At 39.0% G+C, this 144,179-nt stretch overlaps 4 protein-coding genes across 7 annotated transcripts; 2 read left to right on the top strand and 2 right to left on the bottom strand.

The window, feature by feature from the left end:
* Window positions 1-2,492: 2,492 nt before the first annotated feature.
* Window positions 2,493-15,786, top strand: OSGIN2 (oxidative stress induced growth inhibitor family member 2). 3 transcript variants are annotated; one of them, XM_035546453.2, is made up of 8 exons: window positions 2,523-2,676; window positions 3,205-3,629; window positions 4,589-4,809; window positions 5,486-5,640; window positions 9,313-9,449; window positions 11,419-11,610; window positions 12,025-12,116; window positions 13,973-15,786. In XM_035546453.2, the coding sequence occupies exons 4-8, from the start codon at window positions 5,574-5,576 to the stop codon at window positions 15,018-15,020; spliced, it is 1,536 nt and encodes a 511-aa protein (XP_035402346.1). In that variant the 5' UTR covers window positions 2,523-2,676; window positions 3,205-3,629; window positions 4,589-4,809; window positions 5,486-5,573; the 3' UTR covers window positions 15,021-15,786. The 3 variants fall into 3 exon arrangements, with proteins under 3 accessions (XP_035402345.1, XP_035402346.1, XP_035402348.1); XM_035546455.1 differs by having other exon boundaries at window positions 2,600-2,676; window positions 3,202-3,629; XM_035546452.2 differs by lacking the exons at window positions 3,205-3,629; window positions 4,589-4,809 and having other exon boundaries at window positions 2,493-2,676.
* An 8,701-nt stretch (window positions 15,787-24,487) lies between these two features.
* On the bottom strand, window positions 24,488-50,580 carry NBN (nibrin). Of its 2 annotated transcripts, none has more exons than XM_035546241.1 (16): window positions 50,384-50,580; window positions 48,926-49,059; window positions 48,206-48,351; window positions 46,608-46,767; window positions 44,906-45,009; window positions 39,766-39,883; window positions 39,285-39,475; window positions 38,216-38,316; window positions 36,211-36,349; window positions 35,499-35,762; window positions 34,779-35,211; window positions 32,649-32,723; window positions 31,021-31,179; window positions 29,891-30,004; window positions 28,574-28,623; window positions 24,488-25,600 (listed from the first exon to the last, which is right to left on the bottom strand). In XM_035546241.1, the coding sequence occupies exons 1-16, from the start codon at window positions 50,412-50,414 to the stop codon at window positions 25,570-25,572; spliced, it is 2,250 nt and encodes a 749-aa protein (XP_035402134.1). In that variant the 5' UTR covers window positions 50,415-50,580; the 3' UTR covers window positions 24,488-25,569. The 2 variants fall into 2 exon arrangements, with proteins under 2 accessions (XP_035402134.1, XP_035402135.1); XM_035546242.2 differs by having other exon boundaries at window positions 31,021-31,176; window positions 50,384-50,566.
* A 3,606-nt stretch (window positions 50,581-54,186) lies between these two features.
* On the top strand, window positions 54,187-66,218 carry DECR1 (2,4-dienoyl-CoA reductase 1). Its single transcript, XM_035546243.2, has 10 exons — window positions 54,187-54,510; window positions 57,182-57,384; window positions 58,317-58,374; window positions 58,464-58,550; window positions 60,085-60,232; window positions 61,091-61,190; window positions 63,167-63,239; window positions 65,401-65,547; window positions 65,872-65,934; window positions 66,027-66,218. Exons 1-10 carry the CDS (start codon window positions 54,202-54,204, stop codon window positions 66,084-66,086), a joined length of 1,248 nt encoding a protein of 415 aa, XP_035402136.2. The 5' UTR covers window positions 54,187-54,201; the 3' UTR covers window positions 66,087-66,218.
* A 6,800-nt stretch (window positions 66,219-73,018) lies between these two features.
* CALB1 (calbindin 1) lies at window positions 73,019-89,503 on the bottom strand. The gene is made up of 11 exons (XM_035546244.1): window positions 89,422-89,503; window positions 89,064-89,140; window positions 84,402-84,476; window positions 79,538-79,621; window positions 79,393-79,449; window positions 76,551-76,628; window positions 74,038-74,093; window positions 73,896-73,935; window positions 73,752-73,805; window positions 73,548-73,619; window positions 73,019-73,132 (listed from the first exon to the last, which is right to left on the bottom strand). The coding sequence occupies exons 1-11, from the start codon at window positions 89,501-89,503 to the stop codon at window positions 73,019-73,021; spliced, it is 789 nt and encodes a 262-aa protein (XP_035402137.1).
* Window positions 89,504-144,179: the final 54,676 nt, after the last annotated feature.

Here is a 144,179-nt window from a genome sequence, read left to right on the forward strand (position 1 = left end):
ACTGTTTGTTGGATTCTTAAAATACGATTTTTCCAATCTACCTCATTTGTATTAAAAACTGAAGTTCCAGCATAATATTTTCAATTTTAAATGTAAAAGGATGCTGGGGAAAGACCTCTCCTGTGCGTAGGTGTGGACACAGGTGTGGTTGTTCTTCTCTTTTGCTCAAGGTTATGTCCACAAAGAGAAAAGCACAAACTAGTAATAGTACTAATACTACCAATAGCACTAATAATGGGTGAGGTTCTGTGTTATATTCTAGGGGACCAGATCTGCTGATGGGCAGAAATCAAAGAGACTGTAACCAAAGGCTGTGCGGTACCTAAAGCTGAACACGTCCTTAATGTGGTGATTTTGAAGTCAATGTTATCTGACTCTGCTAGCAACACCTGAAAAACTTTCTCTTGGCCATAGCTAGTTTCCTGGATGCATGAGGTTTCTTTTCCATATTTTCTGTAACTTGTTGCAAAAGAGGACACAATTTTCATAAAACCTTATGAATATTCAAGTGGAGAGAGTTATCTAGTTAAAACACACACACACACACGTAATTTCCTGAACTGAAGGCAATATTTTTTATGGAAGTCCCGATTTAAAATCTTTTGAGACAAAAAGAAAAAAAAAAGGAAGAAGAAAAAAAAAAGAGAAGTTAAGAGCAGCTTGCAGCTTCAGGTTCATATTTCTGGTCTAAAGATGCATGACAGCCACCCTTGGGTAAACGTGAAGAACAATGTGTTTAACTGGATGTGTTTCGTGCTTTGTAAATAGAGATTTTATGTCAAGATTCTCTATTTCCTCAGTAGGACAACCCAGATACTGTGTTCTTTTGCCTCAGGTTTTTATAGTGCATATATCTACCAAATCTAAAGCCATCCTTTCTAGTGGAAACTGGACTGATGCCATTAAACAGTAATTATTTGCTCACTACAGGTATGGCACTCTGTTGAACAAACAATCTAGAGATGAACTGGCCTGTCAGCTACCAACAGCCACTTCAGGCATGCTAACTCTACAGCCTTTTAAGGTCTTGATATTATGGATTTATGAGACAGATTCACATAAAATAACATTTCAAATTGTCAAGTTTAACCCTGCAAAAGGTTGTGATTGTTCTGTAAATAAACAGAGATGTTATGAGCATTCTTTCTCACTGCTTCTTAATATTTTAAGAAAAACAATGGAAGGCACGGGAGTCTCAAACAGCAGGCTGACTGCAATGAGCAGAGGCTGAGAGACCTGGGCCTGCGTAAGATACCGTTCAGGAGATCTTACCAACCTGTATAAATACTAGATGGGAGGAAATGAAGACAGAGCCAGGCCCTTCTCAAGTGGTGCGCAAGGATGGAACAAGTGGCAATGGGCTCAAATCAAAACACAGGAAATTCAACTTGCACGTAAGGAAGCACTTTCTCACGGTGACAGTGCTCAACACCCCAGCAGGTTGCCCAGAAAGGCTGTGGAGCCTCTGTCCTTGGAGATATACTCAAAACCCACCTGGACGTGGTGCAGGGGTTTGAGCAGGGCTTGGACTGGGTGACCTCCAGAGGTCCCACCGACCGCAGCAACTCTGTGACTAGGCAAAGACTACGCAAGCGTACCCAGCTGCAAAATATTTATAATGATAAAATAAATTTTGAAGTAGATAATATAAAGTGTATGAATACTTGTACATAGGTGGGTATTAGTCAATTGGTGGCTGGAAAAGTTTGTAATCTGGTTGGCTTTCTGCTGTTAATTCCCCCATGTGCATTTTACACGTGAAACCCGATTGTGCCACAAAAAGAAAGGCAAGACAGGATGAGAGGCTGGGTGACCACTGTTGGCATTGCAGCGTTGGGTAACGCACTAACAGCACAGCCCTTCCTCACTACTTGCTCCACCTGCCACCGATTCAAAATCTGTGCGAAGAGCACAATTTATTTTTTTTTTCAAGTTTCCGAGCAGAACCACGGCAGCAGCTCCCCCTACACACTTGGCTGCCAGCAGGCACAGGCCCGCGGGCCCAACCGCCGGGACACCGGGCGCTCCTTTCCACCCCTCACGCGTCTCTCAGCCCGGAGCCCCGCGGCCGCCATTTCACAGCACGGCCCGCGGGCGGGCGCCCGGGGCGCCCCGGGCCGAGGCCGCCCGCAGGTATGCCCCTGCCGCCGGGCCGTGCCCGAGCCACCCGCGGCGGCCTGCGGGGAGGGCGGGCAAGGCGTCGGTGTAGGAGGGGCGTCGGGCGGCGATATGGGCTGGGGCAGGCAGCGGCCCTCGTCTTGCTCTGGTACCGAGGGAACCGCTACGGGCTCGGGCGGCCCTCCCTGCGCTCTCTGCCCGCCGCTGAGGCGCTGAGCGCCGCCTCCTCCTCCTCCGGGGAGGCGCGGCGGGGCTGGCAGGAGGAAGCTGCGCCCTCCCTCGCTCCATCCCTTTCCCTTCGTCCCTCCCGGTGCTGGCGGCGGCTCCTCCCTCGGCGTGCGAGCCGCAGCCGCCTGCGAGTGGGGCGGAGGGGCGGCGCGGCGCCGAGCGGGGCCCGCTGCGGTGGTGGAGGTGGTGGCGGCAGGAGGAGGAGGAGGAGGAAGAGGAGGAGGAGCGGGAGCCGCGGACCGGCGCCTCCCCGCAGCCCCGCCGCTGGGCCCCACCGGCGCCCCCCATGCCCGTGTGGTGCTGCCGCTGCTCCTTGGCCGGTCCCGTCAGGTGAGGGGCACCGGGGGGCGGGCGGCGGCCTCCGAGGGGGGTTCGTGGGGCGAGGGGCTGGGGGCTGCCCGCTCCCCGGGCGGCTTCTGGGGCTCGGCGGGGGCCGGGGCTCGGCTCCTGCATGGCTCCGGTGCTGCCGCCTCGGGGCTCCTGCTGCCGGTGGGCAGCGCTCTCTTCAGTCGTTTGATTAAAAAACTAAAATAATAGCCCCGGCGGTGTTAAATTCGCCCCGCGGAGCGTGAGCTTGGGACCGAACGGTGGTTAATTTTTTTTTTTTTTCGTAACGGGTGTTCTGTGAGCAGCCCGCCGCAGGATGCTCGGTTTGTGCGTTTATTGCTGCAAGTACGCAGGGGGCTGGGGTCCGGCACGAGTGCCCCCTGAAAAGGGCTCCTCTGGCGCTGTACCTTGCAGTAAAGTGTGGCAGCTGAAAGGCTTATTCGTTTTTCTTTCAAAGGAAGAAGAGTGTTTACATGTATACTATGTATTTTCTCCTGATGTGTTTTTTTTCCCCTTATCAATTAAAAGTAGTTAACCGAAAAGCACTAAAGAGCAGAAATGACGACGAGGTGCAGAATCCCAGTAACGCAGTTATGCAGTTACGTGGTGAGGCTACCAGAAGGTGAAGCGAGCTCCGGCGTTGGCACTGACTCACCCCCGTGCCCTCTTGCATCTCTGCAGGACCAGAGGCAGTGATATCTTCACCAAATCCCCGCCACTGCAAAGCTGTCTACCAGGAATTTTTATAAATACGAAAACTTCTGGTACTTGCTGGCTTGCACTGTTCAAGGCTTAGGGACCACTAACTCGCATCTTCCTAACTCAGGATCTGACCGGGTTTGGGTATGATGACCTTACAAAGGAAGGACATGCGCCTGACAGCGGTGCTTCATCTGCTGCTTCATAGGCACAATAGCTGAGGAACTGCGTGTTGTATGCAGGCATTTCTGAGCAAGGTTAGCCCCACTAAACCTGTCGGGTAGTTTGCGGCCAGCTTTCAAAGCTGCAGTGTTTTTATTGTTAAAGGTTCTTTGGTAGCCTATAAAGCTGCACATGCATCCTGTAAGAGGGGTTTTGAAGTGTTTGTGTTTCTAGCTTCCATCTAGTAGGGAAGGTATATTAAAATGGCACTAAAACATGCCTACTCTCTGTAAGCCTCTCTTTTGCAAAGCACAGAATACTGTTACCTCAGATAACTTTGAGCAAAGGCTGAAAGATAATACAGTCTGCCTGTACCTATGTGTAAAAAAAGATGAAAAAAAGCAGTATGATAATTAAATGTCTTCTCTTTGCTTTCTTCTCACTTTAATCTAACTTGGAGTTTGTGTTTTATGCATTTCTATTTTCGTGACAAGCTAATGCGTGATGGTAATTCAGTCAAATTACTAATTTGCAAACTTTTTTTCCTGTAGTGCAGGAAATACAGATATAGAGTACTTGCCTTCAGAAATAAATACAACTTCAGAATAGCTTCCCCACTTTATAACAAATGTAACCATCACAGAGCTGTATTAACAGTGTGCCAGTGCTGCTATTGCTGTACAGGTCTCTGTAGCTTTAGTTCCATTTTCCACTGAGGAAGGTCTTTTTGAAATACAGAAGAGAACTTTCAGTGCTGCGGGAGTTGGGGCAGTACGTCATTTATGTGGCTGTGGGAGTTGGATTGATGTCTTCTGCTTTTTGGTCCCATGTAGAAAATAATTCCTGAAATCCTAGAATGGCTTTAATATATGTAGATTCTTAGGAAATAAGTAAGAGTACTCTTACTCAAGTTAATTTCTTTACATTTGTTATTAAAACTGTTTAGGCTGGTAGATTGCAGTATTTTTAATCAAGGAGTTAAGTCTGTGTTTTGAAGATTTAATAAAATAACTGCCAATAACAGATTATTTTTAATTTGTCGTTGCTTTTATAGTTTAGCAGATGAAGTGTGTGCTTCTTCAGTGACCTGGAAAGAATTGAGAAAGAGCTACTAAATAAGCAGCAGATGATCTAAAACAAGTCTTCATAGTATAGAAGCATGTTTAGAGTGAAGAACTATGAGAGGAACCCAAGTCCATGTTGCATAGAGCTGACAAATCTTAAGGAAATGACGAGTGGTGAAAACAGTCTCTCCTACAATAGCTGACCTGAATGGTGCATAGTAATTCCTTTTGTTAACTTCATGGTTAGATAATTCCTTTTGTTAAAGGATTTTCTTAGAGTGCTTAAAACACCATAGGCTGCATCTAGGGTTCGTAGGAATTTCAATTCTCTCCATTTTTGAATCACTACTGACTCTAAGTAGCTTCACTTCTACCTTTCCACAGATTTGTTGATGTGAAGTCTTCTATGTTGCTCAGCAGGTAGGAAGGTGTGTGAATGGCTGCTGTTGTATCTCAGCTGCTCCTTCAGTCTTTGGCTGGCCTTACTGTTGTTAATTGGCTAGGCAGCGTATGCCTCCCCTTTTGGTAAGGATAATGAGAAATGAGGTTTTCTGCGTGGTGGATCAAAATAATGCTTGTTGGTTATACTTTGGCTTTGTGTAAACCGAATTGGAAATCTGTGTCTCAGTGGAGCCATCTGTCCCTTTTGTTATCCTGCCGTAGACTTTCTGGGAGAAAGTAAGCTTTTATTTTAAATCTGCTGTTAGAAAAGCTGTGCTGAAGAGTAAAATTTTTTAGATTGGATGAAACATATCTGTTTTAGTCTTGTTTTCATTAATTCTATAGCTCTTCAAATAAAGTGTCAAAAGCAACTTTATTTTTGTAGAAATTGTTCTGAGTACAACTGTTTCATTTTTAGTTTTCTTCCATCTGTCCTTGTTAATTAGAAATTACAGTGGCCCTGAAACTGAAGGACAGCTTTTGAATTCCTTCGTCCAGTATTTTGGTGACAGCCTTGGGAGGAAGATTAAAAGAATGCCTTTAATAGAAGAAACTGTTCTGCCTGGGGACTCTCTCCTTACTCTGCCTGTAGTAATAATAGGTGAGTTTTTTTTTTTTTAACTCCTGAAATTGTGTCGCTGCCATTGCCTTTATAAACCTGCTGCACGAAGTCATTTATCATTAAATAAATAATGCTTAACGTACTTACAGTGAAGAAGTTCATTAGAGAAATAAAGTTGTTATGATTAATGGTGACATCAAATTATATTAAAAGTCTTGCTACCAGAGTGTATTTTAATTCAGATGGTGACTTGGCAAAATGAGCTGCGTTATTTGGCAGCGGATACATGAGTCTTAACAGAAGAACTGTTTTGATTCTAGCATTGATAATGTAGGGCTTGATTAACATGATACCATGTCTTCTACATCGGGTTGCATGGAGACTGTCGATGTTGCGATGATAGAAACTTGTGGAGTCACACAAACAGTCAAAAGCATGATGTGAAATGTGTGCTGTGTATTGGTTAAATGCTAACCTAGCTCGTTAGTTGCATTTTGCTGTTGCAGCCATCACTAACATCTGAATATTGTCCCATCTTTTCCAAATGGAATCTGTGTCAATTCAACCAGCGGAGAGCAATGCACATTGTCTAGATTAAATAGCTAAAGGCTTGTACTTGTAAAATCTTGCTGAATGACAGCAGAGCAGAGCGGAGCAGGCTCCCTAGGTACGCAGCATAATTGAGACTGCCAGGGTGACTTGTATTGGGCCAAGGTTTTTCAGCAACAGCTGTTCACCAGCTCCTTACTGCCATGACTCAATGAAAGGATAAAGAAAAGATCTGAAGTAAAAGAGGTTTTCAATGATCTAGTTCAAAGCTGTTGGGACTGAAGCAAACCAACAGCTTGAATTGTACCTGCAAACAAGCAGAGATTCCAGAGAATAATGTTTCGACATAATGTGTTCCCAGTAAATCTCTTCAACTTCGAAAGGCTGGTGTTTGTACAGTGCCTGTTCTCAAAGCTCTCTATGACAGCTTAAAATAGTGCTCATGTAACGCATTTACGTGGATGTGACAGACGTGAATCGCTTGCTGAGTTCTGCATCATAGTTGAAGAGCAACAGTTTCCTGGCATTTCATCAACCTTAGTATAGGTTTGCCATATGGCTAATGACTCAGTTTTCACTGTTTAGTTTTGCAACTACGCGTTATGCAAATACCTGTGCTCAATACTTATTTTGTCTAGAACGCTTTCCTATGTGCTGGTACCAAACACAGCTGCCTTGACTATTTCTACTTGGGGTGTGAGTGCGTGTGTGTAAAAAAACACAAATACATTACCCAAATGCTTTTTCACAGATGCATTTGAGAAATTTCTCAGGTTGATCTTCTCCATGGCAGCCTACTATCTCAAGTTAGCTGGCTGTCTGAAGAAGCCTTAGAAGGGATCTAAATGGGTTTTAATATTGTAGTAGAACAACAGAGTTGTGTATGTGTCCCCCATACACACAAACACAGTCTCTACTGGTTTAATCTTCTCTGTGCTATTCCTGTGGAGCTGGAGTTAAATGGTCCTTATTTGAGCTTCTTAGTGCTATCTCCGTGTTGTGCTATTTCAGTCATTAGAAGGAAAAAAGATGGCATGTGTAATAAATTAACCTCATCGTGGAACAAGACTTCTATTGCCCTCTTTAACTTTATCATCCCATTTCTCCCCTGTGTGATGACCAGTTTAAGATACGATTCTTAAACTTGTGCTGTGTAGTGTATTGTAGTACTGTAAAGAGTACTAAGCTACTCTGATAATTTTAAATAGCTTCTGGCTTGTACCTCTTTTGCTCTAGAAATTGGGAAGAAACTGGTAAATTGTATATGAATGATTGAAATTCTAGAATTTGATGCTAGAGCGCTAAATCTAGAGGATATTCTGTGCTAAACTTTGCCATCTTCTGCACTGGTTTTGATCATTGTTGTGTAAACATGATATAGTCTTAATTTTTCATCTGAATAGCAATTAGTCTGGCTGTGCAATTAGTTTGAAGTTGATTGTTTGCTTTTAATTTAAGTGTATAACAATAAACTGCAGCTTGAAGATCCCTGTGATGGAAAACCACAGCTTTCCTTCTTTGCCTTATGGCTCTTACAGTGCACAGGCATTTTTGCATCCATATACTGGTGCATAAAATAGATTGGTGTAAGAGCCTTTAAGGCACCCTGCAGCCTCCCATAGTTGTGCAGGTTCTAGGCCCATGGAAAAAACGTCTTCACTGAAGGCTGATTACAAGAATCAGCCTTTGACTTCACCTGTTAGTAAGCCTTCTTCTCATGGACGATAGCTGTGACAGTACTTACACAGCGTTGCAATCAAGTATGGGATGTCATGCTACTTGGGACCAGGGTGATGAGTGTAGCTTGGTGAAGAAGGGAAAAAGATCTGATGTACGAGGACTGGGAATGAACAGGTAAAAAAACATGGTCTGTGCAAACCGTTGGGGAATTTGAGGTCTGAAAAATCAGAAAAGTGAGGAGACAGGCATTGGAGAAGTGGGACTGGGAACAGAAGATGGAAACAACGTGCCCAGAGATGATGGGGAACAGGAGGCAAAGGGTGAACGCTAGAGATCAAGAGTTGGAATGACAGGAAATAAAAACTAGCATCCTAACAATGAGTGCTATATAAAAGCACGAATAAATTACTAACTTTAGCCTAGAATTTGAATAGTGTGTAGTAAATACCATGCATGCCACTCTAGATGGAAAACAAATGCAAAATACTGAATAGCGCCTCATTAGGAGAACACTGTGCTTTTCATTCAGTTAATGAGGAAGAGGAGCGATAGAAATAGCAGTACAGAGTCACTTGTGCTATTCTGCAGAACTTAAACATCCTTTTCTGATGTTAGCTTTCCCTGGATTTGGATGTTTGACCTTGCAACATGAACATTACTTCTCTATTTGCACGTTAAAATATGATCCCCTGCTTTGTCTAATACTAGTCAAACAAATAGAAATACTTACCTTATGGTAACATTTTGGCTCCATGCATTTCACATCTTTAATAACCATTTGAAAGTATGTTAGTCTATTAAAATTACAATAATTCACATAAATGAATTGTAAAAAGCTATAAAACAAAGTGGATGTAGAAAGTTTGAATTTATATTGTTGCTGTTAAACATATGGCTGAATGTGGTTTTAAACATTTCTTGTACTTTACCACATCTACTATGTTTTTACCTTATTATGTTGTGTATATATAGTTTCTCATGCTGACTTGAACTATTTTCAGCTTTCTGTTTTTTTTCTTCCTTTTATTTTATGGGTAGACCTAAAGAGCACATACTCCAGGTTGTCTTTGTTTTGTGTCTTACAGTATGTAGTGTAAGTGGGAACACAAAGTTGTAAGGTGGTAGCAATACTCGGATATTACTGTGATTGACATGTAGAGCAGATCTCTTCCATCTTCCAGATCATTTTCACACAGGAACAGCGAATCTGACATACTGAATTATTAAATCACTTTATGTGCATTTTTTTCATAGTGTAAAACAGTCATACATACATTTCTTACCTGAAAAAGATTGTGCTTGGCTTATTTGGAGGAAATTCCTGTGGCAGGCTTTATTTTCCTGTGAAGATTGTAAGCTGCTTTCAATCAAATCGTATTGCATTATACTACTTCACTGAAATGTTGTTGCTGCTTATTGGATGACTTAGTAAAACTGTCAGTAACCTAAAGTTTCTAAAACAGTTACTTCTTTCTTTAATAGGAAATGGACCTTCAGGAATTTGTCTTTCGTACCTGCTGTCTGGATACAGGCCATATTTGTCTCCTGAAGCTGTACATCCAAACCCCATTCTACATACAAAACTAGAAGAAGCTCGACATCTTTCCATTGTTGATCAGGTAAGCTTTTGTTGCCATCTCGTCCAGATCTTTTCTTTCTACAAGCTAGATTATGAATCAGTAGTCTTTCTTTAATGATCCTATTTAAAATGCTTTTGCAGCTTACACAAGTAGTGCTGTGGATGAAAAAGACCTAAACACTCGCACCCCACAAAGAATTAGACAACAATAAAGCTCAGTAACTGTGTGGCCTCAAAAAACTAGCTTCACTCCTTAGCCTCTGCTTTTCTTACCTGTAAAATAAAGAGCAGTATATACCTTCTTCAGTGGCTCATAACAAATTATGTGTAGGACACTTTAGATGAAAAACAGTACATTTTAAGAAGTGGGTATCCCCCCCAGAAAAATGCAGATTGCAGAAAAAAATATGCATAACCAGCCCAGTTAGCTTATCATGTTTCTAATGCGTTAATGAGTTACTTTGTTCTTCTGTTGATTTAAATGAAATCAATTCGTAATCACTTTATCCAAGGCTGGTGTGTGTTTGTGGTGTTTTTGTGATTCTTTAGAGACTTTTCCTTGTTTGTGGTGGTTTTTGGTTTTACAGTGTGCCCTTTGTTGTGTTTTTATTAGTTGCCAGAAGTGTCTAAAGCATCGCTTGGTCAGTGAATAGCTGACTCAGGAATTCTAGCTTTCATGTCCTAGAACATTTGGGCACTATTGTTAAAGATTGAAGAATACATGCTGCTAACATACTTCAATTTAAAATATTCCCAAATAATACAGTTCTCATTAAGACTTCTTTTTTTTGTAGCATTAGGGACATGTAGACCAAACCCATTTTTCTTTTCTGAACAGTATGCATCCTTAAGTGTTTGTGTTCACAACTTCACAACTGCTGCTGTTTGGTATCTGTTATACTTGTATACTTCTGGTTTTCCTATTCCATTTGAACAGTTAAATCTTCTCCTTTATTTTTCTCCCCATTTGTCCGTTTGTTTGCTGTATTATCATTTTCTACTCATCTCACTGTACTGCTGATTGATTACTCCCTATGCAATCAGTGAGTGTATTGCCCATTTGACTATAATTTTTTTGAAATACAACCATGCACGTCTGTCGCGGAGAAGTAGGTATTGTTTAACTTTGGTTTGGAGCTTTTTGGTTGTAGTACTCTGCCATTTGCGTGTAATGTTGACCTTAAGTTTCAAGGTTTGTTTTTTGGCTGGAAAGTAGGTTGACTTAGCTTTTGGCTATAGGTGTTTCATATACTTCATCCTCCCTCTCTCCCCTGCATTTTCTCCCAGTTTAGGCAGCTAAACTTGTCTTTGTCAGCAAAAAGTTGGCTTTATGGCCATTTTTCTCTCCAGATTTTTATTCTCTTTTTCAAACATTTGCCCTTGCATTGCAGTGTTTCTAGATAGGAGAATGTTGCTGGCTAATAGATGCTGAAATATGAAAACATTTTTAGAATGTTCTAGAAATAGTTCTCAAGATGAACTGCTTTGTAAAGTGTAATTCTAATTAATTTTTAAAATCAGTGCTTCCAATACTGCGATTATTTCAAAATGAAATAAACTTGCTGGTAGAACTACACACGAGCAGTCAGACGACCCTTTTCTGCTTGATCTTTAAAATGATGTCTTTAGGTTTCCATTTTGCTTTATCAAAATGAGACTCCTAGAAATACTAGCAATTCTCTGTTAAAAGCAGTCTGTTATCTATAAATATAAACACTATTAAGTTACTCTGTTCTCTAAATGTGTGTCCCAATCTTTCGAATAATGCCCTGCCTTGGTATTACTGCACTAGCACATAATTCTCAAATGGCAAAAATCTATTATATAAAAAGTTAGAGAAGAACTGAATCGTGGCAGTTATTTCTAAAAACTATCTTGATTTAATTTCTACGCTCCGTATGTCTACTTAAATGCAACTTGAACTAATTGTGTTTTCTGTATATCAAATTCAATTTCTGTACGTCAGAAGAGCATGATAAACAGTGAAAATTGTAACTCTCGTACTTCAGGATCTAGAGTACCTGTCTGAAGGCCTCGAAGGACGCTCTTCAAACCCAGTTGCTGTGCTTTTTGATACACTGCTTCATCCTGATGCTGACTTTGGGTATGACTACCCACCAGTTTTGCACTGGAAGCTAGAGCAACATAATTATATTCCCCATATAGTGCTTGGTAAAGGACCACCTGGTGGCGCTTGGCATGTGAGTAAATATTTTATATTACCGTATGGTAACTTGATAATTTTGTGGTCTAGGAATTTTCTTGCTAAGGTGGTTTTAGATGGTAATGGCAATTTCATTTACCAAAGGTCAAGTATGTTAGAGATGAAACATTACCCTTAATTTTGGGAATCGTCACCATGACTGCTGTCTTATGTTTTTTATCAGTTTAATTATACTAAAGAGTATTCTCTGACTTTTTTCATACTGTTTCCAGCTGCTGTTATACAAAATCTTAAATCTTAATGCGTTCATATCCTGTTGCTTTTATGCTTTTCTCTTGTTTTGTGTTTTTATAAATAACTTGCTTTTATTTTCCCTTTCACTTGTTCTACTTTTACATAAAAGTATCCATTTGAAATTTATCTGGTCATGTCTCTTGTTTTTCTTTCATAGTCCATGGAAGGCTCTATGCTAACAATCAGTTTTGGAGACTGGATGGAACTACCCGGACTCACCTTTAAGGAGTGGGCAGCTAGCAAGCGCAGGTAGAAATGCTGCATAATGTATTTGGGAGACATACAGTTGCTGTAAGATAGATAACACTATTTTAAGAACTGGAAAACATTCAAGCTTCATTGTTTACAGGAATGCTTCTTTTTTAGTTTATTAAATTGCCTGATGGCACTAGAAACAATACTGCTGTGCGTACTCTGAAAGAAAATTGACAGTGGTTGGACAGAATAATGGCTTTGAGTGCATGAGAAGCATACATACTAGCAGTAGTGTGTTTTAACAACATTTCTCAAATAAGTGCTGTTACTGTAAGTAGTTTTAGTCATTTAAAATCTACGGAAGTATCACAAGTTCCTCTTTCACTGTGGATGTCCCTTAAGTTGCTGTGCACGGTAGCTTTCTTGTAATTCAGGAAGTCACTATTTTTCAGCTTTCGCTTTACAGACAAAGCTGCAGCATCTAAAATGTTGCAGTCTATCACTTGTACTGTTGAGAATAATTCATTACTTCCCAATGTTATTTTCTTGTACATTTCTTGGAAAACATTTTAAACAAAAACTGTCTCCTACGATTTCATGGCCTTTGCTTCAAGGATACAACTAGTTCACAAATGCCTGTGTCAACAGATGAACTTTACATAGGCTTTTTCTAAAATTTCAATTTTCCTGACTTTATTCTAATTAAAGGAAGCTGTTGTTTTGAATTGGGCATGTGTCTTTGAGCAGCCTGTTACTCATTTCAGGACAGCATAGTGGAGAAACCGTACCTTTGTTCGTTAGTCGCTTTTTTAGCGAGATAGTCTTGCCTCCATATGAACTGAAATCCCATAAACTGCTTATTATCTGAAGCTAATTTGTTGATATTATAATTTTCAACAATACTAAAAAAAAGAAATGCTGACCAGTTTTACTACAATTAAACAAGCATATTAAAAAATACTGATAATTAAAACTTGTAGTCATGTGAAATGGTTTCCTTAAAACAGGTGTCATACTTGCATCCAACCTCTCTAATAAATATCAAGTTTTCAGAGCAGCGTATGTACTTTTAAATGTTCAGGTTACTGTTTTGTTAATCTGTTAGGGTAAGTAACCCAATCTCTTGTAAACATGCTTCAAAGTGTAATTCTGTGGCTATCCAATATTCACTACTGTTTCTTTTGGCTTCGTAGAGCTTACTTCTAAAGAAGCAGCAAAATTCATGCAACTGTTCAAAACAATTATACTTTCAGCTTAAATTCTTTGTAAATACAGCAATAAACATGAAAAGCATAGATGTAATACCAGGATTCCAGTGCAAGAATGTTTTTATTGGGCACTTGACTATTGTAATCCTATTCACGTGTATTAACGTTCTGTGTGATGCTTGCTTTTTTCATTCCTGTGGGACTTAACTCTGTGATATGGAACTACTTATTTTGATCCTTAACTGAACTTGCCTGTACTAAAAGGAGAGGTCTTTCGAGTCGAGTATTCTTCAATATACTTCAAAGCTGGCACTTACTTCAAGTAACTAAATAGTTTGTATGTTGGCATTGAGTACTGTTTAGCCAGTATTATATTGTTGGTGGTCATGATGTTAAACTGGCTTTGTAAAACGCTTCCACATAGACCTACTGTGATACTGCAGGGTATTTATGCTTAATTTGCTCATCACCTTAGCATTTTACAATGTAAAGAGTTGATTATTTAAAAAAAAAAAAAAAGCTTGTCTTGTGTATCAAGAATCAAGACAGCAAATAAAACTAAGTTCAAATATATTGAACTCTGTAGTTAAACTGAACAGATTCAATCCTCTTACATCTGAGTGTCATGGGGTATATCATATATGATGTTGAAACTACTGTTAAGATGTTAATATTAACCGGAGCCATTCAATTCTGTTTCAGAAATATAAAGAATGACCGAGTAATACCAGAAGAAATTGCTTGCTATTATAAACACTATGTTAAAGTCATGGGCCTCCAGAAGAATTTCAGAGACAATGTTTATATAACATCAGTATCCAGACTTTATCGAGGAGAGGATGATGAAGATAGAAGTCAACTAAGTGAAGATATTTCAACGCAGCATTTGGAAATGGAAGATGGACAGAAATCACTGATCAAGCGAAACTGGGAAGTCAGAGGTTATCAGCGAGCGACGGATGGTTCTCATGTGCCCTTCTGCCTCTTTGCTGAGAATGTGGCTCTTGCCACTGGAAGCTTTGATTCTCCTGGCCGACTACAAGTTGAAGGAGAAGACTTTCCTTTTGTGCTTCATTCCATGTCTGACTTCGGGGCTGCTATCAGCAAAGGAAAGCTACGTGGGAAAGCAGACCCTGTATTAATTGTGGGTGCCGGACTTACAGCGGCTGATGCAGTACTGTGTGCCTACAACAACAACATCCCAGTAATTCACGTGTTTCGTAGAAGAGTTACTGATACAAGCCTGATTTTCAAACAGTTACCTAAAAAGCTTTACCCTGAGTACCATAAGGTCTATCATATGATGTGTACTCAGTCACACACTGTGGACTCTAATCTGCATTCTGCTTACACTAGTTTCCCTGAACACAATGTACTTTCCTTCAAGCCTGAAATGAAGTGTGTTCTTCAGAGTGCCTCTGGACTGAAGAAAATTCTGAAGTTCTCTGTAGCCTTAGTTCTGATAGGTTCTCACCCAAACCTTTTCTTTCTAAAGGACCAAGGACATAGCATAGGTCACCACTCAAATCAGCCCATCACATGCAAGGGGAATCCTATAGAGATCGATCCATATACTTATGAATGCACTAAAGAAGCAAACCTCTTTGCTTTAGGTCCTCTGGTTGGAGACAACTTTGTACGGTTTTTAAAAGGAGGTGCATTGGGCATTGCACGATGCTTGGCGATAAGACAAAAGAAGAAACATGAATTGATTGAAAGTGGGGATGGAGGAGGTGATGGGGTACCTTAAATAAGGCATTAGAAACTTTCACATACGAAATTAGACGTAGTCTAACAAAATACTGACAGCAAAAGTTGTTAGCAGTCATATTTCTGTATACAAGTAACCTGTACTTGTATTGTTCAGTAAAGGATGCTAATACCACTATACTTCCTTTTCAAAATACAAAAATTTGATCTGCTGTTACAACTGATCTCTACTCCACTGGAATTACTTCCAGAGAAACAGAAAATGAGACTAACTGCTATTGACCTGCCTGTCATCTCTTGCTCAGCTTGAAAGAGCAGACTTCCTCTGGGAAAAGCAATGCATGCCAGAGGGGGTTTATCTTGTAGTGTCAAACCTGACAAAATATTCTTATCCTGAAATTAAGATCATTTTTAAAAGCAGAAGACTCCTAGTACAAAGTGATTCTTGGTCCCAAAGCAAATTTGGAGCCTTCTGCTTGAAGTGAGGATTTTATTTATTTGCCATAGTAACACAGGAAGAATGAGCACTTAATAAAATGGTCTTTACTATGCGAAGGATTTCTGTAAGCTGAGAAGTATTGGTCAACAGTTCCAAATTATTCAACTTGGAAATTGGAATAAAAGAACAGGCATTCCCGTTTAATCTTCAGTGCATGATTTGACAATTCATTCATATTTTTTCACACTATGCCTAGATTTTGGTGAGTGCAGAAAGACTATGACATGAAATGTTCCCCTTCAGTGATGTGTATGTTCTGAGAATACTCATCAACATAAACAATAAAGTACTGATGTAAGTGCTCTTATTACAGTGTCAATATAATGAATAGTGTACTACTGAAAAAGAAATCTAAGTACATGAGAAAGCTTTTCAGTTTTTTGCCTTTTAGCTCAGGAAGGTTGAATGGGATCACTTGAGTGATGAAGGTGGGTGGTAGTTATTAGTGTCTCCCATTTGCCCAAGTACTGGTTGTTTTTTCCTCCTAGATCAGCACGTAACGCAAACTATTTTGGTCTGCATTTATTTTGAAATGTCATGGAAAAGGATTATACTCACAGCCAGCTTAAAGAAAACAAACATAGTTCATATAAAATATTAGTTTGCTATAAAATACAAAGATTTAACAGGTACCTACCTCTGAAGTTTTGCGTTTCTGCTCCATAATGTAAGGCCTGGATTTTTGTTTATCTAAACACGCTCTAGGGTTATCGGCTGTAGCAAGGTAAGCAACAGCCAGTTAGAAAATTATCATCCAGAACTCTCAGTAGATTAAGTGCTTGGTTTTGATTCATTACCACACACTTTAATTCAGGTCCAATGTGATAGAATAGATGGTACTACATTTAGTTTTTCATTTGGTTTTCATTTTCATTCTGTGTTGAAGAATATCACGTTAGTTTAAGATACTGTATTTGCATGATTAAAATCTCCATGTTAGAACTTGAGCAGATTTTAAAAGGAAATAAGTCTTAGGCTTAGACTTTGTGAAACTACTAGTGCTTGCTGGTATCCCAGCTTATTTTCCCAAGTTGTAGATATCTATATGCAACAAATGCCTGCGTTCTGTGCCAACCGAGTTATTGGGTTCTGTGACTACTGCTGGCTTTTGTGTGTCTGAGTAAGGTAATCAGACTTGCACAGACTTTAGTTGACAAGGCTAAGTACACAAAGATTAAAATGACTTTTTTTTTTAATGGAAGGCAAAAGTCATTTATGAAATGATGCTGCTACTGATAAATTTTAGTTTAGAGCCAACTGAATAGCATAAATGCAAACTAAGGAAGGCAGACTTTATTTTCTGCATTGCTTACAAGGTTGAATTTAACCATACATTTTCAGTAGTTAAGATTTTTTTATACTGATTTGAGCTGGCTTTAATTATGCTAAATCCTAGGCTTATTTATAAATGAACTGAAATTCTATAATTAGCCTTCTTTAGCAGAAACTGTATGTATATATCAATCTATCCTAAACCTGTGATACCTAATCATTTTAACTGAGAATTGGTGTTTCAAGTGATAAATACTTGATTATAGAACTTTATTGCAGTTAATATATTGGGAATACATCTGCACTGTGATGAAATTCCTTCAGTTTTTGTATAAATATACATTTCTAAATACGGCATATTGCAGCATGTTAGAGCGTGTCCCTTTGTCACCTGAATCAAAATGCCAACAAAACAAGGGAAGCAAGGAAGGAAGAGGTCCAAACAGCCAAATCTCTAGCCTCAGCTGCTACAGCTGTTCATGGGCTGTGCTCATGGCAGAGACAAACATGGTGAGCGATTTTTGTCCTGCCCATTGTACAGGTAACTTTCACAGCAGCATTACAACCCCTTGAGCTTTAACTGCTTTCCTCTTGTCAGTCTTCTCAGTATCTCTGAGATAAGACATGTTAGCTGGGCAGAGCAGTCTTCTCAGTGGTCGTGTTTATTAGACTGCCAGTATAAAAACATTTTTGACTGTAGCCGTACTAAAAAGTCATCCTGTTTCTTCTAAGAATTGCTAGTTTTAAAGTTGCGGCTGGGCTTTCTGACATCTGGGTTTCTGACTATCTGGGAGATGTTTCCATTTCTCTCCACTTAGGTATGGCTGTAAGAATAAGACATGTAAAAAATAACTTGGTTAGGATAGCTTTACCTTAAGATAGTTTTACCGAAAGCATTATGATAATTACTGTATTTATTATGGATTAGGTGTTGGCACGGGATAGCTCTTTTGGGGAAACATGTTGTTCCTCAGATTTCAAAAAATATATATATTTGAATTTCCTTTATGCTATAATAGTTCTCAAAAGGGAAACTGTGTGCTTCCTTCAGCTCTTCTTTCAGTGAGAAAGATAAGCTTTCAAATACTGTGCAAATAGGAAGGATGCTTATTACTTCAGCTTTATTACTGATACACAGGAAGAATATAACTTAACTAAAAGAATTTTATTTGGATTTACAGTATTTGTAAAGGTACGTTAACCATACTGTGTATTTTGTAATAGGCTAGTGGGAAAATATCTTTTGTAGTTGATTTTGGTCCTTAATGCTGAATGCATCTCCTAACTAAATTATTAAGATTACTTTAATTAGTATCCAGCTGTGTTGGACTGGGGCTAAGGCCAGTCACAGTCGATTTCCCTAACAATCCATCTAGGATATAATAGCTTAAAAATAGGCAGCTCCTAATGGAGGCACCTAACTGTGGTAAGAAATGGCACAGCTTTTGGCTTCTGGTAGCTGATTGACTTGGGCTTAAAGCGTTTTCCACAAAAGCGTGGCTTCATTTTGCCCTGCTGAATTAGTGCAGGAGTCCTTTCTGCAAGCAGTCCGCGGAGTGGTGACAGTAACGTCAGCCTGTTCTGGCTCTGAAGTAAATGCATTGCCTGGAGCTCGCAACCTTGGCTTGCCAAGAGAAAACGTAGGACCCAGGTGTATAGGCTCCAGGAATGGGGGCCGATACATTGAGTAAGGGACACCAAAGAGCATCCCACAGCCATGGGTCCCCAACCCTGCAGGAGCTGTCAGGGTGCACCATGCTTTCCTTCTGGCCTGTTGTGTAGGCACCTCTTCAATGATTAATCTCTGTGTGATGGCTGCCTAAGGAAAAACATTAATTCCATAGAAGGAGGTGGCTGTAGGTTTTCTTGCAGCTTAAGAATGGGGAAAAAAGGGTAAGAGCCAGGAAACTGGAGTCTTTCATTTCTTCCAGCTTTGGATAAAGCCCAGACTTTGAGGCAGGCCTGGCTTGCACAGCCAGTGGAAGGGCAGGAAAGGAATTTACCTCATGAAAACCTCTTTTAGGCATGGTGCTCTTGGGAGAGGAAAAAAAAGGTGTAAAATCTGCGAACTTCTGATGAGTCCTCACTAATAACAAGTAATGACCAGTGAGGAACGATGGCAGGAAAGCAGTACAGAACCCGATCAATATTAACTGAAAAACTATAGGTGCCAAAGCAAGCCCCTGTAGTACTCATAGGCTCTTGGTCTCCTCCCATCCTCTTCTGTCAAGATACGCAAGCTGTGACATTAAGCTGGAGTTGTGCTGGACTTAGTCTAACCTGTTGCCGTATGTTTTTAATGGGCTGTTAAGGGAGGTTGTGGTGAAGTGCAACGTGTGAAGCCCTAAGCCTTGATCAGTAAGGTGATGTGCGAAGAGATGAGTCTTGGTTGCTCTGATACAATGCCATATTTTCCACTTGTGAGAAACAAAGCTGGTATTTTTATGCAATAGTGGAATCTTTGCTGTAAAGCTGCTAGATCACAGCTACTTCTAAACTGCATGAGGTAGCACATGCGTACCTTAAAGGCAGCTGATTATATATGGATAATAAAACCCAACAATGATTTCATTTTGAAAAAGTTATGGAACAAAAAATGCTGAAAGGTTTATACTGTTAGGTTTTATTTTAGGTCATATTATAGAACATTCTGGCTATGATGTTTTTATCAGTTTTTTTTTTTTTTTTTTTGGGTGAGAGCAAGATGGGAGCACAGTAGCTCAACTGATAAAGAGCCTTTTGGATATCCACTTCTCCCTTTTCTCCTTTAAGAAAATACATGCTTTGTTTGAAGTGACCATAATACATGTTCTGTTTAGCAGAAACAATGAAATTGTTGTTTTATTTTTTTGGACAGAAGGAAAGGCTTTCGTGACAATTGGGGTGACGAATTTGAAGTTATATGCTGCGTTATGAATTCCTGTTTTTCTGAAAGACAATACTGTCTTTTGGGGAATATGGTGCACTTCTGGGCTGGTTGCGTTCAGCTAATCCTCAAAGCTTGAATTGCACTAGGAAGTGTGGGACCACAGATTTGGTGTAAGGAACAAGGATTGGGAGGGGCTACAGTGTAATTTAGTAATTATAGTGAGTCTAAGCACTCTTCTGAAGATGGCTTTGTCTTTGCAGACACTATGGAATGTTTTAGCTCAAGCAGGCTTATTACCCTGAACTTGACTTCACGTTACACCCGTCTACATGTTGAGTGGCTTTCTAACAAAGATTTTGTGCTCATAGGGCATACTAAGCCCAACTTTTACAACCTGGTGACCACAGTAGTCATCAATACCAGGAGAGAAGAAGAAGAAAAAAACAACTTCATATTCTTAGCTGACCTATCCTTTTGAAACAACTTGTTCTGGAGATTAATTTCATCAAATTTGCATTTTCTTCATTGTGAGATCACTAGCAATGTGCCTGTGTTGTCTACAGTGGATGCTCCAAACTGAAATTCAGCTTTGTTCCTGGACACCCTCTGCAGACCTCTACGCCAGCATAAAGACATAACACATAACAAACCTAGTTGTTCACGAAATATTATAGAATCCCAGCACTGTGGGTTCTTTTTTAACCAGATACATAAAGTTGCCCACAATCTAAAGCAGGAGGCAAGGAGATGATAGATTTGGTAGACTTCTGAGGGTTGCTCTGAGCAGAAGGAAGTGATTCACTTTTAACTTTTAATTCTAGGACCAGCTTCTATGTGAACGCTGGGACGCTCTTTTTCAAGAACTGATCCTGTTACCTTATATCTGCTTGGCAAAATTTGGAAAGTCAATACTCCAGCCTTGCCCATTGCTGTTGGTTCTGGTATTCTGGTTGTCGAATTCCAGTTCTAAATGAGCTAACCTTTTATGCTCACCCACCCCCTATTTTTTGCTCACACATGGTGCATCTGGAACTTGAGGTACTGAGTAAACGTTTCCATGTGTCGTGCCTCACTATTTCTGCTTTTGCTGAAGTATGTTTGGGTCATCCCCTTTTTCAGATGTTCAGTGTAAACAACGTGTAGAGAATATCTGCTGTCAGCTTAAATATATTCTCCTTTTGAACTGTGAGCAAAACCTCAGCCTTGATTAGATGATAAAACCTACCTGAGGCATGCATGTAAAGCTTGTTTTATATTCATATGTGAAAACTGATGACAGATGAAAGGCTCAAGGAATAATACGGGAAGAGTTTCAGCTGAAAGAAGTCAATTACTGGTCTAGAGAAGTGGGGAACTCTTAACTTGGAGGAGAGGGGGAGAAAAACTATGGGGAGGCAAAGGTCTTCAGAGTGCTGTAGTGTTCAGAAAGGGGGAAGAGAAGTTTTTGTATGGATCTGGTGCTGTAGCTGATGCTTGAGAGAGATTTCAATGGTCAAAGCTGGGGCAGAAGGATGCGAGCAGAGTGCTAAAGCAAGTGGCATGGCAAGTGGCTGCTTGGGGAGATAGGAAAATGGTTGGCAAAAATCAGATTTACCTCACTAGAATATGGTGGTCATCAAAAACTTGTAAGAAGAAGAGTGAGGAATACAGTGGTAGGGCAGCTGATGCAGGTTTTGCCACGTTTGGATTAGGTTTGAAGATACCAGCACAACCAGGGTGCAGTCAGAAGTAGCCAAACACTGGATTGGGCAAATGTGGTTGTGGGTAGATTCAGGAACTTGAATGGAGCAAGAGAAGGGCAAGTTGTATGGGAGGGAAAGTGATGGGGAAAAGACAGCATAAGAATCAAGGACAAAGAACTTTCTGTACAAAATGGACTGATGTTAGGAGATCTGGGTGGGGGTGGAGGCAGGTCTTATAACTGATGTACCAGGTGAAGTCGGTGTAGAGGCTTGATGTGTAATGTGGCAAAGGACTGGCGGTCAGCAGACAGGACACTGAAGCTGATGACAAACACATTTCTAGGTTATAGGAATTAGTGTAATGACACAGGAGAGGCCAGCCCTGCCACCCACTGTGCTGCACCAGCCCTGAGAGAAGACTAGTAGTAAGTGGAAGAGATTGGTAGTAAGTGTATGATGAAAGGGGGGTGGATTCTCACAGGTGTGAGAGGTCAAAAATAGAGCATAATCTTCAACAGTGAGAAGGAAAACACGTTGGTAGTCCTGTCAAAAAGAAAAAAAAAAAGGCTGTAGCTTCCCCAGCTGATGGGGGAAAGACAGGCAGTCAGCTGAAACTGATGAAAGCTAAAGCTGAGGATGGTGTTTCTGCATGGAAACAGTATCTGTCCTCTCTTCCAGTGGTGCATGAAATAATTCAACCTGCTTGAAACTGTGTTCAGCTAAGATGATGGATGCAAGACTGTACCTTAAAAGCCTTGCTAATAAAAAGTATATTAATTTGTATATTGTGTGCATCTCCTTCCTGTGAGCAGCATGAACAAAAATAATACGTGGTACTGAAAAAAAATAAAAGCACTCCCCACACAGCCTCAATGTTTGTTACACAGAAATATAAGAAACAAGATCTGCAGATAAAGCTTCTGCTTAGATTTATTTTTGGATAAAGAGCAGCCTTTTGTCAAAAAAAATGTGGGTGTGCTTGTACACTGTGGTTTGAAGTAGATGAGAGAAACAGATGTCTGAGTTACTGAACTTTTTTTTTTTTTAAATCTTCTAAAGAAAGTCAACACCGTACAACTTCCTTAAGCAACCCGGTGAGGTGAATGTTGAAACCACAGGGCACACAAATACAAAGCAGGCAGCAGCAATTCTGAACTGCAGACTACTCAGTAAATGTGTAGTGTTCAGGAAAAGTCACTCTGTATATAGATGTCATGGAGGGAAAAAAAGGAAATGGAATGTGCGCAAGTGAAGGACCTCTCCAAGGAGAGACCAGCAGCTATAAGGGAGCAGTAGCTTCTAATATAAGGGAAGAAATGAGGAAAGGAATAGTCCCATAACTGCCTTCCCTGTAAAAAAGCAGTCTCACAGCTGCCTGTGAAAGACTGCAAAGAAACTGGATGTTAGAAATGTTGGCACAAAGGAGACATCTCAAGATTTATGAAGACCCTCTAAGTGCTGACGAAGTCACAGAATGGCTGGGGTCGGACGGGAGCTTAAAGACCATCTAGTTCCTCCCTCCCTGCCATGGGCAGGGCTGCCACCCACTAGATCACCAGATGATGGCTGGGTCCAGCAGTCTTATGTCACTAAATAATGGAAAATGAATATCAAAACTGCTGAGTCACCCCTCCGGGGAATTGGATTTGAAGAGTCCTAAGTGGTATAATGTGAATATAAGAGCGGTCACAGGTGTGCCCCCGGGGTGGCTTGAACTCTAGCAGAATACAGTGTGAGTAGCAAAGGATTTACCTTTTACTTTCTTTTACAGGGTCATGTACATCATGGTTTGAGAATTTCTCAGATGATTTTTTTTTTAAATAGTAAATAACCATTCTGAAGGATCTTCTCCATTGATATTCTGCTGAGCTCTTTGCTTGAGTTGCGTAACAACTATCAAAAACATTACCCTCAACAGTCTGCAATAGCTGTCTGTCAGAGCAGTGGGTTTTCACAGGAAAACACAGAGGTTCTGACGGTACAAAAACTCACCCTGACGGTGCAGCAAACAGCAGTAAGTACATCTCCTCCAGCAAATACCTCAACAGCTGAAGAACAGTCTTTATAACGGTGGCAGGTGGACAGGAGTTGACCCTGTGGTGATGCATGTCACAATACCAAAACACCTTCATTGCTGACTTCCAAATGACTTGTGTACCTTTGTGATTTGTGTACCACTTTGGACATCCCTGACTAAGCAATTAAGACTCTGTCAAGAAAATCCTGATGAAAGACTTTCCTGAGGACAAAGTATTTCCTGTCTGAGACCATGTAAGCGGGTTGACTTCACGATAACTGCTGTTGACATGGAGAGATTTCAAGATTCTGTTCCTCAAATCTGAAACATGACATAGTGGTTTCAAACAGCCCAGCTTACCTTGCTTGCACATTCTGAGCTCTGGCCAAAGAAAGTAGCTTTGTTAATGAGTACTCATATTTAATTACATCAACCAGCTTTCTCCCCCCTGTAAAAAAGGGATCATACCTTTCTGCCTCTTGAAGCAGGATGTGATGGAGCTACTGTCCATCTTCCTCTGTATGTGGTAGTTTTACACAACTGAGCGAGAAGTCTTGAAGGCTTTTCTCACTGCACTTAAGCATGAGGGAAAAAAGCTGGTTTACTTCCAGCTCCAACATCTACAACAGAATCAATAATAATCGCTCTATTTAGTGAACCAAAGAGAAGGCGAACATTAGTTACCAGCTGCATTTAAGTCTTTCTCAATGGACTCCTAACTCTTAAGACAATGCCCCTGAAACCGTGATGAAGAAACTCCCTTAACTTCCTCAGTTCTCCTTCTACGAGACAGGATCCTTTGGTTTGTCTTGGCCTGAATCTTCAAGACTGAATCATTAACATCATTTCCAATAGCAACACTATTCAATTAGCTTCTCTGCCACTCCTTGATCTGGATTTTCCAAGTTTTTATTCTTTTATTTTCAGAGTAAACTTCTCCCCCTCCCAGAGAGCCAGTATAAAGAGGGGGAGAAGAGCTCATCCAATCCTAAAGATCAGGGACAAGTCTCTACAAATGGTAGAGTCTTGAAAAAAAAAGGTCTTGATTAGTTAAGAAAGTAAAACAATTGAGGAGTTATAACCAAGTTCATGGCAACGATGGCCATGGCCATTGGATGTAAACGAACAGCACCTTGCATTTATCAGTTAGCACTGGACAGACAACCGATTGGCTGAACTAAAAAGTTTTATTCTGTTTTTCTCTTTGGACTCCTGGAATCCACCAAATCCAGTCTTCAACCCCTCTGACTTGAGTCTCATTGCAAATGAAAACAAGTTATACTATGAGATGACTATGTCCAAATTTACACTCTTCAGGAGCACAGAAGGCTGTTTTTCAAGTAATACTAAAGGAAAAGTACACAAAATATTCATAAGCTGATAACTGTCATCATGTAGCTTTTAGACTTTCTTTACACAAATTGTTCTTAAACAGCCATTTTCAAACACAGCTCTGTCCTTATTTGCAAAGGAAAGGAAATAAGCAGAAACTATACTTGCCTCTCTCCTTTATCTAAAGGAAATAAACTGCTTGTTGCTATTGCAAAATCTTTCTGTGTTTATAAGACCATTTCTAGTCTAGCTGTAGGCTGTTCAAACAAACAAATATTGACGATTGATAACAGGGCAAAACCCACTGAATTTTAAAAACAAATATTTGTTCCAATATCTGCCATCACATAGAATTGGTGGTTAGCTAGAAATAAATTTATGTTACCAACTTCAAAAACAGGAAGAAGTTGGAGCTTATTAACATTAAATATTTAGTGTCTATTCAGGCACAAATTCAAAGCTCAGTGTAATTTATTAATGTCTTGTTTATGAAGTCTTCAAAAACTTCACAAAGTCCTCAAGAAAGCAGTCACTACATACAAAAATCTATTTATCAATGCCTTTCTAAAAAGAAAAAAGCCTGGTGCTGACTTCCTTTTTCTTCTCTCCGTAAGTACTGCCAAGCAAACATTAGAAAGAAACAGCCTGAAATGAAATCCTAAATACATATGATATTTTACTGAGCATTGCTCTAAGGCAAGAATTTTCAAGACCTTAACATGTGCTATCCATAAGCACCAAGCAATGAAAGAATCTTCTCTTTTTCTTTAATAAAAGCAAGATATACAAACAAGTCTTATAGTAACAGGTAACTCAAATCGTCGTACACAACTATATATTACATGCTGTAATCAGCAAACATTTATAGAATAGGACAGCAAATTTTGCTAGAGAATCCCTGTAACTTCAAGTGACAATTTATCTTCTCCTTTTCACATTAGGATCGTATCTGCAACAGAAAAGAAAATTTGTCACAAATTACTATGGCTCCATGATATTCAAACTTAATCATGCTATGCAAATGATTTTATTATACATTTTTAACAAGGGACTGGACAGTGTTCATCAGTCCTTTCCCAGACTGCACTTCTGACAACTACAACTGATAAAATTTGGCTGAATGATGCAGAAGTCAGTACCTGTGCATGAACTAAAGATAACACCTTTACCAAAATAAGCTTTCACCGCCTTCCTAGCTACTTTAAACCTACTTCATGCATAAGAAAGCTTCTCCAAGCCTGTAACGTCTCAATAGAAGTTCCACTCCTCCCCCTGCCTCCTCCACCCCCCCAAAAAAAACCATGGGGGGGCACAGGGGTACTGTATGTTTACAGCAATGTACAACATTTGGCCACAACTCATTCACAGAAAACCTTTCTGTTGCCTTCTACTCCCACAAAGCAATTCCTTGTTTTATCTTCCCTTTCATACAGATTTGGATTGGTTTTTAGTTATTAATAACTATTTTTAATCCAGAAAGTAGATATGTAAATTACAGCAATATGCTTACAGTTTGCCTCCGCTTCATACTCTCATCCTTCGGCTTTCTCTCTCTCCATGTGTGCTTCACCTTCCCTAAATCCTATGTCACTTCTTTGAAATTCTGATGTGCTTTGTATTCATGCATGAATAACTTATGGACACAACTGAATGATCAGGCAGTTTTATTTCCACTAATTCTGATCTCATTCATCACTTTTTTTTTTTTTTTTGCTTAGACAGGAAAAATGTCCCAACTTGTGAGCCAAGTTACATCACCACATAACTACAAAGGTATTAGAAGTTGCTGCCATGCAGCTCAGACTTCTGGCAAAAACGAAGAGTGTGATTTTTGAAAGCAATGCTTTATTATTTATTAACTGTTTGTTAACAGCACAAGCTGTTAAAGCAGTAAGGTTCTCTGAGTGGTTTGCACACGCTGATATGCAATATGATGTCTCTTTGATTTGGACAAATACATGCTTCTTTACCATCCATATAACATTTTTTTACTTAATACACAATTTTTAGTGTTTGTCAAATTGATGGCAGGTCAGAAGTCACATAGTAGTTGCTAGTTTCTTTACATAAAAACAAAGAAAATAATGAAACCTTTGCTAACCAAAATGCAGTCCTTATGCTCAGTCTCAAAGCATTTCTTTGATTTTATTGCTATAGCATTGTTACAAATCAATTCTAACATTTACAGATGTCCTGGACACCAAACACTATTGGAGGGGGGAGGGCAGCGAGGGGGTAGAACACACAAGCTGAGCAGAGATGGGGGATGATGCATGGAACTCTACCATCGGGACACCACCAACAGCTTCAACCCTGTCTGACTGTCTACAGAGAAGCTGACACCGACAGTCATTAACATCTTTCTATTTAATCCCCCAGCTCACCTCCAGCCATTTCTCATGTTAAAATGAAACCTGGATGATGTTTTACAGACAGAAAGAAATCAACCAGTATTATCTGAGAAAGTAAAAAAAAACATAGAGTGCCTGTGGCCTGAAACGTAAAGAGAGCTACAAGGAGTCCACTACTGTAAGTGAATGTACAAAGAAACAAAATAACTTGCTGGGAATAGGGAATGAAGGGCTGTTAGCAAGCATTATCCATTTATTTCCAGTCTTAATAGAGAGTGTGGTAGTTCCTTCCCTTCCTCCTCTATCTCTGAATGTACTGAATTAGCAGTACTTGAAGGTACAGCTTTTCTTTCCAACACATCTTTACCTTGGAGCATGACTGCTAATTTCATCTTCAAATGCAATTTTCATGGGAAATTGCAGCTGCTAACATTAGCATCACATCAAGTAGTTTTAGTCAGGATTAAGGACAAAATTAGAAGTAGGTTATGATCTGCTGAACGTTAAACTATGTGTTTTAATATTTTTGACTATGGAAACTTCTGTACGTACAAATACCCTAAATAAATCGGAGCTGAGGTCAAAATTTTTCTACGCATAAATGCATGTGAATTATTTAAGTTTCCGCTGCTGTGTTTTGAAAGGCTGGAATTAATCAAGATATTTTGGACCACTTAATCTTCTAGCAGAGCAATCAAGCTGCACCGTAACTTTTTATAAATATCTTCATAATCGTTATGCATTTAAAAGCTGCATTGCAGACATAAATCCGGATAAAGCAGCAAACTTGGCCTAGAATTTCTTTTTTTTTTTATTGGAAAGTAGTTAAAAATCATTGAAACAGGATTATGGTTGGAAGTAACTGGACAAAAAAATCAACTGAGTAAGATGATTTTCCCTGCTCTTTCAAAAGAGAGATGAGAGGAAGTGGTAAGACAACTGAAATGAGGCTTAATAAAGCTACACTTTGGAGGTAAATGTAATGAAATATGACAAAAATCATAGAAAACATAACCTTTTTGTTTTAATTTTTAAATTGCATGAGTCATAACCTCAAAGATCAAAAAAGAAAGTCCTGCCAATCCCTTTTTTTCACAGAACTAGCATTCTGTTGCTTTAGCTCCCTCAACACAAGGACATGCAAGGAACATGGCCAGTATGAAAGAAGTTACAAACTCCAGAGCTTTTTCTTAGGAATTCAGATGACTGACTTAAGTGTAACATCAAACCACTCCCTCGTGCTAGCAAACCCTAATGGCACAGAGCCTGACCCTGGAAATCTCTTCCAGCCTTTGTGAACGAACAGGCTTACGCGTGAGACAGGAAAGAGCAACATTTCTGTTTGAGAATGTTCTTATTAAAAAAACTTATAGCAGGTCTGAATGAAATTGGAAGCTTAAGGCATAAAAAAAATCCTTATGAAAGTCACGTTGGGTACATTCCAGACATGGGAATACATGAAATCTTAATAATAATAGTCTAAGAAGTAGTCTTTTGCAAAATTGGCATTTGTGCAAAAAAGATGTGATGCAAAATAAACACCTTTGTAAATATGAACATAAAACTCTTACCTAAAGAGATCATCAGCAAGTGATTCTTCTCTTGCACGTCGATTCTGTTCCTGACAAAATAAGATTTTTTCAAAATTTGATGTTAGGGATGAAAGTAATGAACAATATGGAAGAACAACATATTCCTTCACTAATAAAATTTTTCCCTGAAAACATAAATTTTCTCCAAGTACTCGGAATCAATGTACATTCCTAATGGATAATGTATTTCATTAGTCAAACCTGGCTACTGCTACTAACGGATTAGTATTCTCCTGTATTATTATTCTCCTATGAAGAAAGGCTGAAAGAGCTGGGGCTGCTCAGCCTAAAGAAGAGAAGACTCTAGGATGACCTTATTGCAGCATTTCAGTAATTAAAGGGGGCTTATTAAAAAGATGGAGAGCAACTTTTTGCACAGTCTGATAATGACAGGACAAGGGGGGATGGTTTTAAACTAAAAGAGGGGGGATATAGATTAGAGGTTACGAGGACATTCTTCACTCAGAGGGCGGTGAGCCATTCTATGATTAGTTTGTGCAAGTTTTAAATTTTTGTCAGAAGTTTTGTTTGTGTGTAAGTATTATAGAAATAGTGAAAATTTTGTATGATTATTGGTGTATAAAAGAGATTTTAAGTGGCATTCTCCACACTCAGGGACGAAAAAGGAGATAATTAAAAAGTGTTGAGGGCATTAGGCTGTGGAAACAAAATACAGCTCATCAGCAAATATTTTTAATGAAAATATTGGAAGATCAAAGTGCAACAGAACTGCTACAATAAAACATAAAACTTTTACATAAGAAGGGAAAGATTTTCATAATAGAAAAAGGCATAAAACTTCTCAGTATCTCTCCCAGTATACCACAAGAGAATTTTACTCAAGTATTTTCTGTTCTTACCAAGAGAACAGAATATCAATTGCACTGTGTAACAGTTTGAAAATGGGTTATATAAAAGTTCTTCCTACGTGTGTCACATTTGTAAAAGTCACAAGTTTCCATAATGCTTATTTTGCTTATTAAAAACAAAAGAAGATCACTCTCTTTAAGGTTACTGATTTTGCTTTAAATCATTATTACTGATTATTTGAATTTTGAAATGTAAACTGAATTCAAATAATCAGGAAAAAAAATAAAAAAGAGCCTTACCACCGACCTCTGGCTTTCAGTAACTTTTCTAATGCATATGTTCCTATAAGCACGTTTAATAGCTAATCGGAAGAGGTTTTATTTCAAAACTAAAATTCTGAATTATTTCAGAAATGACCACAGGTTATCATGACCACTTAAAGAAATCAACTTTTGGTATTGTTCTTCTTTGAAAAAAATTCCTTACCTCCAATTCTTCTCTTAACCAGTCTTCTAGCTCTGAACTCTTTCTAGCATGGTGAGCAACCAAATCTGATCCTCCAATAATGTACGGAAGTTGTCCTGCCCCTGGATAACTGACCTATTAGACAATACATTCTTACAGTTAAGATACAAGGCAAGCACAATACAAGAAAAAGGTCTGTTTTAAAAATTCATATATCAGCAGTGAAAGTCAGTCTTTCTTTGAATAACAATTATCAGATGACATTTAAATGAGACTGAAGTGAAAAAAGTATTTATAAAAAGCTATTAAGTCCCTCCTTTTACCAAAGAAACAAAAAAAGATGATGAGTTTTATATGCTAAATAAATGCGACAGTATTAAATGAAGTTTGAAAACATTACAAACTGATCTTTACTGATAGATTCTATTTTACATCAAAATGCATAAACATCTATTACAAAAAGTTGAAAAAAACATTTTAAATTTGGGATAGTATTCTATCTAAAATGACTGCACACTCCCAGAAAGCTGGAAGTTGCATTATCTGACTAATGTTCTCTATATTATAGTGAAATGCACTTCTAGTAATCTTATACCACATATATGTTTTTTTGTTTGGTTGGTTGTTTTTTTTAATATGAGCTGAAGTGGTACTTTTACACTGAACACTACGGATTTTCTTAAGTTATCCTCAGGACCCAAGCAAGCAATAATCTCAATTTTTTAAGATATTAATTTTAGTTTAATTTTGAAATCCAATTTTTATTACATAAAATTCAAGATCCAGAATCAGCATATGCTCTTTATAGATCTTTGGAGACGTTGAAATGCAAGTTTTTGGAAGCATGAAGTGAAGTCACACTTTTAATGAGATTATGATAGGCATCACTTAATGACATATTCCAATTAGCAGCTTGGAATAGGAGACTACAGGTATCTAAAGAATCTGGTATGAGGTAAGCCTTTGTCAGCCTGGTACTCTTTGGTCAGTTAGAAAAATATTTGTAAACGAAATAATAAAATATTGGAATCGTTTCTTTCTCTGGCTACTATTAATGTAGAAATATATTATGAAATATATTAAAAAAGTACTAAGGAAATACTTTGAAATATTTTAAACAGTGCCATCTTGTGACCATTTGAAATACATACCTTTTTGAACTTTTTGAAATTTTTCTGTCCCCTGCAGCTGGTATTGCCAATAAGCTGACTGTTCTGTCTTGGATGGCTGACAACCAAGGATCTAAACTCAGTCAACAGAAGTCTGCTAGGAAGACTGCTGGAGTCATCTTCAATTTTGTTGTGGTCCTTCTGAGGGAAGAAAAAGGATGGAGCACTTCAAGTACATAAACAGACATAGACTACACCTAGTAGTGTAAACTTCAGAGAAGGAAATAGTAGTGAGTGCAGCTGAGGGCCAGGAGAAGCAGCAGCAGTGCTACAAGCCAAGATGGATGTACTTCTCAGCCTCCTTATACATTACCATTACAGCTGGGTGCTCGCTATTTTTTTTTCTTTCATATTTATATCCATTGAAAGCACAGGATTATTAAAAACTGCAGTAATAATCATGAGGACAGTGTACCTCATTACACTAGAATTTTACTTCGTGATAAAGCTCCATGTAAAAAAAAAACATATACATATATCCTTTTTTGCAATGAAGCTATTATCTAAGAATTACTTCTCACCTCCCCTTCACTCTGCCTCTTATCTGGATTAATTTAACCAGCATTGCTTATTCTAATAGAAACTCAAAGACTAAGCTGAACATCTTCAGCTCCATTCTAGCCTACAGATTCATTGTTTAGATCAACTTTGTAGATATAAACTAGATCTGAGAAATGAAGCAGCTTTAACTTGTGCACGGGAACACTGTACACGTCAGCAAATTTGCATGCATACTTTGCAGCTTGGGGGTTATATCTATGTGAATTAAAATGTGAATTAAAAAGGAAAATATGGAGGACAAGCACACAGATTTAAACTATCTTCAAGGACAGCTCCAGCCCTGACAAAGTCCCAGTATTTTATATTAAAGTGCAAACTAGAAGTCCCTTAATCTGAGCTGACGCTGCACTCTGGTACACCTGCACAGCATTCCCTCTTCTTGGTTTGTATTGTTTACACAATGTTTGTTCATGCAAAAAACATTTATCCTGTTCCTTGTGAACTGGCTACACTCTCCTTCCTCTATTCAGAAGCATTCCATTTCAGTTTCATTTAGCCTTGTCTCCTTCTCTCTGCCTCACTGCCATTCCCAGCTATTCTCTCCTCCTTCCTTAATTCATCATCCCTTAGTCATCTCACCTGTAACAAGAAGTTAGTATGCTATTTACTATTGATCAGTGTATGTTACATCTATTTTCCCCATAGTCCATCTCTTCTGCTCTAGGTGTAATCTCCTTAGAGCAGCCAAAGAGATCGCATTCTTATCCGGTCTTTAAGTACTTACCTAACAAAAACATCAGCACCGGTATTAGCCACATTGCAGAGTTAATACAATTGCATTAGGTTTCTGCAGTCTCAGTCATCTTAAGTGTCCATAAAAAATAGCTTTACACTAACACGTAGATAAACTCCAGTTCTGTCTTTATACAATCAAGAAGCTAGACTGCACTATTCAAACTTACACATGATTATTTTAAGGGGATCTATTTTTACACCTTCTTTACCCCAAAATATGATTTGCAAATATTATGTCCTTAAAAGCAAAATTTTGATGCACTTTCTTAATGATTCTCAACGTTTGCTGTTCAAACTTAGAATTGGTTTCTTACCAAGACTGGAGGAGATTCTTGCTTGATCTCACTTTTCTTTTCTAGAGTTAGAACTGATCCAACTTCACCTTCTCTCTGTTGATTAAAGATTGAGATTAAATGCAAATTATGATGGCAATTACCTAAAATCACTTTTTGCTCTTTCCTGTGGAACAAGCATTTTCAGATCAATACAAATACAGAGACAGAAAATTAACTGACTACACTATATATAAAAATTAAAAATACTGTCTTGCAAACTCCAGTTACTCAATTATGCATTTTACTCTTACAGCATTTAAACACTGCCTATGCTGTATATGAGTTGGCTGGACAGTAAGCTTTAATAGAAGTATTTTTAAATAGAAGAAAAATGAGTCTCTTCTCTCTTATTCCCTTTTGTGTTGTTGATTTTTTTTTACTTGTTACTTTGCTAGGGTGCTCAACATTGTTGTCCTCTACAAATCTGTATGTTGGGTTTTTGTTGTTGTTGTTGTTTTTTGTTGTTGTTCTTTTTGTTTTTCCAATAAAGTGGCTAGTGTTAACTCAAAATCCATTGTTTTCTTCATTTCTCTTAAAAATTGCCTTAGTCTCAAACAGAGAAATAATCAAGAAAACTAATTACAAGCTACTCTATGACTAAAGTATGCATCTGCTCCTTTCCTCTTTAGTCTCTGACTAGTCTAACTGGTTTCTGCTCTTTACAGTGGAATAAGCGTTTTTCAAAATCAATATAAATATTTAGACAAAAGAAAATGATCTGCAACATACTTTTAAAATTAACATTTTTTTTAGATTAAAGTTACAGTTTGCAGGGTACATCAATTTACAAACTGGTGAATGAATATGAAATCAGAATATTTAAGCTATGATAAAGCTGTATAAATCTGAAGCCAAAAACTTTGGAGCTTCAGGAATTTAAGTTTGGCATCTGGTTACAGCATACAAGCCAAATTTTGCTTCCTGGCTCTTCGCTTTTTTTCAAGTGGTATGTTTTCAAGAGTTCTGAATAACTCTAAAGTGAATGCTTCATTAGATAGCAATGTTAGCTAATAAAATCACAGTGTCTGCCCAACAAAGTCAAACTGATAGAGATGGCATATAAAAGAATATATTCAAAAAAAATCCTCTCTAAAATAGTATTTTACTAAGAAAGAATTCCTTCATCAACAAGACCTATTTGCAAAGAGGAAAATGAAAACAAAACTTTTAATATCAAAGAATCATTAAGGTTGGAAAAGACCTCCAAGATCATCTGGTCCAGCCGTCCCCCTACCACTATACGCATGTATGTTTGAGCAAGAACTATCAATTTAACCCTGTGTTAGCTCTATTCAAATAAACCAATGCACTGAAATAAAGGCTATGATTGCTCAAAAATAAAAGTTCTTTACTGATTTTGTAGGTTTCTAAAAACTAAACTAAAATAGAAACCATTAAAGAAAAAAAAAGCCCTCTTCTTCCACAATAGGTACAACTGTGTTTTACATCCTGATGATTTTCATCCATGTTGACCTGACAAGAAATATTTTGTTTTAGTTTAATATTAGGAATTTAATTTTTCACCTAAGTTCCGTCCTTTTCAAACACCAAGTGAAATTCAGCCTATACATACCTAACCAGACATTCTGTCTATGCAGTTTAGTGGTACTATTTATTTATTTTTAAATGGACATTAGTGATTTGAATTGCCTCATACACGAATTTTGAAGATCTTCCATATGACACATCTAGAGATTCTAACTTGAAAGATGTTGGAAACTACTCTGGGTATTCAACGGAAGAGGTCACCTTAAGGTTTCTTCAGGAAATTCATTACATAAATGTAACTGAGTATTATTTTAGCATATATATTAGCATTATAATGACACAACAATGTACAATATTAGAAGTTATTCTTGGACCATGGAGAAATTCTGCTGTCCTACTTGCACTATTTCAAAGAAAAAGAGAGGAAAAATGTCAGAATAGAGGCAATTTTCAATTCACAAAGAAACAATGCTGTGAAAGAAAACAAACAAACAAAAAACATTTAAACGGGTGTAACACTGCAATGTATGAGGAACTTTCTTCATCCTTAAAAAAGCTATTGCATCCCTCTAATACATTTGTAAACTTCGAGACCAGACACATGAGAAGAACATAACTTACCAACGTTTCATTCTCCTCTTTTTGCTTTGCATTTACTTCTTGAATTCTGCTTCCTTTGGCTTCCAGACATCTTTTTTTTCGTATATTGCCTTGAGATTCCTGGTCTTGATTTGCCGTTTGCTTTTTCCAGTCTAGGTCTCTGCTTTCAAATACGATTTCTAGTGTCTCTGTATTTTCAGACAAATCATCTAACTCCTTTCTTTTCTTTGGTGCAGGATTTTCACTAGAAGTAATTTTAGTGTCAGTTTTATCACTTGCTAGATCGTTACTTTCCCTTGTAAGCTGGATGTTATTTTCCTTTTGATGCTGTTCTTCTTCATTGTTCCACACTGACGAAGCTATGGATTCAACGCGCTTGGAAACAGACGATGACCTTTCCTCCAGTTTTGCTAGTTTGGGGACAGTTGTTTCTCCTCCTTCTTCATCTCTTTCTCTTAACCATAAAGTAATTACGAAATGAAGAAATTACAAAAACGTCTTTGAATATGATTAGCTGCATCAGCAATACAACAGCTTCCTGGGGTTTCAATGACGGCATTGTGAAATTTGTACGTAAATACCCTTGAAAAACGGCTTTCCCTTTTCAGAAGCTGATCTAAAAATTGCCTTTTTATTAGCTTCCTTTTGAATAACACGTACATCGAAGGAGCTAAAATAATTTTCCAGAAACAGCATTATCTTAAAAATAAGGGACATAATGTCAAGAACATTTCAACTTACCTTTTCCTAGCTACTTGGAAGTAATTTGTAATCGAGTTAGACTGCTGACGTGGAGTGGACTCTCTAGGTTTACTGACTTCTGAAATTTTAGATGGAGAGGAAGGATGACTTTTCTGACTAAGTGTAGATGTTCTATTCACTCTAGATATCAGTGTTCCTGCATTCACATTGCCACTTGTGCTAGGATTCTCCTTCACAGGGGGTACATCCTGGAAAGCTACTTTTTCTCTTCTGTTCGTCTTGGAAGTCTTCTCTATCTCCATACTATAGCAGAGAGAAAAAAATAGTAGGTGAACACACAAGAAGTTACTAAGGAGATACACTGTTGTAGAATATCACTTTTAAAAAGCTGGCCTGTACTCGAATGTATTTACAAGCAATGTACGTGTGCTAACAACAGAAATTGTAAAATCTGCCACAATAAATACATTTTCATAACCATGAAATGGCTTAAAAATTTGAATACAGTCAAGATAGTCAAGTCAGATATGTAGTAACTACATTTGTATCTAAAAAGAGTCAGAGGTCCTGTGACATATTACTATCTACCACTAAGCAGAAATTAGGTTACTGCAGACAACGCGACAGCAATTTGTTAAGTGCAGTTTCAAATGCTGTATTTCTTTGTCCACTGCAATGATGCAGTTCCTCTGCCACAAGAGTACTTTATTTGTAACTAGTAGCTTAGAAACTATTTCCATGCATACTTTACCGTGTCTGCTCTTCTATTTCTGTATCAGCTACATATAGTGTACTGGTATCTGCAGCAGTTGGCATTATGGTTTCATCCACAGCCAAACTCTGAGAAATGGCTGGCCCTATTCCTGATGCAGAAGTACTTCTAGTTACAGCTGCAAGATCAACACAAGAGAAGAATTAATAACCAGAAGAGAAGAGAAAGAAGAGAAGGTTAATAACTAGTCTGCTTTCCTATGCATGTATTATCACACTACCACCACTGGTAACTGATCGGGTGAGATTTTTTGTAAAATTGTATTAAAGAAATTTTCATCAAAAAATTATATGGATTTAGTAATTTAAAAACAAAACAAAACACAACCACCAAACAAAAAACAACCTGAAGGAACCAGGTTCTAAATGACCAAATTCTGGGGTTGTTTTAGTTAAACATCCTGCTGAATTAAGTTATGGAATTTTGCTTAAATAAAAATGAAGCACCATGGGAAGTTACTTATTAATATGGTCATAATGTAATTTATAGATCATGTAATACATATGCAAAACTGTCAGAGCACAAATCCACCATCTGTTTTACATTTAGTGTTTTATCATCATCTGTTAACCTGGGGTCATTATACTACAGATTACCCCTAATAGCACAAAACCACCATTATAAAAAAAATCTTAGAATAAATGCCTTCAACGGCCAAATTCTCATAGTCCTCATAGTGAGGGGTCTGCCTTAAACACTGTTTGCTGCTCAGTCTAGTCACTTGCATTAATGCTCTACAGAATAGAAAGAACATATACAGTTCTATATTGTTTGCCTTTTCACTTCTCTTTGTCTTACAGATCATCTTCTCTAAGTCAAAGGATACTAAGGCTATTTTAACATGTAAGTCTCATAAAATCTATGACAGCATATCCTTTCAGATAACCCATTCTTTATACATTCGTTTATTCTTTTTTTTTTTTTTTTTCATACCACTGTAACCTATAGAGGAATAACCAACCTACAGAGACACCCAGGTCTCCTTGAGCTACCACATCTGACATGATCTTACATGATTACTACAACTTCTATGTGCAAGGTAACAGTATCTCGCTATTTATTGTTGAGACAAGATTGGAGGAAGAAGTCTTGCTTACAATCCCTTTGATTTGCAACACATACATGGAAGTTTTTGATAATCTCCAAACACCAGAACTGATTCCCTCTTGACAAATAAACTGCAAGCATAGCTATCTTAAAAGACTGATGTTCTATCTTTCAATGTAAATTAATCAGGCAATTTAATTTTTATCTCATTGAATTACTGAGACAGGAAAACAAGAGTCAGCATTCCTAATTTATTCAGCTGTCTACAGGGTTAATATCTTTAAATTTAACCTGAGAATCTATTTTTACTGCTGTTGTATTAGCAAATACAAGTTATGTTTCAAGACAAAACATGGTATGTCCAACCCCAAACTATTACTTTAGCAAATGTGGCAATGCTGTCTCATTGGTTACTTTATGATTAGGTTTGATTTTGAAGTGGAAGTGTGTGGGGAGAGTTTCCCCAAGGCAAATTCTTTTGTGTGCAATGAAAGCAAGTCTTTACAAATCAAGTTGGTTCTTATTCTCTCCGATTTTTCATGTCCATCTATTATCTCGTTACCCCAGTCTTTTCATACAAGATAGAATAGGTTGGAATTCACAACTACTATATACATATCGATTTAGCAGCCACTAAAACCACAAACTTCAAGACCGTTTATAAACACGTTTCCTTTAAACTGAGTCTGGTTTTTACACTAATTTTAGATCTGTTATTTTTTTATTTACATTTATATGTCAGTTTTCAATGTAGTTTACTGGAAACTATTTAAAAAAATACCTTTTCAAACCTGCATATAATTTTCAGTGTCATTCTATTTTAGTGGTCTTACGAAACAGAAGAACCTTAGCATTATTAGTTCATGCCGTGTACAAAAAAAAAAAAAAAACAGCCTCTTTATTGCTGTTAAATTATTACTACTCTTCTTCCAATTACCTTTGTTACCAGGCTGCTTTTTAGGGTTGCAGTATGTTTCTGTAGACCTGAAGATTACCGCCAATCCGATTTCTGCTTCGGGAATAGCCCTGAGATCATTACTGTTAACACAAAAATAAAACCAACACAAATAGTTTAAAAAAAAACTGTCTTTCAGTACAGTTTCAAAGATGAAGAGTCAAATGAGCACAGATATGCCAAGGTACAAAAAATTTCAGTCCACGTTACTATTTTCCACAACGTGGCAAGTCAGCATAACTATCCATTATCATATCCATGTCCAGTACATACACACCTCCACGTTTCCTGCTGCCGTGGCCCCGGTCTAGTTCCAGTAACATGGCTAAGGCATCTCCCCACCCTATCTCTGGGAATTTAACTGACTGTGGTGTACCTCTAATGTATGTGAATGGAAAAGTGACTTCAAAGACTTGAGTCACTCCTTTTACAGGAGTTACCAGCACACGCACACACATGCAGTACATGGCTGTACTGCAGCCATGAAAAGAACGGGAATACAATTGTTTTCTCTGTTTAGCAACGAAATTCATGGGGACTAGGCTTAACTACCATGTTAAGGGTTGGGATTGTGGTTTTTTACGATGTTATAATGACCGGTGTTATACGGAGCATAAACTGCTTTTCACAAACTTTATATTCAAGTAGTTAGACAGCAATGAGCTGTATGTCCTCAAAGTGCTATTTCATGTTTTCCATGAAATAAATATGATTTTAAAAAAATCAATGATTATCTATCCCCCATTTTTAGAATATTTTTAACTCATTTTAATAGAAGAAAGAGCTCTTGCTTTCTGTAATTTCAAATCAATTCAGTAACAGTGAGTTAAAGAAAGAACCCCTCCAAAAATCTCAAATCCTCAAAGAACCGCCAAGTCCTTTCTTTCCTATTTCAAGAAATTTTACTTACTGTGCTATGTACTTAAAACAATTAAGAAAATGTCCTCCTTCTAAACATCCTACTGCTTCAATATGTATGCAAATATCATGACTAAATCAGTGCAGAAATTCTGCAATTACCCTACCACTGTACAAGAGAACAATGATTCACCTTTGCAAGACATTCAGAACGGAATCAGTCCAGTTTCTCATGGACTCGGATCCTAGGATCTGGGAGTTTGTCAACCCAACATCAACAACACAAACTTCAGGAGAAACCAGTGAAGAAGTTTCTTTTCTTCCCTCCGTCATCAATTTTGCTTCGCCTCCTCCAAGAACAACAGCCGGACCCAGTTTCTTGTACTAAGAAAAAAAGGCAAATAAAAATATCTTAAAATATTTATTTAGAAATATGCTAACCTACTAGCACAATACTTATCATTCATAGATTAATGCAGAATTGATGGGTTCTGTTTCTACCCCTGTATTTCATCTTGCTTAGGCCACTGTCTTGTAAAAAGATAAATATAATGAAATCTTTCTCTCCTGATGAGCCGAGAATGAGTCTGAATTCAGAGAGGACACAATATGTGTCCTCTGCAACACCTGCAACAAAAAATCTGCAACACCTTTGCAATGTAAAGCTCAATTACCTGCTTGGCAGTTAGAAATACAAAAGTTTTTCCAAAGAATATTCTTTTCCTTTCTTGATGCTCTGATAAATCCAGGTTTTCGGTACCAATGGAAGGCTCATCAACTGGAGGATAAAAGCTGCAAGAACAGAAGATTAAAGTTACAAAATTGAAAGTTACGTATCAGTACTGATTGATAGTCCTTTCTACTGTAGGGAAAAGCTCTGAGTTAAAACACTGCACTGCTTTGTTTCTGTTTAAACTATTTACATAAATATTTCTTCAAGAGATTAAGAGGAAACAGAACCTCTCACTTCTCAATATCTAAGCTTAGACCACGACTTTCTAACTCAGTTAACTAAAAGAACAATGCTTTTAGGAGCGTACTCAACCTTCCTACTTTAAACATCCACTCTCCAGACATCCACACTCTCCACTAACTACACTGACAAACAAGACTGCAATCTCATTACCTTAGCAGGGGACTTCACACAAAAACAGATGTCTTGCTTGCTTCATGTTGGGACAGCCACCCCAGTTCCCTTGTATTGGATCAAGAAACTGCACTCTGCCACACTAGATGACAGCCTACTAATCTGAAAGAAAGTAAGTACGCTTTTCTTGGTGGTAGCACTGAGAACTGAACTGATTCGGTCTGCAGCTTCTCAAACTTTTTGTCTGAAAATAACCAGAATTGTTGTTGGGGAACAGATTAGATAGAAGTGAAAACCCTAATCTCAAATTCTAATTTTTGTGTCCTGTGATCTCTGCTTCAGTTAACAGCAGCATACACACATCAGAAAAAGCCTCTAAGACAACCATTTTACTGATAATGTCACAACAGTATTTATCGACCCTTGGAGCCACACATTCACTCCTGCAGCAGACCTGAGAGATCAAGGTGAAGGCATGTGCTGGAAAGAAGGTGAGAAAAAAGATGCTGAAATGCCAAAAACTGGTTTAACAACCCAAGAAATTACATATGTACATGTATTCATACATACAGATATATATAGATTTTTTTTTTCTTATTAATGCAAGGATTAGCAGGTTCTAAGCAGGAAATAAACTCCACAAAATGCTGAAATACTAAAGTTCCTGAAAAAAATTATGCATTTATTATGTAAGTAATTTCACCATCTGTAAACATAAAAACACTCTCCTTGGATACTGATAATATTCACGTAGGTAAAGCTGAACACAAGAATAAGCCCATGTTCAAATATGTAATTCAATGATGATAGACTAGAGCATACTAAAATAATTACAGTCAATTCTAAATCATCTTTGTTCTTTTGCATTCTTCCTAATCAATTCTTAAAGCCTGATGGACACAACTGACTAACATGAAATTCAGGTTTCAAAAAAGTCACTGACAAATGTCAATGACTATTCAAGTTTTGTTTACAGAAATATTGTTCAATTACTTCATTTGAAGGTGAAATAGATAAATTTCACTGATTTGAAGAAATAGGGCACCTCAGATTCTAGTTACCAGGCCAGAGGGCTCCAGATACTGAGTCCCGTAATGATAGTTATTAACCTGGGAAAAGGTTATTACAGGTGAAAGGGTATTACAGGCGAAAGTCATCTTTAAAAATCAAAGAATGAGTAAAAAGGGAGAAAAAGCAGTTCCATTATTTCATATTATTTCATATAAGGCTGTACTTATGCAATCATTAGTGAACTCTTCAGGCATTTTTTTTCCTTCCACAGGTTATCAGAGATTACCAGAAGACTGGGGTAATGTAGTGTCATAATAATAAAACAATAAAAGGCCTCAAATAAGAAACCACACTGATAATGTGAACTGCAGGTTTGCAATTCTGTGAAGTCTTGATATAAACCAAAGAGCTTTAATGCTTTTGAACTTTACAATTTCCCCAACACTAGGATTTGGAGGGGGGATCAATTCTACAGTACTAATCAACGCTTAATTGTCACTCTGCATCACCACACTAACAAGCCTTTCTTATTTCAGATCCCAACTATTACTGCACCAAGTTGTTTAGTGTCATGTGGATGTACCAGCTCTTGCTATGCTGCACAATGCAGATATTCCCTATTACAGTTAAAAAGCATTTTTAAGTTAAAAGCATTTTTAGAAAACTGAATACAAACAGCTGCTACGTAAATTTTGAATATCTTCCCACAAACTACATCTTAAAAGATCACCTATTTAAAATACTGTAATTATTTTAAAGATAGATCTCACCAGCTGTCTCGTTTAGCTTGACACAGAACTCTCTCTTTGAAAGCTAAATAATGGATACATTGCCAGTGTCAATCCCCTTTAGTGAGCTCAACTCCTCTGGGGGTCTTAACAGTTAACAAAAACGTTAAAAAAAGGGAAACATATCCATTAGATTCTATTTTACAGAGCATTTAACAGCTCAATTATGCTGTCATTTCTCTATTAAAAGAATGGACAACATGCACCCTGGTGCCACGAGCCCCAACCACTATTTGTTTGTTACTCTAACAGACAGTAACAGCAGCCTTACAGCATGGTAACATTAGATCAAGCATATTTCAGATTGCACATCCAACTGCTTCCTTTCTATGGCCTGCACTACCTGTACTTTTTAGATCTGCCAGAAAATCTTGCTCAGTATTCCAGAGAGGATTCTCAACAATTTCTGTTTAGTTTTCTCACATACATGTAGAACGATGTAAAAGTATAAATAGATGGAAAAGTTATAATTCATGAAGTTTCCCCCCTTCTTTTGTAGCTGAAGACCACTTTATGCCACTCTAAGATGACCTGCTTGATCTATTCCATAAACCTCTGCAAATGTAAAACAGTATCTTGAAACTGAAGAGTATTTGTTACCCATTGCTCCAGGTCAACACCTGCATTGTTCTAACATGGCACTGCCATGATCTGTGACACATATTTACCACATAACATTCAGGTTATTGCAAATATCTGCAGCCCTGCTTCCATTACCATCTGCACACCGCTAAGGTGCTGTCTGTTTATTTAGTTTCCCTTTTCCCCCTGTCATTTAAAGTCTTCTACCAATGACTATCAGACCCACTGACGAAAATAAATGAAATCCCTATGTCATGACATAGATGTACGCATGTATATCAGTACATATGTAAAATCACAGAATGCTTTGGGATGGAAGGGACCTTAAAGATCATCTAGTTTCAACCCCTCTGCAGGGACACCTCCCACCAGACCAGGTTGCCCAAAGCCCCATCCAGCCTGGCCTTGGACACTTCCTGGGATGGGGCATCCACAGCTTCTCTGGGCAGCCTATGATGGTGCCTTACTGCCCTCTATGTAAAGAATTTCTTCCAAATATCTAATCTAAATCTTCCATTTTTTCATTTAAAGCCATTCCCCCTTGTCCTATCCCTACACTCCCTGACGAAGAGTCCCTCCCCAGCTTTCCCGTAAGCCCCTTTTAGGGGCTGGAAGGCCACTGTAAAGTCTGCCCGGGGCCTTCTCTTCTCCAGGCTGAACAACCTCAGCTCCCTCAGCCTGGCTTCACAGGAGAGGTGCTCCAGCCCTGAGCATCTTCGTGGCTTCCTCTGGACTCTCTCCAACAGGTCCATGTCCTTCTTGTGCTGGGGGCCCCGGAGCTAAACGCAGGCTCCAGGTGGGGTCTCACGAGAGCAGAGCAGAGGGGGACAATCACCTCCCTCGCCCTGCTGGCCACGCTGCTTTTAGTGCAGCCCAGGACACGGTTGGCTTTCTGGGCTGCAAGTGCACATTGCCAGCTCACGTTGAGCTTCTTGTCAACCAACACCCCAAAGCAACAACGTGACTCCTATTTTTTTTCCACCACTTATTTCCCCCAACTGCAATGTCTGGTTTCAGTATCAACACCAGATTAAAACAATACATTCAGAAAAATCATGACTTTAATGTCTTTAAAGTAACTTAACTTCACGAATTGTTCACCCTCGTAACTGACAATAAAGTTCTACAAGTTTTGTGTTGTTTTTTTTTTTTTAAATACCAAGTATTCTTACCATTTCCCTTCATTACGTATTTTATTTTGTATGCTTTGGAAGACAGTCTGAAAAGTGTAAGTGACAAAGAAACAGTACCCATGGAATCTACCTTTTGAAAATACACACAATGCAAATTGCTGTCCTGCGTAAATCATGTGTTCGTACTTTAAAAAAAACACAAAACTCTCCTTTTTCAAGGTCAAAATAATAGCAATACAGGCACAGGTGAAATTTTCCCATATAATAATGGGATTATTTTATGCTTTTCTATGTGGCGAAAATGACCAAAAGGGCTATTCTACCATAGTTATTTATTCCAAATTAAAAATACTCTTTTCCTATTACTTTAACAATATTTTCTTCTCCTATAGTGAAGACCTGTTCGTGTTAGTTTCACTTCATCTCTCAAGAGAAAACAAAAAAAAATCTGTTATTTCAGGAAATTTAACGGTCAGGCTAACTTTGTTTTAAACAAAGCTTGCAAGCACTTTTTTCCACATGACAAGTGATAGGAAGCAAGCAAATGGTCTCAGGTTGCACTGGGAAGATTTAGATTGAACATTAGGAAAAATTTCTTCATAGAGGAGGTGGTCAAGCATTCTAACGGGCTGCCCAGAGAGATAGCAGGGTCCCCATCCCTAGAGGTATTTAAGAGACAAGTGGACGTGGCACTGAGGGTCATGGTTTAGTGATAACACTTGGCAGGTCAGGCTGATGGTTGGATTTGATGATCTTCAAGGTCTTTTCCAACCTAAATGTTTCTATGATTCTATGAATAAACTCAGAAACTAACCATGTACTGGGAAAATATATTTTCGTAATGAAGTGAGGTTGATATAGTTTATACAAATCTGATTTTCTTCACTTTAATATATCAACTCCCAAAAGAGTTTTGACGTTGCATCAAACATATCATCATAAGGATTGCTATACCAACCTCTGAAAACAAGTTCCTATCCAAAGCTAGTAACATCTCTAAATGTATTATCAATTTCAAGAGCTCATTTTATAGCTCTAGGGATGAGAGCAAGAAAATTGCCTGAAGATTAAAATGTATTTCATGTTAGGCATTCTTCCACAAATAAAGTTAAAATTCACGTATTCTGTCAAGTCTGAACAGATAAATGTGCAGTTATTTGATAATCTAGCTTCCATAAATTTAATTCTGTGACATTTAAAACATGATACTTACCTTTCAGGAGTTGGCAACTGTTGCCTGGACTGAACAGCTTTGATTAATTCTTCAAAAAACTCTGGTTTTATAATTGGTCGTCCACAAATCAAGGCACATATAGTCTGAAAAAAAGGAAAATATTTATTTAACATACAGAAAAAATACAGCTAGAACATGGTCCAACTGACTTGAGCTTTGTAATATCTTAGATGTGGAAAACATCGCACAAATACAACTGTACTTGATTTTACTATGGAAAAAAATGGATAGTTTTACGTCTAACAGCACAGTTTTTAGTTGCTATCCTGACCAAAGTTATGAAAATGTGTAAGGTAGCCGATGAAAATCAATAACAGTCTTCAAAAGAAGAACTAAAGCTCCAATACACAAAGCAATGAGACTATGAGGTGTGGTTTTATTTTTTGAGTGGTTGGTTGTTTTTTTTGCCACTGAAAAGGCTTGTGCAAGCCTTGAAAAATAACATTTAAAAATCACAGAGTGGCTAAATAAGCATTCGGTTTGTACAATTATATTGAATATAGTCAAGTGGAAGTTAAAAAGGCTACAAATTCTTCCTAAATAAAGTACATTTTCACTAAACTATCTGAAAGTTAACATAAAAAATGAAAAGGAAGACACTGACAAGGACGATGAAAGCAAATAAAAATTCCGTCCTTCATTTAAAAATGGAAAACACCAGCAGAAATGAAAGAACAGCATACATCAAAACTCTACACTAGGCAAATACTTAGAATGGTAATTAAAAGAAGAGTAAAATCTAAGCAAATACTGTCTGACTAGACAGATTTATTTTACACAACTAGAACCGTGTTACCTTTAGTGCTTCTATTAACTTGGATATGAAGTTCCATAGTCGAAAAGTAAACAGTTCTGTGGGTTCTCACCAAAACAAAGTGATTTTTTTTGTTTTTTAACCATCCCAGTACTTCTCAGCAGCCTCAATTAGACTGACGCTAGTTTAGTTTAGTTCTGATCCAAATTACTGTGTGGATGCATGAAAGGTAGAACAGGAAAGCTAGAACAGGAGAGGGAGCTGGAGGATAGTGGGAGGAGACTCAACACTAACATTTTACTCAGGGATTGTGGAACTGAAGGATAGAGAAACTTAACAGAGTAGCACAAGAGAGAACTAACAAAAACAACAACAACAAAACAAAACCACAAAACAAGCAACCATGCATACAAAAGAAACGACCTACCAAACAAAAAAGCCATCTTTTTTAACAATGGATTGACTTTTCCACAAACATTATGGCAACACTAAGAGGGAAAAAACAAACAAGCAAACAAAAAAAAACATTTTTCCTTATTTCTCTTAGTTTTCAAATACAACTTTTTCCCCTTCCCATTTTTATTTCATTTTAATACGGTATTTTGGCTTTTAAGCTGAGAATAAAAGCTTCTCCATCAAAGCTTTCACCAAGGCTACCATAGCTTCTCTATCCATCCTTTTCCCACTCCCTCCTTTATCTAAACAACTTTTTCAACTTTTTTCATTTTCTCTCCCTCCAACATATATCTTTCGAAGTTTGGAAAAGGAAGAGTTTAAAAAGAAGAGAAGGAAGACTTTACAGAGAAAGGATTTGTCTAGGTAAAGCCAAACAAAGCTCTGCCACAATCTTGACCACATCTAGAATTTAACTCACATTCATAGAAAAATTGCAGAGCAGTTCCATCAATATGCAAAAGCTCAACATACCTTAACAGTAACTTTTACTGATGCCATTACAAGGTAAGTACACTCTTTCATCCATTCATTCACTACAAGACCTCCCAGGAGCTGGATGGCTTGATTTAACTCTGTTTTCTGAGCAGCGTCTAAACACGAGGAGCAGACAACCAAAGACTCATACTCCACTCTGCAAAGAACAAATGAAAGAGAATTGCTTTGGTAACTTTGGTGAAGCGCTATAATGAACAAAGCTGTCTTAACAATCATGTTCATCTCACAGAGAATTCTGAAAACCTAAAAAAAAAAAATGACCCTGTTAGTTTTATACAGATCAAAGACGGCTTTAAAATTTCCTGAAAATATATATATACTACCTTTCACTCAGAAAAATTAACAACATTTTCATTTCATGTTTGAAATGTTTCTAAGGACGTTTTGGTCTCAAGAATGAGCAGAGACACCGATAAGAATCTGCTTCAAGAAGGTTTAAAATTAGGAAATACTAGAAGAAATTCAGCATGGGCTTTCAAATGCAAAAGGTATGCTCAACAGAACAGTCTGTGAACAGACTGGTATTTAGAAGACATGAGTTTTGTAGAATGCAAGCTCAGGTAACTTTTTTTCTAAGACTGCCCTTACACTTGACCATACACCTAGTTAAATTTGTGGATTGCCCACAGCGCATTACAGTATACCAAATCATATGATTTGACTTGGTTTAGTCTATAAAGGAGAAAGAAATTTACATAACCATTCTGGTACAAAATTCATGATGCATCTGGGCCTATGACATAAACATACCTGACAAGTGATACAGGAACTATCTAAAATACCCAGAATAATTTATTGTAAGAAGGCGTGGAGAATGCTGTTTTTACTGCCAAATAATATCAATAGCAGTGACAAAATTAAGAGTAAAATTTAAGGAACAAAGACAACTTCTGGTTAATTTAATGTTGGTTCTAACGGTCATTAGAATTGGTTTTATCTACCCATCTCTGTACCTACAGGAGCACTTTATATGCTTGCAGGGACAGCACCGGCTACGACATTAAATTTGAAAAAATGAGCAAGTTGTACTCCCTTAAGAGAAGCATATATTACAGCAACAAGCATTCAATGGTTAGTGCTGCGCAAAGCAGTATCCAGCCATCTCAGTTCTTTTCTCATTACACTATCAACAGCTAACAAGGGCTCAGCTGAACTATATACCTACTTTAAACTTTCCTTCCTCCTTTAGAACCATTTAGCTTTTAGCATTTTCTCAACTAAAATTTTGTTCTTTACTTAAGAAAGCCTGAAAGCACTTATGGTACGTGACACATCGTCTAAATGCAAATGCTAAACTATAAATAGTCTTAATTCCTTAATTTATAATAATGAATCGTTATTATAAAAATATGTATTCAATTAGGGTTTCAGTAGCAGGCCGTGGAACACAGACAAATATTGTTCATCTCTTTTGCTTTCTAAAAGCTTTTTAAACATTTAACATCATTTACATTTCTTTATTGTACTACTGCTTGCCAAGTTCTGTGATGTGCTAAAATAAAATACTCTTTTTAAAAGCTGCAATTTTTTTTTTTACTTAGTATTTTATAATCAGTCTAAGTACTTCTTCTTACCTAAACTTGCTGTTAAAGACTCCAAAATTGACTCTGTCACCAGACTGCAAAGGCCTTGAAGATCCATTCATTTTTGATCCATTAACAAACGTACCATATTTGGAGGTATCTTTTATTGTTAATGTGGGGACTGGAACAGACTGGCTCTGAAAATAAACATAAATAAGCCTTGACAGTTTACCAGAAACAGGTTACATAAAAGAAATTCCATCTGATTGTCTTCAAATTTCTGTCCAGAGAAATTCCAACACGTAAATGACAGTAAAATGCTGCTTGCTAATTCTCCTTGGGACATTTTTAATTTTCCACAGTCCCCTAAGCAAATGCAGAATTAATGATGTGGAATGAAACGTGAACTCCAGAACCGAGCCTGCAATGATAAAACTGCAGCACTTTCCAGACCCATGACTTCTTTGTCTAACGCTTGCCTATGCAATGAAATTTAATCGCATAATTTTCCTGCTGTGAATATTTTAACAAAAATTCCTAATCTATTTTCACTCTGGGATAAAAGGAATGCCCAGACAGGAGCCTGGAATAGAAGAATTATGCCACTGAATTTCTCAAAACAGACAAGCACCCCAGAAAAAAATATAAATAAATAAAAATTCAAGATTGAGGAAAGAAGGTAGCCAGTGGTTCTACTCCAGCTGTATTGCCATGGTAAACTGAGCTGTCAACACAGTGTATTTTTAATACAGTAAAATGCTGGCTACTTACCTGGGTCGTTTCAGGATGACTTACTGTCAGAACCGCATGACTTCGACTGATGGACTGATCATCCTGAATTAAAATTGCACAGTTTCTGCGTCCAACAACATAATCTGTACCAACTAAAAGCCGATATGGCTCCCCTGAAAATAAAAAAAGAGACAGAAAAATATAAATTTACAAAAAACTCCAAAGCACCCAAAGTACTTAAGAATAATTCAGAAATTTCTAACCCTTAAACTTGTCATACATCATTTAATAGGCTGATGAGAATCACACATTTAGTTTATGGACAACATCTGTTTCTTCCTCTCCCCCTTGCTATGTCCATTATAAAAGGATACATTTCATGATACACAAACCAGTTACAGAAGTGGTGGTACACTTTTTTCAAGGACAGTATGTTTTTACTAGTACGTTATTTATTTTCTGTTGTTTTACTTCTTCATAAAAGAAGTACACAGTACACAAATCCTACAGGTACATAACTTATTTACTAACCTATTATCAGAATAAAATGCCTCCCTAACATATACTGGAAGATTTGCAATGCAAACCAAACTGATACTTAGCATGTTCTGTCTCTGACCTCTGCTTAGCTCATTCTTGGTATTTGTGACCTAAATCACACTGCAGCTTAACAGTGCATGGCTTGACCGCATCCAAAAGGTGTAGGTCACCTACTAGTCAGTGGTGAACCAGCAATTTTTATTCATGAAAATGAATGAATTAGAAACTAAATGTTAGTTATCAACTGTGGACAAATACTTTTCAAATACAAACAGTGCAGAACTGATCAGCCCGATTACAAACCCAGTAAGAGATCAAACCCTGCTCAATGGGATTACATGCTGCTACCACCAAGAAGTAAAGCAAACATCCTGAAGTCACTCCTAAAGAATCAGGAAATAAAGAGCAGATGCAGTGGTGACACGAGTGCTCTTTATGAAAAGAAGAGAAAGCATTCAAGTCAAGGAAAAGCTTTTATATTATATGCTACCTATCAGAGTTGATCAATACATCAAAGCTGCAGATAAACTGGCAAAGTGAGGTACAGTGACAAGACAGTTTCAAAACCCCGCATGTAAGAAATAACACGAGACTTGGTCCGTGAAACAACACAGCAATCGGGCATCGTTCAGGCAGAGCCTCCGAGATTGCCTTCTGCCCCTCCGCTCGGCTCTCCGGGTGTCGCAGAGCTGCCTTGCTTCAGGGGCAGGAGCACACCCGGGGCCATCCCGGAGGCACAAAGCAGCTGCCCCACCGCCACCAAAGCGACCGGCCCTATCCAAAGGAACCGCAGCGGGCCTGCAGGGCTCAAGTGCAGAAGGAAGCCCTGCTGGGTACCGCAGCGGAGGCCGAAGGAGCAGCTCCCAGACTCCTGAAGGGAACGCCCGGGTCGAGGCCCGCCCGGGACCCCTCGGGCTGCGGGGAGGAAGGGGGGGGCTGCAGCCGCCGTGCCCTCACCTGCTCCCGCGGCGGGCACCAGCTTCCACATCCCGGCGGGGGGCTCCTCCTCGGTGAGGGGCTGCGGTTCGCCGGGCGGCAGGGCCGGGAAGGGGCCGGCACCTCTACCGCCGGCCGCCCGTGTGCCCCGCCTGGCCGCGCCGCGGGCGGGGAGGGCGCCGCACGATGGCGGCGGCAGTGGGCAGGCAGCGCAGCCGGGCCCGGCGCGCAGGCGTGGCGCTGAGGGGAGGCTCCGCAGCCCGGCCCCGCCGCGGACGGCTCACGGATCCCGGCTCCTGCCGCTCAGGAAGCTGAGACAGGGACCGGCTGCCCCTGGTGGGCTGGAGCGGGGCGGGAGGGGCCGGGGCAGGGTGAAGGTGGGCGGCCAGGTGCGGTCGGTGAGGCCCGGGAGGCGCCCTGGGTGGCATGACGGCCGCCGGCCTCCCCCCGCCCTGCTCTGCTCTGCTGTAAAGCGTCGGTGTGCCTAGCAGCGGGTCGTGTTTGAAAGGGAAACGTTGAAATACAGAAATACAGCTCTTAACTGAAACCTCTGCAACTTACACATTAAAAAAAAAAAAAAAAAAAAACCTTACTAGTTTTAAGTAGCAAAAAGAATCCCGGGCTCATGGGAATTTTAAGTCCATTCAGCACGTCGTCACTGCAGATGATTTGCAACATCCTTAAACTTTTTATTTTATTATTATAATTAATCTTTTATTTTTTTTACAGGAACAGACAATAGGTATAGAGAAGCGGTGTGAGCTGTGAACGGTCAAAATACCCGTTTCTCATCGTGCTGAGGAGCTCAAAAGGAGCAGGGTGCCAAGTCCCCAATGCCCACAGTTATATTGGCCAGTATTTGAAGATAAAATTTCTTCCTACTGAGTAATCAGTTCACTTCTTTGGTAATGAGTATTGATAATTGTCATTCATCTTCGCAAAACAGCAAAAGCCTTTTGGTGGGTGCACATAGATAGCAAGTTTTAGCATCAGGAAATTGATGGAGTTGAAATGGGAGAACTTGGGACAATGTTTTTCTAATAGGAAGAGATTAAAACATAAATATGAGATGTAAGTCAGGAATGTTATTTGTGTGTTCAATCTCTACGTGTAATTAAGCATTCTTTGTCCTTAATGTTCACTTAGATACCTTTTTAGATTTTCCCTCCTACATTTCTTCTGAGATAAATGACCACAGTCTCCTTAATCTCTTTTTATGCAAGTTTTCTTCATCTTCTTTGCTCATTTTTTCAGTCACTCATAATTTTACAATTTCAGTTTCGCTAGGGTGACCAGAAATTTATAGTGTATCCTAAATAGTACTATATCTCAGCTTTATATAACTACTTATATGTTCTCTGTATAGTTCATTATCATTATTCTGTCTTATTTATCCTATTGGCTTGATTTCTGTGATCACAATCTTATGTGACAAATTGTCATCATAAGAAACTGCATGAATCCTGTAAACCATATTATGTTTATACTTTCCATTTCCCTGCTTTTATCCAATTTCATTTTATTTTCTGCTATTGTGTTTTCCTATTTATTCATATTTACCTTCTAGACTTCTTGAGTTTCTTGCTGTCTCTCTGATCCTGATTGATCTAAGCAACCTGTAATATTTTTTGGTTCTCTACTTGTTCCTTTTTTCAGATCATAAATAAATGATTCATCAGGGTTCCAAACTTAGTTTCCTCAGTAACTATCAGTGCAGAAAGAGGCATTTCAGATATCCATATAGCCTACAGGCTTAATCGAATATAATTCATAAAATAGTGCCACAGTTTACCAAGCCCTGTGAAACAGTAAACAAAATCCCGAGTTGATCTACCATTAATTATTTACCCTTAACAGAAGTGTAGATCTGCACCATGCCCATGTCTTAAAGATGCCAATTTTCTCCATGATGATAGTTATCTCTGACTTACGACTTTTTCTTAATAGCTTTTGGTTTCAAAAGTTTCTTGCAGTATTTTTAAAGTTTATCATGAGGTGCTAAGTATTTATTTACTTAAGGTAGTTGGAGTGGCACAAAGAGCATAGACATGGAAGTTTATAATGAGGACTCAAGTTTCTGCTGAGCACTACATTCTCACACTTGGCCAAAACCTTGAAAGCCTAAATTATGATTGCTATACATCTATCCATTACCTCTTAGACATTTAGATAAAATATTACTGAGACAATTATCTTTGCACACAGCTAGTGCTAGTTGACGCTTTCAGATCATACTTTTCTAGGTATTACTGATTTTAATGACTTTTTTCTCCTCACAGATTAATGCACTTTACATGTCTCTAGGTTTACAGTCTTAGAGTTTCTCAGGTTACCCCACAAGATTAAAAAAATAAAAAATCAGATATTTTGGCCCTGTAGTCCTCCTGATTTGTGTTAAACCAGAGACTGGATGCTTGAATATTTCAGATAATCTATTCTTAAACTCTTCCTAAGCTTATAAAGATGTATCTCCCAAACCAAAGTAAGATTTATAAAATGGAATAATAACTTATTATACCAATTTAATTTCCTCATAAAATTCACTTAGATTTTAGATCATGAGACGTGCAGGTGCTAATGTGTTTTTTTTTTCTTTTAATGTCTGCTTTCTAGTCTTTTGAGACTGTTTTCTTATAACCTAAAAATGAAGTTTGTTTTTATAGCTTGTTCCTGCATACTTGTTAGTTTCGTTGCAGTGAAGCTTTCTATATTGTGTAGGATGTTTATCTTAAAGCATCTTTTGAACTATTTTCACTCTCATTCTTCATGCTTCTTTCTTTGTTCAGTGATTACATACCTCTTGAGCCTCACTGTGTTGGAATGAACTGATCTGAATGAAAAACTGTTATCAAAATTTTAGAATGACTTTTTAACACCTACCAGATACTTGAAAAATAACTTTAATGATATTGTAATAATAAATAACTAAATAACTTTAATGATATTGTGGCAACTATTCCTAAGAGTCTTGGCCCTAATGCTTCATTGGCTGCCCAATGCCTGCGTACAAATCTAATAGTTATCTTAAATGCTCTAGGATGTACAGTACCGACAAACAAGAGCATCAACAGTCTCTGAACGTTAAACATTAAGCTGTTCAATCATTTTTTTAGTACAGAATGCTGATGACAGCCTTATGATTTTAATTCTGATGCCATGGATGACTGTATGGGCTTTTCTGTTTTACCCAAGCTGTACAAAAGGGTTGGTATCAGTCATTCATTACCTTTCCAATTGGCCAGTCTATGTGCTCTACACAAATAAAATGTCTTGTTATCTCAGAATAATCCCCTGTAGATTTAATGGGTTTAATGTTCGTAAACTGCTCAGGCCTTTTCTGGATTCCATTGTCAGTGGTGAATTTGAAATGAGGAGAGGGATTTCAATCTTCCCATTGCACCTTGTTTCAGGTCTTGGGTGGGATGGAGCCTCAGTGCTGCTACTGTTGTGCCAGGGAGTGCTTTGTGAACATGCTTAGCCCGATCCCACCCCAAAACAAGCTGCGTGGTGTCAGCCCCATTTGAGAATCCCAACTAGCAGACTGTTTCCCCACAGCTGTTTTCATATTTTTTAAATAAGGAATGCCTCTTCCCCAAAAGCACCTGGCAAGAACTGACCAGAGCGCCTGAGAAGAGCTGTGCTGATAGTAGAGGGCACGTAGACTTCTTTCAGTGTAGCCTATGACAGTCTTCCTGATTTAAAATAAAACTTTTTATTATTTTAGTGTCCTTCAAACAGCATGCATTGAGAAATTATTTGAGAGACAAAACCCAATGAAACACAGAGACTGAAAAGAGCCGCATCAGCTCCTTGCCGCCGCAGCTCGGGCTCCTGAGGCGATGACGGTAGCCAAGCAAGGAGCCGCCGCCCGGCGGGGTCGAGCTCCTGAGCCTGCCGGGGCTCCGATTTTGCTGCCCAGCCACGGACTCGCCTCTTCCCCGACAGCGCCGCCCCCACCAGGAGCAGCAGCAGCCCCCTCCAGCCCTGCCCGGGAGCCGCGGTGCAGCCGCCCCGCCTGGGCCTGCGGAGCAGGCGCACAGCCCGGCGCCCGCCCCCCGAGGCTCGACGAAATGGCGGCGGCAGCGGCGCTGCTGTGGCGGAGCGGTGCGCGCGGCGGCGCCTCGGTCTCCTTGTCCGGCGGCAGGCGGGTAAGGCGCTCCCGGGGAGCCGAGTGCGGGCAGGCCCGTAGGGGGGCTCCGCCAGTCCTCTCACCCGATCTGCCCAGGCTGCCCTTGCGGTGTCAGAGCCGCCCGCAGCCGCGGGGAGCCGTCTCGCCGTGCCGGAGCGGTGTCGAGGGGCTGATGGTAGCTGGGGGAGGACCCCCGAAGGGTCAGGTCCCTTTGTCCCCTTTGAGCCCCTCAGAGCCCCTCAGAGCCCCTTTGTCCCCTGTTTTCCTTCAGGGTGGACGGCAGGGGTTGGAAGTGTCAGTACCGCCCTTTGGTCCCGTTGGCAGAGTTGCGGGGTGTAATTTGTCTGAAGTGTGAATGTTGCTGTCAAAGTAGTGACACGGCTGGTTCCTGTGTGGGTGTTGCTGAGGGCCTTCTCTAGCGAGCTCTGCCCAGGCAGAGTGCTTCCTACAACTGACTGCCTCCGGGAGGACCTTGTTTGTTCTCTTCGTGTCTTTGTTTTTACCCTGTTTCCTGGCTTATTTATACTTCTCTTTACACCTGAGATTTAATTGAACGCCTAGACTTTAAATGCTGGCAAGATTAAATTGAATGACTCCTGTCAAGGAAGCCCCTCGTGAAACTGCTAATGAGACTGTAGCAGTCTCACGAGAAGACTGCTGAATCATGCCAACCTCACCGGCTACTCGATGCTGTTAATTTATTAATCTTGGTGCCGTCTTAAAGCCCATACTGTAGCCTGCTTCCTCCTCCTCCTCCTTCAGCAGGAGGAGAGCTGCTTGCACGGTTTCTGTAGTGATGTGAGTAAAGGAGCGGGCTGTGGCCAACGTGTAGCAGCACCTTTGGAGGGGTAATCTTATCCTGGGGGCAGGGGGACTCCCTATGACATCTTGGTTTGGGGTGTCTGCCATGAACTGAAGGTTTTCAGAGCCCTCATCTGTCCCTGCATACCCGAAGGGAGCAGGGAGCTGTGAAATCCTCAGAGAGAATCCTCACCCACCCCTTTCCTGGAGCCTTAGGAGTATTGTGGTATTCAGTGAAAATAAGCGAATTTGTTTTTTTGTTGGGATAATTAAAAAAAATCAGTGTATTACAGACATCTGGTGGCAGATCTGATCAGTAGAACTTTATTTCAGAAAAATATATCCATTTTTTTTTCTATATGAGATGCTTGTATTGCTTAAAACAGTTTATGGATTTTTGCGTGCGTGTGAGAAGCCATTGCATATTAGCTGAGGAGTCCAAGTTCCAGAAATAATCACCAAAATATGCATTTAATGTAAGTGCTGTGGGACTTGCTGCATTGCTTTAGTTTCACGATAAATCCAGCTTTAGTTTGACCTTTACTTTCTTGATTTTATTCTACAGAGTGCTCCCAACTCTTCCTCAGTCTTAGTTTTTGTTTCATCATTTGCTTGGAACATGAGGTCCATTAAATTGGCAGTGTATTCCATGATTCTTCCATCTGTTTTCACCAGTATTACTCATACACAAGTGTATTATCACATAAAAAGATTTGCATGCACGCTTTCTCAGGCCAACTTTAAGATCTGTGAAATTTGCATCCCTGGATGTCATAGCTATGGCACCTACAGATTATTCAACTACTGCTAAAAATACGATCTGTTAACTTCAGAGTTAGAAATTTGAATTAGTATTTAGAACAATAACTTGTAATATTTGTACTATTTTAAAATAACCTTTCTTCTTGGTGGCAACTGGAAAGATGTTGAACAATTTTATGCTTTTTTTTTGCAACAACATATAAAAGTAAACATGCAGTCTTCCTAAAATTATACTATTTTTTTTGTAGTGAAATAGACACATCAAGGACTCAAGTACAAATTAGTATTGGAGAAAATAAACAGAGCATGTGTTCTTCTATTTTTTTTTTTGCACTATAAAAATGGTCTAGTCTTGTCTTTCTTAGAAATGTTTCCAGCTCCAGATTGAGGTAACATCTGTATTCTAAATAATTTGGGACAGTCTGCATTTTTACTGTAATGCTGCTGTGCCGAAGTATTTAATTCAGTAGTTATTTTAGGGCTGGATTCCATCTGATGCTGGAATGACCTAATGTTTCACAGATTGCAAAATGGCATTAGTTTGTTTAGCAGCCCCAGAAATTACTGGGACAGGTCTTTTGGAGTTTGATTCTACCTAATTCAAGCCAGTTAAGGGTAATGTTTCATTGTAGTAAAGGTTCAAAGCCTTGGCACTGCTAGTGAAGCTTTTGAATCTGTAAATGTATAGATAAGTAATTTCAAAATCACATGTACTTATTAGGGCTAAACTACTAATACTTAAAGTACAATTTGTATCTGAATCTGAAGCCCAAATCCTGCTGTAAATGTATAATTTGTTGGTGAAGGATTTCCACATACCTTAGTAAAAGTGACAGTCATAAAAATAACTAATATACAGAATAATAAAAATCACGATTAAAATATTTGTCAATAGTTCTTTAGTTGGAATGGAATGTCTAAAAACAGCTCAGGTGCTTTCCTGGTTTACTATTTGTATTACACTAAAACACCTTCATGCAAATGCAATTAATCATTCTTACATTCAGTTTATAATGATAGGAAGGTAGTTATGGTTGTTATCTTCACTGTCAGAAGCAAATCTAATCTTGAGTAACGAACCTGTATATGGAAATAAGAAAAAACCTTCCTCTTTTTTTTTCTTCCAGTTTTTTAGCCGTGGGCCAAATGTGTTACTTCAAGACAGCAATGCACCGCAGGCTGCATTCTTTTCACCTCTTCAAAAAGTGATGTTGCCACCAAATACCTTTCAAGGGAAAGTAGCCTTTGTAACCGGTGGAGGTACTGGGCTTGGCAAAGGCATGACGACAGCCTTGTCCAGTTTGGGTGCCAAGTGTGTTATAGCAAGCCGGTAAGTATTAGCGAACACATTTTAGAGCTTTCATTTAGTATTGAATGCTGAGTGGATTGGTTTTGTTTTCTTCTTCATCAACTGGAAAAATGTATTCTGTTTACTTTATTTCAGTACACTTGTAATTATAATGTAATACTATAAATACCAAAAATCAGTTGATCTGTGTGCAAATGTCCAATGTGAAATTGTTTAGTTGGAGCTGCAGCATAACCAGCAGTAGGAAGAAATAAGCTAAACTTGGAAAAATTCTTCAGGAAACGTGGCAGCAAAATAACCCAGAATATGACATAAATTCTACTATAGCATAAAGGAGAATACAAAGTAGAATGACATTAGTGGACATCTTGTATTACTGTGGGTGTTCTTCAGATAGATTTTAATTGCAATAAAGAATTACAATCATTCATCTTAATTCTTAGCAAAGATAGTCCTGCTACAGTTCTCTAAGCACTAGAGTAAAGACAAGAAAAACAATCTCATTTTTAATCAAAATAAGTATTGTGACAGTCTTCTAAGTAGTGATTCAGATATTAGTTTTAAATCTGAATGCATAAGTCCCTTCTAAAGTACGAATAGAGTAATAGCTAAAGCTAAGTTTATTATGATTGTGTACTCAGAATGGAAGCATTTTGCTTGTGTACTACACTCGATTAGTTTAATGTTAGTCTTCTCCTTCAGACACTTCTGAGTTACTTCTAAGTAGTAATAAGACAAAATTACTTAGATCTATCTAACTTTCAGAAAGTTAGTAACTGAATATAATTTTTATTTTGAAGTTATTTTTGTGAAAATCAATACACATATGTGTGCATGCATTAAATAATATTTTAAAAATTAACTTGTATTTGCTCTGAAAAGATTAATCAGCTCTTATCTGAATTGTAATTGCATTTAATTGAAATTCACTGTCATTATATACTTATTTCTAGGAAGCTTGATGTTTTGAAAGGAACAGCAGAGGAAATTTCTTCAAAAACGGGGAATAAGGTAAATTTTACAGAATTGTGAATGTTATACATTAAATGGGTTGTAGGGATTTTATGCATTTATATGCTGCTTCTTCCATTATTACACAGGTCTATGCCATCCAGTGTGATGTGAGAGATCCAGTTTCTGTTAAGAATGCTGTTGCTGAACTAATTCAAGTGGCAGGGCATCCTGATGTGAGTATTTTAGTGAAAGGAAAGATCTGCAGTCTTCATTATTGAAAATACTCTGCATATGTATGAAGGAAATTACTGTGATTGAAAATTAATGAAATCTAAAGAGACTAGACAGAAAGTGGCAGAACTTCAAGATAAAGCTAACATTGACAGCTAAACTGGCTATACTGCTTACATAGTTCTTAAAATACTCTGGTTGTTGTACTTGGTTTAAGGACTAACAGTTTATTTGTAAGCAGTGGAATAGTTTCAGTGGGATTCTTTTAGTTAAGTGAACAGAATACTGCTCAAAAGTCCTCCTGAAAAGATGTTTTACCTGTGCTGGTATCTAATAACACCGGTTGGTTTTTAATACAATGTCTTAAATTAGAAGCAGAAATAGTCCTAAACACCTTTGGTCCTTGCTTGACTTACTAAAATACACAAAGAAGGTTCCAACTTGAAAATTAACTGCTGCTGAAATGAAGAAAAAATCTTCAGTCAAAGTAAACATCTTTTAATAGTTTGGCGCAAAACACAGAGCATTAATGTTAGCCCCTTGCCCTGGGAAGGGTTGTTGTCTATTGGAGTCTAAGCAATGATAGGCCATAAATCCTGATTTCATTGTAGTCAGAGCAACTCAGATTGTGCTAGCTGATTAGAAAGTGTGATGAGGGTGTTAACATCAAGGTAAAGGATATTCAGTGTGATTTGGAATGGTTTTCTGTAGATTTAAAACTGTTATCGGTTTCCTATAGACATTTTGCTTTCAGCAATAGCTTCATATAAAAATGAAGGAGAACCTGATGAAATCTAAATGTGTGAATAAGAAGTGGAGAAAGTATTTCTCATAGCTGCATGCTATATCAGTGATATAAAATAAACCAGCTCACTGTCCTGATACGTAGACGTATTACTCTGGATGTAGTTTTGACTACTAGTTACTGCAGTTTCTGGCCAAAACATATTATCATCTCCAGGTTTTAAGTGTGTGTAGGGTGGGAGGAGACCTCTTGCTCTCTTTGTAATGTTTTATTACATCAGTAATTTTCTGAATAAATATTGCCCACATCTTGTTCTTTATAAGCATTTCCTGTCTCTTCAATTTCACTTTTTTTTTTTTGCCTTTAAGAGAGATTGTAGGCTCTATTGAATGTCTAGTTCTTCTCTTTAATGACAGGTACAACAGGTATGTCTATGAATGCTGTAAATCTGGGTATCTGGGACAAACTTTTCTGTTAGGACACAGTTGAGACAGTAGGGAAGGTACTTAAGTCATCCTCTACATTTTCAGCTCTTCAGTACTGGACTAGTAACATAGAACAGTTTGGAAATATGGCTATTTTCTGTTTTAACATCTGCAGCATAGATGTGAAATTTCTGATGGATTATTTTCTCTCTTCCCTACACTGTAGCCCATTTGAAAAGGCTGTAGTCCCAAAGCCAAGGCTATTTTTACTGTTCTACCCAGGTACACTAAGAAGTTCCTTATAAATTCTCTGCTTTTTTCTCAGTAAGAATTATTTTTAGTAAACTCTTTTTCTTTCTGTTTCAGGTTGTGATAAACAATGCAGCAGGAAACTTTATTTCCCCTTCTGAACGACTTTCTGCTAATGCATGGAAAACTATAACTGATATCGTGCTTAATGGTACTGCTTTTGTAACGCTGGAAATTGGAAAGGAACTCATAAAAGCCCAAAAAGGTACCTTAAATTTAAGATAAATGGTAAATAAGCCTTGTAACATATTATTACAAGCTTTCCTTGCGTTACAATGTAAGGCTACATATGGTTATGTATCATAGCCACAATTTTAACACTATGTCTTTTCTAGAAAGTTCTTTTTGAGTAAAGCCATACTTAAAAATCACAGAGTAGGACTGGTTAGCAATTATTTTATTGTAGATTGCAGAGTTTGTACTAATTGTAAAACATTAGTAAAAACTGGAAAAAAAAATAAGGCTTTGTTTAAAGCATGTTATTTCTTTCTTTTGGGTCTTCTATATATATCTTGGTTTCATTAAGCAACTGAATATGTGATGCTTATTTAAATGAACATCAAGTCAGCATAACACTTTATGTTTTCCTTCTCAACTTGTTAATATATAAATAAAATTCACAGGTGTAGGATTTGACTAATAGCTCTAGCTACATTGATGAAATTAGGACAAAATACCCATTAGTAACTACTAGGCTAGGGCAGCTTCTAAAAAGGCACTGTAAGAGCTTGGGCCTTCACTCTAGTCTGTGATTTTATGTATATACGTTGATTATCAGTAGAAGCCTGAAGGTTTAGATTAAGCTTTAGAGCCTAATCAACACCTGTTTCCACTTATATGGAAGAACTCTAACATTCATGGAAAAGGGGGAACTGAAATAAAAAGGACTTCCAAGATTCTATTTTCTTAAAATCTTCTTACAGCCCAGAGCCATATGATTCCCTGACACTTGAGCTAAAAAGTTTTGTACTGTTGAGGGTGCTTTTTACCTTACATTCAGCATTTGATCTTTGTGTGTATTGTTTTTGTTGACTTATTTTTAAAATGTTTTTGCAACTTCCAGGAGCAGCATTCCTGGCTATTACAACAATTTATGCAGAGAGTGGTTCAGGATTTGTGTTACCGAGTGCCTCTGCCAAAGCTGGTGTCGAAGCAATGAGCAAGTGAGTAATAGAGCAAAATGGTTGTTCTGCTTTTCACTTCTTTGCAATTGAAGAAATATAAAAACCAAGCTAAGCTAGTTAGTATAGTTCTCCCGTGCCATTATATCATCAGAGAACCTTCCAGCCTCCAGTGTTCTAGCAAGGAAATAGCATGCTGGCAGCTTCTTCCAGAAAGAAGTGTTAACTGCTTGTTACTGTGATCATTTTTATCAGGGCAAAAAAGTGAAAACTGTGTGCACATGTGTCTAAAAACAAATCTAATTATCAGGAATTTACCTGCTTAGGATTTTCATCTGTGCTGTCTTCAGTAAACTTTAAACACTTTTATTACTTTTGAATGGAATAATATCACCAAAACCCATCTTCTGCGGTTAGAAGAGGAGAATAACAACGGAGTCAGCATTTCTTTGGTTGAAGTACTTTTGTTTACAAAGATTGTGGAACAGACTGGGTTCCTAAGTGCATCAGATGCTGGAAGATAAATTATCCTTTTAAAAAGTCATAAGTCACTTGCTGCTGTATGAGTGGCATTCACACTGGGGTGCATGTTTTTCTCGGCATGTTTCCTCTCCCATCCCCTTTAGCCACTCTCCGCTAGTTGTTCAGTTTTTTCTTTCTTGGGGTTGTTTGTGTTACATAAACTTGCTTTCAGTGCGTTGGGAAAGGTGTTCCTAGCTGCATACTTTTGCTCTCTGCCTTGCATTGCTGTGGCACTTAACCAGAACATTAAGCCTATTAAGCTTGCTACTTCACTGGAAAGCAAAACTATAAAAAGGGTGACTTTTTTTTTTTTTTTCCTGTGGGTTTGTAAGTTGAATAAACTTCTCAGAGAACCAGAAGAGCGTTGGAGTCAATGCAGGAAAGTTAAAATGCAAAGTTGTTGTGGGGAAGTGGAGCTACATCTTTTGGCAATAACAAATTCTAAAATTTCAATTACAGAGTTTCGATAATGAGGTTCTTTTGCATTTTTTTTTTCTCTGCTGGCTCTCATAGGCAAACCACCACTTAAAAGCAGTTGTCTGAGGAAACGTTCAAGGTCTATAGTACCTTCACCTTTCTTTTGCCCTTTGTTTGGGTGGAGTCTACTTTTGCTAGTTTCATAAATAATTTTTTCCTATCACCATCTTAAATCAAGGCCTGCAATTAAAATTCAGAACAATGTGTCATATCCAAGTTACTCAGCAAACAAAAAGACTTCTGCCATTGTTAGCTATAGGGCAGTCCTTGATAGAAAATAGTTCCTCCTCTGCATTTCAGCAGAAGGCATTTAATAGTTTGGCAGCTGTTTAGTAAGTGGAATTCCGTATCAAGAAAAATATGAAGAAATAAGCAATGGTTTTAATTTCTGTTCTGTAGAGCTGAATGGAATTTAAGCATATATTTTTCCAAGATGTTATGACACAGTTTCTTCATTCACCATAGTAGATGAACTATCTGAAGTACTGCTTATGCAGAGAAAATACATAAAACAAATTTATTCTACTGGTCCCATTTTAGTATTTAAGGTCTGTTTCATGGTATTTCAAAACATGTGAGAGCTATGTTGAAAATGTTGGAGATGTTGATATTTACTGGATGGTCATAACTACCAGAGAAAGACAGTAGTCTAACGGCTGTTTGTCAAGGAATTTAGGTGCCAAAATCACCTATACTTGGAGGGAGAGAGAGAATCCCTCCTTACTGTTGCTTTATCTATGATGCATATGTCAAATCAGTATTCCTCTGTTTGTGAACGTGATTTATTTTTTTTTTTAACTTATAAATGTTTTTATTAAGAACAACAAAACCAAGAAAAAAAGTCCTTAAGTGGAAATACCTGTTTCAGGACTCAAATTTTAGTATTTACACATTTGATTTGGTTTTGAAGATATATATATATATATATATATATATATATATATATATATATATGCACTGAGTAGCATTATTAAAGTAATTGTTTAAAATATTGATGCATTTTGTTAATGAATTTTTAGGTCTCTTGCGGCTGAGTGGGGTAAATATGGCATGAGATTCAATGTGATTCAACCAGGTCCAATAAAAACAAAGGTACATGGCATGAAGTGAAACATAGCCTTGAATATGCTTTGTAGTAGAGACTGACCTGTAAGATAGTCTAACCCCTTCTATAACCGTTACATTAGGGTATAATTTCCTTGGAAGTCCAAGACTGCTGGAATATTGAACACATTACTTATTAATAATACATTTGTAACGTAGAATTTCTTGAACTTACGAAACTTGCTCTTTCCCCTTCTACTATGCTAATATAAAACAAACTTTTTCTTAGTGTTTCGAAGGAGGGAAATACCAACATATTTTAATGTTCTTTTTTAGATATGGATTTGAAGAATGTACATGCATAATTTGTCAAGTGAAGTGAGTTCTTATACTTGGCAGAGTACAACTGCCTTTTTCTGTCTGAACTCCTAATCCTTAAACAAAGCATCTCAATTCTGAAATTTCAGAGTCTCTTTTCTGTGTATGAGAACAGAATCTCACTAGTTTTGTTGAAAAGCACAAAACTAGGAAGAGAAAAATAAGTCAGCAAGAAAACGTGAAGCTTTGGTAAGAGTGAAAAGGAGGATTGAAGGGTTTCAAGGAAGTAATGCAGACCAGCTGGAACAGGAAGAAAAAAGGAAGCAGTGCTGCAAGAGAAGAGAGAAGAATCCCTTTCACATAGAGTCCAAATATTACAGTTATGAGTTCTAACAGCTAATAATGGTATTATGGCTATCTATAAAATGTTCCACAGTTGGTTTTGCTGTTGTTTTGTGGGGTGGGGCAGAGGGTTGTTTCTTTTCTTTCCTTTTTGTTTTGTCAGTCTTAGGTGCTACACTGTACAACTTAATTTTACCTTTTTGACTGTAAAGATAGATAAGTAACAGTATCAGCAGAGTTGTAAGAATGTTAAAACAACATTACAGCTCAGACTGAAAGTTCTCCAGGTTTTGTACCAAGTGGATTTTTAGTTAAGAGTATTAAAAAACAAACAAACAAACCGCCATGTGATGGTATTTATTCTTTGTTTCCAGCCTCTGATAGTCTATGGCCCAGAGAGTTTGATACAGCTGGTATCTTTTCATATGGTAGTCATCTTGATGGATTTTTTTCTTCCATTAGTTTGTCCTGTTCCCTTTTGAATCTATATAAATTTTTAGCATGTGCTATATCATGTGGCAAGATCACTTTAATTTTCAGATTTCAAAATTTTTGGCAAGATAACTACTTTAAATGTCAGTAATGCTACCTCCTCTTATTTTTTTAATCTAAATTAATAGCATATCTCCCAGTTGAGACGCTATATTTTCTTAGTAAAGTATTACGTTTGTCATACTGGTTCCAAGTTCAAATTCCTCTGAAAACAAAAACGCAGATTTCTATTACTTAAACCAGCATATTGCAAAATCAAGGCTTTCCCCCTTAAGGGCTACACCTGTGTCTTCAGAAAACGCTTCTGGACGTCATGTTAGGAAAAGGAAGAAGCGTACAAGAGGAATGCTATTCAGCTTATAAATTGGCATTTAAAAACATGCCTATAGAAAATGTAAATGGCATGAGTAGAGCCGTGATTACAGAAATTACAGTGTGCTTTAACTCTCATAACTTCAGTAACTTAAGAAAAACATTACTAATGTGTTTCTGATTTTTGCCTGAGGAATTTGTTTCCTTGTGGAGGAGACAGGAAGAACAAAAAACTCTTCTATTTCCCATTCAATTCTAAGCTATTCAAATATTAAAACTTTGAGTGAATTAGTTTAGCTATTGCAACAATTTAACTGAATCTTCTTAGTACTCTGTGCCACATAAAATTTATTTCTGTTGCTTTTGCTGCTGCTCATTTCCCCTCCTTCCTCTCCCCTGTCTATGCAGCAATTTTGAGTCTTGTTTATTTCCTCAAGTCTATATCAAGGGTGTTTTTGAAAACAACCCCCCTCGTTTTTTTTTGTGAATAGATGGTGGGTGACTATACCAAACAAATGTTTAATTCCAGCTTGCCACCCTCAGTAGACACATATTAGTAAAACAGTGATAAATTCTGTTTTGTTTCCTGTATTCTTTTTTATCGTACTGACAAAAGATGGTGTAGACATTTTGCTCACAAATTTTAAGTTCCTTATTAAATTTTCCGTAGAGTCAGATTTCTGTCTAGTTTTAATTTGTAATGTAGTTAAAACATTTCTTTTCATATGTTTCTCTTAAATCTCAGGGTGCTTTTAGCCGCCTTGACCCAACAGGCGCATTTGAGAAGAAAATGATTGAGAGGATTCCCTGTGGCCGTCTGGGAACTGTAGAAGAAATAGCAAATCTTGCTGCCTATTTCTGCAGTGACTATGCAAGCTGGGTTAATGGAGCAGTAAGTTACAGTTGATCTTGTTTATAAAATCAACATGCTGATGGTCTGAGTTTTGCAGATGTTTTTTAAAATGTTGGTTACAGTATAGTATTTCAGAAATTAAACAAAACTGTTACTTTGAAGCTTTACAATCATTATTAACCTTTAAATTGTATTGCATGGTGGTTAGTACCTTTAAAGAAGAACATAAAAAATATTGAATTACCTTATTTTGAGTATGGATTTTAGTTTTTGGTCTGAATCAATAAAAATGACTTTCACAGTTCAGAACAAGGAAATGCTATAGGAAAACCACTTATTAAATATACTGTTTGTTTTCTCTAGGTTATTAGAATGGATGGTGGAGAATATGTTTCTATGGCAGGAGAATTCAATGAGTTGAAAAAGGTACTAAATTTCTTCCCTGCTATTTTATGTTCATGTACTTGGATATGTAATTATTATATGGAATTCCAATAAAATGCTCTTTTCTTTTTTAGGTTACCAAAGAGCAGTGGGATATGATGGAAGCAATGATTAGGAAAACAAAAGGCTCTTAATGTACCTAACTGTATGGTGGTGAATTCTGGAAATGAACTACTACTTTTTCATGAATATTTAGAAATAACCAAATGAGAAATGGCCTTAAAAATCTTTTGTATGCTGATTTCAATAAAATATTTGGAAATTGTCATGTTTTGAATATAGCTTGTTTTTTTCCATCTTTTTTTTTTTCAATCAGTTATCAGTCATAAACCAACAGTTCATTAAAATTTTATTGTTCTATGGTTAATGTCTTCTGTAGCCATGCCATGATCTACATTTTTAAAGAATATTTCAGAGGATTCTTTGGTTTCTCATGTCTATGCAAGTATTTCTTAATATTGTAGCTCCGGTAGGATTTGAAAACCATTGTACCTGAGTACAATTGTTAAACTGAAGAAAAAAAAATTAAGTCCTAATGTTTGCACTTCAGTCATAAGCCCTAAAACTGCAAATAACAAGACTTCAAGTCATTAGAAGTAAGTACTACATATGCTGAGATGGAATGTAACTGATATGGTTACTTAAAAATATTTTTAAAATATATAACAATCTTGGTCTTGGCTTTTTGACATTTTCAGTCTGTTAATTGTTTTAAGCCAAACTTTAAAAATGGCATTCAAGGGGTAGTAATGCCTTCTTAAGTAGCTCTGTCTTTAGTGTGAATAAAGTAATGTTCTTGAAAATTAAATATTAATAGCAAATGATTTTTAGTTTGTGTGAGATGAGGGCAGTCCCTAGATTTCATTTGAATTCAGTGGTACTGGAGAATCTGTAAGATGACATTACTTCTGAACCTAGTCAGTTCATCCATCACAAATAACATGGGTCAAACTAGTTATAAGATGATGATTATAAAAATGTTGTATTTCCCATATTAGGGGATTGCCTGATGTTAGCACCCCATGCCCTATCCCACCCCCTTTAAACAATTGATAGAATTCTTTAAATAAATTAAGAGGCGCTGGCCTTTACAGCCTGAAAGCCAAGCCTTTTTTTTTTTTTTTTAATTCTGTTTAACCTGACTTCTAGGCCATCCACATATACAAGGATGGACACAGCTGTATGAAACATAGTGATTTTAAAAATCAGGAATATAGAAGCAACTCAAAGATACCTTCCTCCAAGTGCTAATAGCTACTTTGTTGTTTTACCCATACTTCAGGCTATGTTAACATCTGCCAGCCTCTGATTTGGGATCATTTGATTGCCTTAATGCAAAGATGAAGCAAGCTAACATATGTTCTGCTGAAAGGGTGAACTGTGCAGGCTTGGTGGAATGATAATACAGTTTCCATATACTAGGTTTCTCCTGAGCGATGGTCCTGTGGGGAACTGAATATTGTCTGTGCCACAGATAATAAAAAAAATGAAAATGTGCTAATGATAGCAGCTTTGAAGATGTCTCTTAAACATACAGCTTTGTTTTCAAAGCATCTTGGGTTTTGCCAGGTCTATCCCATAAGAAATTTATCTCAGCAGTATCCATGTCTATCCCCTAAAAGTAATTTATATATCTGGGAAGTTATGCCCAGATATACTGTTCTATGCTTGTCATCCTTTGCAGATGCTTAAAATTTCTCTTCACGTCGGACACAATTGTGTATAAGGCTTTGACACCTTAAAAATAAAAAGTTGCAAAAAAATTTTTTCAAAGGTATGTTTGTGAGCTGTGGTGTGATCAAGTGTTTCTTTACGATACTAGGGTATCCTCTGGAGATGGGCACTTGATAAAAGTAAATTCCCATTGGTTTCTTGCATCCACAGGTATGTAGAAGTCCTAATGTAGGAGGGTTTGTTACATGGTTAAAATACTGGAATGAGATTCAAGATAACCATGTTCAGTCTCCAACATTGCAATACATTTGCATGACCTTAAGTTATTGCTGTTGCATTTGAACGGCACGGTGGGTACGCTTTCCGGCTTTCCCTTAGGACCTAATCATCTGAAGCAGGGAGACTAGCACGTTACTTTTAGTTTACAAAACATAAGTCTTGGGTTAAACATGGGGGGAAAGATCAAGAAAGTAAGTCCCACAAGGTGCCCAACCCCTAAGCATGCTCTGCAGTTGTATGTTGTGCATTCTTCTCTCAGTCTGACATAAAAAGCGTAGCTATCACAGCTGGTTTATTGAAAACAGCAAAAATGGCAGGAGATGGTATCCATGTTCTACACACGGCATAATGCTGATTTATTTCCCTTGGGATTGTTACATTTCTGACCCTACTTCAGATTGCCAACGAGCCAGGTGGTAAAAGGGAATATGAAAAAAAGTATTGTGCAGCTTAATAATTTCATGAAGTTGGAGGGGCAAGAAGGTAAGTGAATCAGTCAGAAAAAGTGATGGTGTACACTGGAGATCACAGAAGGAGTCAGTGGGGTTGCACTGTCAGTTTAATTTTCACGGATTACAGGGAAAACTGGAATGCAAGTGCCCTTTTTAAAAAATGACTTTTGCTTGACCTGTCAGTCAAAGGTCTTACCACTCCCATGAGCTCAGACGTACTGTAGCAAAGCAATATGCATTGTCTGTTTTCAACTGAGAAGTACATCTTGACTGCTTCATTAAAATTTGAAATTCCACTTTTTATTTCAGTTGTTGTTTTACTTGGAATCTCTGTTACATTTACTTACATTAATTCTGTACTCTAAAAGCGGCGTTGTATTATAGTAGAGGTTTATAAGCAATTTATGCATTTTAAGTTGCTAATGAAGAGATTAGTTGTATTACCTCGTAGTAATGATACAAGAACTCCTGTCAATCTTTGGTTTGGAATTCCCTCCTCTTTAATTCAATTACTGTTGAGAATATTTCTGTTATTTACCAGTTTGAGAATCTGCTTTACAAGCAGAAGTGGATGCTATTTGAGGAAGTTATGGGTTCCTGTGTGTCCATATGGGCTTCCAAGTTCATCAGCACATGAGCTCCTTCTTTTGTCTTTACTTTTTTTTTTTTTTTTTTTTAAGTCTAGTTTCTTTCAATGTTTTTATAAGTGATCTGGACGCAGGACTTGAATGCATACTAAGTGAGTTTGCAGATAATAGTAAATTAGGAGGAGCTGTTGACTCCCTTGAGGGTAGAGAGGCCTTGCAGAGAAATCTTGACAAATTAGAGGGCTGGACAATCACCAACCGTGTGAAATTTAACAAGAGCTAGTGCCAGATTCTGTATCTGGGGTGGGACAACCTTGGCTGTACGTGCAGAATGGGGGACGAGAGGCTGGGGAGCAGCTCTGTGGAAGGGATCTGGGGGTTCTGGTTGACAGCAAGCTTAATTGGAGTCACCAGTGTGCCCTGGCAGCCAGGAGGGCCGACCCTACCCTGGGGTGCCTCAGGCCCAGCACCGCCAGCCAGTCGAGGGAAGGGATTGTCCTGCTCTGCTCTGCGCTCTGCGGTCTCACCTCAGGCACTGTGTGCAGTTTGAGATGCCACAGTGTAAGAAGGACATAAAACTATTAGGGAGTGTCCAAAGGAGGGCTACAAAGATGGTGAGGGGTCTAGAGGGTAAGACGAATGAGGAGCAGCTGAGGTCCCTTGGTTTGTTCAGAGCAGAGCAGGCTGAGGGGAGGCCTCATGGCGGCCTGCAGCTCCCTCACGAGGGGAGCGGAGGGGCAGGCACTGAGCTCTGCTCTCTGGGGACAGCAACAGGACCCGAGGATGGAGCTGGGACAGGTGAGGGTCAGGCTGGCTGTTAGGGAAAGGTTCTGCACCCAGAGGGTGGCCAGGCACTGGGACAGGCTCCCCAGGGAAGCGGTCACAGCACCGAGCTGCTGGAGCTCAAGGAGCGTTTGAACAACGCTCTCAGACATTGGTCTGATTTTTGGGTGGTCCTGTATGGAGCCAGGACTCGATGCGGGGCCCTTCCAACTCTGAACACCCTATAATTCTATGATTTTTTTCACATGCTGATAACCCATAAAAAGCTGAATTGCATGGAAATTTGTAACTTTATTTAATTCCATGGAGCATCCTTGTGTTGTAGTCACCAAACTTGGAACCCCACTTTAGACTAGGTAAAAAACCCACCAGTCTTTATGTGATAATTTAATGCACAGTAAAATAAAATGATCTCTGGGATTTTGGTGCATTGGCCTGTTTTTAATTGGTGCAGAACAACTTCAGTTGATTTCAGAGGGATTTGGAGGTGCTCAGCACTACAAAAATCAGGCCGCATATATTTTACGTTCCTAAATATGGATTCTGAGCCTCTCTGTAGACGCAGCAAGCAGGGGTGGATTTCAGTACACCTCAACAACCAATGATTATGATGGGAGCTTAGTATGAATGCACAAGTTACCAAATGGAAATTAATCAGTAATTTTTTTTCTAATGTTGTCTAATGAAATAAATACTTAATCCTAGTGTAAGCAGCGTTCTAGCAGCAATGTATGCATGTTTTGTGAGACGTTCATTTTACATAAAGCACTACTGGCTCTCACTGCTCTGATCTGTATTTGACATGTACAGTATGGAATATTTTACTTTCAACCTTCTTTTGTCCCTAAGTATCTGTCAGAAGAAAGAAGCTTGCCGTCTTCCCTATCATCGCCTCTTTTATTTTCCCAACCCTTGTTCTACCTGAACCCTGTCAGTTCTAAGACCTCTGCCCAGGAGCACTGAAGAGATTTGAAAACCTGGACTTTTTACAGAAGTTTTGACTTAGCCATATTTGCTATAGTTTAGCTTTGCACTGATATAGTAGACACCTTGGCTAGAAAGGTGTTGCTAAATCACTGTCTTTTGATCCAAGTATATATAAGAAATAACTGCAAGAAGCATTCCCTCTGCAGGTAGCTGAGAACTGCTGTAACGAGAGAGCTGATTGCCAAGAGTGGTAGAAGCAGGATGACTTCGGAACAAGTCTTTGACAGGTAACTTTGCTTATGCTTAGAAGACAGATCCCAGTTTCTGTGATGACTTTTTGTCTAAACACTCTAAATGCTTTATCTGCCACTGTGGTGATATTAACAAACAGTCACATTACATCATTTTTTTTTTTTAAACACTGTTAAAATAAGGCAAAATCCAGGGTTTCAGCTGCACAGGATGAACAATATCAATCATTTATTGTACTGATAGGCAGATAATCTATTCATTGTTCCTTCAGTTAACATACACAGTTGTAGTTCACATTGCATAGAGAGAACAAGCAGGTGAGAAGTTAAATCACTGTGCGTGGAGTGGGAGTAAAGCCATAAGAATGAGCTAGCTTAAATTCACTTCCATTTTTGAGCCTTTCTTCAGTGAAGATCTGTCCTGCACCATGTACTCCTTAACTTTCCAAGGCTGAGAGAGCCTGGGGCTACCAGGCCATTCCTGAAACAGGCATTTAGTCGCCTGAGTTCACCTGAGGTCACGGATTAATTTCAGTGGGAGTTCAGTGCCAGAATAATCTTGAAGGATCTGAGCCTCATTGTTAGAGACACATTTCAAATAAAATGCATTTCCTTCTGCTTGTTAAGTAAGACACAGAGATGCATTTGAGAAGTTATATATAGCTAATCTTCTAACCTGGAATTGCTTCTGAAACAGCTTTAAATGGAGGCAACATAGATTTATTGGCTTTAAGACATCCCAATTTCCTTCTTATACAAGAAGATACCTGGAGTTATGACCTGGATGTTCATGGAGTTGTGCTGGCATAAAACTGGTGTAAAGTAAAAGAAGAGCTAGTGAAAAAAAAAAAAAAAGAAAAAACAAAACAAAACAAAATAAAAAAACACCCACAAAAATGGGGGGAGGAAGATAGAAGAAGAGCTGTATCCATATAGTTTTCACTTAAAAAAAAACAAACAAACAAAAAACTCTAGACTAATAAAAAGCAGAGCTTCCCATGTAAACCGAATTACTAAATTGGTATAAAATATTTACTAGATCTTTTGTTTATTTTAGTGTTAAATTTTAATACTATTATTACAGATTAGTAATCCAATGTAATCTAAGGAGGCACAATTTTTCAAAATAGTTGTTTTGTCCTTTACATGGTACAGAAAAAAGAATCCAGGAGATAGACATGATAGACATACTAGACAACAACAGTCTTAGGATATTAAATTTAATTACAGATTACACAGAATATGATGTAAAAACAGCAATTTACTAGAATAATTATAACCTGCAAAATGTGAAAATAGTTTAGAAAATGGATTGTCATATTCTCTGACACAGCAAGAGTCATGAAAGGTACACTTATATGTTAATCTGTGTATTAACTATGCTACCTGTCACTTAGCCAGGATTCCAAGACAGATTAAAGGCATTTGTTTCTGAAGTGCCTATGTTTAAATTCAGTAAAGTTAAACAGCTAGATTGAAAACACTGTATTTTTGTCAACTACTGCAAGAAGATAAATGCTTCACCTATATGCTATCAGTTCATAACAAGAAGAGTAATCAAAAAACTGCAGAGAGCACAGACCCATAACTGGGCAGTTTGACAACTGAAAATATTCCTTGATGCCTTGGTAACTTTTGGAGATCAGACATGCCAACTTCTCTTTCCTATTTCAGACCTAAATAATGTGTTGTCTGAATTTGTATTATATATTAAAAAAAAAATTAGTTGTAATTGGGAGAGAGACCTTTATGTTATGTGGATCAACAAGGAAAAATGTTGCAAGTGTCAAAGGATATGATGACCACAAAATGTCAGCAGGTATATATATTTTTTCCAGCTGTGTTTATGAAAGCCAAAAAAAAAAAAAAAGCCAACATATTTTAGTTTCTTTTGAATATACAGACTGGCCCAAACATAGACATTCTCTTTATCAATCTTATTGTTACAAAAACTGTACATTACAAACAGTATAGAAACAAACTCAAAGGAATGTGCCACACATCCTGGCTAATTTTCTATATGCAGTTTAAAAATACAGCCTACTCCCTTATAGTGCACAGTTATTGTGTAGATAGAGTACATCACTAGTTAAGTGGACATGAGAGAAGAGTTCTAATTTTCCTCAGCGCAGAGAATGAGAGCCAGTTCTGCTCGGTACAGCTTTCCTCCATCAGACAAGGCCATGATGCTTTTCTTGTATGTTGCAAGGTTGTTAATGTCTAGTTCCTATTTAAAGAAGAGATAATGCTTTATAATCCTGTTCAATTGTCAGCATGAACAAGTTTGCTGCCAATGGCAGAAAATAAGGTGAAAAAAAAAAAAAGGGTGTTCTCAGCCTGTCCAACAGTAACACATTGAAAATGTTGTTATATATTTGTACATGATCCATGTTATAGGCATATGTTAGACTGCTGATAGCTGATGTCTCAGAAACAAGCTTTTGATAGTGTTGCTGTGTAATCACAACTCCCTTAGTTAAGGCTTTACACTGCTATGACTTCTGCCAAGATTTTTAGTTGTGCTTTGACTTCAGGAATTATGACTTAGAAGTTCTATATTTATCTTAATTGGGTGGATTAAAGTGTCCTTAAAATCCAAATTAAATCTAATCTCTAAGGGGAAAAAAGCCCTCAAGGATTACCTTTTTGTTCTTTTCACAGAGATCCTTCAGCAGTGCATCAAGTTCATTCTCATCAATGTATCCATTCCCATCCTGAAAAATAATATTAAAGAGAATTTTAAGCATTTATTTTTTCTCTCGGAGGTTACGGCTAGTTTTCAACAACTTCAGAAAATAAGTGCCCTCAATCTACTAAATTACTAAAAAGGTTTTCTGAAGACTTACTTGATCATACATCTCAAAGGCTTTATTGAACTCTTTTGCACACATTTTGACACCCTAAACACCAAGAGAAAAAAAAAAAGATCATTAATGAACCTATTATGTGTGATGGTAACAGTGTAACCTTAAGATGATAAATAGTCATACCTGAAATTTAATAAGAAAATTTTCCTGTACTGGGAGTAGCCTTTGGAGACAAAAAAAAAAAACAAAACAAAATAAAACAAATTCAGCATATTTACATCAATTGGTATGATATTTTTTTTATGAAAAGAGACAAAAGGCATACCTGGCCAGTTCAGTAAGCTCCAGCTTTCCATCGTTGTTTGCATCAAACATCCTGAGCTGAAAGAATATATATTTTTACATTACTAATCACAATTAATCACCATGATAAAGAAAATGCTTCTTTGGAAAACAAATTCAGTGAAATTTATGCTTAACTTAAAACTGAAATGATGGCTCCAGGTTTCAAACTGCCACATTTACAGTGTAATACATTTATTTAAAGTGCTGAAGAAGTAATTTATAGTAATTAATTCTACTGCAAAAGCCTGATAAGAAATGAGATGAACAATTCTGATTAACCTACTCTAAGATAGGTCTTAACCTGCCTACAGTGATGACTGTCCCATATGAGAAACGTGCATGTAATTATTTATAAGGGAGAGAAGTGTTGACGTGATAACATTTTACTTTTGACTTCATGTCATGATCTAACAATAGCATCATTATTCTCTATTCATAAAAGTGGAACAACATTCAGGTAAAGTTCAATAGAATTCAAGGCATTCACTTCCTTAGGAAATAATAGATGTTTTATTCAATTGGCTGCTAAGTCTAAATATGTAAGTAAAGATCACATTCTGTTTCTGTGATATATTTCAAGAAAAGACCAAAGAGATGCTCTAGACAACCAAGACGTTTTGTTGATAGTATTAAAATGGGAAATTAAATGTCTCCAAGTAATTATAACTAAATTATAAGAATAAATATATTGATGTGATTTGACAAAATAAGTGAATACTATTTCTAATCATTTTTAATCATCATACTGTATTAAAGTGCTTTCCATTCAGCCCTTGAAAGGATTCAGGGGCACAAACAGCACACATGAAAGTACCTAGAGATATTAGTGCTGCGTAGGATTAATTTTTATGTCTCTGCCAATTTTTATGTCTATATAGTTCCATTTTTCTACCTTCAAATATTATTTTGCCTTTGCTGTATAGAAGAGTCACAAAAGCAGCAAACTGTACAAAGCATTTTTAGGCATTGTACTGAAAACACCACCACCCACACTCCATCCCATCACTTTCAATCACAGTAATTTTAGATGTAATTTTTCGAGAAGAGGAAAAGTGGAGTCTTTCATTGAGGTAAGCGTACATCCTTTTAAATACAGAAACAATTCCATGAAAAAAATACCCTATTTCACTTTGGTAATTCACTAGAAAATGACAATGGAGACCAGAAAAGGGACCAATTCTATAAACAGTCTATGTAACACCCTGGCTCCTTTTAACACCTGCTTTCCTTGTATAGAAGCATCTGCCTTATATGCATTCCACATGAAAGGAGATTTACATTTGGAGGAGGTAAGCAGTAGGAGCTGTAAAGTCAACATATTTTGATGGGTTGTTAGTGTCATGCTGTGCCTGCCTGCCTGCAGCTGCTCGGTGCTGTATGTTTTCCATCAGTCTTCTTTTCTAGTTTCTGGGGAGATTATGTGAGAATTGGTTTTATAATTTCTTTCCTGTTACTTTGCTACTAATTCTTTGTCAATGTGCCTCTCTGCAGAGGCCAGAACTGAGAGGACGCTTTAAGATGAAGGTCCAAAATCTCCCTAAACAAACAGGATGCATGTGTTGTCCTCACCAGTGAATAATTGTACATAAATGGCTTGTATTGGTACAACAAACAAGCAGACTTCTGTCAGGAAAGACACAGTTTTGATCAATCAATATTAGACTTTGGCCAGTTTGAGGGCTTGTGTGTTTACCTAACGTGTTTTTGATTGTTAGTAACATTTTAGGATTAATCCAAACTGGGAAAACACAAACATAGTGTTATACATTTCCTGAAGACAAGAATTCAGATTTTTTTTTTCTTTTTGAAACGTCCATTCAGAAGCCATAGTGGTCTCTACCATGGAGCACCAGAGTGGTGAGATAGAAGGAATGCCCCTAGGACAAGCTGATTTAAGGCCAGGGAAGTGACAGTTTTGTTCTAGTGTTTATCTAAAGCATTAATTTCTTCTTTTGTAATTACATGGAGGAAACAAGAACAGTGAGGTGCTTGTAAATCTGTTAAGAAACCACCATGCACTAATTGCTTTTAGAACAAGAGACAAACACTACAGCACAGCTAGAAAGGAAAATATAGAAGGAAGCCTCAAATTAATTTGATCTAAGCATAACAACATAATTAATCTTATGACAGGCACAATTTTTCTCCTGTGAACTCTGAAGACTTTAGTTTTACACCTAATGCATGGGAAAGCATATCGGGAAAACTATTTGCACCATACTATGACTTGATCTAATATTATGTAAACACCAAGAAGATTCAAAATTCCTAAGCATTTTTACAGCAGCAGTGAAAAGCTACACATTAGAGTTGTGTGGCTGCAGGAGTACTTGCAGTGCTTGATGCCACGATTCGTGTCTGCGTTGCAATGACAAATCTGGCCTTATTAGGACCTGGTGGGGCTCCAGATCATTTGGAACCTTCCAGTGGCTAAAGATAAACACAATTTGGATTAAACCAATCTTGATGAAATATGCCTGTAAATAATCTTACCATTATTTCTGTGTATTCTGTTAGCTTTGAGTCTTCAATCTGCTTATTTGCTTTCTGTAATAAATCTTTCAAGAAGCTCTGTTAAAATAAATAGAGAGCAATATGTGAATTTTTAATACTGTATAAAATGTTTGACTTGCTAATTTCAGATTAAAGTAATGGGAAATACTATTTTACTCCCACTTTAATATTTACTGCTGAAGTTCAAAATAAGTATGAAAAGAAGTAGTAATTAACAGTTAGGTCCATAACAATTTATTTTGATCAGTTCCGGTATACTACAGTTTTATTTGGAAAAAGTGACTCATAAAACATTATACATTGTATGCCATTTGTTGTATTGTGAATTTGGAAAAAATAGTTTGGCTTTCTAATCAGCTTTATCAGTAAATTAAACTAATTAACCTTGAGACTGCTTGGAAAATGTGGATGTCTAATTACTTCTTGCAATGTAGGAACGATTTTACAGAAAAGATCAATGATTAATCAAGTTTTCTCCTTGCCTATGGCAGTACCTGATGCCAGAAGTGAACATGTTAACCTATATTCCTCCTTTAGGATAAGGTGGGAACCTTATCCTTTAAATGTGTACAGCCAATTTCATCAGATTTATTATTTTTTACAACAAGAACCTGACATGGTATCCCATGACCTTTTAACCAGGCATTTTAAACATCAGACATTTTCACTTTAAAAAATAAGATTATTTCTCTCCATGCAGTGGTTTAAATCGCTGTACTAGTAACATTAAAAAGAAGGATATCAATTTATTTGCCAAGCTTATTACAAGATCTGAAATGTCTGTATGTCTGTCAGTGCTCAATGAAGTACTAATTACTATCATTAGTTGGAGTGCCATTATCTCTGTGGAAGTTTGGGTCACATTTCAAGATAGAAAATAGAGTAATTCATAAGAAAATCAATTTGAATATATGTATATTCATCCCTGAATTTGAATGCAGCCATATTAATAGCCATATTACTTACTAGTACAGCTCTTTCAGTCTGGCCCCCTCTGTGCTGAAAGGCCTTCCTATTAGTTATTACATAAAGACCATGATTGAAATGTTGTAAATGGACTTTATGGAGAAATGTTTAATCTTGTGTCCTTTGACAGAAAATAGGACTGGGAAGGATGCTGAAAGGCTATCCAGTCCATCTCCATGTCTCTAGGCAGAATCGCTGATATCTGAATGTCCCACGTCATTGTCTGATCTGAGCTATTGTTAAACCGTTCTGAAATACAGGCAGTGATGGGGAGTCTGCCTGCCCCATTCTACTGCCGTTATTGTTGCTGGAAAGTTTTGCTCATTTCCAGCTTAAATTTCTCTTAAAAAGTTTTATGTGGATATAACATAAATATACACAGCAAATACTTAAAAAATGTTTGGGCTTGTCAAAAAATGTCTACCATTCCTAAAAATACAACTGGACATTTATGTCTTCTTTTCAGAGTTTTAAAATGGCCTGTTTCTCTGAGGCAAACAAAATCTCACAGCACAAGAGAGAGGGACCATTAGGACCAGTTAAAATTTCTTAATTCTTCAACTGGTCCTCAATCAGCCATGCCTTTTCAAGTCTATTTGAAATTATAGCAGTAGCAACAGTCCTAGAGGAACCGTCTAACAACTGGAAAATTCTCAAGTGCTGCATGCGTGGCCTCCTCCTGCTCCTAACAGCTTCAGACACACCGACCTGCTGCAAGCAGGCAGCCAAAAATGGGCTCGTCTGTCTGAGGGCTACCTCAAGGAGGGATCCTTGGCAAATGTCATACAGGTACCAAACTCAAAGAGGAAGGGAAAAGGAATAAACTGAATTTTATCATTTGGAGTCCTGTCCTTAACAGAAGAGCTGTAAGGATTTCAGGTGGTTTGACCTCCTGCTACTCTGGTTAATGAAGTTTATGTAGCTCTTCTTTAGAATACCACATAAGGGCAAAATATTCCAGATTAGATGGATAAACACTCCTAGGTCTTTCTCTTGCTATGAATTGTTTTGACTCCTCTGAATTTAAGCTACAGCAATTGAACTGTAGAAAATGGCCTCTTTCTGCTCAGACTCTGCCATATGTGAGTATCTCTCCTCTGAGGAGAGGCTGAGAGACCTGGGACTGTTCAGCCTGGAGAAGAGAAGGCTCCGGGGGGATCTTACCAATGTCTATATATAGCTGAAGGGAGGGTGCAATTAGGACAGAGCTATGTGATCTTTACAGTGGTGCTGAGGACAAAAGGCAATGGGCACAAACTGGAACACAGGAGGTTCCCTCTGAACATCTTTTTGCGCATATTAAAACTGATATCAAATTCCCATCAAGTTATCTAAGCAGGGGCAGCACAAGTCCAGCCGTGTTAGCTTAACAGTATTACAGTGGAAACTGTATGGATTACGTGATACTTGAGAGAGCCTAATATACCCAGAAGCATTACGATTAGTGGTCATGATGCCCTTAGGGGAAAAAGAAAAATCACAACGCTAACCCTCCACCCTAAAAAAAAAAATAAAATCAAAACCAAACAAAAAAGGAACAACATAGCTTTCACAGGCCTATCTGGTTTCCCTTGGCAGAAATCACCTTTCTTACTTCTAAACTAGAGTACCTGCTATCCTCAGTCACTTGAGACAAACATCGATCCAAATTAAACCACGTTTTTAGAAACATTTATCAGATTAGAGTTGCACTTAAAATAATTCACTGGTGATAAAAACATCAGCTAATCATATTGCTTTTCAGTCGTGTCTGAAATGCAAACACATACACCAGTGGGTGTCTGAAGAAAAAGATCCCGTGCCTGTAATCCAATGCCTGCTCTCATTTTGTGCACACTCATAGGTATCAGCTTACCTTAAGTTCCTCAGAATCAATGAAGCCACTGTGGTCACTGTCATATTTTCTCCATGTCTGCAATCAGAACACGGGCAATTTGATGATGTATTTATGGCAATCGGGTCTTGGGTGATTTTACAAAAGGAAACTTTTCACACTGTACCTGCATGAAGTCTTCACTTGACTTTAGCTGCTGGCACCTGAAGAACAACAGGAAATTCTCCTCCGTTGGTAATATCTGAGCAAGCTGTAACAGATTTTTAAAAAGATTAAATTTTGATTGTTCATTAGCCCAGCTGAGCCTTAGAGTATGAAACCTTTAAAAGAAGCAAGGAATTTTTCATGATCCCACTACCCCATTGTGGCCCCACTGGAAGCTTCACCCCATTAGCCAAAATGTTTAGAAGATGCTGCTGAAAAACTTCTGGCTTTGCCATGTTTATCAAGGTTGAACAGAAGTGAGGTCTGAGAGAAGGCAGTGAAATACTTTACTGAAAGGGCAGCTAGGGAAAGAGGGAAAAAATTCACCTATGCAAAGTCAGGATCTGTGGTGAAAACCTAGAATCAGTGCGAAGAAAGCATGGATGTATAGATGATGAGTGTGAAGTACCATGAATTAAGAAAGTGAGGAAGAAAGACTACTGACAGATACTGAGTAAGAGAAGGAGACAGGAACACTGACGTGAAGAACACGTGTAAGGAAAGCAGAAAAATAAAAGGAAAAAAAAAGGAGGGAAAAAGAATGTGGGTAGGGTAAGGAGATGGCAATTGGCAATCATTTGTCAGGCACAGAGATGTGTTCAAGAAGAGCTATAAATACCATAAGGGAATCAAAAGGGCTTTTAGCCCTGCAAAATCAGGGGTGGTTTTTCCAATGCCTATGCTCTACAAAAGACTTTTTTAAAATCAGACATTATTGTACTGATTTTTGAAAATGTTCATTTACTATAACTCAATTTTGGCAAGTGACAAATGTAGAAGATGGAGAGTATGCTATATAATTTCATCTAAAATCATGATTTGTTTTTAACAAAAGCCTAATATTTTTTTTTCTGTGCTCAAAATGTATGAAATATGTTTTGATTAGGGAAAACTTTTTACTTGAAGAATAGACCAGCTGTGCTTACTAGGAAGAGAAAATGGAGAAAGCAGGATTTCTTAGCTGCATTCTTTTATGAAAAATGACATCTGCAGACTTCCTGTAGCCCCATCTTAAAATTTGTATTCAGATTTTTTGTTTCTGTGCATTCATTTCACATCCTAAAATCCCTTGTTCTGCTATTGCCTTCTTCCGTACTATTGTCTAATTGCTTGATTTTTTTATTTTTTATTTGATTCTCGTTGCACTGTAGGTGACTTCAGCTCTCCCTCTCACTCTATAGGCACAACAAGGTGATGGAAACAGATCTCTAGTTTCTCTAAAATTATCTGTGCAAGAAATGAGTGATATCCGTTAAGTGCTGGTACAACTGAAAACATGCGTCAGAGTACTCTCCTTACAGAAATGGAGCAGTTGATTACAGACTGCCAAGCACATCACCGCGTTCTGAGTGCTTTTGCTAAATGGCTGAAAACCAAACCTAATCAACTTAAACAATGTGTTTTTGTCAGCAGCCTTTGAAATCTACTCCATTATAAATGGCATATACATAAATGGGTAAGTGCACATTCGTGTATACGCAACAGCTAAATGTGTGGAACTTTGTACTGATTTATAGAAACTTTTCTTTATTTCTCCCATGGGAGGGGGCTTTGACTTTCGGAGTAAATCAGCATTGCTACTGAACAGCAAACATTGGATGGAAGGAGTGATTATAAAAAACAGTAGAGGGAAGGGACTGATTATGACAATGAAAAAGTGTCTATGTGAGTGGGAACTGGAAGTCCTAGTTAGGGGGACAGCTATAGCTAACTCTGGTGAATTTTGCAAGGGTGCTAAATGCAAAACAAGAACTTTCCAAAGCATCATTAACAGCTTACTAGCTGCACCTAACTGGACACGAGGCACAGAATATATTACCCGTGGAAGAAAATTATTTTAAACTATACCTTCTGCCCTTTGTAGGTCTCACACAGAGAAAAGCACAGACTTTTGCATTACAAAGATATAGTAGATCAATATTCAATATTAGCTCAGACTTCTGCTAAAAATAAGTCTTTCCTGTTTTCCCTCTTTCAAGCCCTTTAGTATAGTATGAACAATAGCTAAAAAGAAGTCCAGTTGTCCTAGCATCAAATAGCATTAAATTGCTTTTCACTGAAAACTCTGCAGTAGTAAGGGATAGGGAATTTCCCAGTCCCTGATATGGAGAGGAAAGATGGGAACCTGCTGCTGTTTCTGATGAAGACTTCTGTGTGAGTACGGGCATGTTGGGACCCTGTGAGTGTGGTTCAGTACGAGTGCAGACTGCCAGGAGTTCTCCTGCATGTCAGCAGAGGCAGTTTTGGGGGTGCTTCTGTGCACTCTGATGCTTTTGTGGAGAACATCAGCTATTTCTTTATCATGAGTAATAGAGGACGATATCAAAGCCCAAGGCTAGCTTGACTGCTCTCTACTCAGCTGCAAGCTGATATAGATCTTTATAGGATACATAGCAGGAAAAATACTCTCAGTAATTAAAACAATATCAGAATTATTTGCTAGAAATTGTTCTCTAAATAAATTTTGTTGATCATTAAGATATCTTTCATATAACTCAGTGAATTTGCTTCTCAAAATCTTATAATAGAGAACAGAAGTAAAAATAATATTTTAGCCTAATAAGTAGTTATTTTTATGGTGGAAGTGTCAAATAATGTGAACGTGGAATTACTGCAGTCCTGAGTTTCAAACCCCCAGGTTCCACCTTCACATTTTAGTGCAAGCATTGGCCTGAATGAGTACAAAAGGTGAACTAAAAGTCTCTTACAAAATGGCAAGGTAGTGGACAGGTCAGGCTCTGCACTAGTTTGTAGGCACTGGATAAAAGCTAGTGGGCTAAGTACAGTGTGCTTCCAAAGACAGAATTGACACTTAATCTGAGCACAAAGCTGAAAATCCACTCCTTCCTCTGTGAAGCCACCCAGGCCTCCCCTATATCTTAGCCCAACAAACCTCTCCTTGAAAATTCATTATCTGCTAGGACATTTTCCTTCAGTTGCTGGGGTATTCATTATGATGACTGGAAGGCTGAATGCATTTAAGTATTTTTTTTAAACAGCAATCATATACTTTTTCAGAAAAAGTGTTTGCTGTACAATGCAAATGGGAGCAATCTGAAATTAGTGGACATTTTTATTTACAAGGAAGGAGAATCAAGTCCAAATAGCAACTTTAGTACCATACTGCACGTACAACATAGTCTGAGTCCCATCAGCATTTTCCAAATCAAGCTTCTTGCTGATGTCAGTGAAAAAAAATATAGCCTTTGGGTTAGGAAGCTGCTATATTAAGGGAAAAATTCCCTTCAGTGACTGAACTGAGAGCTGTCAATATTCAGTGGCCTCAGTGGATGCTGAACGTGGTTGGCAGTTCACTGGAGGTGGTAAGCACCTTACAGTATTAGGCCTTGTGGGATTTGATCACCTTTACCCATTAAGTCAATAGTATAATCAGAAATAGAACTTGAAAGGCAAAACTCTCGGTTATCTTCCCTAGGCGAAGAACCAGTCTTTTGCAGGTACTCTCTACACGTTCTTCTAGCATATAATGCTTCTATTACATGTATTCAAAAATACTAAATTAAACAGGATTATTCAATAGCAAATGAATAAGCATTTATTAGTGCAAACAAACAATTTGTTAGTCCAAATTAACACTCGTTCTTTTCAGATGCAGAATTACACCAATGCTAACATTGTCAAAAGATGCATTTTTAAAATAGATTATAGCTGTAAGTGAAAGAAGTTGTTCATATTTCCATAGTTTAGTCATAGATACGCATTTAAACAAATATTTGCAATTCAGACATGTGACAGAGGACAAAAGATATCCTGAAGTGATCTATTATATCAGCAGTGATATATCCTATTGACTTTTACAAATTCTATTCAGTCCTCTATTTTAAAAATAGCTACTGACCCAAAGTTAGTCACTGTAGAAATTTTGCAGACCTGGCTTGTATCTAGCTGTTTCTTAATTAGCTCTTTAGGTCAAATTTCTTATTATCAGAAAAGAAAAAAAAAAGAAAAAAAAAGAAAAAAAAGCATCTAATAATAGCATTTAATAATAAAGCCTCAGTCTCAAAGCACTCAGTGTGACATAAATGAGTTGTAGGTTTAGGCTTGAAATAGTGACTTCTCAAGCTGTAACCCAACAAATTCTCCTTTTTGATTTGCAGCACTGGACAATGAAAGCAAGAGAAAACACAATGGTTCCCTACTTCCTAGATAGTTGTCTAAATTATACAGTTGTTGAGAGCCTGTAAGCGTAGAGGAGTTTGGCTGACTGCATATCTGTTCTCTTTAGAAAGTGGGAGGAAGAAACAAGAATTTTCTCCCTCAAGTTTTGTTAAAGTTCAAGAAAGGTCTGGATCACAACTACTGTTAAAATTTTGATTAAATTTAACATGATTAACATGCTATTTTACCATATACGTGTGTTTTAGAATAAGCTACATATAGCAACTGCCTAGTTACATTCACTTGTGTGATGCCCTAATTATAGGAGTGGTGACAGAGCATTAATTCAAAATCATACGCAGAAATAGATCATATTTACTTTTCACAATTTAAATTTCTAAAATGGAGCTGTTAGCTACTTCACAGGAAAACTAAATTGCTGTTAATGCTTATTTGTACTGAATAAAGCATGCAAAGCTAAATGAAGTTTACTGAAATTATCTGGAGAAGGGTAAGGAGCACTTTACTTTTTGGTACGGAAAAAAAATCATTAGTGAAAAAAATGCTAAAGATTCTAAGACAGAGAAAGAATTTTCTGTGTTACTAAAAATCCAAACTATTTACATAATATGTTCATATTGTTCTGTGCTAAATGTATTTTCTACAAGTAAACATGTTAGTCATTTGTTATAAAGTAATTATCTTACCTCGACTATTCCTATTTTTCCATCAGTAGCTTTGCCATATTGGTCCACAAAAGCTTTCATTTCGGGTGTTAAATCCTGTGAAGTTATAATGAGAGAATTGTCATTTATAAGATACAGAGAAACATATACAAACTACTTGGAGCATTCTATTAGTCACCAAATAATTTACTACATTTAACAAAGTATTCACACTTACTGTAGCTAGATTCCTCAAGTTGTTATGGAATTGAGTAATTTTTTATGATGAATAATGTCACCGTGATAAATTTTACTTCCCAAAGGATTATATTATAGTCAATGTGAATGATTGACATCTAAATACTTGGATCTAAATACTCCTATTTTAGTTTACAGAATGAAAAAATTAAGATGTGTTGGAAGACGTGTATAACAGCTCCATTGTTTAAGGGGATAACAGTGAAGTTCATGGGTAATTATTAGTCAGTTTTCTATGTTTTCATTTTTAAATGACAAACTTCAAGGCAGTGAAACATCCTTCAAAATAAGGAACATTTCAGTATAATACATCTGAACACCAATATAGTCTTTACACATCCTTGAGTTGATTCTACCTGAACAATGGGTGCTATTTTAGCCCTAAAAAAACTAATGAGACTATCATGTTTTTCACTGCTTAGTATTTAGTTATCATAAAAACAGTATCCAAATGTCACTGCTGTAATGTAGAGAAGCAGGTTTGGAAGGGAGAAAGCTTTGAGCAGTACCTTAAATCTGACAGAATAAAGTCAGCATAGCTGTTCATTGTATAAATTATATCTCTTGATATACATTTGTACTTGAAGACTGTCTTCTGCCTAGGCTACAGCAAAGGTGCCAGCCCCAGGGTGAGTATCTAAATACTTGAACCAACACTTCAACTGGACATGCTTTGCTTTTCTATAAGCTGTCATCAGCCTTCAATACTGATTAAACTTCTGATTTTCTTTACATTTCCTATTGGTCTAAGCTGGTAAAACCATGCAGCAAGAATCAGGACTACAGCTGTGTTAAAATATTTGACAATTCTATGGTTATAGATGAAGATACAGCAGTCTTTAGATTAAAGTTTTAGTTGCTCTAATAGATCTGATTACATAGGACCTAAGTGATTCTCTCACTGGAGACACAGGGAATCTCAGCTGTACAAACTCTGTTGTAGTTTGTCCCAAATTTCAACTACAAAAGCTACCTAAAATGTCAGTTCTTTATAGCTGATACAATCATGGCCTAGTATCCTATTTATGTCAAAGTCATTCACGACAGGTTAGTAATTTGCCGTGGCTTTAATTAGAGATGTCGTTATTAATACAATGCAGTTCAATGTCACCTCTCATCTACTGATCCCAAAGTGGGCATGTTTGCTTAGCAGCTGGAATGGAGAATTTAGACACCTGGATTTTAATTAGCCCTGGTTAAATATTTTGCTAATCCTTCTCGTAGCACCTCTGCAGTGCCAGTGTCCAGCTGTTGAAGGAGGCATAATTGCTTACAGGCTATACAAAACAAGATGCTCATCCTCTTGTATGTTGTCCAGAAAGTTTTTTTTTCCCCTTTGTGTTCACTTCAGTTTACTCTTGAGCTTGTTGACGAATTTTTCAAGTCATGTTATTCAAATAAATGTTTTCAGTCAAAAAGGCTTGCTTAAATTTAACCAAGTCCAGTCCTAATCTTGATACAGATGCAGTGCGCAACACTTGAAATTAAGAAACAAGTCCTTCACACCTTCATCTCCCCTCTTAAAACTTAGAAGACACTTATCCAACCAAGTGGAACTTGGAGCTTTTTTGGAATGATTTTAAAAATGTAAGGACAGATGGCACTACAGAAACACTTACCATGACTGCATTCATAAACATCTATTAAATCACATATTTCTCTGGAGAAATACTGTTGTCATCTGCATTTGCAGAGAAAGTAAGTAACAGATGTGGAAAAACTTGTCTAAGACCCACTGATTGCCTCTCTATTGACCTCTTTGTCGAAACACCCTTCAGTTTCTTCTGGCAATGGGCACACCTAAGTAGAGAATGTAAGGCATAAAAAGTGGGGCACAGCAAATGGAAGCTATGCCTATATAGTTATACAGTTTTTATCTTTAGAAAGTGGCAGTTCTTTCAAAGTGTCTGAAAGTATGTCAGATCAATTCACTGTCTACCACAATGAAAACACATAGTGTGACCAAAGGAAAGCCCAAGCCCTGACACCTCTGAGTGCACATGCACCCTCTGGAGCAAAGGCAGTTCCAGTCATGGGGCTAACATCAGTCGGGTTGCATGCTACTGCTCCGTCTGAGAAAAAGCAACCATGAAAGTACAGGCTTACCGAGTGGATTAATAAAAGGATTAGAATTAGAACATAATTAGAACAGCTCTGTAGTTGGGAAGAATATTGGGAAATGTTAAACCATCCTATTCAATGACAGAATCAATGTGATTCTTTAATGCATATGGCATGACTGATGTAAAATCCAGCTATGACGAATGCATAATTGAATATTTCAAAAATAGTGAGCAGGAGAGTGACCTGAAATGCAGAAGTTAATGATGACAAAGAAGCTTTGGGGTGTTAAAAGAAGGACAGCCAAGGAAATGACATATAACCTACACTAGTTTCTCAATGTGTCCCTTCTGGCAAAAGGAAAGAAATTCGAAGCTACTGAATTAGTATCCCATGAGACAAGACACGAACTAATGAGATGCTTGTTTGGCAAATGAGCCTTCAAATCCAAGAATCAGCTTAGATTTGAAACCTAAGATGACATATACCCATAATCTAGAAAAAGACTTTAGCATCCAACCTAACATCTACCAAAAGAAGAGCCAATGGACCAAGTACCAAATATGATGTTGCTACAGATCAATATGATTGCTCTTTTCAAAAGAAAGTTCCAAAACCAAGATTGATTCAGAGAAATGGCAAAGAAAAACTTAATTAAACACCTGAGCATTTTCAAAAAAAAAAAAAAGTGAGATACAGGCAGGGGTTATGCAAAAGACAGCATAAATGTAACGTAGCAGATAAGAATAATCCTGATAGGCTTTTCTGTGTTACTTTGACCAGGCTCTTTTTTTTTTTTTTTTTTTTTAAAGAGGAGGTGCAAACTTCCTTGTAGGGAGAAAAGAATCTGATTTTGAAACAACTGATATTTTCCCCTTGAGCTTCTAATTCATTTTCTTTAACTTCTGAAAATTGTATAAGGATTTCTACTGAGAATACCATTGATACTAAATATACACAGGCTTCAGTATCTCCTTTCTAATGGACATACTTAAGTTTCCTGCACTTTATTATGGAAGAGAGATTTGTTCTGCTGAACTACCCAAAAGATATTGAAGTTGTGTTTAACTTTCTCTGTGAAAAAAAAATACTCAAAAATATAATTTTTTCTTGCTAAAAGAAGCCACATTCATTTACTATTTTTTTGTGAAGTTCTTTGAAATTTTAGTTTTAAATTATTAACACTCATGAAAATGAGTGTCTACACCAATGGCTATAAGAAGACTTAACTGATACCAAGACTGCAGTAACATTAGAGGCATTGCTGGTGGACAGATTTTCAGATCCGTGAAGTTTACACTCGTATAATTACTAAGATAAAAATTTCCACAGAATAAACTGGTGCATAATATTTTTTTTTCCGGCAGTCACTTCTAAAATATACAACAACTTTAAAACAAAGTTAATTATTGAAAAGCTATTGCTCAATTTGGAGGTATACTTATATGAAGCAATAATCTATTTCATCCATGCACACATGTCATTCAGTTAATTAAAATTTTACTGTTACTTCAGAAGTATTTCTGCATAGACTGACTACAATAAATTTGATATATTTATATATATTTGAAATTGATGCTAGTTATTTTAAGTGTAATTAAGTTGTTAAAAAATTTTACTTCTATTTTAATTCAAATTTTTATACGGAATCATTTCTCTCTCCTCTCTCCCCCCCACCCCCTTCCTTTTTTTTCTAAGTGGGTATAGTTTGGAGGACATTTATGATTAATACATTAATAACTCATGCACAGAATTGCATTGACAACATTGTCAAAAACTTTGCTGTCGCTGTGAGCAATTTAAACTACGAGGATTTGATACTCGTATTCTTGGTGTACAACACTGGAGAAGGGCACAAAGTGGTTGGCAGTCATCTGCAGATCTATTTACTGACCAGCAAGGGGCAGAAATGCATTTCAGCCCATGCTGCCCATTAAGCACGAAATTAAAGCACAGTCCAACTAACTTGAAGTGCTTGCTGGTTTTTCTTTTCTTTTCTCTCTCCATCTCTTTTTTTAAGTATCAATACATAACTGGCTTGGTTGTGATGGGATAAAGTCCCATCCATGACAAAAGGGTAACGTCCATGCATTTGCTGACCTTTTTAAAGCCCTTTTAGATGTATCAGCTTGTAGCCTGGTGAGATGTGAACGGGACTTGATCTCCAGATAGATGGACCCTGGTCTCTCCTCTCCAAACCACACGACATATTTCATGTTAAACCTGCAGATTTCTAACTGCCCTACTTCCCTGTGCCTGCTGAGGCTCCTCTATGCACCGTGTGATGGCCACAGGGCAGGGGAGGAATCGGGGCACCAGAGTTTGCTCAAGAAAACTCTTCTTTCCCGGAGGAGACGGAAAAACGGGGGCGAAACGTTAACCTACCAAGCCTGCCTTCTTCCTCGCCTGCTGCAGCTCCTGGATGAAGTTTTGTAGCTCCTTCCCATCCATGTACCCATTGCCTACAACAAAAAGAGTTACGCTTGCGGCCACCGCTCCCTCCAAACTCTTTCCGCTCTTCAGCGCCGGCAGAGACTCCTCGGCCCGAGGGCTGCCTCCGGGGGGCTCCCGGCACACCTCGCCCGACCCCAACCCCAACCCCGACCCCAAAGCCGCTGGGGGCGGCGGTGGCGGAGCGGGGATCCCTCTCCCCCCCCCTCCTCCAGCGGCTGTGTCCCCCTCCCCTCTCGCAGCCCCCCTTCCAGTCGCCCCCCTGCCGCCCCGGGGAGGGGACGAGAGTCACCGTCGGAGTCGTAGTGGTGCCAAATCTCGAAGAACTGGGCGGCCGAGATCTCCACGCCCTGCAGGTGGCTCTCCGCCGTCATGATGATGAAGGGGGGCGCGGAGGGGGCGCGGAGGGGGGCGCGAAGGGGGCGCGGAGGGGGGCGCAGAGGGGGCGCTGTCCGCGGTGCTGACTCTGCCTGCGGCCGGCGCGACGGCGACAGCGACGGCGACAGCGGCGGCTCCGACGGCTCCTCCCGCCGCCGCCCCGCCGAGGGCTATTTATTGGGGCCGCCCCGGCCGGCCACTCCTCCCGGCGCTGCCCTGCCCGCCCTGCGTACGAAGGGGGGGCCGGGGTCTCCCCCCGGAGGGTGCCGCCCTCACCTCGGCGTGGGGAGGGAGGGTTGGGGGGCGGCGGGTCCCCCCAAGTTATCTTGGGGTCCAGATGCTGAAGTGGTAGTCGTGGATCTGCTGGCTGAGCCGTCGGGTTCCCAGCTGGGGAAGGGTGCTGGGTGTCAACTCTGTGGGATGGCCCGGTGTGGGGTGCTGGGGTCACCCCATTTGTGAGTGATCTGTCCCCAAACTGTGCCTGCAGGTAGCTCGGCACAGCCTTCATCTCTGGAGTGGGGCAGCCCTATAAACTGAGGTATCACAGGGTATTGAGATATCCAGACCGAGACAGCATGGCAATGGGGGCAGTAAACTTAAATATATGGCCCTAGCAGGTAACTTCATCGCAACAGGACAGTATGGAACACCACCCTAGTAAAGTCACTTTTTCGCAGTGCAGGGGTGTGAAGGACACTGCCACTTCTGACTGGCCTAGAGGTTTTTTCTTTAGGTAGACCGGCTTCCAAGACTTGCCCTCCTATAGCTGTGGGTTGGTGGGAGGGAGCAAAGCAGCTTGCCAAAGACCTTCCTTCTGTCGCAGAGTGACATGGAGTTGTACCAGTACTAAAGGTCAGGTCCCCGTTGGGTTGGCTGCATGACCTCGGTTCTCTGAAGCTCTGAAACTGCCTTTCTGCAATGTCCCTCACATGCTGCATTGAGTTAGCAGGGTGTGATGGCCAAGGTGATCGGCTGCCAGAACACTGCCAAATACAGGAGGTAATGTAGTAAGGATGGGGGATGAGAACAGCTGGGAAACCTGGCAATCTCAATGTGTTAAGTGACTGACACAAGCAATGGTAGGACAGTAGCATGTTAAGATGCACATAGAGCGTGAGGACAAAAAACAATGGGATAATGCAGAGCAGAAGACAGCAAGAAGCCAAGGGGGATGGATAACTCAGCAGGATGAGAGGTGGATGCTCAGTTAAAAGCTGACGTGTCCTGAGAGGGATTTCAGTAGATTGGGTGGCTGAAATCTTGTATGCATTATGGAACAAGATGTGGGCATAGCAATTAAGTAATCATGAGACCTTATACTCGATTCCCTTCATCTTTCCATTCTCTTGTTTCTCCACCTGTTACGTGCAGCTTTTGCTCCTTCTGCTGCTGCTGTTTGGCTGTGAGTTCTTCAAGGGAAAACTTCACATTGGTCTGTGCTTTGTGAGATGATGAACAGAACAAAAGCTGAGATGAAAAACACAAGAATCTAATCTTTAATCTCTTCAGCTCAAGTATTTGTATTAGTGAAAAATGTTTGTGACAATTTTACATCCACAAATACCATTATGCACTTTCAAAATCACTAAAGTAATTTTCAATATTTCCTTGCAATCAGGCTTTGAGTTTTGCCGTGTGAAAAAAAAAAAAGAATTAAAAAGCATGGCTAGGTCAATTTCCTGTCTAGACCCCCTCTTTCAGGCATGGCTTTCTCAGAGTAGTAGACTTCAGTTGGGAGCCAGATCCTGACACTTCTGTACTGTACCTCTACTGCTTGTCTTGAAAATAAAAGTCTCATGCTAACACATTTCCATAAAGTAACAATGATGACAAGAGAACAGAGCATTCATGAGGCTTTTTTTTTTTACTGGGAGCAGGTACCTGGCAGGGCCCTGGCCACGACAAGCGGAGGTGCAGGGAATCAAGCCCGCGCCTATCCTTTGTGCTTGGAAAGACAACAGGGTGCTAGTGACGCAAGGACGCTGGAAGGAGACAAAGGTGGAATTGGCATTTCCATCATTTTTACACAGAAGACAACTGTGCCAATGAGGCAACCTCTTGTATTTGCCAAGAGTATTGAATTACTCACTTCAGTGCAGAATTTCAGCTTCCAGCAGCATGCACAAATGGAAACTGGGTGCTGAAACAGTTTTAACAGTCCTCTGACTTGCATCTTACGTTGGTTTGCTCCTTGCTGTGCACCATTTTCAAATGGCACCTCAAATCTTGTCCTTGTTACTTATCCCTGACCCAGAAGTCTGTAGCTGAATGATGGGGAAGAATTCAGTATTGTTTGGGGCCAGCCTGACCTGGCTCATCTGACTGCTCAGACTTTTAAATGAAAAGGAGCTGTAATATTTACATTTTCAAAAGTTCTCAGAATAAAATATTTTGCATAGGTCGCATGTGGCCAGGAGGGTTTGGAAAACGTCTCGTAGGGACTTTGAAAATATGCTGTTGCTCCCCACCAGGGACATGTATAATCATGTGCAGGTAGGATGCTTGGATGCACTGACCTCTCGTTATGCTAACATCTACAAAATCAGTATTGTCTGCAGAGCCTTTATGTATGTTTCTGCATTCTTTCTAAAACAATATGTTGAGGTGAATGAGTTTGTATGTTCTTGCCGCTGCACTTGAAGTGATCCTGCGCAGACATAAAAGTAGCAGACATTTCCATGCAAAAATAATCACTTATGTAACTAACTGCACACCATATTTTCATGATTAATGAATTACCAAGCCACCATTCATATTTAATCCTACCGGACTCTGCTTCTTATGCAAAACTAAATCAGAAACTGGTCATTTCAATTCCAAGAAGCTATTAATTTCCATTGAAAGAGAAAGCACTGTAAAAGATCTAAAAATGCAGATATATACAGGATGTGATCCATAACCCAATGAAGTCCATGCAAACTTTTCCAGTGACTCTAGAGGGCTTTATACAAGGACAGAGTTCTTCATGTTTTCAGAAATTATATGTATGGTGATGTGCATATATACACATTGATTAATTAATTACTTCACTAAGAAGCCTAAGCCCTGTCTTTCATTTTATCCAGAGCTACTTGAAGTTCTCCTCACAAAAAAAATGAGCCAGATCCATATCTGGGAGAAGTCAAAAAAGCTACAGTGAAGCCAGCTGGAAACTTGACCCAGAATCTAAGTGACTATGATTTTCTTTGAAAACATTTGTTGTTCATAGCTCTTCTTCAAATGCTTTTCATTAATATTTTTTTTGTATGTGGGTTTTCTCAGACTTTCCAGTTATGACTACCAATCTTCTGTCTTCAGTCTCTGAAGAGCATCTAGATGTAATATCCCAAGGGTCTTTCAAGGTATGTGGAAATCAAATATACCAAATATAACAGCAATCCAACCTAAAATATCCCCCAAATAAAAGCAAGAAATAATAAGGTAAGGAATTCTCATCAAAAAAAAAATAATTAAAAAAAATGAAAAAAAGTAAATAAATCAGCATGGCTTGAAACATCACAAACTTGAATTTTGATGAAGAGATAGTACAAAAGAGACCCAAATGAAAGTATTTTCAAATGAGAATGTCTTACATGAGTAACACAAATTCTTTGCAGGGACTGCAGAAATTGTTTACTCAGTTATCCTCAGTTCACTGTCAGAAGATAATTCACAGGCATGGATCTTTGTGTACCCTCACTTCTGAAAGGCCAAATTCATGTGGTTTTGAGAGAGCATGGACTGGACTTCCAGTCTAGTGTCTGGACTTCCCTTATCAACATCTCCTTTCCCACCCAACAGTCAGTGATGATTAGCAACACAATCATTATTGACCCTTGGCTGTTACAGCTAACTGCATTCCTGCCCTCTTGCAGAGAACTGTCACAGTCATAAGCATTTAGAAACAAGTGATTCCCTAGATTTTGATGATAGCATTGTTGTGATTGTATGATATGGAGAAAGTCTCTCCTACGCTCATATACATCAAACATCTGAGAAACATCATGAATGGGTGAATCAGGTTTTAACCAAATTTTTAAACTTCAGTAACTCTTAAATGAATACAGAGTAGGCTTGCCCTTAATCCTGAGCCCCACCATATATTAAATATTTTAAAGCCCATAGATACAGCCTTTCATAAGAGAAAAAGGATATAGATGGTGTTAATACTGAACAAGTCCAAACACTTGTGTCTGTACAGAGTCCTCCTAATGACAGATGCAGAGATAGGTGAGGGCTGGTGCTTTGTAAAGTAATCCTGGGACACATTGGGAAGACTTTTTCGCAGGTAAATCTTTGATCCAGGTACTCAGATAAGGTCCCCAAGCTTGCTTGGGACACGTAAACCAGGTAGAAGCACTGGAAATGTTGGTACCCATTTTGGGCTGTGGCAGAATTTGACAAGTAGTGCCAGGCTCTAGAAGGCAGCTTCAAGTTGTGTGTAACCACCAGCACACGTGGCTCGCCATGGGTGGAGGGATGTGAGTTCTTTTCAAAATATTTAGATGATACTACAGAACAGTGTATTGCTTACTTATTCTTTATCTACATTTCATTCAGTGTTTGTACACTTTAAAAATTAAAAAGAAAATGCAGCATTGAAGTGCACACTCCATCTTAAGCTGCCCTCAGTTTATATAACCATTATGGCAAACCACTATTTGCACAGTAAATATATTATGTAAATAGCCTTCTGTATTTTTCAAAATCAACATTACATTGAAGCATATTTTTCATGCATCAGACAGAATTGTCCAAATAATTTTAAGAATGTGAAACGTATTTTAATGTAAACTGCAAAATGGTGAACAACCAGATTACAAAATATCCCTAGCTTTAACTTCCTGACAGGTGAGGCCAGGGCCTAATTCATCCCTTTATACCCCAAAAGTCTCATCTGTAGTTTTCCAAGGAGCAGCATGCTGATGACAAGGCAATGCTCAATAACAGGTTCCTCAGAATTCCATCACCCAAAGGCCATGCAACCATGCTCTGTTACCCTGTGAGATCCTTGGAGCCATCAGAGCATTTCTTTCTTAAGTTTGCAGCTCCCTGCCTTCAAGGACCACATGGATGTCCAGCACAGACATCTCAGCCTGGCACCTCCTGCCAGCCCAGAAGCTCCATGGGACAGGGAGAATGAGAGCCTGCAGCTCCTGGCATCAGGGAATGGCTTCTTTGTTTGAAGGAATCAATGTGTTAGCTTTACAAATGCACAAAAGTGCCACCAGGAAAAGACCCTGAGATGGATGGGATCAGCTTGATGCTCTACAACACTACAGAGGAACCAGAAAACCAAGGCAGTCCTTCAAAACAAAAGAGAAACTGTGCAGCAAACAGCATTCTTGTATCAAGACCCATCATTTCCAAGATGATGTTTAACAATGGTTTTATTTCTATTCTGCAGTAATGTACCTGCGTAACTGTGAGATTTAGAAGAGCCTCAGGGATGACCTAACCCTACCTGGATGAAGCAGCTCCTCTCTCCCATCTGCCATAATCTTGTGATACCTTCACATCAGTGGAGTGCGAGGCTGTGTGAAGTTACATTTCCAACAAACCTATCCCTGCCATCAGGAAACCTTCAGCTGCTGCCTCGAGCTCTCTGCACCACATGCACTGAGTGGAGACAGGTTCAAGCTTACTGGACTCGGTGCTTCCTCTGAGAGTCTGATCCAATGTTTGTTAAAATCAGTGTTTGTCCTTTTCTTGATTTCCAGTGAGTTTCAGCAGGATTTTTAATGGCTTATGTTGCTATACGCCAGACTGTGTTTTTATTATCTTTTTACTGTTTGGATAATGTGTACTTGCATATAATCCTAAGCAAATGTGGCGCAGTTTAATAGTCTAGAAAGCAGTAAACTGAAATCTTCGTGATACTAATAGTTTTGGTGGCCAGTTGCTGAAGCTTTCGGAGACACACCTTGTGAGATGTTTTACCAGTAGACTGCTAGAAATTTAGGACCTAATTTAGGAGGATTGTCTCTCTGGAGGATTTTGCAGCTCCTTTTGAGTATTTGAGACACTTTGGCTTTACCCACCCTGGAGGACTCAGTGTCTAGCTTACAGGGCATCATGTATGCTTTGTCCGAGCATCGGTTCTGCAAGGGGAAGAGAGCTGGGTGTGCGTCACTGGCCCTTGTTCCCAGAGCCCCCAGTTCCTGGGTACTGAATTTCTGGGGAAAGAAACTTGAGCTGACAGCTGAAGGGAAACTGCAGAGTATGCCCACAGGTACCGCAATCGGGGTGAGCGGGGGACCAGGGCTGTGACATGCACCCTGTATGTTAGATGTGGTGGGATCCAGATGAAATGTGTTCTGGGTCAGTCCCCTGTGGACAGAATGGGATCAGAATGCTTCCCTCCCAATGCTGTATGTCTCCTTAACTAAAGTTAGTGCTCATTAAGAAGAGCACAAATAAAGAGAAACACAACCTGTGTCCTAGAGCAGTTATGCTGGATAAAAGCATACAGTTAATTTGTAACTAGGAAATGCAGTGTTCTTCGGAAAGGTTAAATTAAAAATTATAAACTGGAGGTTTTTCTTGCTTGTGCTCACAGCACAGTTCTATCCTCACCAATCTGAGTGCTGTAAGGGTCTACCACAACATAGTGGTTTCTTGAAAAAATAATTCATTTTAGCAAAGTTATGGAATGTGGAGGTGTTCAATAGGTAGCCTCAACCTTTTGCAAATAATGGAAAAACTTGTGTTATCTCATTCCAAATTCTTTTATTACAGTTATAGGTCAACCCATGCAACTTCAAAGTCATAAAATTACATGGCAAGAGTCTCAAAGTGCAATATGGAAAAAACAATAAGTAAAGCAAACAATATTATAAGGTGAGCAAGTTCATCTCTCAACTCCGGTGAACTCAAAACTAGCTCAGCAAAAATGACGTAAGTGCCACTCTAATAAAGATCTCAGTCACCGCATGCTGCTGCACAGCAATGTGAGTTCTGGATATTGGCAGAAATCTGTGTGATCCAGCCTCTGGCTGGAAGTCTGCAGAAGCAGGCATGTAACTCTATTTACTTTTTCTGTGCAAACCGCCAACAACTGTGGTTTATCTGGTGTGGTCCATTCTTACACACATTCTTCTCACTGAAAATCAATAGCTGCTAAACTTGAAAACTTGCATATCAAAGGGAAAATAACTCTTCTATATGCTATTCATCTCCCTAATGATGTGAGCTCTTTACATAGATTGATACATTCTTCATTTTCTATTTTTGCTTTTCTTATTTTACCAGCTTCTTTCCCCAGATTAAAAAAAAAAAAAAAAAAAGTTTGATTTTATCAACATTACATTGGGAAGGCAGACTTGCTAACTGCATATTTTCCATCTGTCTGTTCTATATAAAAAAAAGTTTAATGTTCTTTAAAAATGTAAATAATTTACTTTGTAGATGAGTTCAAGAGCAGAAAAGGGAAATCTAGTAAGGAATCTCTTTATTAATTCTCCAAGGCGTATCATTTTAGAAGAGAATTGACAGCTACTTCTAAGTAGCTCCTGGAAATGATTTCAGCATCTGATAAGCACAGTGGCTTCTTGGAAGCTTGTAAATGATACATTAAAAAGCATTTATTTTGCTTTATTTGAAAATTTGTTCCAGGTTACCTGCCTCCTCTAGGGTTCAAGATTAGAAGCTTCCCTTCCAACAATTCATAATATAAACACTTATCAAAACTGTCCAAGGCTTGCAGTAAAAATATGATGAGCAGGTTCGATATAAGAGCTGGACCCTTTTCTGAGCAAAGATCAGGGCCTGTCCGCGTGATCATGGAAAGAAGTGACATTTACAACAGCCAGAGAATGGAAAATGTTAGTAAGTCAAAGCAAACAGAAGCTAAACATTATGCTTTCACAACACAACAGTGCAGTGTGTCCAACTTGTTATCAGTTTACAACTTTAGCCTCAAAGCCCCCTTTCTGAACTGACAAAGTTCTTTGTTACTCCTTTACTGAGCTATACCTGGGCTGTAAGGCTGTTCCCACAGTGCCTCCCGCGACATCGGTGCTGGGGAAGCTCGCAGAAATATAAAAGCTGCTTTATCCTACCTACTGCAATCCAACCTACTGTGTTATTTCTCAGCAGTGAATGATTATTTTTTTTAATTATTATTTTTTGTTATTATTATTTTTTTCACTCTGGTTCCATTTTCTGGGGGGTTCTTTCTCCCTTTTAGGGACTAGAAGTGGCTACAAATGGGGCTGCCTGTTTGGCCAGATGGAAGCAATGGTTCCAAGTGGAAGCAATGTAAATCAGGAAAAGTCCATCCTATATTTAAATAGCTATAAACTAAGCGAAGCAATGAAATGTAATGGTACATGTTGCAGACATACTGATTCATCAGGTTTAGCATTCAGACACACAGGAAAAATGTGTCACGAAAACACGAAGTGACCACTCTTCTACCACGGCACGAACTTTCTCACCCATGTTTTTCCCTCGGTCTCACCTAATTGCAGCACAAGACTGACCTCAGCTCCATGTTTCTAGTCCCACGTCTGTTTGTGAGAGAAGCACTGGGACACTCCCCAAAGCCTGTTGTCTTCCACAGTCCCACAAGCAGGATTTTTGCACGGGTTTTCCTTGTTATCCGTCATTAGCTGCAGTTGGGCTCTTCACCTGGAGCATGGAAATCCCACATCTTCAGGTGGCTGGGCTGGCTGCCAGGTGCCAGTTTGTCTGCAGGGAGCCTATCCCAGAGTCACTGGCCATGAGAGCGATAGCCAGAGGCCCCCCACAATTTTTCAGCAAAGCCTTGCTGCCTAAATCAGTTGCTTAGTGTCAGAAGGTCTGTTTTGAAATGTCTATCCCTCTGCTTCGCATCACGTCCCTGCTCTTCCCACAACCTGGAGGAGGGCAAGGAAGAGCTTGGCTCTGTGCCACAGAAAAGCACGGAGGACAAAACTGGCTGATAAAAGTTTTCACTCAAAATCAGGTCCCCTGCATACTGAAACAAAATGCAAACCTCTGGCCATGATGTGCAGAGGAAAATCTCTCAGAAAGATAAAAGAATTGAATAAACCAACTGAGAAACAGCAAAGCATGAGCTTAATGCCAGCTGTGGTGTGCAGTCTGACAGAGCCTGTGTGGGACCTGAGGGAGGCCCTGGGAAGAGATTAACCCTCTTCCTCTTCCTGTCTGGGGGTGACCTCCTCCAGCCACATATGAGAAGCCAAACTCCCGTTTTGGTGTAGCCAGAGCTCCGGTAACTGCTCTTGAAATCATCCTGCAGATCCAAGGGCAGATATGCCAGAAGGGAAACCTTGTGCTGACACTGCAGCTAGCCCAGCTCCATTTGAGTGCTGCAGCCACCCTAAGGAGCTCACGCCCCTCTAACTAAAATCCTTCTCTGTGAGTACCCCATTTACTTTAGAGCAGACTTATTCTGCTTGTTCATTCAAAGTTACACTGTTCTCTATTTTAGAAATCACCCCTGTGGCTTTTGGGCTGCCTCTTGCCCTCTTCTCTGTGGTGTTATCGAGGGTATACATAAGTGGAGGAATTAGAAGTATTTTGCATGGCTGCTGTTAAGGTTTTAGAATACTTGGGGTCTTTACCTCTGAAAAAATTTTGGTAAATTCACTGAACTTTTCCAGCACTTTTCTAGGGACAGACAACAATCTTTTCCACTGTACAACACATTTCTCATTGACAAGCCAATTTCATATAGTTGGATTAATCTTTATAATTAATGTTTCAAGTAACCTGAAAATATATTATTGAATATTACAATCCACATTTCTTCCCTGGATGCTGGGGTGCAGCTTCTTTTAATTCAGAATGACAGTGAACATAGGTATGTGTATGTCTGCCTTGTTGGTGCTTTGCATGTTGATATAAAAGCTGTAGTACAAAGAACTTCTCCAATGTCTTACACAGGACTCATATTCTTTCCTTTTGCTACACATAAATCTTCAAGGTCACCTGTTCCTAAAACTGATGGACAAAGCAGATACAATTCAAGAAAGTGGGAGGAGGCTTTGATTTCACAGGATGGCATAGTGGGCAGGCTGGATTCTTTAGGCAACAAAGTCAACGGAAGCTTTCTGAATGGTAACTTCAAGGAGAGATCACCGGTAATGATGATTCATATCCACATATTTAAAAAGCAGTAAGGTAGAAGCATACAGTGACAGCATGCTCCTAAAATGTTGTCAGCCAGAAAGTACCTGGGACTTGTTTGTGGAGGATGTGCCCCGATATGTTCCACCTGTGGTGATCCCCTTGGGGAAGATAACCCCAAGGGGGTTCAAGCAGGATTTTTGCATTTACCCTTAGTGCAAGGCATAGGGAAGAACTGCTTCAGTCTGAGAAGGGTCTGCAGACAGTCTTGAATGTTTTATGAAGGTCTTTAAATCTTGAGGAATGGCCTTTTCTATCAGCTATTATGGTTGTAATGTACCCAGGCCCATAGCTCTTGGGAAGTTATTCGTCCTTGCTCTGTCAAATCGTCACAAAGTATGTGTATTATGCCAGTGTGAAGAATGAAAAACATGCCTTTGGGAGGCAGAATGTTGGATTCATTATATCAAACTGCTCTGTGTGCTGTCTTTCACACTCATGGGCAGCCCATACCACTAGGTGCGTGTGGAAACCTATAACCGTGGCCATTGTGTCCTGTGCTGGGGAGGAGTGGGCTCAACTGCTGGTGGCAGGACCAAGTAATGTCTACTTCCTCCCACCCCAGCGAGCAGGGATGCTGCTCAGAGAATATCTTATATTATGAGAAAAACCTGAATATCAAACTTAATTTTTAAAAATTTGTTTAAAGAAGAAAGGGGCAAAAACATGTTTATATAAGAAGGAAATATCTTAAGACTCCTTCTGGATGAGCTAATTTTTCTGCTCAAATTCCATCAAACTAAAAACTTCATTTCTTCATTGTTTGAAACCTCCTAGAGCGGAAAAGTTTTAGGCTTCAGACTCCTGATGTTGTGATACAGAAATCTTTGAAGGTCTCTTGCGATTGAGTGAGTTTATTAATAATGTAAGCTAAATGAAGGCCCAATGTGATCTTTTTGTGCTTTGAACCAAAGTTTTTAACAAATGCTAAAAACAACTTAAAATGTAACACTGTGCAGCTCAGATTTTCAAATGCTTTGGGTCTTTCTTTCACCCAAGAGCAGGAGAGTCTGGCAAAAGAATAACATGTATTGTTTTGTCAGATTGGCTGATACACTCCAATTTAGAGATTTATATCAGGCTCTGAAGTCTATATCTAGGCATCTATGAACACACTGTATGACTTTACAAAACTCAAGTGCACACAAATCCTATTAAAGCAATGGAAGCTGCAGATATTCACTGTCGCTTCATGAAGGCTTTTTCCTGCAGGCAGAAAATATTATCATCACTTTTAGGGCCTTTTATAGCATGGACTGTAGCTTCAAGCTGGGAGAAGGTGAACTTTTTCTAAATCTCCTAAGTGGAGTAAACCAATTTTTTGATTGGGGCTATAGCTAACTTATGATTTCAGCTTCAAGGGCCTTTAAAACACACAGATTTCTGGGCCCAAAGGGTCTTCAAATTTAGATGTTTGATGTTCCATTTAATGCCACTGAGCTCATAATATTAGTTTGGGAAGTTGCCTGTCTCTACAATTCAATGCAGGCTACATAATCATCAAGACATTGTATCAAATTAGGGTCAAGTCTTCCCAGCACCAAAACAGAGGAGATGAAGTGAACAATCAAAGATAAAACTAGTCAGGTCAGACATAGTTAACTTGACTTACTGGTGAAGATCTATTTTAAACTTAAGATTAACAAGTTCACGTTGCTGCAGGCATCACACTATCAGACTGGTTAACACCAGTTGCTCTCCCGGACATGCTCTCCAGATTAACCAGCCATGAAGTAACAGCACCTAAATATAGGTTTCTATTTTTGTTAGCAGGTGTTACCCTTACTAGGTAAAATTTCTCATTCCTTCCCTTGGTACATACAAGGTTTTTATAATGTCAGTTGCTTTAAAGCAGAGATAAAGCAGTTGGGAGTGGTCACCTGTAAGTATTTTACACTGGTAAATAAAAGTATTTGAAAATGTGAAAAAGAATTTGGATGTAATTGTTTTAGTGCTTTTCCTTGACAATGCTGAAGTCTTTCTAGTGCCTTTAAGTATATGGTGTTTGTAAAAATGTGGGTTAAGTAGTTGTTCATGCAATGCTATCAGCCATCAGAGAGTGCTAGTCAGGGAGATACACCTCTGCTTTAGTCACAGTTATCACTTTTCCTGTTCTCTTTTTTCATCTCCTTTTAGACTCAGGACCTTTTCTAAGCAAACAGTTGTGTATGATTCAGAATATTCTGGTTTTGGAAGAAGACCCCAAATATTCTTTGTTTATGAAATTAAAAAAGCCAACAACAACAAAACTTAAAATGTGTCAGTTTTGGTAGTTGTTATAAAACAAGAAAATCAATTGCTCCCTGTTTTTTTCTACTCAATGTTTTAACTGGGAGGAGGGTAAAGGGAGAGTTTCTTTAAGTTTTAACTGGAAAATCCCTTGTTTGACCAGCTCCTGCAGCCTTGCCTCAGTAAAGCACCTTCTTGCCAGTATCAGGTCGCCATGCCCAAGAAACCTCACACCACTGGAAGGAGTCCCAAATACCATTGCCTTAACACTCCCCCAGCTTGGCAGTGTATCATCCACATAAAGCAGCCCTAACACCAACCGAACCGGCTGCCAGATCATCCTCAATGCAGGGAGGTCCAGGGGCTGAGCAAAATGAGTTTTACAGTTGATAACATCTCTACGTGGTGGCCACCAAGGTGACTGCGTTAGGTGAGCAAACAGCTCTCAGTAATCAAGAAATCCTTCAGCAGCTCTAGTGCCTGCTAGGAGAAGTAGAAGAGGTTGGGGAAATGGTGAACCCCCAGGTCAGGGGGACACAGAAGCCACTTAGTGCCCTCTCATTATAGTGGCAAACATCACCAGGAGGTCTCTGATTTAAAGCTATTCATTTGTGTTAACATCTTGAAATCTAAAATTGTTTATTGCATTGTAGTCTGCAATTGATGTCACATTTGTGACTACCCCACCTGTGAATGGGTTGGCCAGTTTCATGCTCCCACTTATGTTAAATCAGTGTGGATGTGGGAAGGAAACAGCACATCTGCAGAACAAAGATTTTACTCTAATAAAAGAAGGAAGTTCAGGAATAGAGATAAGTGGGAATCACTTCTGTTTTAATCACTGCTATTTGTAATTTCCTGGCATTTACAGATTCAAGACCTGTAGGGAACAATATTCAAGATTTTGGAACTTGCAGTAAATTAAACCTGTAAAAGTAGTACATGTACTCCATTTCCCACCAACTCCATGCTCCCATATTTGTATGCAGGCAAAGCTTAGAAAGACACAAATGTGTTATGAATGTATCAGTACAGATGATACCTGCACAGTGAGTCTGACTTGAAAGGAAAGAATCTTGCTTTCTCTAAGGAGTTTTGGGTAAGGCCTGAAACACATTCAAATGGAAGGTGGTGGTGTGCAGATTTGACCCAGTGTTTCCAAATGTACCTCTTAAGGCCATCCAAGACACTATTTATACTTAGTATACTTGCATAATTTGAAATGGAGGAAAGGATTAGTCAGTTTTCTATGATGTATGACATAAATTTCATTATTTACGTAGTATATAAAAATAGTTCTAGTACAGTTGCTTACTAGAGTTGAATTAAGTTGTTATTTTATAGGTAAGCTGACTGCTGGTGCTCTGTATCTGGTGAAGGACATGAGAGCTCTTCTCCTGCTGGTTCTGCTCATAACCCCATTACCAGGGCTGGCAGGGTGATGGCCGTTTATGCCATAGATGTGGCAGCTGGAAATTCTCATTATCCACTGGACTCTCTTGTCTTTCATTTCTTCTGCATGACCAATGAATCTATGGGCCTGGAAGTCACTTGGGTCTGTGACTCATGTTTGGAAATTAGATTATAAATAACACAGGTAAATTTTTCAAAGAGTATTTTCATGCGTAATTCAGGACTAAATATCCAAAGATGAAAAGTGATGTTTTTCTTGATGTCTAGGGTGGACCATAATGAGATGATCAAGCTGAGGCACAGAGAGGCCCTGGCCTGAGGCCCCTTCTCCAAGGCTATCAGGGTTCCTGCTGATTGCCAGATCTCAGACCACAGAGCTGCTTGTCTCAGTCTCAGGAAAGCTGTTGCCACAGCCCTAAATGCCACTGTTTTTTATTTCTTTCTCCCTCAGATCCCTCTTTCTTTAGTGAGGGGTGTGCTGAGCTGGAGAGAGGAGCACAATTCCCAGAAAAACACCTATTGCTCTGGACTCCAGTGAACTCCAGTTGCTCTGGACTCTGGTGAAGCACCTGTCTTACTTTAGAATTTATACCTCTCCCTGTGCTTCAACAAAAAGTTGAGCGAGCAGGTTTGCCCTCTACTTTCTGCCCATGTATTCAGTTGCAGGGGTGATGGATCTACCAGCAGGCAGTGGGATGCCTCAGGATAAGGCTTTCCTGAGTCCTTCTGTTACAACTCTTTGAGACTGCCTAGTACAGATGCATATTTCTGGGGAGGGAAAGAAAGAGCATAATTCCAGTGGCTGGGCACTGACCTGAATGAGTGGAGAGAAACGGAGAAAAGAGACCTGCTTTCCTGTCCCCGCTCCACTGCTGCTCAGGTAGTAACGGGAGGCAGAAGTGAAACACGGGTGTCCCCTTCCCCAGTGAGCATCTCAAGAGTAATGCTTATCTTCTGGACAATTAATATTTAATCATCCGACATAAAATGAGCAGCTCCAACAGGAAAAATTGCAAGTGGCCTTTCTTCCTCTTCGCCCCGGCGAATATGTGATAGCCTGAAAGTGAGAGCTTTCCTCCCCTGAAAAGTGAGGCACCCTCAGTCCTCATGGGCATAGCAGCAGGGTGTCATCCCAGCTCCCACACCCCAGCAAATACTTCACACAAGCTTTTGGGTAAAGACTGGGGTGAGGGAGCTTCCCTTTTCCTGGAACCAGGATCCTGACATTGTGCCTTGAAAAATTTTACAAATTTTTGCTTACTGAATTTTGTGGCTGCCCCATTCTTAAGTCTCTTTTATATTGTAAAAAGAGCCACATATATTCTTAGGTGAAATGCCATAGAGTGCTCCACCACTGTACTGTACAGACTTTTTTTAGGGGCTGTGTTGTAAAGCCCTTGGGACTGGGATGCTCCCCACCAGCCAAAGGACTCTGAAAAATTCCACTTGGGTTGTAAGAACCCAGTGTCTCTGACTGTCTGTTGGCTCATAATTCTGGAAGCAAAGGTAAATAAATGCCAAAAAAAGCATGGGAGCATCTAAATACATTTTCAAAATAAGGCAGAAGTGCTGGAAACAGAACTGAAGGCAGAATTTTGTAAATTTGAAGTCTGATATTACTAGCACTTATAATGTCAGGATATTTACTGATGCAATGGATTGGTTTTATGAGGTCTGTGGTGATGACTGTTTTTAAGTAAAGAACTAGCCCATCTTGAGACAATTAAAAATTATATACTTATAGAATGAAAAGCTTAGAAATCTACTGTTTCAAAGTATTTTGCTGCCTAAGTAGAAGGCTGGTAAGTCACACAGTTTACTTTTATGGACAATAAAGTAAAGCCTGTTCTCAGGTGCAATACTCTTAAGTGGCTGCCAATTGCTAACGTGAGACTTTAGACTGATTTTATCCTTCTGACGTTCAATGGAACAAATATCCCGTAGTTTGCAGATAAGGATCACTCAAGGATCAGTTTCAGTTTGACACAGTTGTTTCAAAATTCACCTTGGGTATATTTTTTCCCTTCTAGTTTATCTAAAAAAGTAATCTGCCAGGCTAATGAATTAAAGGGGTCAAAGGAATCAATGGTCCTTATTTGCTTTCATTCAAATGAATACACCTGTTTTATGGAATAAGGAATTACAGCTCTGGTATTCCTTAGATACTTCATACAGAATGAACATAATTCAATAAAAATATTCTGGTTTTCTTGTTATGAATTAACATGCACTGAATAGAAGTATTTTTATGATTAAAAAGATTTATCATGTGAAAGTGATCTCCGGACTGGTAAAATGGTGCTATTGAAAGGAGGGATGATTGAATAGCTGAGGTCTTGCTGTTCGTCTTCGAAGGTCTGGGCTCAGTTCTCGCTGAAGTGACTGTCTGAATGACTCTGGGAGATCTACAGAGCCCTGGTGCTTCAGTTTCCCACTCATTAATTTTCCTTCTTACAGTAGTCTGGTGAAAATGAATACCTTAGGAGCTAAGGATGTCAGATCTTTCAGTTGTGCAATATGGTAAGAATAGAAGATCAATACAAAAGAAAAAAGGTCGAGCTCTTTTAAATGGGTTAGAGAAATGTAGTGGGAAAACTGGAAGGGCTGACCAGGCTTTTTTGTGAAAGTCCATCTTGTTTTTCCATGACGTGTTAAGCTAGCTCTGGCTCTAATACAGCAGGCTACAAGAAACCCGATTTAAAAGTGCATTGGGCTGTGTTCAAAACCGTGAAATCCATAATCGTTCTTAAGACCAGTGGAAAAATGCACTACTCTGGAAATTAATTTGTGCATTTAAGGTAATGAAATAGTCTGACTGACCATAGGTTGCAGAGTCAAAAGTCTCCCACCTATTCCTGCAATATTCACTGAGAAGAAAAATACTCTGAACTCAAGTCCCACTCCTGGTGAAATACACTTGCTTTTAATTGTAAGAGCAAGGGGTGTCAGCTGGCAAGATTTTATTAGTGTCATTGAGATGGCTCAGGTGGGAACAAAAAGCTTTTACAAGCTTTTTGTTGGAGCAAGTTGCTTTTACACGAGTGATGGACTTGCCAGTGCTGTATAGAGAAACCTGAACTCTTCCTGCTGCTAGTACGAGAGAAGACAAGCAAGCTACATTAGCCAACATAGAATGCAGCATTAACGTGGCCACACTAAAACAAAATGGCTTCATTTGCTGTCATTACTAAATGTAAAACCATTTGGGCAATTAATTTTAATTCCTAGACAGTTATAAAAATGTACAGGCCTCCTCAGGTTATCTGTGGTAGTTTTCTATCGAATATTACTTGATATAAACCCCATATACAGTGGCACTCAGTTGTTTTCTCCTGCAGATGAACATTGTCAACCACCACCATGGTGTCAGCCCCACTTCCACACAAAAATGAGTGGCTTTTACAGCAGGGAGCAGACACTTTTTCTGTGGCCCACAAAGCAGCCCATGGGCTTATAGACTGGGCCCTCTCATGCTCAGAGAGGACAAAAAGCAGGTGTTAATGTAGATCTCTGCATCTCAGAGAGCTGCAGATGCTGAAAGGGGAACCAATGCCCCATCAGAACTGTTTCCTGACCTGCTCGGGAAAGAAACAAACTCAGAGCAGGATTCGGGAGTGAGATTTTGCAGCACCAATGCAGTGTTAATCTGTGCACAGTGTAACACACAGAGGCAACAGAAGATTGTGTAGTACAACACCTGCTCCTGAATAGCCACCTTCATTTCTCCATGGACATCGGTGTTTGCCTGTATGGGAAAAGACTTTGAGTGAAGAGTCACAAATAGGTAGAATTTTAAGACATCTGTTTCAGTGATTTTTTGCTTTGCTGACTGAGGTGTCTTTCCTCTGGAGTACCTGTTTTTGTATATCTCTTTCAGAAATGCTGCACTATTGCCATCCAGGTTCCCTCCCTGGGGCCGTGGATCAGAAGACTGGATGGCAGCTGCCCTTGTGTATCTAACCCCCTGTCAATATTAATAACAATAGTCCAGAACTGAGGGTTTTCAAATCTTATCTGCCTCTAGAGAGGGAAACAAATCAAATATTGAATTGATACAACAACAAGGCAGGCAGAAGTGTTTTGCTGAGCTCCAAGTGTTTCCTGTTGGCTTTCTCCTTGCATCATGCCTTTAAATTTTTTCATTCTTAATTGGTGAAGATTTAAGGACAAGGCTCCTCAAGCTCTTTTTATCTCCGTAACAAGACATGGTTTTAACAGGAGTCATTTTGGGGGTGCTGGAGAAGGAAGAGGGAACATTGGACTCTGGGGACACATTTCCATAGGGTAATGCTATCAAGCTACTTGATTTGTGCACATCATTGTGCCTCAGGATGAAAGCCGGGGAGGTGTTTGGAGAACTACCTACTCACTCAAGCTATTTGATTGAAGTTTGCCATTATCTGCATGTGCACACAAAGTACTCATTTGTGTTTATAACTGCTCTGCACAGATTTTTGGCAGATGTTGTGTTGTTACTCTGAAATATGGCTCTTCGTTCTCCTTAATGAGCAAGAGCTGTTAATACCATGCTGTGTTTCTGACTCTTTGCTGGTCAGCACTCACTGCCCTCTTTGCTCCAGCAGAATGGAAGCAGATATAGCAGGCCACTGCACCTCCATTTATCTGATGTTGCAGAGCGCCAAAATGAGGAGATCTCTTGGTGGAAGAACCTCCTTAATCAATTTTTAACTGCTAAGTCACCCCAGTCAATCTTTGCTCAGCAGCTGAGTGAAACTTGTGAACAGGTTTTTCAGGAGAACAGGCTTAGCTGAAACCAGGCAAAAGGAAAAACATTCTTTGCAACCCTACTAAAAAATTAAACAGGTGGCAAACTGTGGAGAAAATGAGAATGTGAGAATATATACCTGTCCTAAGTATCATAAAGCTTTTCAGAAACCTAGAAATACTTACAGTGCACAGGCACTCTTTCATTTTGCCCTTAGAAACAATAAGTGAACGAAAGAGGCCTTCTTATGAAAATACATGGCAGCACTGCAGTGAAGAAAACTCTTCTCTGGCAAATGTAGGAGGTTATGTTAGCCAAATATAATTGCCTAGTACCAGCTTGGTGCAGTGTTGTTACTAGTGCGGTTATTTTTATTGTGAATGATATATAGCACCCATAGCTAGTATGTGTAGTCTAAACACTGATGATATCTTCATCACCACAATGTTCCTTAAAATACAGGAGTGCACAGATGCCGTCCACAAAGAAACCCCTCATTTAATTCTTTTTTATCCTGGGAAAGAATTCAAAGCAGCTCAATTGCTGCTTCTTTCCTCTCAGTGAAATATGGTAAAAAGAAAGATGTCTCCAGGTTAGTAGTGAAACTAGATAGATGTTCTTTCAAAGGTCACCAAAAGATGTATGTCATTTCAGGAAGCAGGGTCAAAATTTTGGATTTGCAATAACATTGGAGGCTAAGCAAACATTATCTGGTTTAAGGTCACTTAACAGTAAGTGTCCCACCTGACCGGCTGGAAAAAGTAATTCCCAGAAGTTCTCTGTGGAACAGCTGATATACATTCATGGGTGACACAGCATACAGCTCTGGTCACTTTTTAACAGTAGGAGGACTTTTTATGGCTCTACAATGTGATAGCTTTCTCAGAAGAAACCCTTTGGGACTTCAGATTTTCAGTCCTGAATGTATATGCTGCAGAATTTAAATGGGGACCTGATGTAAACAAATACCAAACATTTGTTAGAGGTAATTAAATGTTCTCAGAACACTAGATTCTCAAAAAATACAGCTGTGTATAATTGTTATGGTTGTCTTCAAAAAAGAATTTACTATACAGTCACCAAGGTGTACTGCTAATGAGCAGCAAATTAATCAAAACATTCTTCTGATAATGTGCTTGTCTTCAACTTACATAAGCATCACTTTCTGCAAAGAATTTGCTAATGAGATTCCTGCCACACTAGAAGTTATTCAACAGAGAAAAATGAGATGCACAGAGGGAGCTGTGAGAGGGTGTATTGCTTCTAATTCATCAGAGCTGTTCAAATGCAGTCCTGCTCTGAGTCCACTCTGAAGCTGTCTTTTCCATACATAACAAATCTGTTTTATATAATTTTATCTACCTTAGTGCTTTATTTTGGATCAGAAGCATGTTTCGAAACAAATCTCCCTGTTCACATTTACTGTGCATTGGTACCATTGTGGAGCATTTGTTGAACACATGAATTGGATTCCCTTCAGATGAAATGAAAGTGAAAAACATTCTCTAGCAGCATAGATGCTATGCTCCAGCCACAAGCAGGTTTTCAGGTAGTGGGACTGGAATAAAGTTGTTCTGATGGAAAAGATGGATTGGCCCCTGCCACTCCACAGCCTGGGATGTGTGCTTTGTGGATGCCAGATTCTCGGACTCTTTAATTCTGTAGATCTTTGTCCAGAGATGTTGTGGATGCCCCATCCCTGGAGGTGTTCAAGACCTGAGCAACTTGATCTAGTGGGTGGCATCCCTGCCCATGGCAGGGGGGTTGGAACTAGATGATCTTTGAGGTCCCTTCCAACCCAGGCCATTCTATGATTCTATGATCTGCTCCTACTGATCTGTGCTAACTAGGTAATGCAGACATAGGTTGCATCATCAGGGTCATATCTACTGAAATGAATGATAATCTGTTGTGTCTGCCTCTGTTGAACCAAGCTAGCAAAGCTGCTGTTCATTCTTATATGTCGCTTAGCACATTTCCTTCTAAGTCAGTCATGTTCCAGTCCTTTTCTGTGTTTCATCAACAGACTTTCTTAACGGAATGAAAAAGTTAACATTTGGCAATCCCACTGAAGTCAAAAAGGTTACAAAAGCGTCACTGAAGACTACCTGAAATGCCATGAGGTTCTTGCACAGCAACCTTGTTTGACCTTTGCTGCCTTATTAATGCTGGTGACATGCAAATAGGAATAACATTTTTAGCCCTGATCCTGTGCTGAGCTCTTCAGACCACAGAGTGTGTATATTATGTGTGCATATCCAGACAACTCAGGTGGATACCAGCAGTACTACTTTCAGAGAGAAATGGACTTGACACACATAAAAGGTCTAAGATAAGTGAGTAGGAGTGGATATTACGATACAATTAATGGACCAAGATAGTGAATGCAGGTTTCATAATAATAAAAGAACAAGGTTATTCTGTTACTGAGTTCTGTAATTATTTTCTGTATCAGTCCCTAATGTCAAATCTTTTGTCTACCAAAGTTGATAAAAATTTTTCAGTTGGCATCAGGACAAAGCTGGGGCCAATTGGAAATGCACAGGTCCTATAAGGTGAGTATATTGTTGTGTCCATAAACTCTAATGTACTCATTACTGCTTTTGTGGAAATAATCTATAACTGTAACTGTATGTTACATTTGTATAGATCTGTATGTCTGTATATAATTGAAAGTGAAATCAATACAGACTCAGTGGTAGTAGTACCATAATCATTTAGTAGAAAAATCCTAAGTCTGTGTATGTCTTTGCAAGGAAAATTCTTCAGACTTTCTGTAAGTTGGGTTCTGGTTAATACCGCTTTGCAGTACATGTATGCTCCTTAGGAAAGAGCCTGGGTTTTTAAACTGCAGATGAAGCTGAAACAAGTGTCTCTTTTCAAGTTAATTTCACTTCCAAGCCATCTCAGTAATGCTAATAATGAACTTCTGTCTCTACGTATACGATATTTCTGAGACGTCTATCACCAGGGTATCTAAATGTCATTATAAATTTAATGAACAACTGCTGCCCATTAAAAGTAAGTGTAACTTCTATTGCTTAAATTAAACTAGTTTAAAGTAAAATGAGCATTTAGGTTAGGCAGGTGTTGCTGCTATTTATATCCAAAAGTCAAATTTCTCCTAGACTGAGGGTTAGTTTCAAAATTACACTTTTTCTGCCACTGTTAATTTGCCACAAAATGCTTCATAAATTGGCATCCAAACTGCAGAGACAGTAAAAGAGGTGTTTACATCAGTTCTGGTTATCTCTAAAATGTAGGTATTCATACCAGAGGATTGAATGGTCTTCTCACGTGAGCAACTTCCAACATTTGCCTTCTATATTGTCAATTGATGCTGCTACACTGAGGTTAATTGGGCCATTAAATCGTGTTCTGCCACTCTATCTTTCCTTAAAGGACTTAACAAGATTGCCTGCTGAAATTCTTATTATCCCTGTAACAAATTTTAGTTTTACTGCTGCTGGTCTAAGAGCCGAGGAAAAGGATTGGATCAGCTCCACAGCAGAATCAATTAGCACCTTTGATGTTTTTTTGAATACTCAATTATCAGAAAACACAGGGGAGTCCAGAAACAAACTTGGCCAGGGTAAATACACCAGGACAATTGTAACCTCTCTGCCTGGTAATTAATAGTAGCAAAAAGGGCCTGGTTCAATACATTTAGGGCTGCTCTTCACAAGTGACTGAGCAAGGTCCAGCCTGCAGTGCCCTGCGTGGGCAGATTACCCCCTCTGCTAGCTCCCTCTAATTGTAGGAAATCTGTTTATTAAGGCATAGAAAATGGCAATAATTGGAGGGAGCTAGAGAAGCATATCACACATGCACAAATATTGATAGCATCTGCAAGTCAAGAGGAAATGATGTTGTAAATAACCCATTAACATCGTTCCTATTCACTGCTGAGTATCTCACATCACACCACTTTAGACATCCACCCCATCCTCTCCTCAGCTTAGCTTTGCAAAGAGCAGCTCTGTGAAGGTCTCTTTGCTTGCCCTGGGTCCTGAGGGAGCTTTTCTGATCTGGCTGTGAGCAGCAGCTCTCAGTGATTCAGCTGTACGGAGATGCTGAGAAGGCAGGTCTTTATCCTAGAGTCCACTGAGTGAGGTTTTTCACTCTATGTCCACTCACCCCAAGGATTTCCTGCAGGGTTTCCTAACATGACTGAGCCCACAGACCCCTTTGGCCTTATGACAATTTCCTGAATGTCACTGGAGGACTTGTTAGCCTGTGCCCATTCCCAGGGAGGTGCCTGATGCCCAGTTGTGGGGCTGATCCTGGCTGGAGGGGCCTTGGGAGCCCCCACAGGGAGCCCCCAGCCTTCTGGAAGCCTTGTGAAAGACCTTGATTTAACTGCATTTCTGTGAACTTTTACGGGTTGTTTTAAGTGCAAAACTATCAGAACCCATAGAAGACTGGGCACATCTCGCTGAGCAGATCTGCAAACAACATCCTCTGAAATTTGAATGAAGACAAGTGTCTAAATTTTCCATCATCTACCTGTAATAGTTGGAGCCTACATGCATTTTGATTGAAACCTGGTATAAGACACTCGGCAGATGTCACATGGAAGAAAGATCTCTTTCAGGTCCCGACTTTCTGATGTTATCCCAGAGGACAGCAGATTCAGAACAGCTGTCCTCCATGGTTTCTCAAAGAAGCAGATGCACATCAGGTTCACCATCTTATTCAGATAGGGAGCTGTAATTCTGCCTTCTAACAGCACCACCACCTCACTCCATTTTCTCCCTGCTCTGGGTATCAGGCTATCACTGGCCTCATTAAGACACTCCTTTCTGCTGATCCTCTTTACATTTGACCTAATATTTGCTAGTTTTATTTTGAGGAGAAATAAATGCATTGTGTTTTTTTTATCAGGCTTGTGAATTGTTCCTTGTGAAATGCTTATACATCATACTCCTCTAATTTCTTAGTCTACTGGGAAACTGTCTTTCTATCCTTATGGACTTTAAAGTTGGCATTTACTGCATAACAAAGGAGAGGCGATGGCTCTGTGAGATGGTGCTTGACATCTGACCAAGGTGTAATAGAGCGGGTACAGATCTCAGTCAAGAGTGAGATACCAAAAAACAGGCAAGAAGGCTTTAATACACTTCAGACTTTATATCAGCTATTGTGTTGATCATTATCTCACAGATTTTATTTTTAATTGCAAGTAATTCAGTAACAGCTGGGTTTGATTCATCCTTTACATGTAACTTCAAATGAATAAGGGAAATGATACAATGATCTGTGACAGCAGTCAAGCACCAGCAGTCTGTGTATTTTAACCCCAGGCCTTATCAGGCACCAAAGGACTAGAAACAGAAGTTGTTTAATTTACCACATCCAAACATCCATCTGTGATGTGAGAAAAAAATCCAAATCTCTTGCACTTCCTGAAGCCATGAAAATACATGACTGTCCTAAGGTAAAAACTTATTGCTGATGAATGATGAGAGACTTCAGTACAAGACTAAGCCATGCTGAGGGGAGCCTTGAGGCACTGTTGTATGACCTGGAACTTGGGACTTGGAGGTTTTACCTAGGTTTGGGGAAGCTGAGGGACTTACCCCAAAGTCCTTAACACTCTTTTAAAAGTCCCTGAGAAATCCAAAAGTCCTTAAGTCAAATTTCCTCATTTTATGGCTTATATTGTATAAATGGGCATTTATAGGGTCTGTGCTCTGAGCAAAAGGCTCTGAATGAAGAGCATTTCTATGCTCCTTCAGCTGGCTGAGTTCTGAATGTGAAGACCCTGAGCTCTATTCCAGATGCCACGTGCAGCAGGAGTGACTTTTTAAATCTTTATATATATATACAATGCGCACATATACGATACACTACAGTTCATTGGTCACACTGCAGAAAGTTTTGCTTCAATGGAAACAAATATATGACTACTTAGTCATGCAGGTATATATCCTCTCCAGCCACTGAACTCATTGTCAGCATGACCTTGGCAGCGTTAATGCAACATCAAAGTGGCAGATCTCAGTGCCAAGTGCAAAAATGTCCAAAAAAAAAAAAAAAAAAAAAGACTTGGTAAAAATTATAAACAGCTCTGTTCACTCCCGTTCCTATAAAAGTACTTTCATGCTCCCAACTGTCATCTCATTTATTAATGGATCAGAAAGGAGCAAAGTTCCGTACAGAATCACCTCTTCCATTAGGAACAGTTTGAAAAACTACTTATTGGAAACAACTAACACAATGGAGAGAACACTTTTTTTTTTTTTTTTTACAACAAAAATGTCCTTAGATTTTCTTAATTATAAGGAATTGTTATTAACAAAATGTTAGTCAAAGAATCCTGTTTAGTGTTGCAACCTTGAGGTGTTTCAAATACACATTAGGCACTTCAAAGCATTAAACACATTTTACCACCTCTGAATGTAATTGATTTTGTTTAGCTCCATAAAGGTTTGAAAAATATCATGGTGATTTTTTTCCCATCACAGTAGCTGCACTGATGTGAAACGTTAATCAGTTCTGCATGATTTTTAATTAATGGTCTCCGGTCTCTAGAAATGTTGTACAATGGGAGTGATTTTAGTTTGCACCCTACTATTGTATTTGTCCTCCTTCAAGAAAACATACACAGTCAAAGTCAGGAATTAGACTCCTGAATTTTAAAAACAGAGTGACTACTATAGTTATCTCAGGTGATCTGCAAAACCCTCAGTCACTGAAGTGATGTTCAGAAATTTACATCTCAAGTTCAATCCTTTGTGCATCCCATTTAAGAAAAGTTAAAAAATATAGGGAATTTAACAAGCTCAGGACCTCAACCCCCCAAAAGTAGAAGAGGGGCAGTAAAAATCAAGTAGGATCAAAGCTGTTATAACAGCAGCATTTAACTTAAAAAAAAAAAAAAAAGCGATCCAGTGAATTGTGAGCACATGCGAATTGCTTCTTGCTGAATGCATGAGGAACTGGACAAGCCTCTGTAAGGGATATGTTTTATCTTGGATGGGAATTGCTGCAATTAGGTAGTTTGCTCTTTACCTTGGAAGCATAAAGTGTCTGGACAGTAGTGCTAGAACTAGTCATATTCTCAATTCCCTGCTGCACAGTCAGCAGGAATATTTTTTTCCGTTCTCCTTTACGAGTCTTTGGAGCCATAAACACCTCCCCAGCTTTCCATCCGGAGCTCTGTAAGAGCAGCGACTGGATAAGCAGCGAGTCCATTAGCAGTCTGGTTACAGAGCAGGAGCTGGAGCAAGTGTACTCCTCCAGGAAAATAAACATCTGCCTTGCTGCTGGTGCAGCCCTCTAACAAGGACTGACATCAATTTCATTTCAACACCACCACGTCTGGAATTTGAGGGAGGTGGGAGAGGAGGAGATCAGACAAGCAGAATACATCTATGTTTTTTCTCCCCCTTGAAGCATATAGATTAAAATACAGCATATATTAAACCTTTTGTCCCTCAATAAGTGGTTAATAGCCAGTTCTGGTTAGAAATATTTAAAACTGATGCAAAATGATGCTTGTATTTCGACTTGTGTGAGGTGTCCATTTCCATGTGGATGAAGATTGACATTTAATTCTCCATGACCATAGCTGGCCCCAAAGCTGACAGCCTCAGTTAGGGCCCAGAGCTGTAACCAAACCTCTTAGCTCAAGGATGGCTCTTTCCACATAAGGGTTGATGGGAACAGGCAGGTCTGCCTACACAGGGAGCTTATCCTGATGATAACTTTTGAAGGCTGAGCACAAGATGTTGGTCTCCTCTACCACTTTTTATGACTGTTAAATTCACTTAAAAATATGAGTGGTGTCTTGAAGAACTGGGTGTCTTGCATCTTCAGCTCTGCAAAATTTTCTGTTGCCTGGCTGTGGGATGACATGATGAGCTGTCATCTACATGACATGCTTATAGAAACTGATTTTTATAGGTCAGTAACAGCCACGAGACCTGCACAGACGTGTGGTAGGAGGGGGCAGTGCGTGTTTTTTTTATTAAACTTCTGGCAAAGTGGTGAGCTCGTGATCTGAAATACTCACTTTTCATATTGACAGCATAAATCTGACACGGCCCATTTCTATGGGAACATGAGCAGGGAAACACACACCTTAACTGTGTAACAGCAGCTGGCTTCCTCGCAAGTACCACCTTTCTTTCTTCATTCATACATTCACGCACACCTCACGGTGACATGGAAAAGAATTTCTCAGCATTGGACACGGAAGGACAAGATAAGTATTCCTCACATTATGGTGGACAGATATGGTTGAAAAGTCTTCACATCTAGCTGATTGAAATCACCTTGCTTCTCCTCACAGTTTTTTTTTGTTTGTTTGTTTGTTTGTTTTTCTTTTCAGGAGAGAGATAAGAAAGCAGGAAAAACTTCACCATGAGAGGGAGAATTCCCAATTCTATAGCTGGAAAAGTGACACACTCGGGCCACATCCTCTCCATGGCCCTCTGGAGAATGGGCTTCAGTTCCTCCATCAGCCAGCAGCTAACAGAGCTTCCTGGAGTGTCTGCACTGTCAAGCAGTGTCACAGAATGCCTATGGAAACTAAAATTTGATCATCTACTAAGCTAACGTGCTAAAACTTTCCCCAGCGCAGCACAGGATAACTGGCACTTTTCCAAATAATTCCCAAGCAGACTGGGGGTTAGTGCAGGCTAGGGACGATTGCTAATACACAGTTTGTCTTAGAGGCTTAGTGAGTTTAATGGCATGGCCACAGGCTGTTTAATGTTGGAGAAAATGTATAACACTAGTATAAATGTAGCTGTCTGGAGAGCAAGGCATCCCTCAGTCTCTATTAAAGAATGGGTGGTAAAGCTCTAAATAACGTGTACTCTGCTCCTGGTGCAGTAAGCTGTGTTGCTATTGCTAAAAGAAAATAGTACCTTATCACTTGGAAGAGTTTTGTGGAGGACATTATGAGTGGTAAACTCAGCTGGCCAGAAGGTACATACAGGTGAGACCTGAGGACTGTAGACCTGAGCATAAGTGGACAGTGGAAGAATTACTTCACGGAGGAAAAAAGGCAAAGGTTGATACCAGAGGGGTAAGCAGGAGGCCAGAAAGGGGATGAAGGCTCAGGGACATCTGGCTTTGCGGAAGCAGCAAGCATGCTGTGACCACTTTGTTTTACGTTACTTCATTTTCCACGAGGTCTGGCACATTAACCCATCTGTTGCGGCATTTGTGTGACCTATAAAGACTGAGGAGAGTGTAGACAGGACTGCCCTCCTCTTGAGGAGCTTTCCACACTGTTATTAGCACAGGCACACCTTGATCCTCAGCTGGTCTTCTTCATGCTAACTGTGAGGAGTTAGGGAACACAGCCAGACACTTGCTCTGAGACTTCTTTTCCTCTTGAGGAAAGACAACTTCCATTTTTTCATTTCCTGAAAACAAAACAAAACAAAACAACAACAAAAAAAATGATAAAAAGGCAGTCATGCATTTTCTGGAAGAGGAGTGCGGGATAGTGGAGCAAGACAGAAGAGAAATCTCCGTAGCGTGAAGTTCTCCCAGATGAGAGGGTGAACATCAAGCTTAGCATAATGCAAATCCCAACACCAGCTCCCTGGAAGCATTGCCTGGATGATGCTTCAGAAAGCTACTATATTGTAATACATTAAAGAAATAAAGTGGCATCTCATCTAGGCCTTTTGCACTGGTGTTTCCTCAATATCAACTTTCTTTCTGAAGATTTGGAAAGTTACAGTATTGCAAATGTCTCCTCCACCCAAATGTTCAGAATACAAATGGTGTTGTAGATAAGGATGGGCATAGGACGGGCAGGGTTGTTTCAACCAATGAGACATATCTAGAAGCAGAGAGCATGAATTTATGCACATGATCAGTGTAACTAGATCTGTACTCCTCACCACTCAGCATCCTCTTTCCAGCAAGACTCTCATGATGACTGGTTTAAATGTAGTATCAATGGCAGGGAAAAACAAAACAAAACAACTAACAAACCAAACAAAAACAACCAAGATTAAACTCCCCTTTTTTGTCCCCTGCTTCGTTCTGAAGCTGAAGCACATTCCAACATGATGGGTTGCAGGGTGAGACAACATGCTGGAGAAAGCAATGTCTTATTAAGGGATTTGTGAGTTAAACACTATAAACTTCCACAATCTTCACACATGCATCCAGTGTGAAATAATTGTTACATCAGTTAAATCAGCATAAAGAGATAGGGAAGCTGGGTACCCAGTTATTTATGCCTCCTTCTAGATGTAAGATTTTGGGAGCCCTACAGCTGTTAGAAAAGATAACTCGGATTCCTTTTAATCTTCACAGCTAGGGCTGACTTCTATCTCACCTTCTAACAGAAAGTTTCATGCTACACGCCTAAGAAAGTTTTCATGGTTTATGTACAGGAAGATGATGTGTCTGCCCACCCTGGTGTCTCTTTTCAGAGGCAAAACCAGCTGCTGCATCTATGGAACATATATAGACACTGCAGACATAGTGTAATATCCAAAGTTTGGGTTAGCACCATCACCAGAATCATCTTATATGGGAAGGGTAGGTAAGAGGGGCTACATATGCAGTGCAGTGCAAAATCAGAAGCCCTTATGGTCAGTGGTCAAAGCTGTACTGTTTCTTTTCCCAATAAATTAGTGCTTGTACTTCTTTTATTATTATTATTTTTATTAAAATAGGGAAATCTTTGATTATGGTCCCTGAATGCCTTTTTTGTTTTGTTTTGTTTTGTTTTTCTCCAAAGCAGGAATGCAGAAGAGAAATATTTTAAGTTCCCATTGATTGCTACTGTAGTGCATCTTCAAGGAGCTCTTTGGGTACTAAGTCTGTAGGTCTTCCTTTTTAACCTGCTTACTTACCAATAAAAGATGAAGCAGTTTACCTAAAGTATGGTGAATGCTTCTGGGTTAAATCAAAAGATTTCTTGTGGCTATTGTGTTTAAACCAGCTTAAGACTCCTAGCCTGAAATCCTGAGATTAAAAGTAGAGTACTCCAGGTCTGTAAGGACTGATTGTCTGTCTCACAAAACCGTTGCACAGCTGAACTGATATGATGTAGGGGAAGCCAAAGCTTGTGTTCTTGGACCTGGAGGGCGAAGCCTGCTTGACATAAGTCCTAGCCTGGCAGGAAGCCAATTTGTAAAGCAAATTGGCTTGTGCCCTTGTTGACCCTGATATTACGATGATATGCATAGTGTGAAGCCTCTCTTATGGACAGGAACAGATTACCATCCAGTCTGGTAAATACAATATCTTTATGGCAGATGAGGAAAGAGGAGATAATTATGATTGTTTCTATTCCTATATTTCTCTACTCATATGGGAAGAATCAGTTTTAATCAATAAATAAGAGATAAAACCCTGCTTTTACCTTGATCTTCAAACCTTTCTCCCTCCTTATCCCTTTCAAAAGGCTCCAAACAATCTCTCTGGTATAAAATATATCTGGTTTTCAAGTATTCTGAAACTTGTAAGTAGGACTTGAATGCTTTCATTTTCAAGTAACTGAGTCAAATCTGACCCAGATGGTCATGATCAGACTTTTCTATCTTATAGAAGCTGTCCATAGACCAGTGTTAAATGCTCCTCACTTATTTCCTAATGGAGAGTGTTTCAGCACAGCAGAGTCTGATGTAATTAGTGTTTTTGTTGGAAGATTCATTAGAGAGACAAAAGACAGAAAGAAGTAGAGACCAGACCACCTTAGCAGCAGTGATCCACTTATCTGTGGGTTCCACTCTTAGGCCAGGGCTTTCCAGAAGAGGTGAGGCAGGGGTTTTGCTCAGATGCACTGAAGACTTAGGTGTCCATGTGGTGTCTGAATCCAAGGGCAGACCAACATTGCCAAACTTGCTTTCTCTGTGCAATGAAGATAAATGGGAGCTGGATTCAGGCTGCCCTCTACAGCTATACCGTAGAAGTGTTTAGCATGCACTGGAGAACTTGCCATGGTCATGAGACAGTGGGTCTGCCTATGCAGTTATGGGGCTCACTGTGCAGTCAGAATATACAGTGACCAGGAAAGATGAAATTAAGCAACTGTGTTGTTTCAGTGGCAATCTGGGTGGCCACAGAGCAGAGTGTCATAGAGCCTACATTGCCTCTAGAAGGGGTCTGCCTCCCGCCAGTGACTGAGGGTGTAGGTAATCTCTCAGCTACGAGTCACAGCTTTCGGCCCTGGTGCACCCTGGCTGCTGCTATGCCCAGCATCAGGGTTCTCTTCTTCCTTTTTTCAGTCTAAAACCACTACCCCTTGTCCTGTCAATACATGCCTTTCTAAAAAGTCTCCCCAGCTTTCCTGTAGGTCCCCTTTAGGTACTGGAAGGCTGCTATAAGGCCTTCCTGTAGCCCCCTTCCCTCCAGCGTGTTGACCATACCATGCAGCTTGGTGTCATTGGCAAAATTCCTGAGGGTGCACTCAATCCCGCTGTCCATGTCATCGACAAAGATGTTAAACAGTGCTGGTCCCAGTGCCAACCTCTGAAGATCTCCACTTGTCACTGGCCTCCACTTGGACATCAATCAAGCCATTGACAGCAACTGTTTGAGTGCAAGTATTCACAACTCTTACAGCATGTTGTAAGAGTGATAACAACTGTAAGTTGTTGTCTCTGTGCAATTTGTGGAAATGTGATGCATCTTTGGCTTAAGTTGTGTTAAAGAACTTCAATAGGAAGTGCAGAAAATCTCTTTACTTCTCATAAACCCCAGCTGGAGCTTTTCACTCAGCATTTGAGATGAGTCTTTATCAAATTTGCTTCATGTTGGGATCATTTTCTTTTCATGTAATAAGTTAGGTTTGGGGTTCTGTGTTTACTACAGACATCCTGTAAGCAACCAGACCTCAGTTCTGGTTGAAGCCTAGTCTCCCAGGTCCAATTTAAGCTTCAATAAGAGAGAGCGTCTGATTATGTCCCAGCCCCTGCCTCTTATTACTCAGTCTTTTCAGTGGTGTTCACAATGGCCATTGCATAAGTGCACAACAGGATAAAGCATACAGTGGAAGGCCAAACATGAAGCAAAGCAGATTTAAGGGGACTCTTTTCTGGATGTATGGGGAGCCAAGGCCTATACTTTTTACAGTGTACTCCTGCATCTGTGTTCGATAAGCCTACAGCTGCTTTGGTGCAGCCATTTTCCCACCAAATTCAGTGGGAGTTTTTGTAGGTTGTCTGGACTCTGCTTAGAAAGTTAATATCACTTTTATAAATAGCAATGATTTCAGAAAAAAAAAGTCTACAACAGAAAATATAACTTCATTAAAAACATGAAAAAAAAAACATTTTTGGTTCGGGGGGGAGGAGAAAGCTGGGGTTAGTTTCTATTTTCTAACACAATAAAATAAAAATTAAAAAATCCTTAATTTGGGATCAGTTGAACTTTAAGTTTCATTCAGAATGATTTACTGGGTCTGTGTGCTGGGAGAGTTTCATATCAAGCTTTTAATACCTTTTGTTAGTTTAGCCTCTTTTATGTAGCCTATTGTTATTATTTTTTTAATTCAATAGGAAACTTAGCTACCTTCAGAAAATTTATTTTTGAATGAATAAATTGCTCACCTAAAAAGCTCAGCTAACTCTGTGTTAGCTGGTCTAACACAGTCACCACAGTGAATTTTTTAATCACATCCACTATTTTCTAAAGAGTGACAGAACAACCCCTAAGGTTTGAATGCAAACCATACCTTAAGTCTTCAAATATTTTTCTCTGGATGAGATTTGGTCTTGTTAATGTCAAACTTCACAATGAAATGAAGCTATTACTGAATCCCGAGATCAATTAAGCATCTCAACAGATTTTCAATGTTACAGCAGTATGAATGGAATTAAGCCAAAATTGGCTTTGCTGGGATCTGCCAGTTCTAAATAAAACTTGTAGCAGGAAATCCCTACTGCATACTGCATCAACTGATAAGTCAATAAACTGAATTTGCAAAAGAATGTATAAAAAGATAAATGTCTCCTCGAGTTCTTAACAGTTTGTCTTGGCAAGACACTCTCAGTGGTTAAATGCCTTTAACCTTCACTATAGCCCTGACACTTTCTGTGATATGATGTGTATGGGATGAAGATATTTAAAATCGATAAGGTAGGATCTCAATATTTGCTCTTCTGATTGCATTGTATGATGGGTTAAGTAAGGACCAAATTTGACTACAAAGCTATATAAAGTATCTTTGGGTAAAATTGCTAGCTAGAAAACTGACAGGGCTATATTCAGATTACTTATTTAAGAGAAATCCAGGTTTGAGAAAATGAACAATTTATCTTCGCTCTCCAAGCTGACAGATTCTGACTCTTATAAATAAGTTTATGAAGAGAGTCGGGTTGGACACCCCGGGTTAGACTGGTGTGTTGTGGCAACTGGATCTTTTCATGGAGAATGCAGAGGACTCTGGGTTCCTCAGCCTTGTAGTTGGACAAGCAATGGGCAGACAATGACATAATTTAATCACACTGCAGATCTACGTTGCCCAGCATCCTTCTTTAGTTATAACCAACACTGAAAAAAGTATGAAGGGACAGATGTGTGCTATATATCCTCCAGGATCTCTCCAGCTTTCTGAAATTCAAGACTGAAGTATTTCATGAACCAAGGTGTTCAGGTAATTCCAGTGGATTCCTAAACCCGTATTGTATGACAATAGAATCTAAAGTCTGGGAAAAGCATCTGTCTCTGCACTAAGCACCAGGAGCAGCCTGCAGGTCACTCACATGGACAATTCATTTAAAAGCACCTACCTTGACAATTCCTGATGAAGCCAATGGTTATGAGCTGTACTCTAGTTCCCATACATCTCCTGCACATGGAGCTGACTTGAAGACAGCCTGTCTGAGAGTACTGTACATGTTTGGGCATATGGGCCCTGTTGGGATATTTTAGTTTATCGGTATGTTCTGGATGCACAGGGAGCTAGCTTTGTAAACTGTGATCTTTGGTTTTCCATGTTTTTTGCAGGGGCAGCCCCTAACACACAAATCTAGAAATATCATGAAAGCAAAGTTCCTAAGTGCCTTATCTTAAATTCACCCTCTACGAAGTATAGGAGATGATTCTCCCATTTCTCCTTGCAGTATTCTGAATAGATGTAATATTATTGATAAAGCATGTAGGTATTATAGTGACAGAGCGAGATAGAATGGAAAGGCTAGATCCAAATGAAAAAAAAGAAAAAAAGAAAAAAGAAAAAGATACCAGCTTGAATCCAAGCAACATTACAGATATATTGTGTGTAAATTAATTTATCTCCTAGATGAGGTAAACTGCTTTTACTGTCTCACTTAGAGGTAATTTGAGAGTTTCTGCATGGTTCTTCTTTGTATGATGCAAAGAAACCTCATGATTCTCTGCAGCTTTAAAAAAAAAAAAAAGATGAAAAAAAAGAAAAAAAAAAAGAAAAAAAGAAAAGGAGGAAACCACTGTAATTCCTCTAACACTTTCCCTACCTGCCAGTTTGGTCTAGACAGAAGATTAATCAATGCTAGCATTCCTGGAGTTAAATGTTGACAGTTTGTTGACAGTTTGTATTGCATTTTCCTATTTCTGAATAACGTTTTATAAAGTCAAACACAATTGGCTTAAGTCTGTCCCCCCGCTGTCTGGTTCCTTGCCTCTGCATCATAAAATATTACAGTTGGGTCATTATGGCTGTCTCTTACTAGTCTATTTTTGTGCAGGTTATTTGGGGACATTCCCACGTCTTTGATTTATCTGATTTAGCCCCCACTTCACCAGTAAAAATTCTAATGATCTGGGAATGATTTTTTTTCCTTTCTTTTTACACTTACCAGCTTGCAACATAACTTACAATTTTCATCAAACCTAATTCAGAAGGAAATGCAAAATATTCCTATTACCAAACTTCCTCAGTCTGGGAAGGTATGTCCCATTTCACAAGAAGAGAGGGGTCTAATATGCATAAAACTGGGTTAGAAGACTTTGAAAGAATATCCAGACTAGCAGTAATTCCCAGCAGGCAAATTACGCAACTATATGACAGTCAAAACTGCACAGTTTTGTAAGTAATTTGTATATCGCTTTGTTTTGGGAGGTTCTGAAGTCCTTTATAACTAGCACTTTTAAGTATTCAACACTAAATATTCAGTCAGTTTTGCAGGAGTACGCTTAGAGTAGCCAAACTTTAAAGGCCTCTCTCAAATACATGGAAACAAATTAGATTGTGGGAAATAATAATTAAATATTGGTTCAAACAAGCATTCAATGCGAAATAACAAAACACTGGCTATTAATATTTAATGCGAGGACATGTAGTTTTGACTGGTGTCAGCAAAACCATGAGAAGGCACAGAACTACCAAGGAGAAAATTCATTTAGCTAAATTTAGATCCCCTCAAAATGACAGAAACTCCCATTAACTTCAGTACAGCCAAGATTTCATGCAGAGCTCCTAAATTTAGTACAGAACTTGAAACATTCATAATTAGCAAAATAGGAGTTCTGAATTGGTGGGAATGGCTTTATTTATTTGCCTGCTAACTCTAATTCCACTGTAATTTGAACAATCATTCATTAGAGGAATGGTTCATCTGTTTCCCAAGTTTTTTCTTCAATCTTGAGAAGGTTTTTGAGGGAAGATTCCCCAAGTCTTGTATCGCTGATGTGATTTTAGCAGGCTTCTTGGATCAATAAATGGTAAGCCTCCTTCAGAAATCTGTTTCAATTTTCAAACAGCTGACTGTAGCTTGTTTCCTGTACTAAAGTAGAGGAAAAGACATCCATCCTTTGTCAGTGTGAGAAAAATGTAGATCTACATTTTCATTCATTCATGCCTGGCTTCCACCCAAATACAAGAAGGGATTTCTTGTTTCCTCCTTCAGTTGCAAACCGGAAAGAGCTTGTATCTTCTTCCTCTTGAAAAGGCAGCTGTTGGGCAAATGGTTTCACAAAGAATAATGCTTGTGTATGCTCTGCAGTCAGCTAATCTGCACATCCACAAACTGTGAATTGTGCAGAACTGGATCTCTATTAGCTAACCTCTTGCAGGTGGAACTGTTAGCTTCAGTGAGGAAAGCACAAACACAAGCATTAAACCTGCTGACTGCCCTGTGTGTAATTTCATCTTCTTTGGGGCTTTTTTTTTTTTGGGGGGGGGGGTGGGGGAAGGATTCAGTAAGAAAGCCATGAATGAGTCAGTTAATCTTTGTGGTTTTGGGGTCAAGCCAAGTCATATGAAAAGCTGAATAGGTAACTGTGGTAACTTTGATAAGCTTTTCCAGAAGCTTATTTCATTAATAAAATATCGTTAGGAAATTTTGTGCTTCTAATAAGTACATAAAATACCCTCCCTTCTACTATAAACCTTATGCAGCCATATAAATCTCATGAGACTGTTCAGATGAAGGGCAAATGCTCTTACTTTGTAGACAGTGGTCTTTAGTAGATATGTGGTCTTCCCATATGGCTGGCTGGATGTGAACTGAGCCATTGGTAGCTGAACACATACAAAACACACAGAAATAATTGCACACACACACAGCAATGTGCCCTGCCACTAGGAAAGCTAATGGTATTCTAGGCTGAGCTAGTCAAAGTCTCACCATCAGGTCAAGAGAGGTGATCCTTCTCCTCTACTCAGCATCGGCAAGGCCACAGCTGGAGTGCTGGGTCCATTTCTGGGGCCCCCAGTACAACAGACACATTGAGCTGCTGGAATGAGTCTAGTGGAGGGCTACCAAGGTGTTCAGTGGACTAGAGCACTTCTCCTATGAGGAGAAGCTGAGAGAACTGGGACTGTTCAGCCTGGGGAAGAGAAGGCTCAGGGGCTATCTCACCAATATCTATAAGTACCTGAAGAGAGGGTGCAAAGAGGACTGAGCCAGGCTCTTTTCTGTGGTGCCCAGTGCCAGGACAAGAGACAGTGGGCACAAAATGAAACACAGGTGGTTCCCTCTGAACATCAGGAAGCACTTCTTTACTGTGCAGGTGACAGAACACAGGTGCAGGATGTCCAGAGAGGTTGTGGAATCTCCTCCTTGGAGACCTTCAGAAGCCACCTGGATGTGATCCTGGGCACCCTGCTCTGGGTGTCCCTGTTTGAGCAGGTGGTTGGACCAAATGACGTACAGAGGTCCCTTCCGACCTCAACCATTCTGTGATTCTGTGAAAACTCTCAAGATAATTTGCATTTCATATTCACACAGGCCTTCAGTCTTAGTATTTGTTATCCGTGATAATATATAACATGAAGAACTAGCTCCCTGGCTTGAACTAGAAGATTGTTCATAGAGGTCTGTTTCCAGCAGCATCTCATAATGGAAAGCTTGAAGAGCATATATGTGAAAGAGGCAAGATTGGTGCTTCTGTATCGTCTATATCTATGCCTTATCTCTCTGTCTATTATTCCTTAGTTTATATTCCTTTCCCATCATAACTTCTCCATGTCCAGGAAATAGATGTTTAGAGATGCATCTGGACTACTATATATTCATTCTCTGGCAATCTGTTGAGCTTCTGAGTGCACTGATATTTTAGCCTCCCCAACACCCTGTGGCAGGGTTCCGTGGTTCAGCTATGTCCCACATGGAAGAGAAGTTCTTTCTAACTTCAGTCTACTGCTTGATAACACCATAATTTTCCAAAAACCTTGAAAGATACTGCATCTCATCCTGTTTCTTTGTCACAAAGAAGACATCTTTCTAGGCTGCTGCTGATTGCCCAATGGCATACAATTTGAACAAGGTGTATAGCACCAGTTTCATCCTCTTTCTAATTTAATACCTGGCTTCCTCCAGAATACACCTAACTTGGTGATATCTTGTGCTAGTAAAACAGAGGTTGATACAGAACTATCCCATAGATAACTTCCACTTCCCTACATCGCTGGTCACTACACCTGCCTACTTCATCAGGGTGTTCGGAAGCTGCTGAATTGATTGTTTCCTTTGCCATGGTAAGCTGAGAAGAAGAGTCTGTAGCAAGGTCTGACGCATGCTGACTGGGAAAACAAGACTCAGAAGTTCCCTTTGTCCTTCACTCACCACCCATCCACCCCACATTCCAGAAAGCAGCAAATGTTTCTTTTTTTGGTGAAGTGACAAAGCAGATTTTTGTCATCCTGTCCTTTTCCATATGCTTCTTTTAGCAGAAAAATTATCCAGCAGCAGCAACAAAGCTCTGCTTATGTGACTGAGCTTCTTTCAGCAACCTGGCGGTACCTTTTCCATTCCTTCTCAAATCTATTTATTCAGCTGCTTAAGAAAAGTTATGTTCTTAAGGAGAAGTTTGATAAATTTGTTTATTGTCCTTTAGATCTTTGGGGAAAGTCAAAAACCTTCAGTATTCAGCAATCTTAAATCTTACTAATGAATGTTTTAGAATTCTAATTATAGTTTCTGTGAATGATTAATATATATATATATTTTAAGTGTACTTTTGTAGCTGTTCTTTTTTTAAAGGAACAGTTATTTGAGTCACTGAAAGTTATTCAAGGGCCTGGGCTGTCAGCGTGCAGAGAGATACACAGTGTGACTACTTGTGCAAGATTTTTATTAGGATGGTCACTGTACTTGCAACAGACAGCTTGGAAAGGTCTGTGCTGGTATTGAAAGTTCCAATTCCTCAGTGGTAGAAAGGAGCTGTTCCATACTCTTGTCTGGTTTGATTTCCACTTGCACAGGGATGTAGTTACAAGGCAACTTATCAGTCTGGCTGTAAATCAAAATAACAACATTTTACAGCTATTTTGAATATGTGTAAATGTCCACGCAGAGCACAAAACATCAGAGAATCAGTCCCTTACTTACAGTATTGGCAGGTCACAAAGTGATTCTTAGTCCTGGCTTAAAACCAAGCTTTTCAGAAGTTGCTGAACACTTCTGGGTATCTAAATCTAGTGGCAACATTTTTAGAGGGTGCTACATTTTTAGAAATTTAGAATTAGCTCAGCTTCACTATTCACTTTTAACAATCTTGGCTTTGCATTTTGCAGCACATCCCATGTATGTGTGTTAAATACTACTGAAGGCAGATGAGAAACACCATTACAATACATTTGTACTCAAGAAAGTACAAAGTACAAGTCATAGAAAGGCAATAAACACCCCAGGTAGAATCTCATTTTAATTTCCCAGCTGGGATGGGTGTATGGCTGTGCACAGGCTGGGCATTATTCAGGATTATTCAGCAATGCTTCCCATTTGGAGTAACTAGAAAGAGCTAAATTTGATGGCACCACCTCTATCCTTAGTACCTTCTAGGATGCTTGGAGGGGGTCAGGTTGGACACAATTTTAGGCAAAGCTTTTTCTCTGCTGTGCCCTGTCCCCGTGTTTTCTGCCATGAAGGGGTCCAACCCCTCAGCTGGTGTTGGAATGAACAGCAAGGCAGGGAAAAAGCACAGTGTATGTTTATGATGAGGACTGTCATTTTCAGGCTGTACAGCTTGCTCTGCCCATGGCCACGCTAAGCAGCTCATGAACTGTATGAAACCAACATGCAACTGCCTTTTTTTGCTAAAAACTTAGGGTTTGTGCAGGCCTTATGTAATTTTTGCTGCAAGTAAGCCTTGCCTGTGAAGACTGTGAGGACTTCCCAAGGAAAGCCAGTGGAATTTGTTTGTCTGTTTTTAAGGATCATCTGCCCACCTGAACTAAGACCTGTCTCAAACAGTTCTGGGTTATCAGTGAGCCTCAGAAGTGACTTGCCAGGAGCTAACATAAGACTCTGACACAAATCTTCCACCAAGCTGAAAGGGACACATTACTAATTGAGAACAATTCCTGGCACATCCTGACCCCTGAATTATGCACAGGCGTTATCTTCAGGAGTGCTCATTCCTGCAGACCAAACCTGCATTGGGCAGTCACAGAATGGACAAGCCATAGGCTTGAGTTTGTTCCTTTTTTTTTTTTTTTTTTAAATAAAAATAACAATCATATTCTCCCGAAGTGAGTACTATATCTATGAAAGGAGCAGATGGACAATGCTTAGCTACTAGACCAGCAGCAAACTTGATTTATCTCTTACCACAGGGCCAGCAATATTGTTCATTTTCAAAACACCCCTCTGCTATTAACTTTTAGTACCATCTTTGAATATAATTTCATCACTCTCAATTCACTGACCATGGTTCCAAGTAAGGGAGCCTTCTTCTGTGTATCTATTCCACCTCTGGTTTGGTTTTCATCAGCTGGGTTCCTGAATAGCTCCATGGAAGTGCTTGCACCACAATTTGAAAACAATGTTTTGGACTATTTTTAAGTTATGAATTTGCACGCTGCAACAAACGGGCTAAACAAATACAGTTTTACCCATATCTGTCCTTTCGGTCCATTGCTTTGTATCCCAATAGTATTCCCACATCACTGCTCAAGATAGTTGCCAAAAGGATGATGCACTAGAATGACAGGGTGGTCTGCTTTGACTCAAAACTGACAAAGCTGAAACAAGGTGTTTCAGACCTTGCACTTCTCTGGACTCTCAGTCCTTACCTGATGAAACACCTGATACATCTGCAAGTGCTGGTGCTCTTATTGTTGCAGATGGGGTTGAGGCATCACATGCTGAGGCATCTTGTTGCCTCCTCATGGCTACCATACATGATATCACCATGCCAGTGTTCTGCTACAGAGCAGGGTATTTCACTGGGGATGCACCTGGAATCCCCACCCCAGCTCTGCTGGGAATGAGCCTGGTGAACCAGGATATCCATAAGATGAGTCACGTCTCCCCACATAAGGAGTTATATCTCATAAGCCATTACACTGCAGTGATGGATGTCTCAGATGTGCATGAAAGTGTTAATGATCCAATTACACCAGAAGGGATGCACACAATCTCTAAAGCTAACCCTGCTTGCTGCCTTTAAAGAAGAAGAGGCTCAAAGTTGCTCACTGCAGACCTGTGAACTTGGGTTATTTAGAGATCCCTCAGTCTCCTGGTAGATTTTGGAGCAAAAGGAAATCTTTTGGAACAAAGCATGTGACGATGACAGAATGCAGTTGAATATTTTACCTTCCTAAGGTTCCATCTGGGAAACTCTGCAGCTGCTGTCTTTCACACTGTCCCCTTTAACACCATTCCCACGGGAACGGTGTTAAGCTGAGGCAGGGGAAATTTAGGCTGGACATCAGGAAGAGGTTCTTCACTGAGAGGGTGGTCTCACACTGGAACAGGCTCCCCAGTGAAGTAGTCACTGCACCAAGCCTGTCTGAATTTAAGAAGCGATTGGACTGTGCACTTAGTCACATGGTCTGAATTTTTGGGCAGACCTGTGTAGTGCCAGGAGTTGGACTTGATGATCCTTACGGGTCCCTTCCAACTCTGGATATTCTATGATTCTATGATTATGCATTTGTGAATTTGGCTTGTTTCCTGGTGTCCCCAGAGGATTAGCCCCACAGCTAGCCTAGACTAGACCCTTCCAGCACACGCACTTCTTCTCAGACCAGGCCCAGCAACTTCCTTGATTTACAGAATAATTCATCCTTCAACTGCCAAAGAATGCCTTTCATGTGCTTCCATGTGAAAAAAAAAAAAAAAAAACACCTTCCAGCTGTCTTTTTTTTTTTTTTACAGGAATGTTTTTGGTGAAATGTCCTCTGAAGTCCTCAATACACTTCAGGCCTAAGGAAAACACACTAATACATTAGCCTTGTTCCTCTCCCTAGGAATGGAAAACGGTCTGCTGCTGCCCATATATTATCCAGGAGCTCATTGCCTTGTGAGGTATGATTAGACCTTGCCAAGGACAGAGAATAGATGAATAGATGAACTACTTGTCTGGTCCTTTCTGAAAGTTTCTGGAGAAATACTCTTCTTTCAAATATGATTTCTCATGCCTACTTTATTTTTCTTGCTCTTTATGTCTGTAAGGATATAATAGGGGAAAAAAAATAAAATTGAAGCTATTTAGACAGCCATGCTTTTCATGTGGAGTTGACAGTAAAATTCAGTTTTACCAAACCTGAACAGTGAAGATAAATCTTTTTCTTCAGCCTTTAGTAGGAGCTGTGCTTTGGATAAAGCCTTATTTTTTTAATGATTTCCTGGATTTTTGTTTGTTTGTTTGCTTGTTTGTTTTGGTGTATTCAGAAGGTCTGTTTCCAGTCTTTGTGTGGCTGGACAGTTTCTCTTAAACTTCACTTTCTCCACATAATTAGTAACTTTCCAATTTTGAGGCTCTGCTGCTGACCTATAATTATAGTTTGGTTGAGGTTACGCTTGAAGGTCACTGGGAAACAGCTGCTCATGTGCATTGCAAATGCATACCTATTAGATAGTGTTAGCTAGCAATCATTACATTCACTCATTTTGAGTTGTTCTGACACCCTAGTTGTCCTGGCTGCAATTTAAATTGTGAAGCTGCTTATGGGAGGCCTCAGAGTGGTTTTGTCATTCTTGTCTGAAAAACTTCCTGTAATCTTCCCTAGCTCTCCTTAATCAGGGTTGTAATTGAAACTTCTCCAAAATAATTCTGAAGATGAAGAGTTTTTGAATTCACAACTTCCACTACATTTAAAGGCTAACGTGTTAACTATCGCCTTCCAACCAGAAGATTAGATGTTCTTCTTCTAACACAGATTTACAACCAAAAAGGACTGATAGATATATGTTAGAACATGAGATTTCTTGACTAGCATTGGCTTTAGAAGTGAAAATAATGGCTGTGGCTGTTCCCATTTAAGAAAAGTCTTAACCCTGCTTGCCTTTGCATTTGGTGCTTCGAGCAATAAATGTGCTTTTGTGCACTGCTGAGCCCTGTTGTACCCTGCTGTACCCTGCCAAGCCCCCTGCAGCTATATTGCTTTCCTCTGAGAGATGATAATAAGAGAAACTACAAGACCAGAGCACAGCTAACATAGGGTCCACCTATAGGTACAGAATTTCCTATTCATTCTCAATATTCAGACATGAAACACAAGGTTGTATATTTGTTTGTAAGCCATCTGTTGATGTAAATACCAGATCAGTGCACATAATCATTTGGGGGATGTAACAGGTTAATTTATTCCTGTGCATGTTTTACTTTGTTCCCATTTAAAACCTAAGATTATTCTTTTGCATTAAAACTGTTATCAGATTGCTGGAGTTAATGAGCCACAGAGACTAGAACACAGCAAATTTTCTTCCACTGAGTTGGAAAAACGCAGTCATTAAAAGGAAAGACATCACTTGTTATTCCATGGGTCTAAAGGATTATATATTTATTTATGAAGAACAGTGAGGAGTATGACAATGGCAGATAATTAGACCTGGAATGATATTATCTCGGAAGGAATTGTACAACGTTTGGAAGTATACATTATTTGAAATGTTAGCTGTTGGAGAAAATATCTCTGCTGTCAGCATTTTCTCCAGCTCCTCTCTTCACAATGCCACAGCTCTGATTTTGCCTAACATCATTGGGGGTGCAGGGGGAAAGCTCTCTGGGCAGCTTCATGCAGAAGTTTTTTGCTGGACCAAGTCATACAGCTTCCCCTGCAGCTGTTAGTGCTAAGCTTGGTGTTCAGTATGTATTAGCTTGTATCTATGGGCATGTATGGGGGTATAGACACATCCTAAACAAAACTACTCACCCGCAGCAAAGACTGTTTCATATGTTCACAAATAAATACTATATCCTGATGATTCAACTTGCATTAGCAATGGAACAGACTAAATAAACTTATTTTTTTTCAGCTCTATATCCAGTCGCTATTCTCAACACAAAATCACCCTTTCCTTGTTAGTTGTTGTATTATGTACTTGAGCTCAAAGCACCTGAAATGCTGCAGAAATTTCTGGAAGGATGCAGAGTGTGCCAACACTGTTGCCTGCAGTGAGATACCTGAGCATTTCCTCATTAAAAAACAAAAACAAACAAACAAAAAAAACACCTCACTGTGGTTGAAGGACTGGGTTATAAGCAGATCTCTTGGCAGGGAGTTTTTCCTCGCCATTTGCAGATGGGAATGATGGATGAGCCTTTGCCCTGTAAGTTGCCTTGTGAGACAACCAATCACCACCCCCAACCTCACTGGCCCCAGAGTCCCTGCTGGCAGTCATGGGCATCTGCCCTGCAGGAGGTCATCTTCATCCTGGCAATGATTACCTTTGTCTGTACCTGAAAGCAAGACTGCATGAGGGAGCCTCTCCCTCATTCATTTAGGAATGGAGAACTAAGTAGTTAAATTACCAAAGTGCCACTGGATTTGTATCTTCCTGAAATTTTCCAAGATTTCATTCCTACATGGTAAAATGAAACCAAACCCAGCAAAGATTTGTTTAAAAAGGGTAAGGTTCATTGTGGCTATTAAATTACAACAAGAGCCAATAAAATATTTTATATGAAAATATCACAAACTTCTCTGAGTCATTGTGTCTAATCATCATCACTGGAGTATCAAAATACTAACCAAAATGAAAAATTACTAGAAAAAATTCAGTCATTGCTGAAAAGCCTTTTTAATTGAACAGTTGTTGACTAGATCTAATACACTCTTTAGAGAGTAAGATCCTGCAATGAAGAAAGTCCCATTAATTTACAGAAATGAATTCTATTTTGTTCAGCTAAGCACATCCCAGACAGTAGAAGGATAAAAAGATTTAAAGGCTTACCTCGACCAAACCTAGCATCTAAAATATTTTTGTTTAACAGTTTATTAAGCAAAACTGAACTAATTTCTGCGTGTCTCTTCTTGGAAAGTAATATGCTGAGCTCATTAGGCCTTCTCTCACATCAAAGATATGAAAAAATCAGCTCTGTTTGGGTCTTTTTCTGCTGCAGGGGATCTTAGCCAGACAACTGGGATTCGGTAGTGTTTTATTCATTTTAATACCTTACTCTTTAAAATTTAAAGGCATTTTAGTGAATCTGCTGTTCCCAGAACATTGTGAGAAACAGACAACAGACATTACAGCTATTTCTACAAAACCGTCTATTCAAATGGCTTTTAGCATCAGGGGGCTTAATTTCCTTGAACTCACTCGTATTTCAAATAAACTCAAAAGACTAGGACATTGCTTTCTGATTTGTAGAGGCAGCATCTGAACTTGTATTTGCATTTGCAAGAATGCAAAGAATTTATTTACTCAGGGCTTTTCTGTCACGCAAAAACTCTACATTTGTAAGACCAGATTTCATGTAATTGCATAAATGCATGAACTAAAATGTTTCCTTAAAGCATTTAAGAATCAAATGACCATAGTAGGCTTTACAGGAGGCTCAGACTGGACCCAAGAACTGTAGTTTTCATTCAGTACTAATAATACCAATATTAAGAAAAGACATACAACAGGAGATTCTTGGTGTGCCATATATGTATGCATAAGCTAAAATGTTTAACTTGTTTCTTTTTATGGACAAATAAGTGCAAGCCACTTAAAAATAATCCTAAATTGTCACAAATAACTAGAGATAATTAACCAGGTCAGTAATCAATACCCACAGTGGATTACTAGAATAAAGTATTAATACTACAGAGGCTTGCAATTAGTAAACCAAAAATAAAATGTCATTTTGTAAAACAAAAGGAATAAAACCACATGTACATGCACTTTTGCTTTTGTGTATGCAAACAAACAGATCTGCTCTTAGTTCTTTTCAATTATCTCCCAAATTATTCCCAGGACCCCTCATTACCTTGAATCACTTGGTCTCGGTTGTCCATATAGGGCTGTAGGTTGGGCATATTCATCACCAGTTGCATGACACCATTTTAAGAGTCAGGCCAAGCTTCAAAGCAAACAAACAAAAATACAAACAAAAAAAAACAAACAATCAGACCAAACACTACTAAATAAACCTTACCCTGAATAATAAAATACAACTTCTTTTAATGATAGTAAGGAATATTTACATAATTAACTGTCCAAGCTATCAAGATGATCAATTTTGCATTCTCAATTCCAAAGATAATAGGCATCTGTTCAACTCAGTGGAGTTTGTTACCTTGTTATACATCCCAGTAAAGAAGCACCTTGACCTATGTATGAGCTAATCAGCTTGGATGATGATTCCTATTTTGTTCAATTTGATAACACATCTATTCTGTGAACTAGCCATCAGTGTGTAACTTTAGGTCAACTTTCCTTCCAGTAGACTGTCCATCAGGGTATATTTTTCAGCCTGCAGGTTAGCACTGATTCTAGACATGGTTCTTCACTGATGTGTTTCCAAGTGGGGTTCAAGATAGCCTTTCTGTGTTCTTAGTTGCTCCTAAATTCTTACTTTAGGGTTCTCAGACTTCTCAGGACTTGTAATATAGCATTAGTAAAAGTATATATTTATGTGCGTGTATAGGTAATCATTTTATATGTCTATATAACATCTTTCTAACTACATGCTTCTAATATATTAACATCTATCTAATTATTACAATGTTAAGAGTAGCTAGCAAACTTCTTTGCTTATATTCACTTGATTCTCTTGAGGTTATAACATACCAAAGCCCTTTTCCTGAGCTTCCTGCCATATTTGGCAGGTAAAACAAAAGGAATAGACTAAAATGTTTGACAGGTGGACACACAGTTTTTAAGTTCAATGCCAATATCAGTGCCTAAAAGAGAGGAGGAGGAAGAATGTTTGGAAAGGAAGGGAATCGTACTCTAATCTGTGAAAATAAGGGGTTGCTTTGCATATGGACTACATCTCTTGGAAATTAGACAATTTTGATATAAGCAGAGCTACTCCAAGGAAAAGGGAGATTCTGGGTTTGGTTGTTCAAAGAGTGCTCTGTAAACAACACTCCTGCTTGGACAGAAAAGTCGTGTGGCTGTCTAGATACAAAATCAGACTTTTGTGAACCTAGTTAGGCAGTTATGCCACCTTGTTCATTAACTGCCGTTGATAATTGTCATACAAACTACCATTGGGCCATTGTCAAATTATTTGTTAAATGATAATTTTAAAAAACAAGTAGACAAGTCTGTCCTACATTCATGGTTGGTGGATGTTTTATCTATTTTTTTAGTGGATTTGAATGTCAAAGAAGAATCTGAATGTCTGAAAAGACGTAGAATTTCCTAGCCTTTGTAGTTGTTGATAATGTGTTATACTAGTGAGAATGGGTACTGAAAGGTACCAGGGCAGTAATAGTTTATCCACCTCCCCTCCTGAAGTTATTGGTTATGCCTAATCTTGGGTAATAATTTCCATTCCAAGGAAATGGAGGATCGAGTCTCTGGCAATGATTTCTGTTTCAAGCCTGAAAAATATGAAGAATTTCTGATGGAGAAATATTAAGTACAGGGATTCTTCCATTTATTATCCTCAGGCCTGTGGGGAAATAAAACATTTTAATTGTGTCTGAAAATCTGTTTGCAAACTGCTGACCCAGAAGGAAAGCCCTGGAAATCATTTGTTATAGTCTTCTTGATGAGCTACTGAGTGAGCTGCCATGCGACAGAACTGCCCAGAATTCTTCTTCTGCTGGCAGGAGAAAGCTGTTTGTTGTTGATACCCTCTGAAAACTAAAATCTGATACAAAACTACTGCAATACTCAGCACTGACATCTATGAAAAACATAATTTATCAATATGGCAAGAAATAAACATGACAGGACACACTTCTGAGCTAGGCTGCTGGAACTGGTTCTTCAGGGATCAACACGCTTTGTTGTTGAGAACAATTATATCAGCCTGTGGATGCATGTAAGAGAAGTCCCCAGGAGCAGGGTGGCGAAGGCAGCTCTACAGCTGCTGTGTGCTGTGAACAGGGAAAAACATCCTGGCCCTGGAATCCTAATTCTAGATAGCTCAAATTCTAGTGCGCCTCTTTTCTAAGACTTTGGAAACACGAACCGAGAATAAATATGTGTGCTCTTACGCTCTGACAAGAACCATATAAGGAGGAACTGGGGAAAAGTGAAATCATTATATTTTTCAGAAGATGATGTATATATTTGTTTTCTTCTCATGAGAAGTGTGCACTATTCTGTAACAGTAGGAAAGGCAGGTGCTTGCTCTTGGTTGCTTGATGTGCTAAAGTACACTGCTTTCTTATGTGGCCTACAGCAAAGCCTGCACACACACATGAAGAGAGCAGCTCTATGGATCAAGAAGTCATCTTGTTTATGTGACACATCTAAGGAGCTCTCTGCAAGCCATGGGTGAGAACGTGTGTGAAAACATTGACAACCATTGCTTGAGGCAGAGTGAGGTCTTATGATATTTTGGGGATTGTGGCCAAGATGTTCCAGTCCTGAGGAAGCTGTGCTCCAGCCTGTTCTGCTGGGTGATGATGGAAGAGCAGGGTCACAATGATCTCGCTTCCCTGTGGCCTTTCCTAAAGCTAATTCATATATGCGATGCAGGAATAGGCCCATGGTCTGTAGAGGATTTGATCAAGGGGGACACACTGGGAGGAGATGTAGCAGGGCTCCCTCTGCTTGCTCATCTTGGAGTGCCTGCCCACCTGCAAGCTGTACCTGGGTAGCCTGAGCAATAACATAGCAAACTGAGTGCTAAGTATTACCAGAAATAACTTCTTTCAGTTTGAGCCGAGGCTCTGTGTGAGTGGCATAAACCTCAATTTGTCTTTTGCAGCTCTTTCTCCTACTAGTGAGGTGGTTAAAAACTTTGTGATGGAGCTGGGTGGAGCAGGTCATTGCACAGCGAGCCATCACAGATGGATCTGGTGCAGGGCAGCTCAGAGTGGTATGAGAGATGCCTTCCCTGAGCAGGGGGCTCCTCACAAATGCACATTTCAGGGTGCAGAGGACTCTGAGTCCTGAGATTTTTAAGGAAAAGTTTTGAGGCTCTCACAACACTCTAAGCTCTATCAGAAAGCTCACATGTTGCATGCCTCCCTGCAATTTGCCCCCTTCAAACTTGACTCTCCTGAAAAGTTTCAGCAGCAGAAACATTGTCGTAGGAGAGCTCTTATGTTTCCTTCTAAGACAAGGAAATCTGCAGTTTCAGTTTTAAGGAAAATATCTGAATACAGAAGAAATTATTAAGAAAACAGAACTGAAATAGTCTGCGTTATTTCAGCTGAGCATTATTCTATCTCTGAATTGCTTGTATGTGTGTGTTATATTACAGGATATGTAGTTCAGTAAAGCAACCCTGCTCCCAGAAATCCCAGAGAGCGGGATCATGGGGTGCTTTTAACTACAAATCTCATGAAATACTGCTGTGACTTAAGGAGGATTCAGGTCAGTATTCAGGAAAGTCAAAATTAAAAACTTAAAAATTTCTGTATTAATCTCATTCAGAAATGGGGCATTTCCTTTTGCGTCATTCAGTGCAAAATCAAACATTAACAAGCATTTATCCCATAAATTCTAACTTTTAACAACTCCAATGAGTATCATCACTACACTCTGATGGTTTCACTGTAAAATTAATCAACCAACTAGGAGATTGTACTATGACAAAATACACACAACAGCTTCAGGCAGCCTGGTTACTCAGCCCAGACTACAACTCTATGACCTAGAGTATCTTTTCTGTTCACAGCCCAGCACAAAGGAGGCTGCAGGGGTGGTGCAAGGGCACAGCAGGAGCAACCCACAGAATGGCATTGCTGAGGTGGTGGCTACCAGACATGCTGGATTTGATGATGAAAGGATGCTTGCAGGCCTGTATGCCTGCGTTCCTGGTTCCTCTGTGCATCTTGGAGTCATTCTCAACACAGGACTCCTATTCTAAAAAGCCTTCAGGCTACCTCTCTAAGGGCATTGCTCAAGCAATTCTCTCAAGAGGCATTGCTCCCCAAGTGTCCATACAATCACATTACTTCATGCAAATTGCTTTCTCTAATTCTACTACTTTACATGGGCTATCTTTCTCCTCTCTGCAGAGCTATCCTCTGTTTTGATTTCTACCCTAAGACAGAATAAGTTGTTGTTTTTTTTTTTTTTTTCCTAAACAGATAATGATATGCTCATTTCCCCTTGAGTTAGGATACAATTTCTTTGCCTCTATCTACATGAGATCCCAGGACAATTACTAGCAAAACATGCTCCAACACCTACCATAGCTGGTTCCCGTGCAAGACACGTGGGTGTTACAGAATTAGACAAAAGAAAGTAAACCGGGGCAGTTTAGCTGATAATGCTCTTTCCTTGTAAGGTTACAGAACGTAGAGATGTGTCCTAATGAGAGAAACCTCTCCTTTATCAAGGGAAAGCTATTTTTAACAGATTCTTTTAATTGACTTGCTGTAACTCTTCACATGGAGCAGTAAGTGTTGAATCATCTCAAAATGTTCCTCTCCTTTGGCTTTCTTAAAAAAATAATCTCTTAAGAATGTCTATTTTTTTTTGTACAATAAAATCAAAATTGAAAATGTGGATTTTGTCCTTATTTCTGACATGAGTCACTGTAACATACCACAAAATTAAAAGTAATTTAGAAAGGAAGAGTCTGTCCTTTTTCATTTACTTGCTATCCCTGTGTGTGGATGTAATGTGGAAGAGACAAAGGTCACTAAGGGTACCAAAAGGGTCCCACTAAAATGTGGCTAATTTTCTGATTTGTGTCCCAGTTTTGCCATATGAGCAGCTATTTTTTTTATCACTGCTTTTTAAGAAGGTTATGAATATGTGAGACTCTTTGCAGACTGAAGTCTACCTGCTCCTTAAGTAGAGATGCAGTGGGAAAGGATGTTTTCTCTCTTCTTCCGGGGGGCTCTTGAAAACGCCAACCAGAAAGTGCAGTTAAAGAAAGATATTCATCATCCTTGTGCTGTCCCTACAGGGGATGTTTCCCAAGATGCTCATGTCACCTGAGGGGAGACAGACTTTCACTCTAACCACATATGCCAGGCTACAAAACAAAGGTGGCAGGTCGTAAGGCATGGGCTGCCTACCTTTTGTGCGAGGGTATATTCTTTTTGCACTGTGAGGGATTCAGACATTGAAATACTTCCAAGCATTTACAAGAAGCAGAATGCCTCACAGTGCTCCCTCCGGGACAGATTGTTCTGCATTACCATCTCTTCAAGCTGAGCCTTGAAGTTACATTTTAGCTCTATATGATAGAGAAAGAGTTTTTCTCTGATAAGTTTAATCTTATGTTCAACTGATTTGAAGATAGCAAGGAAGCTATTTTCTTTCCTATGCACAGAGGACTTACCTTGCAACCTACCACAGAGCAATTAGTGTTGCAAAGAGGTAGGTGCATAAATTCTATCCCCTAGGTATCAGGTACATATAAGCTGCATGGTTATGAATTATGTGTTATATATACATATATATATATATAGAGAGAGAGAGAGAGAGGAAGCCTGTCCCCTGGCCAATCACCAAATGTAATCCTTTATCTATGAAATACTTAGATTAAAACAAACAAAGTAAAAGCAGGATATCTCTGTCCTTGCATCTGATTTGGCACAGGTTATTTTCAGATATCTTTTGACAATAAAAGTAGACCTCTTCAATTATGGCATGAGGTCGCAATGTATGCCAGTAAGCAGAACAAACATCAGAGGACTGTACTGAGCAATTTGTTCTCTACAGAGCAGGGCAGTAGTACATAAACAACTTAAGAGCTCAAGTTCATGGACTTTCCATAGGGCTCAGTTTCCTAAACCATGAGATAATTTTGGTGGGCCTGAATGGTGATCTCACCCCAGACCTCTCCTCAAAGGGTTCCTGTGCAGTGTTTTTGGTGAGGTTATCCATGCTGGAACACAGTGCCACATCATCTCTCATGTTGCAAGACTTAAAACACCTTTCCCTTGACCTACACACCTGAAAATAATAAATCCCCCTTCTCTATCTTAGGTTGTTCGGCATGCCTTAATGAAGGGTATTTAGAAATGATACCTGCACGTCATCTGGCTCCATGCCTCTTAGCTGGGATGTAGTGCATAGGATGTTTACTTGTCATCCAACATTAAATGGGACAGTGTCGTGGAGTGATGTGTGTCCTACCACAGCTTCCCACACTGCCTGCAGTCAGCTGTGTGCTCTTAATAACAGTAAGGGTTCCAAGTAATTCCTTAAATGCAGATGTTTCATAGGTCTTTAAAATACGTAGCTGGACTCTGCAGCATGTAAACATCAGTGCCACATCTATATGTCCATACTTATCTAAGCATATGCGTATGTTAAACCTACAGTAATGCTGCTTCCACCTTCTCTCTTAGCTGGGACTTGCTTATGTGTGCCCTGGGGTGAGATGTGAGTGCATGGGGACGTGCATCATGGAGCCAAGCACAGTGCAGGGAGCAGTCCCTGGAGAGCACTGGTGTGCAAGCTGCCCCCATACTCAGCTCGTTCCTAAAGAGAGCCAGGGACCATTGCCACTACATTATGCCTAGAATTATCAGTCAGGTGGAGGTTTTGTTGTCTGTCTGTCTTTTTTAATTGTTATGTTGTGAGATGAACTCAAAAGTAACCTTTATTATCTAATACCAAATTATGACAGTTAGCTTACCGTTAAGTATCAACGTCACATTGTTGGAAATCAGCAAGCTAAGATTAAATTTACTCTCTGCATTTTTTTGCAGTTTGATTCTGTCAAAGACAAAGCATTCATGTTCCATGTGTATGAAGTACAACAAAGGAGAAGGAAGAGCTCTCCTTTTTTATTTTTTTCATGTGGATGCATAACTCTTAAATTATTTATATCTACAAAACATTGCATTACAGGACTTTCAATAATAACAGAATTTTTCAAGCAAAATGAAATCTGAGTAAAGCCTTTTCTCAGTGTCCTAAATCATTTAGATTACAGAAAATATTGTATTTTTTTTTCCTAGAAAAGATTTTTGTACAGATAGAGGGGAATGGCGATTAGCTTTGCAATGATAATGAGACCAGTAGTTCAGTTCCTAAGGGTATGAAATGTTCATCTGCTTTTAGAGTACAATCATTGCAGAAGAGTCATAAAATCTCCTAAATCTGTATATCCCAGTAATGTTTGCATGCCTATTTTTTGGTAAATATAGAACAACCTTTTAAAATTGCAATTCTTATATCAGAACTACAGGATTCTGCACACTTCATCTCTCCAAACATTTTATTTTTTTTTCCCCAAAGGAAAACTATAAAACAGCCTCTTCCAGACCACTGGAAATCTACTATCTTTTCCAGATCTGGCATTTGTTGGAGAAACCTCACAGAATCACAGAATGGTGAAGGCTGGCAGGGACCTCTGGAGGCCACCTGGTCTGGAGTGTTCAGAGGGATCCTCCTGTATTTCAATTTAGATGATGTTATTGATTGTTTCACTTTCAAATCCAAGCTGAACACACTCTTATTTGACAGCTTTGTAATCTTGTTACAACAGGGAAATGACAGACTTCCTAATAGTGCTGCCCCAATTGCTGCTGAGGAGGTTGGCTGTTGTATTATTACCACAATGCTGGGAATTCCTGGGGCTGAAAACTTGCTATTGCAGTAGCATCTGCCTTGTGCACTTGTATGCCCTATTGTGAAAGTATCAGGATATCTCAAATCTTTAATAATCTGATCTTCAAAACATTTCTATGGAAAGTTTGTTACCTTTATTTTGTATATGGGGAAGACAGAGACAAGAGAAGCTAAGTAGTTTGTCAAGGGGTACCCATATGGGTAGCTGCAGTAGAGGAAGGCATTGATCCCACTTCCCAGAGATGTCCCCGCAGCTCTTGTTCACAGGCAGGATACGTCTCTTCCCCTCAGCCTGATACTGATGATGTCAGCCAAAAATGGTTTTATATAGTGCTAGCTGGACAAAAGTATTTCCTGATGTGTCTCATCTGCTGTCATCGATGATGTATGTCACCACTGTTCACCAAGGACATACCTCAGCTGAGCCTGGTTCCCAGACAGAAGTACTTATTTTAACAGGATAATATTTCATCCTGAGTTCTAAATTGAAAACAAGGTGTTGGAGATATTTACTTTATATATGGAATATTTGATTTAACACCCAAACATTTTTTTTTCTACTTTATTTGTATGCATTTTATGGTAGTATAAAGAGACTAAATAAAATACTGAGCCATAAATAAATCCTTCCTATCAAACAGATTTCTGACTGGAGAAAATGAAATGAAATATTCTGTGTTTTCAGATAAAGAGAAGCAGCACATTCAAATCCAGTGAGTGCTAGCTATGGGTACAGTGGAAAATTACAACTAGATTTTTATTGTGTCAATCTTCTACTGCCTTTATTAAGTATAAATTTACAACATCAACTTTTCTCCTGAAAATGGTTGCATGGCAGCAGAAATTATGTAAAGAGATGTAACAGACTCCGTCTTTCTTAAGATCAGGCAACAGGCTATAACCATAACAAGCACTGTAAAGAGATGTTTTTTGTTGTTTTTGTTTGTTTGTTTGTTTTTGGATAAAAACATTCCTCCTATCAGCCACCATCTCTATATTATAAGAGATGTTGGTGTTCATAGTCACCTTCCTACTTCTAGTTCCTAACAGTGTTATACACTGACATCAATAACCAGACAGTTATCAGTGGAAATGAATATTTCTTTTAATTTCTTTTTCCTCAGTGCTCACAGAACAATTTTTTTTATTTTTTATTTTTTCCCTAGGAAAGTCAATTATGTCTCTGTCTTCAGCTGTCTTTTTTTTTTTGTCATCTAGATACCAGTTCTCCTCCTGGAAAGGTGCCTTTATAGTTTCTTTCATCTCTTTCTCTTGCAACTTTCTTACCATGTTCAAGAAAGTGGAGACTGCATGCTCCATGTCTTTCCATGATGCTTCTTTTTATGCCTTCCATTGGAAGCTGTTATCCTCTACCAAATAACCAGTATCTTTCTCATGATCTCCTCTGCCAGCCTCTTTAACAACAATGAAAGAAATGAAAGAATCATTGTTTTCCTCTATACTTTAGTCATTTCTTTTTTTCATGGGATTGAAGTTGAGCACCTTCAAATATTGTTTGTTTGCCTCATGCCATGCTTTCTAGTGGATAAAAATGGATAAAATGCTTGAAGACAGCAGCAAATATTTACCCTCATGAATTCCTTACTATCTACTTCTGTTCTGAAAAGAAAGCTCTTGAACTCCTCTGTGCTTTCTGTAGCTATTCCTCATATGGTCTCTGAGACCTTCCTCCAGCTTAGCCTCTCTACACATGTTAGGTGTGGAGCACCTCAAACAGCTACAATCTGCAATTATGTATTAGCTCTCACTTCCTCTTTCTCCTGTCACCCTTGGCTGCCTCCCCATCTCACAGCCATCCACCTTATTAAAATTAATAAGTCTCTTATGCTTGTAACTCTATATTTAACCCACTGAGAAACCTTTCTCCCTTGAATTCAAAAGTTTGTTTCTTGCTTTCTTTGCTGTGCTTTTTTTTTTCCCCCTTTTTATTTTTTT

Source organism: Cygnus atratus, chromosome 2 (genome assembly GCF_013377495.2).
Source record: "Cygnus atratus isolate AKBS03 ecotype Queensland, Australia chromosome 2, CAtr_DNAZoo_HiC_assembly, whole genome shotgun sequence".
NCBI classification, from domain to species: domain Eukaryota; kingdom Metazoa; phylum Chordata; class Aves; order Anseriformes; family Anatidae; genus Cygnus; species Cygnus atratus.

Coding starts and splice junctions, on each gene's coding strand:
- OSGIN2 (XM_035546452.2), top strand. CDS start 2,633: ATGCCCGTGTGGTGCTGCCGCTGCTCCTTGGCCGGTCCCGTCAG. Junction 2,677..5,485: donor TCCTTGGCCGGTCCCGTCAG/GTGAGGGGCACC, acceptor CTTGTTAATTAG/AAATTACAGTGGCCCTGAAA. Junction 9,450..11,418: donor ATCTTTCCATTGTTGATCAG/GTAAGCTTTTGT, acceptor CTCGTACTTCAG/GATCTAGAGTACCTGTCTGA.
- NBN (XM_035546241.1), bottom strand. CDS start 50,414: ATGTGGAAGCTGGTGCCCGCCGCGGGAGCAG. Junction 45,010..46,607: donor CAGTAAAAGTTACTGTTAAG/GTATGTTGAGCT, acceptor CCTTTTTTTCAG/ACTATATGTGCCTTGATTTG. Junction 39,476..39,765: donor TATTTCTAACTGCCAAGCAG/GTAATTGAGCTT, acceptor TTTTTTTCTTAG/TACAAGAAACTGGGTCCGGC.
- DECR1 (XM_035546243.2), top strand. CDS start 54,202: ATGACGGTAGCCAAGCAAGGAGCCGCCGCCCGGCGGGGTCGAGCTCCT. Junction 63,240..65,400: donor CAGGTCCAATAAAAACAAAG/GTACATGGCATG, acceptor CTTAAATCTCAG/GGTGCTTTTAGCCGCCTTGA. Junction 65,548..65,871: donor CAAGCTGGGTTAATGGAGCA/GTAAGTTACAGT, acceptor TGTTTTCTCTAG/GTTATTAGAATGGATGGTGG.
- CALB1 (XM_035546244.1), bottom strand. CDS start 89,503: ATGACGGCGGAGAGCCACCTGCAGGGCGTGGAGATCTCGGCCGCCCAG. Junction 89,141..89,421: donor GCACCACTACGACTCCGACG/GTGACTCTCGTC, acceptor TTTTTGTTGTAG/GCAATGGGTACATGGATGGG. Junction 76,629..79,392: donor TTGATTCTGAGGAACTTAAG/GTAAGCTGATAC, acceptor TTATTTTAACAG/AGCTTCTTGAAAGATTTATT.